Raw genomic sequence first — 129763 nt, forward strand, 5'->3', positions numbered from 1 at the left:
AAGCATTCAGATTACGGAGTGCAAATCTCAGCTCGAAACGACTGGAAAAATCCATTCAGTGCCACTGTCACTGACCCCCACGACCTCTTCAAGTAATGAACTGCAGCCATTTCTCCCCCTCCTGTGATCCTTCTCTCGCTGCCGCTGCTCCCGGAGCCACATCTGCAAAATGTCGTCCCAGAGCCCAGCTGTTTGTCCCATGGGGACGTGAAGGGAGCACTGCAAAGCAGTGCTGTGGCCCCTCCACCCCTGGGAGCTCCCGGAGTCTTTAGCATTCATTTCTTCTCTGTTCATGAGCTTGAAGATTCAGCAGAGGAGGTTAGCGCTCGTTGAAAGGGATGGCGTGTTTTAGGGCAGCCCCCGAGGCTCCATGAATTCCTGCTTGTGGTGGATTTAGCAAGCAAAATATTAAATGCAACTGCAGTGAGCTTACGTTTCACTCATATTTCACTTTTATGGATTATAGGGCAAGTCTTCATAATTAATACCGAGGAATAGGGCATCCAGCTGAACTAATGCTTTTGAAAGATTAACCTTGACAGGATTTCTTTCTTTCTTTTTTTTTTTTTTAATTTAATGTATTAATTTAGAACTTTGTTTTCCTTTCCTTAGTGTTCAGAGCAGATCTGGGATGCTGATTGCTTTGTGCCCTGCTCAACAAAGCCTCTCTCAGAAACCCTGTGGCCTCACCCAGCTGCTGAGTACCATGCTTGCCTCTCCTCTGACGAGCAGCCTGCCTTGGAGTGAGGCTGCTTCAAGGCATACAAGGCACATGGCTGCAGCTATTGGCTACGTGGTTCTTGAATGACTGCAGAATAGATTGAGATCTTTGTCTGAAAGCCTTCACTGTGGCATCGTGTACAATATCAGCACCAACAATGCATTCTGAAATCATAAATTTAGGTTGGGATTTATGCCTGTGTACGAACACATTCACTTTCATGTGCATTTGCTCACATGTCCTTCTAAGTCCAAACAGAACCTATAGAATAGCTTGGGTTGGAAGGGAGCTTAAAGATCACTGAGTACCAACCCCAGATACAGTCCATCTGAACACGTAAGTGAACAGTGTACCTTCTGTGTTGAACACAAGGGCCAGAATATACCAGAAAACACAACTCGTATTATACTCTGCATGCAAGTCTAACGCTGAGATTGGAGTTTGTTTTCTCTCACTGTCTTATTTTTAAGGCCTAAAGAAATACACACATTCAGGCAGTCAAAATAATCTGACTCCTGAGCTCACTGCAGTGGTTTTCATTTTCTGCAGGCAGCTGCCAAATGAGAATTGCAGCATTTGCAAGTGGCTGGTGAAATTTTAAAGAACTGTAGAGTGGCACCATTTAAAAAACACAGAACTGCTCTTCTTGTAAAATACTGGAGGCATTACTTACCATCTCTTACAAAGGCTATTTTGTTATTGCAAATGGTTATCTGAAACAAAGGATACAACATTATTATTTAAGAGAATTGGTCCTCAAATGGGAATACCACGGAAAAGGCCATGATTGTCTCTTGAAGCTGATTCATCTTAATTCACCTTAGAGAAGTTTTAAAGGATACGTACTGACTCGAGGTCACTGGTTCCACAGATGTGGAACACAGGCTGAGTGCACAAACTGAAATGACACCTTCATATAGCAATGAAATATAGCAATGAAGGTGTTTGTTAGAAAGAGAAAACAAATAGCAGGATGTAAAAAGTTCATTTTAAGTATCTTCAGGAGATCCAGAAGTGTTTCTGTAATTGTGAGTCTGAGTATCGTAGCAATACTTTCTCCAGGTAAAAAAACTAAGCTACCCTGAGAAAATGTGTGAAAATCCAGAGAAGGAGACAACTCTGACTCATCTTGAAGATGAAACAAGCCTGTGATATCGTGTTCATTCACCAGGGAGCCATACTTATCATTGCATTGTTACTGCCAGCAAGCATATGGGTATTTATATATTCTGTATGATCCAAATGCTTAAAATTGCTTTGGACTGTTGACATCAGCTGGGATGAATGAAAGCAATTCACAGGACCACTGTGATTGAGGATCATCCCGCCGTGTGTAATGACCCCAGGAATATCTTCCCTTTACAGAACTCTTGCTCATTCCAGGAGTTCCCGTGGCGTGACGCAAACTCTGCCCAGGACAGCTTACCGCAGCTCCCCTCACCGAGCTCCCCTGCTGCCAGTATGGGGAAAGAGCAAAGGACAGAACTAAATGGAATTGTTTCGATACAGATGGGAAAGATGAGTCCTCTCTGAAACTGTCCAGACATCCCCTGTCGCCTCAGCCCACGTCACACGATGTGTTTGGACAGCCAGGAGGATGGCTGGCTGTGTTATCCAAACACTGAGCAGCGCTCTGCACAGCCCTGCTGTTAGCACTGACTTGTCCCAGCTCTCCTCAGGCAGCGTTGTGTGCGGATGGAGGGATGAGCAGATCTGGAGAACTGCCCCTGCACATCTCCCATTGCTTTTTTGCTGCTGGTTGGGCTGTTTCTCAAGGATGCCAGCTCATGTGACTAAGTTTGACTAAATGAGTTATATCCTTTAAGTCTTCCAGACTGAAGATCAACGCTTTCATCATCATCCCTAATCATGTATAAACAGCTGCAAATGATGGAAAGCTTTTAGAAATACCTCTTTACAGGTGGCCTTGGGCACCATTTCAGCTTCCAAATAGGTTGAAACCCAGCAACTGGACAGAGCAGGTTATAGCAATCCAACTGGCAGAGAGGTGAGGTTCCCCCTCCAAGCTGGGATGGTGCAACCTCCCAGTCAAGCACAACTGAGGAAATAAATCACCTTTGGAAACCATAGCTATTGCTTTCCAGCCACCTGAGACAAGAAGCCTCGGAGGCTCTTGTGCCCAAGGCGTTCTGATGTGGACACAACTTTTAAGACAGTAACTCCAACACTGACTCCATTTTGCTGATAACTGAGCAGAGATTGATAGCATTCTGCTGCCTAAACCCCCACTCTGCAGCTCCACGCCACACAGGGACTGATGTATCCTGAGAATGTCGTGGCACCTCAGTGTATGTTGTCGTTAAGTGGTTGAGCAGCTGGGTGGAAACTCTTCTATCAGTAACACAGGCAGTAAAGTTGGGATTCCTCCATCACTGCCTGGGGTGAAACTGCTCACCAGTCCTGACCTTGGGCATGGTGCTGGAGCTGTGGGGCTTTCCTGGGGCACCTTCACTAGAGGGAGGGAGTGGAGGCAGCTTGCCAACAAAACCAAGAAAGAGGGGTCTTCTACTCATTATCTGGATATATATTGCCGTTGCTGGTTTTGCCCGGCTTTATGACTGTGCTCCCTTGGGCCTAATAAAGAGCTGGGAATGCATATGAGTGGTGGAAATCCATCTCTTTAAGAGCTCTCGGGGAGGGTATGTTTAGTTTTCTCAGGTTTCTAAGTGGAGATTGGAATTCAGTCCTTTATCAAGGAGAGCCATGGGTACATTAAATCCAGGCATTTTCTCTGCTGTTAGCCACCTGGCAGAACGGTTACACTAATTACATCAGATGCATTTTGTCACATTTTCCTGCTTCGTTTATGAGTTGTGAGGCTTATGTAGGAACTATTCTGACCACTAGGAAACACAACTTCTCCTGTCCATGTCTTAGTTCCCAAATTAACTAGGTGACAAAGAGACACACTCAGGGAGACAAGGCACAGTGACAGAAACAGGCAGCTTTAGGCTCGAGCAGGGCAGAAATGGTCCAGCTCCGTTGCTGTGGTGCTCAATCTCTGTATTTGTGGGGTAGTGAGTTGACAGGCACTGTGCTAGTAGACAGTGCTCAAGATTGCAGCATGGACCTTAGCTTTGTAGGAACAATGAAAGTCTTTGCTGTACAAATGGCTGGCTACCTTTCCCCTAATGCTTAGCAGACATGTTTTGGAGTGGTCATTGGGAAAATGATGGGAGCAGTGAACCACATGTTGGCTTGATCAGGAGACAGAGGAAAAAAATGAGAACGAGAAGTAGGAGAGATGCCATGTTCATCACAGTACAGGTGAGCCTTTGCATTTTCTAACCATCTGTGTTCCTCCAGGAAATACTGCAGTATTGCTAGCCAACATCCCAGACCTTGCATTATCACTCGTACGAGCTGGAGTGTCTGGTCTTTTACTACCTTTCCTTGTTTAGTGGTTTGGGCTATATTTTTTATTTTTCTAAGTGCCTCAAAACTTGAGGATGTTAAAACTGTGGCCAGCCTTTGGTGAAAATGGATGGTGCTAGGCTTCTCCTGAAAAGCAGCAGGGTTCATTTTTATCTCCACTCAGTAGAAAATTGCCCCAAGGTAGATGTCGTAAAAGCAGCTTTTGGCAGAGAAAAAAATGGCTGTCATGCTTAAAAGGGAGAAGCACAACAAAAAAAGATTTGATTTTATTCTTTCAAGATGAGGCCCAGGCATGAAACTGCATTGAGAGACAAAACTCTTAATGACAGATCTTCTGACACGCTCCCTCCAGATGCTTGTAAGAGACTGGAAATGAGTAACAGGGAAGAAATATGGTATTTTCTTACATGATGCAATAAGATGTTGCGCTTCCTGGCCACATATAAAATTAATTTATAACAGAAACATACCAGAAATGCCTGAGGGTAACACTAGCCTCTGGGGATTTGCCTTATTATTATCTTTTTTTCCTCAAGCATTGAATAATGGGGACGACTTCTTCCTGCAGAAGACATGCTTTACCCCTGACACAGGGAGCAGAAGAAACCATGACTGCAGAGTAGGTTGAGAGGCCAGGAAGATGTGATGATTAATTAAGGTCTCTTTGCCTTATTGCCAGCTCTTCCACAGTGATGCACATCTGCATTCCTAGCTGCAGTGCAATCCAAAGCCTCCACCTTGGTTAAATTTCATCATTCACACTCTAAGAATTACCATTTCCTCTAGACATGCTGACAAAACTCATTGTTTATTGCTCACAGCACATCAGAACTGCTGGTTTTGCTTTTTCTGCAAGATGTTTGGAGGGCCACATGCTTTTCCTGCAGCCAGTTCAGTCCCCACTGTGCCAGCCTCAGCTGCTGTGCTTGCTCTCACCCAGAATGCTGGATCCTATCCGCAGTGAGACAGAGAAGAGGAAAACAGCAGCTTGAGACTGACCAGGGGCATTCCTGGGGTCTCGCCTTGGCAACATGAATGCTCTGGAGGGATTATAACTGGGAGGAGGCCCGAATACAGCACTTGAGTGTTGGCTTTGCTCTTCCCCTGCAAACACTGAACAGGATGTTTGGAAAGAGAAAACTGGGAGAAATTGTGTGCAGCAGAATGAAAAACGTGAGGGTTGTGTATATCATGCAGTAATGGCATAGAGTCAGGCAGCACAAACTACTCAAAACGATAGCAGGCAACATATAGATAGGAAGGTCAAAGTTGCACATGTGAAAAATGAGGACAAAATGTATGCACACTCCTCATATAAAAGAAACCAACAAGCAAGCTTCAGCAGCTTGCAACCTCTCCAACAAGAAATGGGGTAATGCCTGGCTGGCCACTGAGCTGTTACCGTAGCACACTCATGAATGGCTGCTAATGTTGAAGCCAGAGAAACACGGATGATTATTTATTAGTTACTGAGTTTCATAAGACTGGACATACATTTCTCCATTTCTCAGAGAGAGAAAATTGTGTGTGAAGACCATGGGCAGGATTGTGCTACTGGGAGTGCTGCTCCTCATTCCCCAGCAGCAGCTCACTCTGCCTCACTTTACTGCCTTGGTCTGACAAGCCCCTGTAGATGAGAGCTGCCTCTTGTAGTTTGTTATCCCACATTTTATTTGCATCATGCTGGAACTGTCCAGGTGGTTAAACAAAAGGCATCTCTTCTATTACTGTTGTTGTTTTTACTGTGCAATTGCTATGCTTTTTATTAGCCTTTGGTTTTCCTGTGAAGAATCATCTCTGGAAACTTGGATACAATCCTTTGGCTCACATTAGAAAAAGATAATAAAATCCTGGGAATGTTTTCACCAAACATCTTTTCCCATCTTGAAAAATGTGCTTCTCTCTTCTGACTTGCTTTCTGATTTAGAGAAAATTTCTTTCTAACTTGCCAGTTTATTTTTCTGTCCAGCAGACCTGAGCACTCTGGGGGCTTCAGGGACCTTACTTCTGCTCCCTACCTTCCTTCTGACTCTCCACCCAGCTACAAGGAAGTCACTTACTTCCTCATCGCTCTGCACTGTCCATCTGTCATCTTCTGATACAACATTTACTTACCTTTTCAAAGCATTTTAAATCTCTGCAGGAATGCACTCTAAAAGTGCATTAGTATTATTCTCCATTGTGTAACTTTGAGAAATGACTACACAAGGCTGGATCCTCTGTCCCCTTTCTGACCCTCATCCATTGTTCGGGTTCTGCTGTCTCCTCCAGGGACAGCAGTAATCCACCCCCAGTTTCCCAGTAACACCCTCAGGCTCCTACCCAGATCCTGGGGAACAACCACCCAGTCCTCAGTATGTTGCTCCAGAAACAAGCAGCTTTGGATTTAAAAGTTGCTGCTTCTCTTTCTGCTCTGCTATTGAACATGTGTGCCTGTGAGTCCCAATATATGTTTTCAGAGGCTCCAAAATGACTTGCACGATCTTAAAGCTCCTTTTGTACGATGGGAAGACTGAAGACTGATGAGAATGACTAAGCTGAATGTTGATGTGCTGGTTAATCTGACATGTGCTCCCTGCCACATCATTTTTCTCCTTAGCACACAGCTATATATTTTGGTTCCTTTTGTTTTCTGTCATGCCCAAACACTTCTTTTCAGTGAGACAAAAGGCTGTCAAAACAGCAAGTATTTGAACTGACAGCACGTGCAGTTGTCATAGGATCTTCTACTAAGCAGGCTGATGACAGGAACGCAAAACGAGTGAGACTCCTCCACGCTCTTCTCCCTCTATCTCTTCTTCCTTTTCTGAAACATACTGGTCAACATCCTTACTGTTTGATGTTAAACAGCTGCCATGTTACAAGCCAGAGGTGACTGCATTTCAGAGACAAGCAAATGTACTTCTGTACTGCTGCCAGACAGTGATCTCATGTACATTAGCCTTGGTTTTTCAAAAGGCTCCGTTGGATGTCAGTGGTGCAGCTCCAGCCTGACCTCGACATGAAAGAGATCCGAGCCCGTTTCGCTAAGTTTTGGCATTCAAAAAATGTTAAGTATGTGTCTTATGATAACGTACCCATACATTCTGCCATCCTGTTAACTCCTGTGTCACACAAGCTTGCTCTCCCTCCTAACCAACTATTTTGACCAGAACCAGTGACTGATGGAAGGTATTTGTAGAAAGCATGCCGTTCCCAACTGTCCAGCAGTAAATTGCTCGTGACTGACATTAGAGTGACTGTTTTCCAGAGAGCAATAGTTGAAAGCCCACTGACCACATCAAACATCAGAACAAACCTCTATACTGACACCTGCCCTTCCTGTGGCACATCTGTAAGACCACATTTATTTATGCAAACATGAAAGGTCATTCAAGACACCTTGGTAATGTGACCTTCTAAATTGATGGACAAAATGTTAAAAATACAAATGCATTGCACGGAGCAGTTCTGCAGCATTCAGGAGATGGATCGTAAGCCTTAATAGATCATTTTCATCTCTGAAATTTCTGAGTCATGATGAATGGAATTTTTTAGTATTTTAAACAAGAGAGATGCATGTTTAAAAGGGCTGAGAGGGCTGCAGTGTAAAATCCTTGTACTGTAAAAAAGGCAGTCTTGTTTTTTACTGCCCTTGTGGGAAGTCTCCGGTGAACCAAACAGCCAATAAATCAAATAAATATTTCTGAATTAAATCCGTCTTCTCTCAGGGTTTGAGGAGTTAAAAAATAATAAATCACACACAAACACACACACACACAAAAAACACCCCACAAAACCAGTAATGTATTGAATTACCTTTCATGGTTATACCTGCAGATGCCTTTTGAATTTGAGAGCAAAAAGCATTTAAACCCACACTGTTTCACAAATCATCTGAATTCATTATATCACCTGTGCCAGTTGCTATATTTGTAGGGCAGTAAACAGTGGCCTTTGTTGCTTGCTGTTTGTGGGACTGTGCAAAAGAACAAGTTTAGTCTGTCTCCAGAGATATACACCTCCCTCACTGGCACCAGAAATACTGTACTAGCTTAAATCAGCGCAGTCTTTCCATGCTGTCACTGCCTCCTGTTTCGATGCTCACTGCTGTGCTGATACCCTTTGAGTCAGGGCCCCTTCTCAAAAAATTTAACAAGTGTAGCTTAGGCATGTTATGAGCAGCTAATGAATTTCCACGCTTAAGAGGGTGTGTGGGTATCTGGTTTCCCTTATAAGCAGATGGAGAAGTTAAAGTCCTTATGCTGGCTTATCAATTCCTTATCTCACATTCTTCAGAAACGCAGGAAAACAAAGGCAAGGAGGTGAATGAACCAGATATCCAGTAACTCGGCTCTGCTCACAAGCACTGAAGTTCACACAGAAGCTCTAGAGAGGAAACATCCAGGTGTAGTACTGCAGTTTTTGCAAATGAGCCACACGAGGTGTGTTAGGGCACATCACAGGGATTAACACTGAGCCATCCTAAATGGATAACAGAGTAAACAGAAGCCTTCACGCCTTTTATGAGCTCCGTGATGCCACTTGTAAACCCCTGGTGAGCTATGCCATCACAGGACAAATTGAAGGGGTACTCAGAAGCATCTACACTGCTCTCTGGGGTCGGAAGTCTTTGGGGAAAGCAACTCACAACCCCTCATCTGTTGCAATTATGATCTCTTCTCAACCTTCCCTTTCTATCACACTATTCCTTCTTCTTCCTCTTCCTCCCACTTCTTCAGTTTACCATTTTACAACTTGAGTCTAATTTTGCAGATGCTTACATGGCAAAGGATCATTTAGGAAAGCGTTTAATACGTTCTGATCTTATTTAGCAGGTGGAAATAACCATGTGAATTGCAGAGCAGGTTCTTGTCAGACACATAAAGTGCTTGTGGGTCACAATTTGAAGACATTTTGATGCATGCACAGCCCAGATCATATACAGCATGAGCTGATAGAGTGTTTTCTCAATCGAGTGACTGAGGCTTTTGCAAGGAATGGGGACAACATGAGGTTTTTTATCTGCTGTTTTTTGGCAGTTCTAAGGAGGTGTGACTGGATGCTTAAAGATATTTTCCATACTCCTTATCTTTTTTTTTTCTTTTTATTTCTCCAGTGCCACATGGTCTGTCATTTCCCTGGGCACTGATAAGGGCCCCAAGAGGGCCTTATCTGCAACTAAAAGACAGAACTAAGCAATAGTGATTAAAAAGCAAAATGCTATAAGTGTGTTACTGCTGTTAGAGAAGCCAACTTCAAGTTTCTCCTCCTCCTTGTCATCACTTTCTTAGTGGGTTTTTATGAGCTCCGTGATGCCACTTGTAAACCCCTGGTGAGCTATGCCATCACATGACAGATTGAAGGGGCACACAGCAAATCATGTCACTGAAAACCTTTTACAAAGCCTGCCCTGTCTATAGCCCAAAAATGTCCTTTTGCTGTGTTAGTACTGAGTTCTTAAATTCTTACCTCTTCATCCATACCTTTCCAAGCCCTACCTGTGGATGGATGATAGCTTGCCTCACCTCTTTTCACTTTCTACTTTTCAGGTGCTAGCCCAACTACAAAGTCAGAATCATTTTTAATTCCAACCCCACACAAAAAGATTTTCATTGACTGCCCTCAATCCTCCACAGTTTCTCTCTCTCTCTCTCTTTTTTTCTTTTTTTTTCAGATTGTTTTTCCACACAAATATCTGTCACGCAGCCACACTGGCTTTTAGTTTGGCTGTGAGTCATCCTCTGATAGCTGGAGTGACAAATTTCTGTCAGGTTTGATGGAAGAGTAGCGGTTTCAGAAACTGTTACCTTCCTAGATTTCTCAATACTGACAGTGTCCCAAAGGAGAAAGAAATAAATTCGTGCCCGCAGTGAGAAAACATCATTATTGTTCTTGGCAGCTGGTACACTTTGGCCAACCTGTACCTGTACCAAACACTTCTTACCTAGCAGGGTGTTGGTCGTGGTGTGGGGAGTAGATGAAATCAATGTAGTAAGGAAGGAGGTGAGCTGAGGGATGCAGGGAATAAGCATGTCAGAAATCAGGCCTCTCTGCTTCCAGCTCTCCACACAGAAATTGTTTGGGGCCTAAATTAAATCTAAGTTGTTTTATTTCAAACATGTCAAAAGCTTGAGCACAACTTCAAACAACATTATTTTTGTGGAGGTAAAACCAGTACCCAATAGTATTTTAACAAGGCCTTTTAAAATGTACATACATTTCCAGTCAGCCAGATTCTTTCTTTTTTTGCTGAATACTGAACATTCTTTTCTTCCCCTCAGTGTTGTCTTTGGCTGTAGAAAACGTACTTTCCACTTTCACAGAAACTGTAGGGGCATTATGACTGCATGTATAGATTCAAGTAGACTCTCTGCTTTCTAACAAAATGGCTAGGTAAACTCACCTCACAGAAGTTCAAGGGCTTATATACCATGCTTGTGTAGCTGTGGCTGAAAATGCAATGAAAGTGCATTTTCTAGAAGAATGGTTGAAAAGAGCAATGTTCTACTTCACGGGAGACTGCACTTGAATGACAAAATGATGCCCCTACAAACTGTACAGAATGGCTTTGGGGTCCTTGAGGAAAACAGGAACGCAATTAAGTGTTATAATCTGTCTTAACAAACTGTTTTCTCCACGGTTATAAGTAAAATGTCCTGACTAGAAGTTTGTATAGCTAAGTGTTGGCACCATAACAAAGGTGTATAACATTTCACTTTTCTTATCAAATTATGAATATTAGTATCTTCTGACAGCACTTCCAGAAGAAAGTGCTATTATTCCTTATTCAGGCAGAAAGTGCTATTATTATTATTCAGGCAGAGAGCACAGGTCACGTTGGCCCTAATGCAGCACATCCACGGGGTCGGACACGGGTTTGGTTCGGTGTAACACAGAGTTACACTTCACTTCAAAACTCCTGGAGTTTTCCTTCTGAGGCTGGGGGTTTCACCAGATCCGTTTACCTTGTAAAAACACGTATGTAGGAAGGGTATAAAATGATTAACTGAGCAGCAGTATAGTTCAGGGCAATAAAAACTGAAATATGGCCAGTTTCGGAGAGAGTTCAGGGTACCCAGCCCCAGTCCTGGTCTAGTAACATTGGAAATCATTCCGTGGCCCTTTGCTGCTGCTCTGGCTCTCGGCAGATTCATTGATGATAAAACCCATCGTTAAGAGCAGTATGGCCTTTTGCCCACCACACAGCGCTCAATGGCCGATTAGCCATCGTCCTTTTTAAACTGATGGCAAAACTAAGAGGAATGCTGGTCGTTTCTGTTTTGCTTATTGCCGTCTGCTCCTTGCAGCTCTACACCCACGGACCGGCTCGCTCTGCAGGGGCTCGAAGTCCTGGCCAAGCTGCCCTGCTCTTGGGGGAAAGGCCTGGCAGCAGCAGGACAGGTTTTGCAACGCGAACTGTTGCTCATGAGGACAGCACGTAAGCACTGCGCTGTGTCCCTACGTTGAATCCCCGCTATCTGAGCCACTGCGCGGCCAGCTGCGCTTGAAGGGGCGCGCTGCCCCTTTAAGGCCGGCCGAGCCCGGGAGCGGCGCCATAACAACGGCTCGGCGGCCGTGACCGGAAGTGATCGCGGGTCAGAGGTCGCGGGTGGCAGCGGCAATATGGCGGCGGTGGCCATGGCGGCGATGGGCGCCGTTGTGGCCGTGCTCGGCGGGGCGGCGGTTCCGTGAGCGAGGCGGGAGCGTCCTGTGGCGGCGCTGCCCCTTGCAGGTGAGGGCTGGCTCCGGGGCGCCTTGGGTCGGTTACTGTGCCCGCTGTCGCTGCTGCTGGGTGTGCCGCTAGCTCAGCTGCGCTCACCCTGTAGCAGGGTTGAACTCTGACCTGAATGGTCCCTGATGCAGGGATTGGAGGATGGGGGTCAGCGCAAAGCGCTGGCAGTCTGACGGTGTGGATCGCAGCTGCCTGCCTGAAGCTGAGTACAGGAAGCAAGAGCTGGGGTTAAGCTGTGTGTGCGAGCTCATTTTGCTGCTGATTTATATTGACTCTGATACAGTGCTTGGGTGTAGCTAGCCTATTTTTAAGCTGTGCTTATGCTGATTCGTGGAGCCTGCTCACGTAATGGGCAGCATGTTTTGCTTATTGATTGCTAAGTGTCTCCATAACTCATTTACTTTGTAGTAGGTGTTTCTCATTTCAGAAACACCTCCTACACTCTGCTTTTGGACCCTTGGACTTTTCAGTAGCGATGATCACAACGTTTTAACCTTTATCAAAGCACAAGTGAATTCTGCTGTAATGTAGATTGAGGTTTTTTTTCTTATTTCTGTACAAATGGGGAAGCTGGGATTAAAAAAGTGTTTTAATTGAACACAGCTGAAAGATGTTGGTTGACATTTTTATCAGATTTCATTGTATTTATTTAATGCTCTGAGCATAAGCTTCAGTGGTGGCTGTGCCATTTTAGCTCTTCAGCGAGTTAAGGTACAGTGAAGTGTGAATATGTTGGTTGATATGTGGGCTGCAAATAAAAAGCATGGCCTTGCTCCTTCACAGTCACAGGTTATAGGTTACTGCTGCTGTCTTTGTGGTGGATCTGATGGGTGGTTGCAGGGGCAGTTGATGTGGCAGTTCTTTGGGAATACACTTCTGTCACTGGGAAGTTATTCTATTGAGTGTTTGATCCCATATCAATGAAAACTTTTTCCTTCTGTGGGTTAAGTACAAGGTGCAATTGTACCTTGAGAAACCAAATCTCAGATTGCTCATTCAGAAGAAAAAGGGCTATGCTTAAAAAAGTTTATATTGAAAAATATAAGCAGCCCTTTGTGGGAAATATGTGCTAAGAAGAAAAGGATTAAAAATCTAATGAAAATTTAGCCTCATTCATTCTCTGTGTACCAGAATGCTCCTGTGTTCAGAAAAAGAGTGTTTTTTGAAGTGCTTTTTAGACTTCAAGGACAAGAGTCATCAGGAAAAAACAGTATTGCATCTTCCTGCAAAAGCCAAACTGAAGTTACACAGAGAAACCTGGATTCAGGTACATTCTGGCTCCTTAGCAGGTTTTAACTTTTGTGGAGGTCCCTATTCTTCTCACTGAAGTAACCTGAAAAGGAAGTTAGAAATGTTATGAAGTATCTTCATATCCATATGGAGTAGCATTAAGGTTACTTGATCCAGCAGATCTTTTCTCCAGCCCCATAAGTGGCAGGCTGATGTGTATTTCATCTGCTTCTGCAGATTCTCTGCTTCCTTAAGCTGCTACTTCTAACTAAATTCTTGATCACCTGAGCTGTCCTAAGCACAAATCCTGTTCTCCTTCTGGCTTCTGATCTGATTCTGTCCAAGTCTTTTCCCGGTGGAATTTTACTTCCTAATTTTTGCTATATCAGTCTCAGTTTATTATCTTTCTTCTCTGTTGCTCTGTCCTTTGGCTGGTTGTCATCCCCCTACCCCACGCATCACCCTGCTTTGCCTGAACACACAGCTCATTACTCTTGCTGGCTTCCACTGCAGCTCCTTGGGATGCACAGGGTACTTGTCTCAGCTTGTGCTGATCTTGTTCAGGTGATCTTTGTTTTCCTTTGTACTTATTTCTTCTCTTAATTCCTACTGTTCACTGACCGTCTTCTTCTTGGTTACCCATTGTTTGCTCGTTTCTTCAGGTTGTGGTGCTGAGAACAGGCAGATAAGATTCCCCACTGTCTGTATCTGATACTGAGTTGCAAAATTTGATATTCTGTGACTTAGGGACTGGCAACAGCTGGCTTGTTTGCACAATGTGTGTTGGTCAACACTTGGAGCTATGAGAGGGGAAAAAGGAACCTTTAGAGAATTGACTTTTGAAACAGATCCTTTCTGAGTGTGTGAAGAGGCCTGCAGTTTGTTTTTATGTGACTTTGTTGATGTTTAAGAAGTTGATCAGTCCAGAAGTCAGTTCTGCTTTATAATGGTCCTTGCTGCTGCAGCAGGTGTGGTGAGATGCTGGAGAGCATTAGCAGGCTTCTTTAAGCCTAGATATAATCTTTCCGTTTTCTACACTTTTTTTTTTCTCTCAAGTTGAGCTTGTTGCCTTGTGAACTTGTTCTGCTATGAAGTAATAAACTGAATTAAGAATTCTTGTTGTTCTTTTTATTGAAGTTTTATGCTTAGGAGTGCAAAATGGGGGTTGCTTTCTGATCATTACAGAAATGATTATTCAGCTTAGTTCATTCTCCATCCTTTAAAAAGTTTGGAGAAATAATTTACTTTTAATCTGACAGTGGGTTTATTCTTTTCTGGGATTTATGCAGTTTTATTTTTTTGTTTTAATCTTACTGCTTTAAAGGCTGCTACTTTGTGGCCCTAAGACTCCTCCACTGCTGAGGGTTGTTTTCCTCTTTTTTTTTATCACCCTTTGATGTGAACTTCCTATTGATGTCCTTTTGAGTATCAAGAGAGGAAGTAATGATTTAGTTCCAGTGATTGTCAAAGGAACAGTGTAATCTTGAGTGCTTCTAGTATTTGTGCTGATATTTATGATTAAAGGACATATGTATCTATTTGCTCTAGCACTGAATGAATAGCCTGCCTGATGAATCTGTATGAAGCAGTTAGGTGGCTTAGCAGGCGCTGCTTGTAGAAAGGGATTTTCTGGAAACTGTTCGAATTTCTTATAAAAATTACCCTTTGAATCGTGGCAGGGTCCTACAAACACTGCATCCCAAGATGTGCTCTCTGGTTGCTTTGTACTTCTTCACTGAGTCCATGTGACAGCTGAGGTGGTTGTAAGTAGAAGAGTCTAAAAGTCACAGAACACCCAGGCTTCTGCAGGAAAACAAGAAATAAAACCAAGCACTTCATTTCTCTTGCTAATACAAACAGAAACAGTAGTAAGCAGTGCGGGTTCTGACATGTACTCGTAGTCCTCAGGAGTTCTAGATAGGAGTGGAGTTACTTTCATCTCCTGGGATCTTGATTGAATCAGTCTGGCAGTGGTTATCACAGATCAAGGTTTAGATCACTGCTATGATTGTACATAAAATAAATGTACTGATCTGAGGTTAGTGTGTTTTTCATTTTTTTAATTGTTTTAACTTGTGTGGATGGCATGATAACAATTTCACCCAGATATAAATATTAATTGGGAGGTAAAAAAAAAAATATGCTGTATGATCTTTCTGATACGTTAGCAAGACCCTCCCTGGTATCCAGAGGTCCTGATATACATGGGGGCTTGCATGAAACACTTTGTATGGCCACTGATGCAGTTTTAAAAGTAGTGAAAACCTAAGAAGCCTTTGTTCAGTTTGTTGAGCTCTCAGAGAGACAGAAGCAGTAGATGAAGATTCAAGATGCTCCTTCCTCTCCCCTCCAAACAATATTCTTTATGCCTGAGTAATTAATTCCACATCATTTGTTAATTTTGCTCTTAGGTTTCATTATGGTTTCTCTTAATCTAGTGCTGTTATTGATTTTTAACATCGATTTACTCAATCTCCTCACGAACAACAGTCTCCAGTCTGCATTTGTTCAGATCAAGTATTAGCATTACATGTTTGAATTCAGAGGATAATTGTGTATCTTGCAATTGCACAATGGGTGTTTCATCTTGAAACATTTAAAAACCCATTTTAGTTTCTTGTTATGTTTTAGTTAGACAGCAATCTAAACTTAGGACAGCACTTTGGCAGTGATATGCTTATTTTTCTAAACTAAGCACAGTTTCTGTGGTTAAATTTTCCTTTCATTTAAATATAGGTTTTAATCAGTGTAGGCCAAACTTTCCCAACCCTGCTTAAAATGAGCTTGAGCTGTATTTTGTAAGATGTGTTCTCCTAACGTGATTCAACATATGCAAAGAGATGGACACAGAAATGAATGTTTTAAAGCTGATTAGCACTTCTGAAGTGTTTTTATAACTTATTTTAAAATAAATATATGTGTAGACTGCCTAAATATGACTCGATAATATTATTTTAGTAATTAATGCTGCTGAGGGCACTTCATGCTGTGCTTCTGAAGGTTGAAAGGTAGCTGTTCAGAAATATGTTGTAATTTCTACTGTACGTGCAGCCAAGTTATAACATCAGAACAAAGTGCAATGCAGATGTTGTTTTGGGGGTTGCTCATCTTGTACCCCCTGAGGGTGTCACTGCCCTGATCTGTTGGTATGCTGAAGTTGTAAATCAATGTACAGCAGATGTTAAGCTTTGTGTGGGAAGTACTCAGCATTGCTTCTGTTTCTGAGTATGTAGAGAAAGAATCTGATGCCACAATTGGCTCTCAGGTGGTTATTACAGCTCCATGAATTGCTGCTAGAAGTTTTGTAGATTCAATTTTAGGGAAGTATTTAAAACCAAAACCTGTTACCAACCTTCTACCCCTTGTTGTTGTTTTTTTTTTTCTTAAGTTTAGTTAAAAAATGTATGTGAAGATGTTGGTGTGTATGGAGATGAAAGGCGTTGATCTGCGAGCAGCCATCTTTTCAGGTGGGGCCTTGTTACTGCTTGCAGTTAGGGTGATGTGCTCACAGAGAATGGTGAAGACAGTTGTCACGAGAGGGGGATGTGGGTACTGTGAATGTCTGTTATAGAGAGTGCAGTGTGCTTGTCTGAGACGTGCTGGTTAACTTTGACCCGCTGTTTCTTCGATGGGAATGACTTAGAAGTGGAATACTGTCCAGGTTTGGATGTGGAAGTGTAAAACTTAGGTTTTCAGGTGCTTCACTTTATGGGCTTCAGTTTGCTTCTGGTTCCTACTAGTTAATTTTCAGTAAGTGTAGGCTTGTTCAGATGGTTAATTTCATTTGCTGTCACCCTTTCCTAATTGTGATTTGCACGCTCTACTAGAATCTAATGAATAATTATTAATAGCAATTATTGTCATTAATTATTACTGTTATATACTATAACAATATTAAGCAATAGAGACACATTTGTTTACGGCTGCAGCTTGTACTGCTACACTGAATCCTATTAAGCTTGGAGCAAAATCCACTAATATTTATTCCATGTATGATTTCTTTCTCGTAGCCTGGGCTGTTACCCAGAATTCATACTGAGTTGCATGGAATAAAGCAAGGTGAGTTGTTTCCTTTTAGTGCCCTGCCTTGACAGTGCCTTTCTTTCAGATTTCCCTCTTCAGTGTGAGAACATCAGTAGATCTGTCAACTTGAGTAGTGATTTGCTTTAAAGAGAAAACAGTTGTAGACATTTCTTGCGAAGTCTCTTGCCCAGGTCAGTAAGTTTGTCTTTGCAACAAGTGAATAAATCGCCACAGAACTTTTTATGTGTAATTCATCATTGGACAGTGGAAACAATTAATGTTCTGGGAATTGACATGCATCTCGTATTTGGAAAGAGGGTGTTTGATCTGGTTTAATCTCTCTTAAATAACTGTAGACTGTCTGGGAAGATGAAGTATAATGTTCTGGGAGTGTTTGATCTTTCTGCAGTTTGGGATAGACTGCTTTAGGGGAAAAAAAAGTAAAAAAAGATCAGACTTACTGCAGTTTGTGCTGTCTCCAGGAGATGGATAGGTTTTACACTGTAGCTCCCTTAGAAAAATTCTCATGTGTCACTGTGATTTACAAAAAGTGTTTTGCAGACTCATCCATCTATTTCTAACCATTGGAAGTGACAGTGTCTCCCAAAATTATGGCTCTTCTCAGAGAAATGTGTTCTTCTATTAGGAACATCAGGTTTAAATTTTCTCAGTCAAATTCCAAGTTTTAAATAAAACCTGTCAGTTTCCACTATTTCCAGTGCTTGCTTTATTCTGCTGTATGTTGCAAAATGAATACTTCCATATTTTGTCATATATGGCTGTATCTTTGAGATCACCATGATTAACTTAGGGTAGTCATTTGTTCACTGAAAAGTTTTTCTGCTTATGTTATATGGAAGATGGCTGTACTTTTTATATCTTGGTACTACTCCAAAGGAAGGATTGTGGTCTCTTATGTGTTGAGAAGCAGTTGGTTTTGCACCTTTCCATTGGACAGAGGAGGCTCAGGGGAGACCTTTTTGCTCTCTGTAACTACCTGAAGGGAGGTTCTAGTGAGATGGGGGTCGGCCTCTTCTTCCTCCTAACTAGTGATAGGATGAGAGGGAACGGCTTCAGGTTGCACAGGGGAGATTCAGACTGGATGTTAAGAAATACTTATCTGAAAGAAAAGTGGTCATGCACTAAAATGGGCTGTCCAGGAAGGTGGTGGACTCACTGACCCTAGAGGTATTCGAGGAACGTTTAGATGTGTTGAGGAACATGGGTTAGTGAGAACTGTTGTGATAGCTGGATGGTCGGACTGGATGGTCTTGTAGATCTTTTCCAACCTTGTGATTCTCTACGTGTTGAGCAGTATTGGCTCTAATAAGCAAGATTTAAGTCAGTGCTTTAAGTAAATAATATATCTCATTTAGATTTTGACAGTATTTATATTATCTCTTCCCTACGGGACAAATGAATAAAATTCTTTTCTCATTAAGGTAATTGCAGTAGGCTGGTCTACTGCAGAACAGCACCATGTGAAACACAGCCCCTTGTGCAGTGAATAATGTCTGAAAATACACTAACAGCAGTTACGTTGAGTCAATGAAAGAAATGTTCTGAAAAGTTAGGAGGATTTAGTAAGCTTTGATTGCATCAGTTGCATGTTAGCATGCTTTCCTTAGGGCCTGTCCTCTGTGCCTTCACAGCTTTGCCAACCATTGCCCTTTTGTAACAGCATTAGGATCTGAAGTGGCTGTGGCAAATAAGCTCAGAGTTATTCAATGATTCCTTTATTTCCCGTGGCCCCCAATGTGTTGGGATACTTGTCCTTCTTACGTGTAGGTGGTGACAGAGGGAAGTGGTAAGTTTGACTTTTTCTTGTTGTTTTAGCTTTGTGTAAGGCATCCATAACATCAATTAAACAAATGAGCTTGTCCATAGCTTTTATGAGTGCTAAGGCATGCAGAATTAATCTTGCTTTTGGAACTATAGGTATTACTTTTGTGAGGAGAATGCTAAAGTGAGTTTGCCTGTTAGGAAACATTTCCTGCATCCATCGTCTCTCACTGTAACTTGAAATATAGAATTAGTTGAAGAGGGCATACTGTAGACAGGCTTTTGCTGTAGTTCAGAAACATGTCAATCATTCATAAATATAACATAAGTGAACCTTAATTCCTAGGGAAACTTTCTGGTAACCACATTTCAGCATTCTACAAGTACATTTATTAACAGAGGTGATTGCACAAGGACACACTGGCTAGTAGATACCCCCAAATGGAGAACAGCTGCAAGAATACTGCTTGGTCAGTTTGTGTAGGCTGCAGAATATTTAAGAATGAGCATGTACAGGAAACTATCTGATGTGTCAGAGTAGTATTGTGATTTATAGCAATATGTGGCTTTATAGCATGATGGAGGAAAGAAGTCATCAAGACTTAATTCTTAATGAATTAAAGACTTCTGGAGAGCTACAGCAGTAGCTGGTTTTTATAACCTTCCAAATGCTGTAGGCACAGGCTTGAGACTAAATGCCTCTGTCTGCAGTATCCTATACAGAGCATTTCCATGGATCGTACGTGTGAGATCTTCATCCTTCTGCATGCAACTCTGGCAGGTGTCCCAGCTCCTAAGGACAATAGATCTGTTAATATGGTGGAGTGGCCCACCCAAGGGAGCTGCATCTTTTTTTGTCTGACTGTAGTGTCTGTCCCACTCTTGAGAAAGACTGTGGTGTGCTTGTCTTCTCATTTCAGTGGCTTGAATGATTTTTATGTTGAGAGTGGAGTTACTGAGAGTTTCCTTTTCTGTTTAGGAAACTATCTGATATAGAGCTATCAGTCTCTTGTTTCTGAACAAGGTGATTGTTTTATTCTTACCTCTTTCTGCTAAGATACTGTCAGGTTTCCACTAGGCATGTACTGAAGAGCTTGGACATAAAAATGAAGTTCATGCTGGAATGCGATCTAGAAAGAAGCGAAGTTGTGGGCAAGTATTTTTCTTCTTCCAAATGTTAAGCTGCAGCCACATTAATAATATTTCTACCAAAAAAAAAAGTTTTTGGGCTAATTTAAAGCAAAACTCTAGAACTGTTATATCCCATGTGGCATGAAACATTCCTGCTTTTTTTCTTCTTCTTTTTTTTTTCCTGCTGTATTAACGTCTTATACAGAAAGGAAATGAATTTTAGAAGGAATGTTATACATAAGCCATTTGAGACGTTCTCTGTTAAGGAAATACCAGCTGTCAGGAAAGATGTAGCCAACATTGAGTTATATTAAAAACATTGTAAAGGAACTATTTGTCAGGGAGAAGTGGATTAATTAAAACGTTTTAAACTATTTTTGCTCTGGAGTAGAGCTACTAAAGTTCCATATGTGCCTATTCTAAACTCAATCATTTTTTTTTTTAAAAGGCACATTTATTTTTTCAGAATGAAGTTCCCTTAGGTAGGTGAATTGTTCCCTAGTGTAGTATAAAGAAGTTTTCTAACTTAAGTAACATGGGTGGTGAAAAGGTTTAGAGTCGTTATGCTTTGTCTTTAGCATCTTCAAATTCTAAAAGTTGCTTTCATCAATTACTCCTTAATTTATATGAAAAAGAAAATAGGCTGCATTTCATAATTATCCTATTAAGTTTTTAAGTAAAAACTTGTTCTTATATGAGCAATTAATAGCACTAGAAGGCATTGCTTTGCTTCTCAGGAGGGACATACTGAAGCACGTGAAAGAAACCTGAATCAGGCATGTGAAACATTACATGTGATAGGATTTACTCTTTAATCCAGGGTAGCCTGCTGGCTTTAAGGAGTTGTACAGTGAATACGCAGGCTTACTGTAATGGTTTGAAATGTAAGTGGTCATTAAACCAAAAGCTTTGTTCTTGTTCTCATTGATCTGTTGATAACAGATTTACTCTTTCAAAAGTAATAAATGCAGAAAAAGTTATGCCTGTTACCTCTTCAGATCATGCTTCAGTCATTTATTTATACAAAGACTTTGCAGAGGATGCTGAGGCGTTGTGGTTATTTGACCTAATTAAATATTGAGTTTTAATTTTCAGGAAAGCATAAATATTGCATGTGGAAATAGTAGGTTTTTCTCTGTTGAAGGTGTCCATCTTTTTTGTTATATGCTGGAAATCTAGGAAGATCAAAATGCTTTCTTCTATCCCTTGAAAATAATGAAATTTCTCCAATTACAGTGCTCTTGGAGGTGAGTAGCTGGTTGCTTTGACAAATTCTCTTTCTATTAGGTATGTAAATTTGGTCTGCATTACAATATCAACAAAATGTAGGTGCTAAATGATATATTGTCTACGTTTTTGGTATCCCATACAAATTGACCATCCCAATTGCATTAACATGTTACCTTCTTTTCTGCTTAGTAAACTTACTGTTTAGGATAGCTTGTATTTTAGGAATGCTTTAAGCATCTAAAAGTGTATAATCTATAGGACCCATTTTGCTAGTTGTATGTGCTTGATTTTGTGTATTGAATTGAATAAGGGATTGATGATGATCACCTGAAAGTTTTCAGTTAAATGCAACTCTTAAGAATTGGAATTTGCTTTTTACTTGATAAACAAGATTCTTAGCTGTTGTTAATAGCAATGCTAATTGTGATCCTTGTATTGAATGTTAAGATTTCAAATTGCACACCTATAGAATGAGCCACAAAGCTTTTACAGCTGTAGCAAACAGTACCTTTAAATTTCTGCAGCATGACAAACACTCTGAAGAAGTAGGCTGAGAACATACCAGACCAGGCACACACAATTTATGTGCTCTGTGCTAGAGATCTCGAGTTACAAAAACTTAATCTGTTGTGGAAAAAAAATGTTGACGTGTAACACATTCAGAAAAATAGCTTTTTCTCTTTTTGTCCTAGCTTTTGAGTAGTTCAGGCTAATATTAACAGTATGCTATGAGGAGTGAAAATGAAGTTAAAAATAATTTATCCCTGTTAACTGTGGTCTCAAACAATGTGCTTTGGATGTGCCCATTAAGACAAGTTTATTTTAGGGAGACCAGGTAGCAGCTGATAGGTGGTGGAAGTCACTTGGCATTCCCAAAACAGACACTTGTGGCACTTGGACAGTATTGCTGGTAGGTGGGCGGTGGACTAGATGATCTTAGAGGTCTTTTCCAACCTTAATGATTCTATGCTTCAATATCCCAGATGTTCACTGAATATAATATAAAGGTAACGCTTCAATAATAGGATGCTGGTGGGTGCTGAATGCCTTGGGCCCTTTAAGCTGACTTTAGGAAGTTTCTGTTATGCTGCAGATCATCCCTTCTTAACGATGATGTGCTCTCTCGTACAAATTGTGGTGGTGCTGTATCTGACCTAGAACAATTTTCAGTCTGAAACAGTCTGTGACATCTAACCATACAACAGCTAAACTTCAACTGTGCTCTGAGACTGTGCTTTAATGCCAATTGGTTTTAGCACATGCAAAACAATAGATACGAGATCATTGGTGACTCTGGTGAGAAGTGACCAGACTTAAGGGTTCCTGAATGTAGAATCATGACCACTGTTTGTGCCAGGAATAAAAAACTGACAATATTCCAATTTGTTTCTATAAAGCAGTTAATAATGGTAAGTGATCCTGCACTTTGACTGAACTACACAGGTTCTTCTTCAAATATTGCTTTTGTCCAGAGTGAAATAGTTTTATATATGCATGATTGGGCATGTGGTTGGAGTCATTATGTTTCCAAGGAGGAGTAGTAGGAAAACAGCTTTTCTAATCTATCAATTACTAGTTTGAATTCTTCTTTGTAAGATTCCATACCAAAATTGTAGTGGCTATCTAGGAAAAAGCTATTTTTCAGTCTAAAAAATAACTTTTCAATCTGATGCCTCTGCAGTCAAGGTAAAGGGTGCTGGTTGAGATGCCTTTCCACTGGGAAATTAGTACTGAACCACTCTGCATTGATGGGCTTATACTGCTTAATTAGTGATCTGCCCAAACTTTGTTGGCTATCATGGTGAAGTTTCTACTGTGGAAAATATACTTTGATTTACCTGATCTACACATAACGTAGTCTTTTATGATACTTAGAATATAGCAAAGCTTATTTGATGAACTAGCTGATAACTACTGATGGGTAACTTGGAGGTATGGTATAAGAGATGTGTGAGATGCGATGTGGAGACGAGTGAGGAATGAAGTTGGGATTTTTAGTTTCATTGTAGTTTACCTTATTAGATAGCAAGTTGGATCTTCTGCTGTTGGCCAAGGACACAGTAATAATCTTTGCGCATATAAGTGATTACATTTTACAGTTTCTCTTAAAATTCCCTGCTAATGAAAAATAATACTCTTCTATGCACTTCTAAAGAGCTTCAGAAAAAAATATTATCATTGCAAAGTAAATTTGTTCTCTGTCCTGCTCTGTAAGAATTGGCTAAAATAAATGATCAAAATGTATAACACTTTACAACGTTGTGGATTGTAGATGTTCCTTTTTAATAGAGCATCTAGCAGCTGTGTTGAAGTTATGCAATTCAAGATTTAGTTCTTATACTTAACATATAGCAAAACCTACTTTCAGTTTAAAAGGGTTAGTTATGATATTTCTGGATGTAATTTTCCATATATGTGCTTGATATCTTTATCTGAGAATCTGCAGATGGAAAGTTGTAAAAAGGAATGATTCATCTACATTAAGCATCGTGGGACAATTGATAGATGATTCCCAGCCGTGTTGTTTTCAACTGCAGCCAGAAAATTTGAAGTATTTCAGATGTATACTGTTCCTAACAACTGTTAGAGAATATTTAGGACATTCTTTCTAAAAGGGATTGTATTTATTTTTGTTACAGTGGGTTAAAGAATTTTCAGTTAAATATCAGGAAATATTGCATATTTTCTCAGTGACTAATAGAGTCAAACATGACTTGAAGCTCAGAATGTGGTAGCAGTACAGAAGGCTCACAGTGATGGTGGTAGAGGTTTTAATCACTTCACATTTCTTCTTTCCCGTGTAATATCTAAGTTTCCACCTATTTAACTCATGAGCCATTTATCTGTACACTTCATGGTGTTCTGTTACTTTCTGTAAGAGCTATTTGATAGGCTGTATTATGTGCAAAGCTAGTTTTGCAAGTTTTTTCTTTGTTCAGTTCATTAAGGCTTGTTAAAGCTTTGCTATTCCCATATCCTGCAGGGTTGCTGGTTTACCAGCAAATTAGCTAGAGAATTTTTTTTTGAGATGCAGAAAGTGACTGATTTAAGCCTTTGTAGTGTGTAGGTTGAAATCTGTAGCAGCTGCTTAACTAAATTCTGAAACAATGACAGGATGTATATGCTGAGTTTACTAGAGTAAGTTTCTCTACTTGATTTCTTGCTTTCTCGACATTGATCACTTTTCTTCTTTGCCATGTTAATTATTGAAAATGGTGATGTATGAGGAAACAATGACATCAAATGCTCATTACTGCCCCATTTTGTTTGATATCTTAATCAGTGACCTAGATGAAGGAATATTCTCAGTAAGCTTGCTGATGATACGAAGCTGGGAGGAGTGGCTGACGCACCGGGGGGGCCCTGCTGCCGTTTGACAAGACCTGGACAGTCTGTGGAGTTGGGCAGAGAGAAATCTGATAAAGTTCAACAAGAGCCAAGTGTAGAGTCTTGCACGTGGGGAGGCATGCATCAGTACATGGTAGGGGATGACCTGATGGAGAAGAGCCCTGCAGAGAAGGACCTGGGGGTTCTGGTGTGCAACAGGTTGTCCTGGTGGCCAATGCCAGTGGTATCCTGTGGTGTATTAAAAAGAGCATAGGCTGCAGGTGCGGCCACATCTGGAATACTGTGTCCAGTTCTGGACTCTTCTGATCAAAAAAGGGATCTCCTAAGGGAATAGAGTGGAAGACCACAAAAATGATAAAGAGCCTGGAGTTTCTCTTTGCATGAGAAAAGGCTGAGAGATCTGAGAGTCTTCAGTCTGGAGGACAGCAGGCTGAGAGAGGATCTTGTCGCTGTTTATAAACATCTGAAGTGAGGGAGTCAGGTTGATGGGGTTGGCTCTTTTGGTGGCTAGAGACAACAGAACAAGGGGCAATGGGCAGAAACTGGGATATGAGAAGTTCCATACTAACACAAGGAAGAACTTCTTCACTGTCAGAGTGATGGAGCACTGGCTGCCCAGAGCAGTTGTGGAGTCTTGTTATGTGGAGATACTCAAGACCTATCTGTATGCCTAACTGTGTGACCTACTGTATGGAGCTACCTTAGCAGAGGGGTTGAACTCCATCTCTTAGACATCTTTTCCAACCCCTACAATCCTGCGAAACAACATCTCATTCTCTGCTCTGCTTATGCATGCTGTGGATAACTTTGTGCAGGACATACAAGCTTTATTGATTTGAGATTGCCCACAGGTGCTTCTTGAGGGAAGATTGTTCTCTTTAAAATAAAAGGTAACTTATTCTAGTTCCTTTAAAGCTTTCATCAGCTTTGGAGGAGTTTATAGATAGTCGGCTTAAAATAAGCTGCAAAGTAAGGGATGTTGTTTTTGGAAAAAGGTTCCTTTCCTCTTGTAAGCCTTAGGAAGGGTGTGAATTGGGAACTAAAGTGGTGTTTTAAACCTGTTGCTCTTAGAGCAGTTTCTGTGTGTTGTAACTGGGCTGGCAGAGGAAAACAATTTTCCTTCCTGGGGGAGGAAGGAAAGAGAAGCACTTGCTATGTGCTGTTGTTTGTGTAATGGTCTTGCACTGTAAGAAAGGACAGAAGCACTTTAAACACAGGAAAACGTGGTTATTAAACCACCACCAACAGAAAAAAGAGGTTTCAGGAGTCTGTGTGGTACTGGAAACAGTGTATTGTTCAAAATGATGAAAGCATGACTTTCTATTAGTAGAAGGAAATCTACCTGACATTTTTGTAATGAAAGATGCTCCCCGTTTTGAACTACTCACTTACTCTCACGATTTGTTGTGCCTCTAAATTCGGTGACTTCAAAATGCCTGTATATTTTATTTTATGTCTTGACACACTTTTGTGGTTAAGGGAAAGATTTTATTGGTGCAAAAGCACTTTCCCCGCATGTTTTTGTTTGTTAGCAGTGGGATCAGTAACGTTGCAGGCTTTGTAAAATGCATCAAGTTGTTGCCCAGCTGTTGTTTATATTGATTTTTGCAAGAACAGTGAAAATTCATCATGTTGGTTTAGTTCTGGCATAGAAGTGGTGAGTTTGAAGGCTGGCATCAGGAAGCATCCTGCAAGATGCGGATTTAGACTACTTGCACATCAACAAGTTTGGCTTCCTCAGACAAAATTTGGGTCGTTTTGGATAATGAACAGTGAACGTTGGCAATAAAGGTCATGCCTTAGATTAAAGTAACCTAGAATACATTGTACTGAATTATAGAACAAAAGAATGTAAATACAGAAGCTTCTATCTTCTCCTTTTCAAAGTGTCCTGACCTTTATTGAGTTCCAGTAGCTGACATTTTTAGAAGACTTTTAGTGCTAGTTTCTTTCATTATAAAGGGTTTATTTAGGTATTTTCTTGCATGTATTTCATTGTCATCTTCTTTGCCATTTGCTTTTCTTCAGCTACGATGGTGCCTCCATTTCATATCAGCAAGATTATTGTGGTAGTATTGTGGTAGTCTATTTTGTATAAAATTCTAGAAACAGATTTGTCAGTAGAATTCTTTCTTTGGTAAGCAAAAGAAAAATAAAGCAAGCATAAATGAAAAAGAGTGGAGCAGCAAAATTGGTAAGCATGTACAGAAACATTTGAGAGAGTTGCATCCAGACTAGGGGGAAAATGACGTCGTCGTCACATCACGTCCGTATGTTTCTGCTTCTGATTTTAAGTTATGATATGCGTTCCCTTTTTAAAGGGGATGTCATATTTAGTCAAACTTAATGCAGGTGAATCGTGGTGCTTATGTTGTTAGCAAATGTAATAGTAATTGATAGTTGCATTTCTTATTTCTGTGTTTTTGGTTGGAAGCTTCTTCCAACAGTTCAAGGGTGATTAAATCTTAATTGGCACCTTGGAGCTGCTGGCAAACTCAACAAGATCTTCCTGGCTTGGAGGGGCTGCTTCTCTAGAGCATTCCTTGCTCTGTTATAACTGTCCAATCCCAGAAGTGAGATCTAATTTTCTCCTTACTACTTTCCTCTTCTTTAATAATTTGTTCTCTGAAGCCTTTAAGTTGTTTTACATTATCCGAGGTGCTGTTGATAGCTTCTGCCTGCCTGCCTGCTTGTTACTGGTAGCTGAGTGAAACTGGGTGGGATTTGTACCTTTGTTACCAGAATGAGCAAGTTGTCTGCCTACTGTCAGTCATTTACGTTTATAGATTTGGATGCTCAGCAACAGTGAAAAAGGCTTCAAAGTATGCTGCTTAAACAGACATAATCCCTTTGTTCTTATGGAAAACAAGACCCATCTGTTAATGAGTGAGTAATGTTGGGAAGGATATAAGAACATGTATTTTATGGTTAAAGATTAATGTCAACAGACTAAGAATAAACTTGCCATAACTGCCTTCTGCAGGCTTTCTTCCTGCCCCTTCTTGTGCAATAGATAGTTCAGGCATATGGCTGGGTGGGTTGCTGTTATTACTGGTATTTGGGTTGGCAGTTTTTGTGTTTCTCCCACTGGTAATTTTTTTTTTTCATCACCATATAAGATAACATGGTATCTTAGGTCGAGACTCTGTAAATATTCATTCTTTATAAATGTTATTCTGTTAAACACAGATTAGATCAGGATTTACAGAATCTGTCCTTTCTTTAGCCTGGGCAATTTTCCAATTTACTGAGGGCAGGAAGCCCAGCAAACACTCCCTCAGTCAATTCCTCATCTTTATCCTTTTTCCAGAATAAAAATCCACAAATATCATCAGTAGGGGCCAAAATGACAAATGAAAAGAGGGTGTTGCCACTTCTTGTGAGGTTTTGTGTAAATGTTGCTCTCCTTCCCCATCCCAGAATGATGACAATGCTTCCCAAAGAATCCTTAAAGCAAAACAGACTTTTTTCTGATCTGATTTAATTCACAGTAGGTGCAATTACAAAAATGCTGCAGAGCAAGAACAATGAAGGAGAAATATACTTTATCTCGCTATTAAGGTTGCAGGAAATTTTAGGGCATGTGCTTGGTCTTTAATGCTCATCCATTACTCTTGCTACTAGAGCAGCAGTTAGCTGCTTGGTGCTTTTACTTGAGAGGAACCTTAATTGGAGCATGAATGAGTAGACCCTGCGATTTAGGACAGATTGGAATGAAATACTGCGATGAAGAACTGGAAAACCAAGGTACACAAGCCCCAGGAACCTCTGTCTAGAGATTCTGTGATCTGCACCTGCTTGTTCCTCCTCTGCCTTCAGTGATGTGATCAGAAGGAAGAAGCTGGAGTGACTGGATGTGGTGTAGAGTGAGATCTAGGGGGTGGTGATGAGTAGCAGACCGGAGCTAAGAGCAGAAGGCATGCAGGCCGGAAGAGTTGATACAACTGAAGTGCCAGGGGCCACTGCTGAGAGGTAGGATCAGAAACCAAGGCTGAACAATAGCCAGAGGGACAGGAAGCAGATTTTTAGAGCAATAAGCCGGTTGTTTTCTGCAACTACAGAATAGCTGTTTGGGTTTCTTCTAAACCAGATGGTGTGGCAACCATTAATGGCAGTCACAAGGTCAGTTGACTCTGGGAATGCTGGTGACTGGCTGCAGCTTCAGCATCTCAAGTTGAATGTGCTGCTGTTTTCTACGGGTCTTTTTTTTTTTTTAGCTTAAATTCTTGGAGTTACAATGAATTCACTATTATAAGAGTTTAGAGAGAAGAACTTTTACTTCTTTCTTTTTCCTCAAAGTTGTACACCAACAAGTCATTGCCTCCTGCCTTGTCTGGGCACTGCTGAAAAGAGCCTGGCTCTGTACCCTTTGCACCCTTCCTTAAGCTTTTTATAGACACTGAGATTCCCTTAACCTGTCTCCTTTCTAGGCTTCAGAGCTGCAACTTTCTCAGCCTTTCTGTGCAGGGGAGTTGCTCCAGTCTTGTCATCATTTTCCTGGCCCTTCAATAAACTCTCTCCATTGTGTCTGCATCTCTCTTGTGCTGGGAAGCCCAGAACTGGACACCATTCCAGGTGCGGCAGTACTGATGCTAAACAGAGGAGAAGGATCATCTCCCTTGACCTGCTGTCAGTAATTTTGCTTAGTATGAACTAGGATGCTGTTATGATTCTTTGTGCTGGAGCACTGCTGGCTCGTTTTCAGCTTGGTTTTCTTCAAACTCAGAGTTCCTTTTCTGCAAAGCTGCTTTCCAGCTCCACCAAGCTGGTTATTTTTATTGTACAGTCTTACTCGGTTGGTCAAGTGTGACTTCCTGTCAGTGAAACCATGCTGACTACTCCTGATGATTTTCTATTTTCTTGTCCATCAGCTTGTTCCTGGAAGTAGTGTCCAGGATTAGCTGCCCCTTCACCTCCCTACAGTTTGAGGAGACCTGTCTGTAGTTCCTTAGGTCCTCCTTACCCATTCTAGGACATAGAAGTGATATTTGCTTTTCTTTTCTTCAAGTTGCCATGATTGATCAAGGTTTATAGGTCACCTTGCTATTGCATTGGCCAACTCCCTCAGCACTTGTGGGTGCCATCCCATCAGAAACTACGATCGTCCAGTTTGCCTTAGCATTCCGTGATGTGATCTTTTTCCATCAAGGGTGCATCTTCCTTGGTGCAACCTTTCTGCTTACTCTCTCAGACCTGGGCATCTTGAAGGCCTTTCTTTCTGGTAAAGTCTGAGGCAAAGAAGGCATTCACAGTGCTTCATCTTTTTCCCTGTCCTGTGTAACCACATGTACCATTTAAGTCTGATCTGCACAGCTGAGCTGTATAATGCAGTGACTGTCTTTGAACTATGCCAAGACACTTTCAGAGATTCAGTAATTGATTCCTTGAAGCCATTTCTTTCAGTCTAAGTCATGGTGGGACTTGTGACCTCTTCGAGATACTGTTTTGAGAAGCTCACTGATTTTCAGACTGGAATTCCCAGACCAGTGGTAGCAGCCACCCAAACTGAGACAGTCTGGAATCTGAGGACCATTTTCTGTCAAAGAAGATCTTTTCAATTCCTGTGCTGCTGCTTCTATTTTGACTTCTTACACTGTTTCTGGTTTGTTTGTTTATTTATTTGGAGGGGAGAGCAAAATCTAAAAATCTGGTTCAAGTCCACGGAAGGTCTCAGAGGAAGACTCTTGGAAAACATGCTTGTTCTAGAGACAAACATGAGATCATTTTAGTAGCAGAATCCTTTTGTGAGCCTACTGGAAACAGATGTTTTGCATGAGAACTCAATTTTTCTTGTTCTGAGCACGTTCGGACAAATTACCCTGCAAACTTTGTGTTGAGCTTTATTGAGAAATTGAACCCTGTTCAGAATCCAGACCAAATCTAACTGGATGTTTAGGAGCTGCAGAGGCTGGAAGTGTGTAAGCAGGGAATTGTATCCAGCAGAGCACTGTGACTTGGTGTTCTGAGAAGCTGCAGAGTGCTGCACTCTCTGTGAAAAGCTACGTTGACCTGGAACAGTAAATCAGTTTGCTTTTCTCTTTCTCTAATTAAGTGATGACATAAGATATTGACAGCAGAAAGAGGCTAATCTGCTTGAATAAAACCTGTTGGTAGAAGGGATGCTTTGGACCTCTGTTCATGTATAGGGGTCTTTATTTTTTTTTAACCCCTTCTGCATCTTAACAATCCCAAGGTTTTGGTTTCTCTATGCTTAACCCCACAAATGGCTCAGCACTGCAGTCATTTGCTCACTTCTTCCCCCCCTCCCTCCACCCCCATTCCCAGTGGGATGGGGGAAAGAACTGGGGAAGGAAAAAAGGAAGTAGAACTCATGAGTTGAAATGGAAACTACCTGCTAAGAGAAAAAGAAGAGGATAGTAATTGTGACAAATTATGTATATATACATATGTATATATAACAAGTGATGCACAAGGAATTGCTCACTGCTCCCTGACTGATGCCCAGCAGCCCCAAGTCATGGAAGAGAGCCAGGTGAACTCCATCCCCTTCAAACTCCTTCTGCTTGATGTCATATAGTGTGGAATATCCTCATGGCCAGTCCAAGTCAGCTGTCCTAATTCTGTTCCCTTCCAGCTCCTTGGGTCCTGTGCTTTGATTGGTCTTGGCTCTGTACAACGCTGCTTAGCAGGCATCTCTGAACATTGGTGTGTTATCAACGTTGTTTTTCTCCTACAACCAAAATGTAGCATCATACCAGACACTCTGAAGACAGCAATTCTGTCCCAAACAAAACAAGACTCTATAGAGTAGGAACAAAGGTAGAGGGCTGACTCAAAGTTTCAGGGAGTGAACTAAACTCATCAAATCCAGATGACCATGTTGGGACTTTGACATGTTTGCTTTCCAGCTGATTGGAAACACAGCTGCAAGAAGAATGTGCTTGGTTATCTTCCACCTGCCCACTTATGTAGGATGAGAAAGAATACTTATGCAAACTGGATGTTCATTTCTTGACAGCAGGTCTGAAAACTGAAAGTAGAATGGTTATTTAACGTGTTTAGAATTTTGGCAATCCCAGTCATGGTTTCTGAATGCTTGTCACTGCCAGTTTATGAAGCTTTACAGGTTTTTGGTGGTTTTTTTTTGGTGTGTGTGTGTGTGGTTTTTATTTCTTTCAATTCCTTGAAATGAAAAGATGCAACCGACAAATCTTCAGGACATGAGAGCATAACGTAGTCTATTTTCTATTTCACTCTCTCATTTAACAGCAGGATAAATACAAGCTTTTCAAGGCCTATCCTCTGCCATCAGGCCTCCGGGAAGAAGGAGGAAAAAAAACAGGGTGTGGGGGGAGGACACTGAGCATGGAAAATTCTGTGAAATTGCTTGTGGGTTTCCTTTTCATGTGAAATTTCCCTGAAATTTTCCCCATGACTCATATCCTTCATGATTCCTTTTAAGTCCATAGTTTGGGCTGATGTTAGACAAGTAGGTAGCTTTTTTTTCCTGCCCAGTATTACGTGGATTTTGCAAAGGTGGATATTTGGTGTTATTCTGCATCGTCTGAGTGATGAGGCATTGTAGGATAGTCTCCATAGGGACAGATGTTCACTTTTTTTTTTCTAACCTTTCCTTTCATCCTGAGGACAAAGATCGGAAGTAAGGGATTTATTTCAGAAGAAAAGTTACTAATTAGAGGTGTATTGTGTGAGAGAATAGCTGTGGGGAAGTGGGAGGCTTTATTTTAGCAGGTGTTTTTTGATGGTTGCAAAAGTCTGGTATTGGCAGAAGGTTAGTGTGTGTATTTGTTAACGATTTTGGGACTTGCAACTCAAGTTTTCAGTTGTGCTGATTGACATTTCTGTCAGGATACAGACTTCTCTAGAATTAATTCCCTGAATTGCCACCTGATGCCTTTTCCAAAGGGGAGGATGGCTGTCTTCTGGCTTGACCATTGCATGACTGATTTCTTTTTATGGGAGCAAGAGAAACGAATACACTCCTGTATGATAGATGTGAAAGACTGACAGAAGGCAATTACCATGCAGACCTTAAACTTCCCCCATCTCCTCCAGAGTTCAGCTATGCTGTATTATTTACAAAACCCTTTAGTGTTTTGAAAAAGTATGTGGTCTTCCTAATGAAACAAATGAAACGATTTAATTGTAAACGATTCATTTGTTGGAAAATGAGGCTTAAATGCTAGGAGTAAAATTCCGTGTGCAAATTAATTCAGTTCAGATTTACTTATGGGCTGCTAGCATCTTTGACTTTTATGAACACGTGCCAGTTTTTCTGTATCTAGCTGTTTGCTTTCTCTAAAGTTGTAAGTGACTGAATGAAAGACCAAGAAGGAGGAATGATGTGTACTCTTTCATTAGAAACATGCTTGTTTTGCTCATAAGCAGTGCAGGCCTACTAATACTGAGAGTTTCATGGGTGCATTCTTTCAGCCTCTGTGAGAAGTGGGCTCATTTCGTAGAGAAGTTATGCTGGCTTCTTAGTTTACTTGGATCAACTACTTCATCTGAGCCATGTTTGGGATTCTTGGAAAACAAGTTGTCTTAAGACCAAACTGAATACTGAAACTTAAAAAAAAAAAAAAAAAAAAAAAAAAAAAAAGCTAGATTGAAACAACAGCAATGTAGAATATAACTGGAGCAATTGTCTCTATGTTAACGTACAGCTATTATGTTGTAGGTAACTTTCCAGTCTTGGAGGAAGTGACAGTTTACTCAGCTGTGACAGTGCTTACTTAGTTTCCCTTTCAGAAATGGAGTTTTCCATGCAGGATTAAATAGATGTGCAACTGACCTTCAGTGTAAGCATGTTTGTGCATCTCACATATGAAGTGTAAGTGCTCAGCTTGTTTTAAACTTCAGATATTCTAGATATAAGATATTTAGCAGTTTATTCAACCAAGAAGGAACCCTGAGCAAAAACTTGTTACCGTGTTTGATTTTTACAATCCTCTTTTTGAACTATTGTTTCTGAATATAGAAATAATGGTAAGTAGTTGCTGGATGGCCAAGTTCTTGTAAGTTAGATATGTGCTTGGAAAGTCCCCAGATAAACTAGAAAAGTTCCCAGTTTGATTGCTGTTTACTCTTTTGATTCTCCAGTAATATGCCTGGAGACTGATGATCCTGTTTGTGAATTGGGGGACAATAATTCAGTGAAATTTGAAAAAAGAAAATTATTGAACTCCAAGTCTTACTGGACAGTGTTATCACTCTGGTACAGAGTGGTCTGTTCTTAAGGACTGGTGTCCTACTGCTGGCATGTTAAATACATAACAGCTGAGATACCCATGGCATTAGAAATAAATTACATTCTTAGGAGTACCGGGAGATAACAGGTTAACTGTTGTGTGCAGGGACTCTTGCTGTCCAACGTATGTTTTATAATCTGCAGGATGCTTTTCTCAGTTCACAGGTGTTGTTTTGTGAAGAGAGCTAGCTAAGAGAAGTCCTGGTGGTCATGGTGATGCTTGCCTGGTGTGCATCTGGATACAGTCCAAGGGTATCTAAGGTAGATTTTGAATACATGGGGTTATAAAAAAAAGAAAAAAGTTTGGTTGATCAAATTCAGCAGTGTTTGCAGTGTGCATCACTTAGCTGTTTATGATGTAGTATTACGCTTGTCCACTTTGTCTAAATGGATGCTGAATTTAATGCTTACTGCATAGCTTTCTTTATGGAAACAAAATAATTAAATTGAAATAAGGGTCAGTAGTGTAGTGGTGGGAGATGTTAGATTTCTGCATGCAGGTATTTTCAAGCAGGACAACTTTTTGGAAGATTATTCAAAGCCAGCTATTGTTGTCTACATGGACAAACCTAACGGCCTCCTCATAAGCACTTGATCAGAGGATAAAATATAGCCTGGATCTAAAAGTACGGTTTTTCAAAATGTTTTCTGGTGAAATTGACAGAAAAATGTTCTTTTGATTGTATAAGTCAACAGGAACAGACAGAAAGAAAACTGCGGGGGGGGGGGATAGCTTGCAAAAGCACTTTGTTTTTAAACAGGGTCTCTTTTTCATTCCTGAGGTCTGTTATTCTTCATGTGTTTAGTTGCCTCTTGTATGTAAAACAAAACAGCAGTTTTCATTGTCACTATTCATAGACAAATGTCTGTGGTCTTGATACAATTTCAGCCATGGTCCAAAAGCAACTTGAGAGAGTTAAGTGTTATTTTTCCTGACTGTTTGAAATAACAAGCTGTGTGGGGCAGCAAGAGTTACGTATTTTGTGGGAAAACCTTTATTTGTTACTGGGAGCTCTTTCAGGGCATCCTGTGCACTTTTCCTTTCTTCCCTTTTCTCAGAGAAAACCTAGCATTGTCCATTTGGAAGGATGTTGTGTCTCATGAAGGCATAAGGAGAGTCTCTGAGGCCAAGTATCCCTCTTCTGTTGTGATTGCCTGTTTTGCTCAGAAGTTTTTAATGTTAAACCCTTGTAGATCAGATGTCCATGCAAATAAGCTGTGTATGGATTTGGTGCTTTGCAGGCCGGGAAAGCAGAGATTTTTCTCAGATTAGATTACAGGAAGCAGCTCAATGAATTGAGAGATGTGGGATGGAAGAATGAGGGGAAAATAATTCCAGTTGCCCAACATAAGGTGCTAATGTAAATGCCCAAAATGAAATGAAAGAAATCCTTTGAATTGTGAGTAGGTTTGGCGAATTCAACATTGTATTAAGGTAGTTTTCAACCTGGACTTTAAGAATTTGGTAATGGTTGAAATGTGAGACAAGTTGGGTTTTTTTGTTTTTTTGTTTGTTTTTTGCTATGTGGTTTTCTTTAAATTTAATTTCTCTCAGATTTTTGGAGAAAACAAAAAAAACCAAGCAACATAACTGCTAGTCCAGAACCATGGCGATGCAGTTGTAATATATGTACAAGGAGATGAAAGTTAATTTAGAGGATGGTTCTTACATTTACTGCTTTTGACTTCTTAAGCAAAAACATTTGAAAGAACATGCTCCTTTACATAAGAATGCCTTGAGCTGGGAGCTGCCTGTGCTTTAATGCTTCGTCACAGCAATGGCAGTTTGCATGTGCTGCCAAGAGTCCATAACTTCTTCCTCTCGCACTCAGACTGTTCCAGTGAAATATCTTGAAGGTGAGAAAATGCATATTTAACAAGCTGTGTAATAGTCTCCTTGATGAGAGTACTTTTTGTGTGAACTTCTTACTCTGTTTCACCAAGGAAAATTGCTGATACTTCTATGAAGCAAAGCAGTGGTTTTTGGTGTTGTTTTTGAATAAAAAGAATAAAAAGGAGCGAAATGTTCTGATGTTCTCATCAATGTGACAAAATTAGTAATGAGATTTAATTGCTCTGGAATTCTTGACATCATATAGTCCAGTGACTGATTCCTGTTACTAGCATTGGAGGCATGTAGCTGAGAGAAACCTGAGAGCGGAACTCATTGATGCTTATAAATATCTACAGGTAGTGTTAGGGGGATAGGGCAGGCTCTTTTCAGCAGTGCCCAGTGACAGGACAAGGGGCACAGCACCAACTGGAAGAACTGAACTGTGAGGATGGTGGAACCCTGTAACAGGTTGCCCAGAGAGATTGTGTGTTCCCCTTCTCTCAGATACTCAAGCCCCATCTGGATGCTTTCCTGTACCACTTGCTGTAGGGAACTGCTGCTGGGGGGTTGGACTTGGTCTCCAGAGGTCCCTTCCAGCCTCTACAGTTCTGTGATTCTGTGGTTACTTCAGTATTATATTGGTTTGATCCTAGAAGATGTTTTAAAAGTTATTGTGAAAGCATTTTTATTTTATTTTTTACTGCAGTGGTTCAATAAAGCTGGAAAGGAAACACGTTGTTATACCTTGTATTTTCTGTTGGGAAAAAAAAGCTTCAATCTAAGAAATATTAACTGTTGAAAACTCAGTGCTCGGCAGGAATCCATGTTCCTGAAGTTGTTTTCAAAAGTTATCCTTCATGCACCGCTTGAAAATTTCTTAGAGCCAGCTTTACCCCTCTGTCACTGATGGGCAATGAAAAACTGAGGCTTGTATATGCCTGAGTCAATTTTATCTGGCTCTTTTTTAACTGTAGTCTTTGTTAGAAGGCGTGTTGTTTTGCCTTGCTTAGCTGTAATATAGTGCTTTCAAGTAGTTGTGAGCTTTCACTGTAACAGAGCATGATATGTTGTTCCCACTGTTGTGCTCGTGTGGTGCCTTCTGTCCTCTCTCTGACATGAGCATGATTTGAGCGTGAGAAGAAAGCTTTGAATATTAAGCAGATTTACATAGACTGTAAGAAACATCACTTTTAGTTTAAATCAAAGTTATTTATTTCACCCCACGTAACATCCTTGTCCTAAAGATGGAGATGTGTGGATTTCATGGATGTACCACTCAGTGGGTGAGGAATTGGCTGAACGACTGCAAAGAGTTGTGCTCAGTGGCTTAATGTCCAGTGATGTGTAGTATCCCTCAGGGGTTGCAACTGGAACCAGAACCATCTTTGGTGGTGACACAGACCAAGGGCTTGGGTACGTGTTCAGCAACTTTGTGGACGACACCAAGCCATGTGGACAAGCTGGAGGGAAGAGATACCATCCAGGGGGTGTGGATGGGCTTGAGAGGTGGGCCTGAGGTTCACCTAGGCCAAGTTCAAGGTGCTGCTCCAGGATCTCAGAAATGAATATAGGCTGGGTGATGAGTGAGTTGAGAGCAGCCCTGTGGAGAAGGACTTGGTGGTGGCTGGCAGTGGATGAAAAACTGAAGTGAGCTGAATATGGGTAAACCAGGGAGGGACTCTTGATCAGGGAGTATAGGAATAGGACAAAGGGAAATGGTTTGGGACATTTAGGTTAGGTGTTTTCTGGAGGGGCTTTGAGGTCCCTTCCAACCCAGACCATTCTGTGATTCTGTTTGTGTTAATCTGAGCATATAATCGATACTATAACAGCCAGGAGGCTTTCCTCACAGTTCTTTTGGTGATACAATAGTATAAATCACATTGAGCTTGTATTTCAACTATGGAAAATATATTTTTAGTCTAATCCTCTGTGCATTTCTGTGTAGAACTCCTAAGGCCATAAGCATATAAAGAACTGCCCTCATAGGAAGACAGCTCTCAGATAAATTAAGATCAAAATGCATACAAGAAATATTTGGTGTTAAGTCTGGAAGCACTCACAGAAGTCTCCAGAATGGGTATGTTCACATGTGAAAGTCAGGATTAGGAGTTTTCAACTTAACAATCACAGCTTGACTTTTCTAGAGGCTTCAGTCTGGAACTTCTGAGGGAGAAGACAGAACTTGGAAAGGCAAGATCCTTGTTTTGCTTGTTGCTGAATTTGAACGGTGTAGAAACACAGTTTGGGAAAAGAAGAGAGAGGATCTTATTTTAGTGCCATTGTGCAGAATGAGGTGTGAGTGGAGATAAATGGGTGTGAGTGTTTCTCAGCTGTTTCTTCACTCAGAAATTCAGAGGCTGTTAATTCCTCCCATGGGACTGGACAGCAGCATCCTGCCCTTCTTTGGTTTTATGCCCTGGGGAAAGAAACCAGAAGAAAAAGACCATGTACTCCTCTTAGTGAAGTTGTTACGTTTTAGTAAAGTGCTGAAACAATTTTACCAGCCGTTAAGGAAGGTCTTGAAACTGGATTTTCTTGAAACCACTTCCACCCTTTTGTTAGTGTTTATTTTGCTGACATAAACAAGTAGTTTTAACAAACCCCAGGTAGTACTGTGTATTACCAAGTTTCTGATTCCTGCATTGCATTATCTGCCATGCCTACACTTTTTTTGGTTATCAAACTGACTACTGGAGGGGTCATCGTTGGCAACAAAAATAATCCCAGAGCTGTACATTTCAGCAGAGAATAATGTAGCTGTCTGCTCCATGTTCATCTGAAAAAATGTCACTTAGCTCTGGGACATAAGAATATTTCACAGTCAATTCAGTTATTCTTATTTCTCTTGCTTCTTTGTTCTACTTTGTGGTTGTGCTTGTGATGTTTTTGCTTTACTTAGCAGCCCTTGCAGTGTGGACTAATTTCTGTATTGTTTCTCTTCAGGCCATAATATTTAAAAGGAAAATGTCTCCGTATGTAAAGATATACCATGCTTTGGTTATTTTGGGAGTAGCAAGAGTTTCAGCACTGTGCTTACCTTCATAACACACAGGGAGAAGCCTCAAAGTGATGAGGAAGAGAGGGAAATGGAACATCATTACTGTCTGTGTTTGACAAGTCCATAAATCCTACTTTCCCAAATGAAGCTATCACCTTTGTAGTGCGTGTTAGTGGCATTTCAAGTTACTACAGAGATTTGGGACTGCATTTGGGAATTCTTCTGCAAGTACGAGTAGAAAAATGTACATGTTTTTCCATGTATATCCTCATTAATGAGCTTACTTTACAGCTTCAAGATAAGCTCTTCTGAGTTTTGTTTCAGAGGTATTACTGTGCTAATTGGAAAGAGCAGATCCTTTCCAGGAATTCTGTGCTTTTGTGTAAACTTTTTAATGAAAGGTCAGGGCACTCGGTAAAAATCGAAGCACGTGTCAGATTGCGTTCCCACTTGGAAACCACTAAGGATTTCAGATTTTCTTGGAAGGGGAACTCTTCTGAAGAAAACAATGAATTGCTCAATCGTTAAGTGTAGGTACTATGCTCCAGGTACAGCTGATATTAGCCATACTCCACAATGACAAACTGCTGGGAGAAGATCCCTGGTTTAATTTCTGGTAGCATGATCTGCACTGCTAAATCTGGGTGGTATCTTCCTCCTTTCAATAGGGTTTGTCTAATACAACGATGGACTCATAACCTTCTTTATACTATCTATACCTTGCTGTATATCTATCACCTAGGTTTCACGGTGTAGGTCTGGGTATTTCCCGGCCATGTTAAAGCTGTATTCTGTTTTAACCATCCCAAATAGTTTTTTGCTTCAGCATTTGCTGCCTTTTTTTTTTTTTAAAGTTGTCCTTTTATTTTGTTCCCAATCACTTTGAAGCTTTTAAGGCACTTTCATAGCAACTTCAACAGCACTGAGACAGAGACTGGAAGTGGCTGGTTGTTCTGCAGCAGTGCCCAATGTGTGCATTGGGAGGCCCTTCAGCTCTTGTGAGGTTTTCCTTCTTTCCTCTCCCTTTTTTTTCCCCTTCTCATTAGTTCTTGTTAATTTGGAGACTTCCTTGGGTATAAAATGTAGTAGTCCCCAAGTAGCTATGATGGGTTATTACCCTGACTAGGTCACACGCTGTTTGGTGATTATTTCAGGGATACTTTAGCCTTGGATTGCTTAGCACCTGTGTGTCAGCCACGGCACGTATATCTAATGAATTTGCAACTGCCAAGTGAATTTGCAGCTGGCTTGAAACTCACTGTAACATTGACCTGGTCTTTGTAATGGGAAATACAATACCTATGAAAACCCTTTTGATTTATTTTTTTTTATGAGCTCTTTTCAGTTCTGGCAAACGTTATTAGAAGTAGAGATTCTTTTTCATTCTAGTTATTATTTCACATTAGGCTAAAAATCTTCGTCTTATACGTTGCTTTTTTCCATTTATCTTCTAGATGCGTAGTAAAATCCTGCGTAAGCACTAGCATTTAACTTCCCCAGTTGCTTCAGCATTGAATTCTGTGTTCAGCATCCTGTCCTGGTAATTTGTTATAGGCTAGAATGACCTTGCTAAGTGTTCATGCAAAACATCCTGTCCTTTGCATCTACTTGCAAACTACTTTTTACAAATAAGGACCAAATGTTAGCTCTGATCTTCCTGTGCTTTTGAGGGACCAAAGCCATTCAGCTTTAACAGGAAACATCAGTTGCTTTATTATGTTATATTGGTAAAACATTTTTTGAAGAAAAATGGGTGTATTTTATAGAATCAAATTCGGTAGCCTTGGAACCAGAAGCAAAGTATCTACATGGGCTAGAAATCCCTGCTGAGACATGGAGCTTTGTTAGCTCAAGTAGAGATCATCTAACTCAGCTGTGCATCTTCCAGGGCAAAGCTAGCATCTGTGCTAGCTGTATGAGGTTGAACCAGATGACTTCCAGAGGTCCCTTCCAAGCCCTGTTTGATTCTGTGTTCTCCAAAGAGCTCTGCAAAGCACAGCAGGACCTCACCTCCTGCTGTCAGGTCCTGAATCAGAAATAACAACAGCTAATAGTGGGGCAGCTTTTTGGCAATGTGTGTTTTTTAGTTACGCGTTTTTTGGATATTCCATCTTCACCAAAACACACTAGATGGATTTCATGTCCAAAAGTGGATCAAATGTAAATAAGCAGCTTCTGCTGCTTCTGGTGGGGATGAAATGGTAATTTTTCTGCAAAACTACTGCATTTTTCCTCTTGCTTTCAAGCCTGCCAGGTAACCGATCTGTTTTTTTCTGCTATGCTTACTTTGAAAAGCAGCCAACTTATAAGCAAACTTAACAGAAAATTGCAATTTACGTGGCTTTTAAAGTTATTAGAAACGTGTAATATTTGCTGATGCTTAAGTATGCTTCCAAGTGCTGTGAATTTTTGATACAAAGGTGGCACTGCTAAATTTTAAGCTCTCTGTTGCATGGAATTTTCCAGTTACGTGGCTAGAACATTATTAACATTGATTATGAATGTGTATTTTTGTTGATATTTGTCTTGGAAATATATTAAAGAAAAAAAATGAAAACAAGCCTGAGGCAGTAGCACAGACTGAAAGATTTGGCAGAGTTCTGTGTGATTGATAACAGCAATTTGTTATTAAAAAAAAAAAAAGAGGAGAAGGCATAAATCTGTCTGTAGGCACAGTTCTCCATTTCTTACATAAGGACTTAATGTTCTTAAAGGACTTAAAAGGTGTTTATTATCAGGATGGAGACCGACACGGGGAGATAGTGATAGGACAAAGGGGGAATGGCTTTAAACTAAAAGAGGGGAGATTCAGGTTAGATAGATTCAGGTTAGTCAGGAAGAAATTCTTCACTCAGGGAATGGTGAGGCCCTGGCGCTGCTGCCCAGAGCTGTGGGTGCCCCAGGCCAGGTTGGCTGGGCCCTGGGCAGCCTGAGCTGGTGGGGGACAGCCCTGTCCATGGCAGGGGTTGGGGCTGGGGGTCCCTTCCAACCCAAACCATCCTGCAGTTCTGCAATCATACTGTTTAGTTAGAATTCCTTAAAGGGTAGGGACATGAAGGTAAGTCTATGGCAGAGATGATTTATGGCTGAGTCTAGGTGTAGCTTCAGTGCTTTGGTGTTTGCCATTGGGATCGCTGGGGCTGGCCCTGCTGGAGTTTTGTAGCCTGTAAGGTGCTGCCAGGAAATGAAGTAGTTTGGCAGTTGAAGTAGGTGATGGCTCTCATAGCATAAATTATGCCAGTATACACCAGAATCAGATTCACCTCTTGCACATGTATTTCTAGCATACATTATAACTGGAAAAGCAGGAATTTCTTGAATTAATACATTCTGTTCTAAAACTGAAAATTTTTTAGAGAGGATAACTACAAAACAAAACTCTCACTGGAGCCTTCTCCAAGCCGGGTACCTTGCTGAAGGTTTGCCTTTACATCCCCCATTTGTTTTTAGATCAGAACTCTTCAGAGCAATGTGAATTTGTGGGAGTGTTTTGTCTTGCTGCTGCTGACCTGGTAATGGCTGGTAGTTTACAGTTTGTGAAACAGCTCTGTGGATTTTGTTCACTTACGTCTCCTGTTCTTCTGTGTTCTTAACCCAATGGGAATGTTCTGTCTTGAGTTAAGGATGTGTCCGTAGGGAGAAGGAAACGGTGGGTTACTGTTCTGTAAGTACGGTTCAAATTGGTGAACACAGCAAAGGTTTTAGAGGAACTTGCATGTTCATGGTGTGTGTTCAGGCTCTGTTGCAGCACATACAAATAACCCTGAAGTGCTTTCACTGTTCTCAGGGGGTAACATTGGTTCAGTTTCCCCCTGGCAGAATTTCAGATCCTCCATGGAGTGCACTGCCAGTTTTGTCTTAGACTCTCCTTTCTATCCCCCCAGCTGGGGATTTTATTGCTACTTCTGAAGTTAGGAATGCCCCTCCCTAAGAATAGCTGTGAACTCAATTGTTGAGATGCAATTACAGAGGGAAAATCATTTGATTTAATACTTTCTTTTGTAACATCTCCAATTACAAAGTGGAACATTTCTTTCAATGTTTTCTTGTGGATTTGGTATCTATCAAAATTAGCCAGCTTGGTTATTCAAACTTTGCTGGCTTCATGGTTGTCTAGAGCAACAGTAGAAATAGTACAGGTAATTAGAGTGAAAAATCATCAGACTGATTTGATGTCTGTTCCCTGACTGAATTATCTGCTTACAGCATCTAAGGACTGCACTGCAGAGAATTTCAGCCAGGGTTTTTTTTTTTTTTTTTTTTTTTTTTTTTTTTTTTTTTTTTTTTTTTTTTTTTGCATTTGGAAAGGCATGATTACTTGGAAGAGCAAATTAAATACTCTGTTACATCTTTTATTGAAGTGTAATAGTCAGATTAAGTCTGGGCAAATAAAAGAGATAATAAATGGTAAGGTGAACACCAGCAGTCATATTTTGTCGATAATATTTATGGAAATTACTGATGAATTATTGTACTTTTTATTTGTGCATGTTATTGTTGGAGAGAGTCAGGGATGTGGTTTGTAATTGTAATTATCTTTTATTGTCCTCTTCTATATCATTTTATAATGCATGTATTAAATCTCCTGAATGTTTTTTAAGGACGGGAACTGAGTAAAAGGGAAATACCTTTAACAGTCAAGTGCCTGTTCCCTTCCATATGGTGTTGATCTGTGCCATATGTGTATGTGCCTTAAAATACCAAAGTACACAAGAGAGACATGAGAAATAAAATGTAGCTTGTAAATGGATGTGTGGAAACTGATGGGGCTTCTTGCCTGTATCTTATGTACTACTAATTATGAATGTATATCTATCCAAATAATAATTCAGCTCCTTCCTTTGTAACTCGTGTTGTTTCTGAAGCTCTTTTAACTGCAGGACAAGTGAAAAGTTATGTGGTCAGAGATGGGGCGAGTTGTGGATCTGAAAAGTAAGACTGAGTCAGTGTACAACAGCTAACCGTAAGCAATTTTCTTTTTAAAATAGTGCTATACAGGAACTAATCTCTTGCTCCAAGTGCAAGAACTGGTGAAATTTTCCACTGAACTGCTATGAAAAAAAAAAGCCTATAAAATGCTGAAATAGAAAAGGCAATCTGTTTGTTGAGTATGGAGGCGTTCTGCTTGGACATGTTGTTTCCATTCCAGTTTCTCTGCCTACCTGGTGGTCTGTCCCTTGGCCCACCTGGGCAGGGGCTCCCAATACCCCTGTGTTGTTTGCCTTGCAAGCTGAGAAGAAGGGTTTTCTGTCTGCTTGCTCTCCTTTCCAGGCAGTTCTGTTTGTGTTCACTAGTTTAAGGATATGAACAAATTATGTCATTAAGAAGATCAATTCACTTCACCTAGGTGAAAGGTTTTAAAAATCTGTCTTCTGACTTGGGAGTATTTTTCAGAATACAAAATTGATTCAGGAGCTAGAATTTCCTGCTCACCTTTCTTTTTATTGCATGGAAGAAATGTGGAGGTCAGTTAAGTCAGTTTGTAGTTAGCTGCTAGCTTTCTTTGTGAAACCATTGGAGAAAGGCTGTATGAGATTCTGCTCAATTTTAGTTGAAAGTCATGTTTACCTTTTCCCACTGGTAATTGACTGAAAAAAATTAAACTGAATGCCTAGTGTTCCTCATTCAGCTTGTAATGACTACTGAACAAGCAATTTTATTGCCCATGGCTATTGAATGGGAACACACCAAGCAGAAACCATGCAGCATTGTTTTAATTGCCACTTATTTTAGTGATGTAATAAACCCTGATTTGTTGACCGCATAATACTAAGCACTTGAAGATTGCTGTAGTTATCAGGCAGCTGGCACTGTCAGGTAGTACTATATAATATTGTGTAAGGAGATGGTAGTGAGGTGGGGGGTCAGCCTCTTCTCCCCCTAGCAGGGATAGGATGAGAGGGAACAGACTTATGTTGTGCTGGGGAGATTCAGGTTGAACATTAGGAAAAACACTGAAGGAGCATTGATCCAGTGGCACAGGCTGCCCAGGGAGCTGGAGGAGTCACTGCTCCTGGAGGTGTTCTGGAGCTGTGGAGATGTGGCACTGAGGGACAATGTAAGGTTGTGGTGGGGATGGGTTGGGGTTGTACTTAGTGATCTTAGTGGTCTTTTCCAGCCTTAATGACTCTATGATTCTAATTCAGTACTGTAGACTAAATCTTTTTTTTTTTTATTGAATTTGGAAGACAACTAAACTGTACAAGAACTTCAAATTATCTTGAAACTGTTCAGGAAATGTGAAGCGTGTGGTGAGTCTCCACTACTGTAAAACTTCAAGCTTTAATTTTAGAGGAATCTACTTGTTTCTAACCAGATATACCTGTGTGCATCTTTTGTACACTTCCAAGCCATAGGAAGAGTTGAGAAGAAAAACTGAATTTGCTGTAGAGATAAAGCTTTTCACAGATCCTGTTTAAGGCCTTTTGGAAACATCATAACAAGCCATGGTTTGTGTCTCTTTCCTACTGTATCTTGGATAAAATCATAAAGATGATAAATAAATCGAGCCAAAATACGACCACAGGAAGATGCCTCTGCTTTATGTTACTATGCAAAAACTGCATAGAATAGTGAAATAATTTCAAGAAAATATTGCAATGAAGATGGAGTTGACAGAAATGCAACTGCTTTGGAAAATAATTTATCCCATCCTAGCCAAGAATTTTTAAAATTAACTGAAATGTAAAACAAAAATTGTATTTTAAGAATTACTGTTTCCTGTTACCTGGAGACAGAGCGTGTTTTCCTTCTGCTATGGCAACAAGAACACGCAAAGAGTCGTATCTCGATAACTTGGAGTTCTGCCACAAAGCAGATGAAGAGCCACAAACTCAGTATGTGGATGCTGTCTTTCTGTTTGCAGCTCTGAGCCTGAGTCTTAAAATAGTTTTGACCGTCTCCCCACAGCTCTGACACACACAGCGAACAGAGAGCGGCTTTAAAATGCACAAAAGCCTTTATGTATCCCAAATCCAGCATTAATTACTGCTATAGGAGGAGAGAGTTGTCAACAGCAAAAAAGAAGTACTTTTGTACTTTGAAAATGCTTGGTTTCTGTTGCTCAGACTTTCCATCTAATCATTTGATTCAGTTCTTGGGTATCTCATCTCTGGAATGAATCAGCTCTGGGTTTTCTCTGTTTTGAAATTTTCACTTTTGTATTAGGCCATTTGTACAGGTTCTCATTAGGTCTCATTTCCAGTTTGGTTGCTTTTTCAATCATGTTTTGAAAGTCCTGGTGTATATTTTTTCACTTTTCATTACATATGCTATGCTAGCATATACATATGCTAGATTTAGGGTGGATGTACAAGAACACTCCGGTTCCAAGCTGGGTCTGAGATAGTAGTATGATGACCCTGAACCTCTGTTGGTGCAATCCCAACCACAAATGGATTAAGAGAAGCCCTCAGGACACAGATTTGGGGGTGCTGGCTGATGGAGTACTCAACTTGAGCTGGTGATGTGCACTTGCAGCCCAGGCCAACTGTGTTCTTGGTGACCGTGAGAAGAATGAGTGACCAGCGGGTCAAGGGAGGTGATTCTGCTCTTGTGAGACCCCACGTGGAGACCTGGAGCATTGTGTCTGTTTCTGGGGCCCACAGCAAAAGAAGGGCACGGAGCTGTTGGAGTGGGTCCAGTGAAGGGCCACAAAGATGATCGTTCGAGGGGAGGTGTCCCTTCCTATAGCAGGGGACTGAAACCATATCGTCTTAAAGGTCCCTTCCAACCCAAACCATTCTGTGATAATGCAGACACTTCCCTGCTGAAAATGTCAGAGCCAGTCAGGATCTTCATCCTCTTCACTCCCTGCTGTAAACATATGCAGAGGAACTTGCAATGAAAAGAAATGGAGATGTTTCTCAGCTGACAAGTGTAGTCAGGTGCATTTTTAATCCTGTAACCTGTTGTCCAGGCTGTAACTCCCATCATGCGTACCCACAAACAAAAGCAATGAGTTGAGAGTGTTAACACTGTCATCTGGTTACTAAAATGGTCTTGCAGACTGCATTCAGGAGGCCAGCTGGATGGTTATGCTTTGCTGTTCTTCACCTTAGCACAGGCTTCTTGCTTTGCAGTTCTGCTTGAATTCTTTAGGAGCTGTTTTTCTGTTTTTGTACATGTTTGCATGGCATGTGCTTTACTGTGGAGGAAGTTATTCAATGGCAAAATCTATCCATTATTCTAGATAAATGCATGCGTGCAAGTGGGAAGGTATTATGTTTTATTTACATACGTAATGAACAAAGTATGGTATGCATCACACTTTCAAAATATACCTGCTAGAGATAAATGACATAAAAACACACAGTATCTTCTCTTTTAGCTCTAGGTGTCCCTGTTCATTGCAGGGGAGTTGGGCTAGATGATACTTAAAGGTTCCTTCCAACTCAATGAATCTATGATTTCTATGATCTTCTGTGGCTGAACACTGCTGTGCTTATTCCTAGACCAGTGGGATGCAGTAGAACGTATGTTTATACACTGTTGTAATGAACAAAACGTTGCTGGAGTGCAGGTTAAAGAAGAGATAAACTTCAGAACTTCCCCAAGCCTTTACCATAGCTCACATACTTCAATCTTGAAAAAAAAAAAGAAAAAAAAAAGAAAGGTATGTTTACAAGACAGTCTTTTATATAAAATACAGAAAGGATTGTTCTTAAATATTTGGCTCTGTGCTATCATTTGAGGGAAGGACTAATGTAAACTGAAGAGCTCAGCCTTACAAGCAAGTGACCTAGATTGCTTTTGCAAAAAGTTTAGGAGAATGGCAGAGCAGTGTCTTCTCTTAGGAAAGCTGTGGGTGCCTGGGTGCCAGCAGTGTCCTGGGGCTGGGCTGCCAGGCACAGAGATGTGTGTGTGCCTGCTGTGCTGAGCAGAGGCTCTGAGCAGCCTCCAGGAGAACCACTGCAGCTGGCTGAAGCTGACCAAGTCCTGTGCTTGTTCTGCTTGTGGGTTGGAAAGCCATTTCCCGTTGTTTTGCTGTGCTTGCTCCTCAAAAAGTGCGTGCTCCTGATTAGCTCAGTGGCACTGAATTTTAATGCTATCTAGTCCCTTTTGCGGGTCTCAAATCTTGATGTGTTAGGAAGAGCATTTCTAGTCCTGCTGTAATTATTGCTTTCCTTTACCTTCTGCTATTTCTTTTATTCTCTGGGTTTCTTTTGCCCTCAGCTGCATTTATTTCAGTCATCCCCCACACAGGGTTGCTGTACCACGTCCAGGAACACGTGTGGAGCAATGGGTGCAGTGCTCGTTGATGTGTTAGAACAGATCCTACATAGTGTGTGCAGATGTGACCAGCTGGTTCTTCATGCCTCGCTTTATGCAAGAAAGAGAGGACTGTGCACTCCAGAATGTAAACAGTGTGTAGTTTTTTTTTTTTTAAACAAACTCAAATTCTACTCATTTAAAAATTCTTCTGATACAGCTTTGGGTAGTTAATGTTTAGTGTTACTCCTCTTGCCATGCTGCAGGAACCGGGCTTAGCACAACTCGGTTTCTTTCTTACGCTGACCGATTTGTGTGGCCTCTGCTCTCAACCTTCCTCCAAAATGCAGATGATGCTGTTTAAATAGAAGATTATCCCCAAATGCTGTTAGTATTTTTGTGAGTTATCAATGTCCAGTAGAAGCAGCAGCTTTCTGTTGGGTTGTGATTTTTGACTTTGGACTACTTTGCTGTGGAAACGATATTGCTATGGACGTGGCACAAAACACACTTGAGATAAATCATGTATGTGCAAGTACACAAGTCTTAATGGATTACTTTTCCATTGCTGACTTTCAATTAAGAACACCAGCTTCCTGTTTTTCTTCTTCTGAAGTCCTGTCCATCTGAGCTCTTTCCATTTCTAAAATAGTCTGTCAAAACAAGAATTCAGTGAAGTGACTGGAAAGTGACTTCTACTTAACCTTTCATTTTAAACAATTGGCTGAGCCAGAAATAGTTGAAAACAGTCTATATTTAGGCCCTAATTTAAAGAACTGATATTTCCACATTTGCTTTGTCATAATTGGTAGTAGTTGCTAAATTATGAAAGCTCCCAGCTATTACAACTGCTTGGAGGGTTGCTGCATGCTCTGCCATAATGCATTCAGAAGCTCTCTGCATTGTACATCTATTATAAGGCAGTCTAGCTGATAGCATAGGCACTGAACTATTTCAGGTCTCAATGGCTGTCTCAAGCAAAGGCTGTTGGCTTTTTGGAAAACAACTGAGAAGGACAATTGAAGTACAGCAGACTTCAAAAAGTCACAAATTCACTGAGAGTGAGCTGGGAGATTGCACATGCTGCTTGCCTGCTCTGTTGTGATGGAAAGTGTCGTTCAGAATGACTGATCAGACATACAGGGCTTGGGGAGTTTCTGAAGGAGGTCAGATGTTGACCCTGCTTAGGCAGTAAGGCAAACTTTTGTAATTGTGGGCTTAGCAAGAAGAAACAAAACAGAAGTAAAAAAGCAAAGTTCCTTATCTTCAGAAGATGCTAATAGATGTACTTTACTAATGTCAAATATCTCATTGTATAGTATAGATCCCAATACCAACCAGCATCTTTGCTGGTGATGGGACGGTGGGGCTGGGTGCACTCTCAGCAAGGTGGCTGACAGCACCAACCTTTGTGATGTAGTCAACGCAATGGAGAGGAGGGATGCCATCCAGAGAGGGATGTGGCTGAGCTGGAGAGGTGGGCTCCTATTAGCTTCATGGAGTTCAACTAGACCAAGTGCAAGGTGCTGCACCTAGGTCGGGGCAGTCTGGATGGAGAACAAATTGAGAACATCTCTGAGGAGATTGTGTTGGATAATGTTTGTTGTTTGAACATGAGCTGGCAGTGTGTACTTGCAGCTCAGAAAGCCAACTGTATCCTGGGCTGCGTCAAAAGAAACGTGGCAGGGAAGAAAGGCTGAGGCAGCTGGGCTTGTTCTACCTGGAGAAGTCTCTGGGGAGCTCTCATTGCGGCTTTGTAGTACTTGAGGGGAACTTTGGAGCAGGAGGAGGACTGACTTTTTATGTGCTCTGGTAGTGATAGGATAAGAGAGAATGGCTTTAAGCTAAAAAGAGAGATTTAGATGACGTTAGATGGAAATCATTAGAGGGTGGTGGTTGCCCAGAGAGCTGTGGGTGTCCCATCCCTGGAGGTGCCCACGATCAGGCTGGGGCCCTGGTGGGGGTGCTTGAGCTGATGGGGGCAGCCCTGCACAGGGCAGGAGTAGGGGCTCGGTGGACTTGAAGGGATTCTTCCAACCTAAACTGTTCTATGGTAAGAGATCTTCTATGCCTTTGCATGTTAAAAATAGCCTTCTTATGCGTGTTGTAGTAAGTGGTGGTAATTATGTTGTAGCTGGTACTTTTTTGACCCCTCTCTTAGGTGCATCTTACAGATTACTGTGTTTCTGTAGTTGTTCTCTTAAAGCTACTTGTGAGGCAGAACATCTTGTTTGCTTTTAATGTCATTTTGTGTTGTCAGCTATTAAAAGGAGGAGGAGTACTCGCTCAAACTGAACCTATGGGTCTGAAGAGTTATATTTTCTCTCTAACACCGTGTCGACTTTCTTTTTCAGAGCCATGGTGTCATGGAAAGGGATATATTTCGTAGTTGCACTGTTTTTGGGAAGCTTTTTTGGAAGCATTTTCATGCTCGGTCCTTTTCTACCTTTGATGTTTATCTCCCTGGCCTGGTATCGCTGGATCACCGACCGCGTTGTAGCCACGTGGCTCACACTTCCAGTGGTAAGTGCCAGTATCAATCAAGTTCTGGGCAACTGTTCATTTTGCTTACTAGCACTTTTTAAAAAATAATATGTATTTTTTAAAACAGACCATAACTTTCTTAACACTCTATGAAAGGTAAGACTTTAGCTTAGTGAATGCTGGCTGTGTTCCTGCCTACAGACCCTCTCTTCTACAGTACAGGTAAATTACCACTATATGTTGGTTGTACTTTTGAAAAGGCCTTTTCATGTTATCTCTATTCATCATCAAATGCTGATCTGAGAAGGCTGAGCGAAGCACTAATAAGCTAAAGGTTGTTTTAAATTGCAGAGATTCCTAAATGACTCTTACAAACTTCTGCTTCCAACTGTGCTCCCACTATCTAATTACAGAAATTATTTACTGTCTGGTACACTACTGCTGACCTTCACTGTTCTCTTACTTAATCCTTGAAGAATTTAGTTCATCTGGTTGTATTAGAGATGAACTGTCAGGTCAGAAAGAAGAAATTCCCCTAGAAATGAAGTTGTCCTCACATTGCATCAACTTTGTACCTAGAGGTCTCATCTTTCAACTGCTGTGGAAAGGTGATATGAGAAGGGTCTCTCTCTTCATCTGTTCTCTAAAAATCAAGGGACTTTGTTCCACTCTGCCTTTTAAGATCTGTGTTCCTCAAGTAAAATACTATACTGATGCTCAGAAATACATTTGTTGTGACGTAAAAGAATGATCACATTGCTCAGGCTGGAAAAGACCTTCAACATCATCAAGTCCAAACACATCCTAACCATACTACCCTAACTCTGACAACCCACTGCTGAATCACATCTCCAAGCACCACATGCACGTGGATTGAATGGTTTATCTTTATTATATATCAGATTTTGTGTTCTTTTTTTGTTCTGTGTGTTTTGAAGGGCTGTGAGCTGCTGCTTCTTTTGCCCTTTTTCTCCTTTACTAAATGCAATGAAATTAGGAGGGAAGCAACAGTCATCAGTGAAGAGAATATATGGACTGTTATTTCTCGCTGAGATTAAGCATAGCTGAGTACTGATAGTGTCACAAGCTTGATCCTTGCTGGAAAGCTGTTTTTTTTTAATTAGTAAACAAATTTGTTTACCAGTGATAGCACGTGTGAATAAATGAAGTGATGTAACTGAAATTAATTTACATTGATGATAGACTGTTGCTTTTCTCCTGGTAGTAATTAATAATAAAATAAGATGTGTTATTTGTAGGCTTTGCTGGAGATGGTGTTTGGTGCCAAGGTGGTTGTCACTGGTGATGGATTTATTCCTGGAGAAAGAAGTGTCATTATCATGAACCATCGCACGCGAATGGACTGGATGTTCCTGTGGAACTGCCTGCTGCGATACAGCTACCTCAGACTTGAAAAAATCTGTCTCAAATCCAGTCTCAAAAGCATTCCAGGATTTGGTAGGTCACTAAACCCTTTAATTGGAAGGGAAGATCAGTTCAGAAATTCTTCTGCACACCATTGTTTATGCCCAAGTTTAAATTCTATTTCAGTATTAAAAATAAATAAATCTTCTTTGAAATATGTATGGTATATTAAATCCTAAGTCTCCCTGGGGAGACCTGGACTGCATGCATAAGCATTTATTTGTAAAAATGTTGCTACTTAATGAAAGTAAATTTCAAACTTCCAGTTGTAAATTTCATAATTATGAAAAAGGTTTATAATTCTTTTCAAGGTCTTTTTCAACACTTTGGCTTTGGTGATATATCACCTCGTACTGCACATGCTCTCACTGGTCTTCTTTCTTCATTATTAGTTTATACTGTCGAGAAGATCAGAAAAAATAGAAAGAAAGGAAAAGCCCTATGTGCAACTGCAAAATTGATGCTACATGTCAATGGATGTAATTTTAAAATGAACTTGGTTTCCCAAAATATTCTGTGCAGGGCATTAAATAATCACTATTTATAGTAACATAGGATGAGAACAGATCTGAGTTGCACATACTCAGAGAAACTGTTTTAGATATGCCAAAAATTGCTGCCCGAATGATTTCTGAATAAATCGACAGACTTATCTGGAATAAAAGCATCTCTATGCATTTTATTCATCTCCTAGATTTATTTGCTGTTTTATACCAAACCAGCTCGGGCAGGGTATGCGTCAACTTTATGATGTTGAAAGAGTACTCTTATTTATGGTTCCCTTTTGTCAGGCCATTTATCTCAACAGATAATTCTGGCAGGATTTCAGGAGGAGGAAGTCTCATACTGTTGTGCAGATACTACATTCGCTTGCTGGGTATTTAGTCCTAAGTAAGAGCTGCTACTTAGTAATCTACATTATGGTCAGTTTTACTTGACAAAAGACATCTCTAGCATTACAGGAAATGAGAAAATATGTATTTAGATAAATGTTTTTATAACGCAGTGGAGATGTTTTGATGTCTTGGATTCGGCTGCATACGCAACTTTTAAAAGCAATGTTGGAAGGTGGAATCCAGGGTAATTGCAAGTCTGATAGATTAATCTCTTCAAAAGTATGTTTTTCTATTTTTATTTTTATTTTTTTTGTAACTAGGCATGTGTGTGCCTGCTTAGTATTAGAATGCCTTTAGTAAAATTGGAAGGTCAGCTCAAGATTCTGAGATGTTATGTATGCCTGGCAAAATTTGACTTCTGAGAGTGTGTTGAGTTGCTTAGAAGCTGATTTTTTTTTTTTCAATCCTCAGTGTTTAAACTTAGCATATCTGAGAGATGTGATGAATGAGCTCTGGCAAATACGGCTGTGGCAGATCAATGTTACCTGCTCACAGAAACATCTTGGTTCAAAGTCTGACTTGGGTGCTTAAGCCACCAGTGGTGTTCTGGGTTCATACTCCACACGGTTAATTGCGATGCTTAAAGTGGTACAAACAGATATTTACTGCTGTTGTTCTTGTTGCACAGTGGTGGTTTCTGGCATTAGAGTGGGTGCCTGGATCTGTAGTATTATGAACTGCTAATTACATGCCAAATCCCTAAATATCCTCCACAGTGTATTGGCTTTCAGTACTTTTGATTGCAGTATTGAGTATTTTAGCTTAATTTGTAGTAAACTATTAATCTCATTTGTCACAGGAAGAAATTCAGCTTAACTACATCCTTAACTCAACCCATAGCTTGATAGTCTATGTCATGAATGATAAGCATCTATTCAACTGCAGTATGTCTAAAAGGAATCCTTAGAAATTCAAGTCTCCCTGTTCAGTCAGCCTGTATTTTAGGTTGCAGATTCTTGCAAAACTGAAGTATTTGCAATAGAGGACAGCTGGAAGATGAGACTCTTGGATTAAATTAAGTTTGACAAAAGAAGATTTCATCGTGAAATAATGTTTGGGGTGAACATTGATGCAGAAAATGGTGACCATAAAGAACAGCCCTGATTCTAATCAGTTTCTCCCACTTACCTCTAATGGCAGTGCTGTGTTATGTCATAGACCTTTAGTAGGCATTAGTCAACTGTTGTTGCTTGTTGAAGTGTGTTCTGTGGTTTTTATATAAATCTTATAAAATGAGCAAAACGTTTAAGGCCAGAACATAGCTTGGAAATCAAGTGGACAGTTTAAGTTCTCTGTAGATAGGATTCATATGTTAGGTATTAATCATCAAGGTATGTATAAGATTATGCTGCTCCAAGTGGTGTGTACAGTAGGTAGAGCAAGGCTGTGAATGGAGATAGATCCAGAGTCCTTGTCACCTTCTTTGTAGGTGAAAAGTGTAAAGGAATCATATTTAATAAGTCTATATTGCAAGTAGGCAATTATTTCCAGTTAGTTATAATTAAAATCAGAAGAGAGTATTTCAAGGAGAAGCACTGAGTCACTTATCTAGTTGTTAAGTTATTAATTCTTTGCATTCCAATGTATTCAAAAACTTTAACTTGATTAAATGTAAGCCTTAAATAAAGAGACCCAACAGAAAAACAGATGGTCCTTTCTTCCTGGAACCATAGCTTTGGCTTGATAAATCGTGTGCAGTAAAGTTTTGGAAAAGTGGTATTAAATTTCAGAAACATTCTTGCAGCATTTCAGTACAACTTGCCCAGGCTGGAGTCTCAGGAGAGCGCTGCTCTGCTCTTAGCTATTACTGCAGTTTCTCATATGACATCATCAGCAATTACTGACATACTCTGCTGTGGCAGTTTTCAAGGAGAATTTCTAATGGCATTGTCAGTTTCCTGCACTGCTGAAGAGATAAGACTTTTCTATAATAATAGATACATACAATTTATATTTTCCATTAAAAAAAGGAATAGCAGAGGAAGTGATAGAGACTGTGGTGCTGTTGTGTTCAGCATATGCTATGGAGTACATAATGTCCAGGTAGGTACCAAGGAGCATACACAGGAATACCAGATGACCAGATAATGACTAAATGACAAGTTAGCTGCATCCTTTCATATTTTCTTAATAGTTTCATTTGTAGAAGTTCTGTTTTTATATGAATCAGTAATATTTCAAAGGAACTAGAGACATATTTCAGTGGCTGGCAATTTTAGATGTCCTCACTATTTTAACTAGGTTTTGGTGGGCTTGCAGTAATACATCGATTTCAGTGCCCAAATGTGCCTCAGTGTTTGTCCAACAAAACTCATTAGTTTTTTCATTTAATTTGATCACTCTCAGATAAATTGGTGGAGGGCAGCTAGAGGTAACATAATTATTCATGGCTGCTGTGAGATAATGCTCATCCTGGTTTTGCTTAACTCAGTGGAAAAGATAACATAGTACCTGAGTGTACAAATGTAAAGTATGAAGGTACTTTAAGACCTTGAAGTCTTACCATTATGAAACATGTTTGCTGAGACTGCTAAGCCAGCAAGCTAAACCTGGAGTTTGTAGGGGCAGAAAAGGACAAGGTGATAAAGGAAAAGAACAAAACAAGCAAACCTGGCAAACCTCGAGTAGTTAGGATCAGAGTTAACTGACTAACTGCCCAGATCTTCATCTCTGCACGTGAGTAGCTGTATGACTAACATTGCTCTTACACAGACTGTAGGATGGAGCTTTTTAGCTATTTATCACTTCTCTATTCACTCAAGTTTGTAACTCTCAAAAGGCTCAAGTTAGATTTGGCCCTTGTTGTGTTAAGTACCACGGAAGAAGAGGATTTGTGATCTATTTCAGCACTAGGCTTAGCCCCACCAGTATTATACTTCACGTCAGCAGATCCATTATAGCTGTCCATGTGTGTGAGCTTAGCCTGAAGCAATACAAAGTAATTTGAGCCATCTTAGTTTTCAATGAAGCAGGACAAAACAGCTCCAATTATCCTGCCTTTGCCGTGGGCGAAGAGCATACATACAGTCAGTAGTGATGGATCAGCTACCTTGAAGTAAAATATTGGCATAGCTGAGCTTAGAAAATGCTGTCACTTAACTCAACCGAAGTACAGTTACAGCAGAACACTGCAGGGAATCCATATGCATTTATATTGGCACTGAAGTGCTTGTGCTACTTACAGCTGCTTTCTGTAGGTGAGACTGTAAATACTTCAACGTAAAGCGTCTTTGTTCAGGTTACAGCAGATTGGCATTCAAACTCTTATCAATGGAGCGTATTGGTTTTAAAAATTGAAGCTATAGCCTATTGAACTTTGTAGTATAGCTCATGTTTCAGATATCTTTGTTATGATAATATAGGCTGAAATTAGAGTTTTGAGGAGATGTGACATTTTGTCCTGTGGCGATTCAGTTATGAGCTGCCACACTTAATTACTTTCTAGTTTTTATCCTAGGTGATTTTGAAAGTGGAACTTAGAGAATATGTTCTCTAATGGCAAGCACAGTTATTATTCAAGGATGTGTGTAACAATGGGAGATCCCCTTGCATTCTTCTAGGGATACCTGCGTGCTCTACTCTCTTCTGTGAAGCGATTGGATACCAATACATGCAGCAGTGGGAATAAAGAGGAAGAATTAGAGATCGGTGTGCAGTTGGAGGATCATGATCTCATTGCAGACATGGAGATGTGGTGGGACAGTTTGTGTAGCTGGAACTTTGTCCTGGGTGGCTGTGCTGTTTTTAGGAAAGATGAGCCAGCAAGGCACAGTAGTGGAGTTACTCTCCATAATGTTCTGCTGGAGATGAGCTTTGTGGAGAAGGACATGTGAGTCCTGGTGGGCAACAGGTTGGCTATGCACTACCAGTGTGCCCTTGTGGCCAAGAAGGCCCATGGGATCCTGGGGCACATTAAAATGAGCATGGCCAGCAGGTTGAGGGAGGTGGTCCTTTCCATCTGCACTGCCCTGGTGAGACCACATCTGGAGTATTGTGTCCACTTCTGGGCTTGGAGAAGTAGAGTCCCCTTCTGTGCGGGTATTCAAAACCTGCTTGGATGCTTTCCTGTGCAACCTGCTGTAGCAGAGGTTGGACTTGATAAACTGTAGACGTCTCTGCCATCTCCTTCAACTCTGTGATTTGTTAACAAGAAAGACAGATGTGCAAGACGTTCTTGAAGAAGCAGTGTTGAGAGCGAGGGAGTGATTATACCTGAAAGCAAAAATGTAACTTAATTTGCTTGCAACTCTACATGCCTTTGTTTTTTGTAGGAGGAAAAAAGTCTTAGGTGCCCTATCCCCAGTTTGATCTAGTTTTTATTGCATTACTCAGGTAACAAATCATAGGAATACTTCAAGATGTGTGCAACAGAAGTTCTAACTCTTTCAGGAAAAATTTATACTACTCTATTTCCATTAAAACTTTCCTTATCCTTTATCTATGATAGAAATTCCAGTCTCTCTCTGCCACCTTTGCCTCCCCTAGACAAACATCAAAAGAGTGAGATCAGATTTTCTCGTTCTCACCCTTTTACAAATGGCAGTTGGTGGAGAGAGTGTTTACTTTGTCTGAGCTCTCCTAATAAATACAGCAGAATTTGCACGGCATGTTTTCCTGATTTACATTCCTTTGCTGTTATCACTAGGTTGTGCTGCTGCATCTGTATGGATCAAATCTTAAGGCCAAGTTACCTGGGGGTAATGTCTTTCTCTGCCCATTGTTTCTCAGCTTGGCTGGCTCTACCTGGCAGCATGAGACACCAGCCTGACTGAGAATGTGGGTTGAGAAAACTCACCTGTGTGGGACAACAGTGCAGAGATGCATCTTGATAAGTTCATTATGCCCTCTTCTGCTGTCTTGTTAGGCAGCCAGTGCTTTCTGTAGTCTTTACTTTTGCAGTCTTCCCATAAGGAAGTGGAGCATCTGAAGAAAATGCAAAGCAGAGGAAAAGGTACTGAACTGTGAAGAGAAAGATGTCTCGCTCTCTCTCATCCTTTTGGAAACTTGAGTTCTCATGTGCTATTTCACTGTATTGCTGTATTTTTTTTAAAGCATTAGGAAAAGCAGCCCTTCTGCTATTCTAGACTCTAAGCCTGTGCTGCAGTTGCAAAGAATGTTATGTTATAATGATTTCATGCAGAACATCAAATCAAATTTAAAATGTTATTTTATGATAGATGTTGTTACTGAATAGGCTTAATGTTCCTTAACAGTAGTTAAAGCACTTTAGTGATCATTTGGAAGCAGCGTTAATATAGTAGCAGATTTAATAGATCATCTGAATGTTCATATTAAGCAAAGATAATATAATTTAGCAAATACAGAATGAATATTTGAGTGTTCAGAGTCTAAATAAGATGTTTCTGAACCATGATTAACGGATTGAGTATTGAAAGAAGTCTTTCCATGAGTATACCGTGCATCTGTTTGGATCCTGTTTTGTAATTGTCTTACAGTTCTGTATTTCTAACGTGGCCATTTGTTTGCTCAATTGTTTAAGAAAGAAAAAAAAGTTTGTTGCATGTGCATTGTAAAAGATCATTATTTGTCTAAGTAAAACGTAGGCTATGGAGTATATGCACATGTAAAATCAAAATGTAGAATGTAAAGTGAATGTGACTACAAAAATAACCAAAAAAGCAGATATGGACTAAAGTAATATGCAGAATCTGAGAGGGCAAGGTAATAGCCAAAGCATACCAGTGTTAAATAGACACTAACACAGCTGAATCAGCTTTTTTGCTATAGAACTGGAAATGCTTTTGTGAATGGATATCCATGAATTTTATCTTCTAGCTAGTTTTATAGTTCTAATTTGCTCGAAGAATGCACCATATCAGATGGTAGTTCAATTCACACCCCTATTAACTACGTTATTGTTAATGAGCTTTGTTAAAAACAATTGCAAGGAGTGGAAATTGTGCATTGCAAGGTTATTTCAAGAAGCATTTCTTTAATTACTTTACTAGTCTATGCACTTAAACCATTATATTAAAAATTAAAAGATTTTTTTCATTTGCTTTCAGCTATTAGGCATAAAGCAGAGAAATGCAGTAAAATGAATGATTCTGATTGAACTTTCAGAAATCTGTCAGCACTCTATGAAGATCAGAATTGAACATTGTCTGCATAATAACACCAACCCTGTCTTCCACTGTAATTTGCTATGTGCTGACATCTTTTCAGTACCTACAGATCTGCTAAGTAAGGAATACTTGGAGTTGCACAGTAGTTGCCTTGTATTTTATGCAGTGAAACACTTGGAGTAACAAACTCTGATTGGACCCAGTGATTTCTCTTCCTAAACCTAGACATCTAGTTTGCTGTGGTGTCTTGCTCAGGGCTTCTGACTACGTCTCTGTTGAATACACACACTGAATAATGCTTTCATTTGAACAAGTGAATTTTTGATACGGAAAAATAGTGAAAAATACAGTGGAAGAAAAGAAGGAAGATAAATATGTATAGTTCTTTTAAAGCATTTTAGGTTTTGGGAAATAGATGTTGTAGGGTCTTGGAATTAAAATAATTTCATAGTTGCTTCTGACATTTTTAATACAATGCTGCAAACACTCAGCCTGTGAAAGCTATAATTTGCTTTATCTCCCAGGTAGTAAAGAAATTCTTATGTACATCTTACTTCTCTTGTTCAGAGATTTAAAGCTATGTCTTTTATTTTTTTTTCAGCTCAGACAAATCATTTAAATGTCACTGTGGCTGGGTACTGTAAGCTACCTAGTAGAATTTTGGTACTGCTAACCATTTTGCAAATTTCATTAAGAGCTCTACTTTTGTATGCTTTTCCAAGCCATGTTGCTTAACATAAATGTTGGATGTTACAAGGTTATTTTACATAAAATTGCATTGTTAATGGTTTAGTTATCTTATTGTTTCTGTGCTGTGTTTTCCTAATCCGACCTTTCTCAAAAATCTGCAAACAGAAAGCATGTTTTTTTTCCCCAGTCAAGCAAATACTGCCTTTGCTAGGAAAATTCCTGTTGCCCAGCATCTTCTAGATGACCAAAACCACTGTGCAAACATGCACAACGTGATTACTTTTGTCAGACAATATCTTGTCCTAAACTTAATCAGCTGAACGGCATCTCTCCCTGCAGGCAGCACAAGAAGGTACTTCCTTCTGCTTATTTTTAAATCTCACTTTCTAAAAGCTTTCCTTTTGCTTGATGCTATTCTAAATTCCTCCACCTTCCTTATGTCCTTCTGTTTGGACCTCACATCCAATCTCAGACTGGATATGCATTGTTTTCCCAGCACCTGATGCAGACAGTCTGTGGCATGGAAATCAAAGCAGGAGCCTGTTTCCTTTCTATTTAAAGGCACATGTCTGCCAGCTTGTGCCACATTTCCTCTCTCTCTAGTAGAATGGTGAGCCATGCAAACAGCAGACATCACTGTCACTGTTGTATGAACCAGGACTTTGATTGAAGGCAGGAATTCACATTCGTGTCACAGTCCACTGGAGATTTTAGTGCTGAATGAACGTGGAAGATTGTTCAGCTTTCATAGAAGTCAAAATTGTTTGGCTCAGTGTGCTGTGCTGGAGAAAGTAGAAAGGGAAACCATGATTCTTTGCTATCTATCATCTGACTCTTAGGTATTCTGTTCTTATTGGAGCAGTCAGGGCTGTTTTATCTGTTTAGTTGCACACTTAATTATATTTAAAAATAATAATAATCTAGAACTCTGGATGTTATATTTAGATTATAAAATCAAACCTGTGTTTATTTGTACAACTAGATGCCTCCAACTTTATTTCTCTGTCTTTTGCCCTCCTCCCTGACACTGTCATTATATTACTGCCTATTTAATTTTTCATGGCCTGTGTATAACACCGCCACTTAGGATAGGAATGGGAAACCACTGGGTATCTTCTGCTTTAAGGGATTTTAAGTAGACTACAAGTCACTCAAGCAGCTTTCATATTAGCTAAAAGTGTTTTGTAATTTGATGCTCTTGGTGATGTCAGGAGGATCACTGGAAAGTTTATTATGCAAGCTTCCATATAATTTAAAGGTTTGTGTTGACTGTAGAGATCCAAGGGAGAGGATGGAATCTGACTTCTTATTTTTTTTCTATGCTCCCTCTCTATTGTGGACCAAAATCTCACTTCCTGAGGAGTTGCTGACCTGTGATAGTATCAGCTTGCTTCCCAACTGATCATTTATTTTGCTTCTTGCTTCCCTTCCTTCAACCTTCAGGTTCTTCTGCAATGCAGACTTGAGGACTGGATTATTCAGGCCTGATATGTGATACAAAACAATAAAATGGTTTAATGGAGTAATGCAAAAACATTTGCATAAAGTAATTCAAGGGAAGTGACTAGGGTTGTAGTTGTATTTCAATTGCTTTAAAATTGACCTTTATTTTTTTCCTGCAAAAATTGAACAAAAATGATTTGTTCAAATACTGATGACTCCTACTGAAAAAGCTGTGTGGGCAGGTACTTATAGACATGGGCATACTATACGTACAGAGTTGCACGTTAGGTTTGGCGGTAAACATATTGGTTTGTGTACAAAGGGTTTTTAACAAAAGGACAGTGTAGAAATTTGCAAAGATTTGCTGAGAGTGCATCCAAGGCATTTCCTTTCCTAATTCGAAAAACCCTTTCCAGGATTCAGTTATCTGGATGTCGTTCATGATCTGAGTATCTGAGACTCATTAGGTCCAGTCTGCAGAAGGGATGTTAGTTGTGTGGGCTCCATCTGCTTAGCTGATTTCAGATAATATGTTGTGCCTAACACAATCTATACAGTGTTTTGGAATAACAGACACCGTGGAAGTATTAGAGTGAAGTATTGCTAATGGTGTATTTTTAAACCACAGGCTGGGCAATGCAGGTTGCTGCCTTTATTTTCATTCAGAGAAAATGGGAAGACGACAAGAGTCACTTTGAAAAAATGCTGCATTATTTCTGTGACATTCATGAGCCACTGCAACTCCTCATCTTTCCGGAAGGAACTGATCTCACAGGTAGGATATATTTGCTGTCTTCTTGTGCAGTGATTGATATGGAAATTCTCTTGCTTATGGAAGCAATTGAAAAGTCCAAGGTTGGAGCAGTCCTGCGTTCTCTCAGACAGTAGAAATTGTAATTAGCAATCATAATGTGCTGGTACACCCAAGAAACACAAGCGTAGTTTCACTAGGAGGTTTAATTACTCTTCTGGAAATAACTGTTCAGTTTCAGAAGCATCTTGTAATTAGAAGAGCTTAATGTTGATCAGTTCCACCTGTACTGGCAAAAAGAGTTTACAAGACCTGGAATAAATTACTTATTTTCCCATTTTCTATGTCACTGAGATCAGCAGTGTGAAATTGTGACAGGTGATTGAAGATGAGAGCTAACAATTCTATTGCATTTTTTGCTTAATTTTTTAGAAGGAGAAAAATGGACATGCTTCTTCATTTGGCCATGAAAGCTGTCTGTATCTGCATCTAAAGAATGTTTCCCTAAAACAAATGTCAATGTTATCCTAATAGTAAATTTAACGAGTTACTTCTACAGGGCTTGCTTTATTGTTAGTAAAATATTTGTGTTGATGCAGGCGTATTGTACAGCATTGGTAGGAAGCTGCTAACTGCTGTTGAAAAAAACTCAAATACCAACAATATAAAAGCATTTTATGAAGGTTCTGTGATTTTTCATGCCTGCAGCACTATTTGATAAGCATCATTTTTAAAATAGAAAACCAATTACAACTAGACTTTTACCTTTTAGCTTAATTTAAAGTTTATTACTATACTTTCCTTGCAGGTATTCTCAAATCATACCTTATCACAATGTCAGATCGGTAAATACTAGACACAGTGTGAAAATAAATAATGTAAACTGCTGTTTTCTTCTTTGTGTTCCCAGTGTCCTTAAACACGGATATGTAATGTTCAGATAGTATCACACTGTAGGGAGTTGCTGTCACTTGATCCTCCTTCCTAAAGGGGGATAGATCATTAAACATTCTTGGACTGCATCACGTGATATCTCTTGCTGAATTAGTAATTGTATGTCTAAAATTAGGAAGGAGGATGGATATTATCTCATTTTTTTCTTTCTTTCTTTGAATTCATGACCACTTGTCAGAAAGTGTCTTGTTGGGTCATACAGGTGTTTCCATTCCAAGATGGTTTAAGAGAATTGGGTTGTTCATAATTTACCTCACAAATTATGTATGCCTTCCAGTCTCTCCCAGTGTTCCCCAGAAACAACAGATTTTAAAGAACTGAAGAAGTTCCTTACTACAGTTTTAAAAAAGGACTATCTGTGGAATAAGGCAGTAGCAGGATGTTAGCTATGGAGTCCCAAAGGCATGGTGGGAATGTTCCTACCCATACATGGAGTTCTATAAGGAAGCAGAGGTTTGTCTCTTTTCCATTGTAATTGATTATGAACAACTCTTGACTAAGTTTAAGTATACGCTTTTGATACCATCAACTCAGAAAGTCATGCAGGTGAGATTCTTCATGTCAAAACACTCTGTAGTGGGATTTCTGAACACAAATTTCTGAGAGATTTTAAAAGCTGTTTATGTTGCTCTGGTTCTTTTTCCTCGTGCGTGTGTAATGCATGTTCTGCCACCTCACAGCATCAAACAGATGTCACCTTGGTACAATATTTGTGCATAATAAGATGGATAGGGACAAGCATATGTATACCCTAGGGTCTTTTCTATCTAAATAAGTAGAAATCTCTAATTATTTTCACAGGAAACATCCTATATTTTAAGATATTATAGGAGACAGTACTAAATTCCTTTGAAAGCTGATCTTGATCGAACAATAAGTTTGTGCTGTACATTAATGAAAGAACATCATAATGTAATTTGTGTAACACTTTGAAAATTACTTTCAGATAACTGCTGTGTTACTGACGTATTAGGACCTGTTGGAACCACACATTGGATCTTTAAAAACTAGGAATAAAGTTTATTGCTGAAAGGTCACTCGGTATCCTAGGGAATGTTTTTCAAAAATGTATATAATGTCTCTTGTTTTTTACCAATTACTTCTGATAGCTGCATTCTTCTAGTGCTCGAAATTGAAAATATCCTACACATATATCACTGAAAAGGAGAATTACTGTGCAGCTCGTTACTACTCTCATTTTTTATCCTCTCAGGCCACGTGACGGTGATAGATTTATTCTTTATGGTGGCATCTGTAATATTTTCAAGTATTTGAGAATGAAAGATTTAAAAGAAATGCAAAGTATAACTCTTATGCGTGGCCTGAGCTCATGTTGTTGTATTACTTTGCATTGGAAGATGCTACTTAAGTAACTTTAAAGTAGTAATGTCATTGAACCCTGAGCAATGTATTTGCAGACTGTGTATGAAGTTGATTATTTCCGGTAGGTTGGTCATCTTTTAACTCTAGGATACTTGAAGCTTAAGGCTAAGTGCACCAAAGGCATTTTATTGTAATTAAAAGGTCAGACTTGCTGAAGACTTGAAGAAAATAAGCAACTATCATGTAACCCACCATTTTGCTCATTGCTTTGTTTTTGTTGGTGTTCTGTACAAGAGTTTTGTAGTAATATTCTACGAAGTAGTAGGAGAACAAAAACATAAACTTGCTGCATTGCTCTGGGCCTATTCCATAGGACCCATTGCCTATGCATTTGTCTGCATCTCTAAACATGTTATTTTCTTTACTCCAGTTTTTCCTTTTTCTTGGGTTTCCTTCCCTGTGACACTACCACAAATCTTTCTTGCTGCTGTCTCTGCAAGAGGCGTTGTGTGCTGTAGCTTTTCCTCACCATTAGTTGTCTTAACTGCTGCACGCTGTGCTGAAAGCCCCAGCGGGCCCGCTGCCTGCAGAGTTTGTGCCAGCTTTTCTCATTATTAAGTTATCTACTGTTGAAAGTTCCCCTTTGTTCTGCCGTTCATTGTTCTAAAAGCTCCTATGGGCTTAACTGTCCATGAATCTCTTATCTCTGCCAAACTCTGTTTGCAGGTGGCAATAAATGAAAGTTAAAGAGAAAAGGTGGACAAGGTGCCATTTCACAGACTTTTTTTCTTCCGTAAGAAACAGCTTAAAAACAAGCAGAAGTTAATAAACTTCAGCGTTACCAAAATTTAGGCAGTTGTGATGTGAAACAATATTTTCTCTAGAAGGTAACACAGAACTACAGGTGGATTTTCTCCTTTGTAGTAAATGTCATATGCTGTAGTAATGCACAAACTATTATTCGGAAGTGCTGGTAAAGTTTAACAGGTAATAGTTTCAAAACAACTTCAGCAAGATCAATTGCTTGACTTTTTGTTAAAATAATAACTGTGAGCCAATATAGCTACTATGCTCTCTGTGCACATTTCTGATAAATGGATGAGTGAGAAAAGAGATTTTTGGACTACCCTTTTCTTCCACTGTCTGCTGTTGGTGTCATTTAAGAGTACTTGAAGTCATAGTAGGTGTATGTGTGTTCTTTTATCACAACTCATATTAAAGGGAAAGGAAGCACCTAATATTGAAATTTCAGTACTAGTGAAGAAGGAAGAATTACGAGTTGGTCAGAAGCAGTTGTATTACAGTTGTCTGACTTAGCATTCCAGTAGGATGGGGAGGGCAATGCATCAATCCTTTGGGTGATGTCTGGCAAAACACAGCCTGGAGAATGTTGGAAGTAAAAGCATGTGAGCTTGTTCTTTTGAGCTGAATTCATGCTGCTTTTACATGATTTCTGGGAGGCACATACCTGCCTCCTCGTTTGGCACAGATGATGGAGCTGTAGTTCCTAATGTTCTTTACATTAGCAAGCGCAGTTTGTTACTGACTTACAACTTCCTTCAGAGTCAAATCCTAGAGGTTTTTGTTTTAATTCAAAACTAGATGATATAATTTGATTTTAAAAGATTAGGAGTTTGTTTGCTTTTCTTCCTCTGGATTTCATGAGTAAAAAGCAATTTTAACTTCCTAAAGATTTATAACTTGAAGACAAAGGAAATAAATTAGCATAATGTCTTCCTCCAGTTCACTTCAAATGAGATTCTGAGATATGGTGCTTCTGCGAAACTGCTGACATCTCAGCATTTCCAACAGTAATGCAGTTAATGGGATTTCCCCACATAAATTTTGAGACAGATGAAGAAAACTTCTAATCAAATGATATTTCAAAGGCAGAACAGAAGTAAAAAAACAGAACAAACAAACAAAAACCATTAAGAAGTTATAACCTTTTGCATTCTTGTCTTTTTTTTTTTTTTTTTGCATAATTTGGCAAGGGCACTGTGTCCATGTCTGAAGGTCTGAGATAATTGCATTGTGTTCTGAAATCCACATATGAAGTTTTTCCATAAAAATAGATCATTTTAAAATAAAAAGCAAAATACACCTAATAGTAATGAGTGAGAACTTAGGAGGTAGATTTACTTTGGCTTAATTCTTAATTGCAGTGGAAAAAAATGAAATATTTGTTTCTAGAAATCAATACTCACTCTTCTTTGTGTGTGTGAATGTGTGAATGAGCATGAGGGAGCATTACTGATGATACGAGTGGCCTTTTGAGACTGGGAAGACCTAAGCCAAATTCTGTTCCAGTCCCCCTGCTCTGGGAGCTCCTTTATGCAGTTTACCTTACACTTCATTGGAGACAGAGGAAATGTTCTGTGCTTTTTTTAAGGAAGTGTTATCATTAACAGGCTCGCAAAGGCATCCTACTGTTTTGTTTTTTTTTTCCTTGCTTCCACCTACAAATATTTCAAGTTTGGCTGCAGAATAATGAATCATCTACACAAGTTCTGTAGCACTGACAGTGTCTGCTGACTAAGATTTTTTTAAGAGGTAACTGTTGTGTAAATTCACTTAGGCTGGAAAGGATATAAAAAATTGTACTCTTAATTTCCTGCATCCATTTTTTTAACCTCTGGGTTTCATATAATATGGAACATCTGATTTTCTGGCTTTTGTGGAACCTTGTACTGAGCAGGAGTCTTGCTCTGCATTTCTCCCAGAAGGTTTAAGCCTGGGTGTCTCATGCAGGGATCACACGCAGCAGCAGGCACCAAGGTGCTTTCATCAGATAAGGTAGCAGTCAGTGCATTTGTATGGAAATATATTGTGCAGAATCAAAGTAACATACTGTTTTTTCACAAATACCAAGAGAGGCAGGATGGGGATGAAGAGTGCAATGCTTACTTTTTGATAATTTTATCCTATGCCTTCAGGATAGCATTGAAAACCCTCTGACCTCCTTAACTTGCTGTATACCAATATTGTAATAATAAATATGATGCAAAAAGCCCCGTGACTTGATGTATGTTACAGATTGAAGAGGGTAATAGTTCTTCCAGATGACAACAATCATTGCATTAGCTGTGAGTGTCACTTTGCTTCTAAAATCACATTACATGGGTTCATGAAAAGGAGGATGAAACAATCTATTACATAAAACTTACAGTCCAGAGACAAGAGGGGCACAAACAAATGGAATATCAGGAAATAGCTGACGAGTGTTGGCTGGAACACCAATGTCCAGCTGTTCACATTTTTAGTAAAAGGAAATTAGGAAGATGCTTTGCAGATGTTTACATTGAAATCTTTCCAAGTACAATGAGGTGACTATGAGGTTTACTTCAGTGCAGTGGGCAACAGAAGTTCTCACTATTTTACAGTGTAAATTAGGTCTTGCTCTGAAAAATAAGGTGCCCATTTACTCACTGTTTTGTATGTGGTGCAAGTGTTCAGCAGACAGAACTTGTTTTCATGCTGCCCTTTGTAACAGAAGTGCTAGTGAGCAGGCATATAGAGGATTTGGTTCTGGGTGTATGTGAACTGTGTGCACTTCGAGATGCTCAAGGCTTGGATTGTTTTAAACTGTTAAGCTTAATGTGGACTTGCATAGCACTTTTCTCTCAGAGCTTTGACTGACCTGATTTGCAGACTTGAAATCTTAATTTGCATATGCAGAAAATGAAGTAGAAACTTCCAGTGTCTTTTGGAAGAAACAGCACGGTAGCTTAAAAACCTTGCAATACGTTATATTTAAGCACCATGTTGAATTGCCACAGAATCTGGAAAAGAGTTTTAGAGCTTTTGATTGGAGCATTTCTTAGAGAAAAACAAGAGCTTTTGACTTGTGTACTTTTTAGAGGAAAACTGGTTATTGCTGTCCTTTCATAAAGAGTTTAGATTTCTGAGCTAATAGTACAGTATGGTTATGGCTGTAAGATAAAATCCAACTTTACAGATGAGCATTTAATACTTAGGGAATTACTCTCCTTCTCTGCCATTCCAGGCCTTGTTTATGACTCATTTTTCAAGTTTTGCCACAACAGAGGCAAGGATCCTACAGGCAAGTTCCCTTCACTGATTCACAATAGTCTCTTTTCAACACTGAAATAGCAGTCTAGCAGACAAAAATAGGTACTCCAGTCATGAGAGACATAATACATATGCTCAAGGAAAGATGAGTTTAGGTTATGTAGCCAACTGTAATTTTAGAATTTCACACATTCTATAATTCTAGCAACACTTTAATAAGATGTAATATTTTCAAGTATCTGTAGATTTTGACAAGTTGGCAGGAATTAAATCTTCAGCTGTTCTTTGTTGAACCACTTGGCTACTGTGCAGTAGCTTTTTCCTTTCTGCCAGTTCACGAGGTCAGGATATCTGTGCAGTGAATCTTGAGTACAGTTCTGTAAGGCATACAGGTAATGTGTTACCTTATACAGGCAACAATAGGATACAGTGGAAAAATACCTTGTTATCCTAATATGATATAGCACTTACTTATAGGTAGCTGTTCCATTAAAAGGGAAAGCCACGTTTGCTGATAAATGATGAGCTCATGCAGTTTAGGAATTAAAAAGATGTGTTCCTGCAAAAAAGGCATCTAGTGCTACTGTTGCTGATTTGTCAACATGTTCTATTGCTCCTTAATAAGATGAAATTATGAGTGCAAGGGAAAAAACTATAGGTAGCAGTTGTGATAAATTCTTAAGCAATGCTATGATTTTCCAATAGTTTATCTCTTACCTCTGGTAAGGTTAACTGTGGGCACTTAGAAAAAAGAGCTGTTTCTGCCTAAGAAAGATTACGAATTGCTCGGGCAATGATTTTCTTACACAGATGTGTGCTAGGATTCCTTCCTCTAAAACACCATGTGGGACTCTATAAATACTAGTTATTTAATACGTTAGTTATATAAAATGATTTCTTGTTGCCATGGGAACATTGTATGAGTCCTTTGTCTTTTGGCCCAAGATGAGGTGCAGAAGTACCCACAGCAAAGGGTAAGTACAGCCCCCAAGGCTGTTGGGCTACTGACTTGTGATTTCAAGTTTCCTACACATAGGAGAGAACAAATTGCTGCTTCTCCACTCATCTTGAGAAGTTTCCACTGTGCCTACATCTCCTTCCCTTAGTGAGCTGTGTTGGCGATTAGATATTAAAAACTTTGGTTTGGTTTGTTCTGGATAGAATTCTTTCTGTAAGAGTTTTGAACTGGTGATAAAGCTCGTGTTGAGATGTGGCATTGAGGGACATGGTCAGTGGACATGGTGGGGGTGGGTTGGTGGTTGGAACTTACCATCTTAATGGTATTTTCCAACCTTAAAGATTCTATGATTCTGTGAAATCCGTGTGTCATGGGATTTGGCCAGGTGGCTTTCCAGGTCCTTGCCAGTTCTCTGTCTGGCAGCAAGCATGTGCTGTGATATTGGGCACTCGGTCAAAACATTAAAATGGGGGGAAGTATGCACAGAGGAAGGCGATGAATACATGTACCATGTTCAAAATGAAGAACGAGAATGCTGCATTTGATTAACTATTTTCCTCTGCTGAACTCATTAATACATTTTTCTTTAAAAAATGGGCATTGAAGTGTCTGTAGAACAATTAAATTCCAATTTCTAGATTTCAAACTGCATTTGATAAATATGAAGGATTTGCTGAGTATTTTCTTAGATGAAATGAGCAAGTAAAAAGGTTGTTCATGAAATGTACATTGCTCTTTATAAGTCCCCTTAATATGTGTGTGCGTGTGTATATGTGTGCATATATATAAAACCAAAAGCACCTTGCAATTGACCTCCATCTGTAAAGCTGATGTGCATTAGTCTTGTTTGATTTTTTTTGTTTTCCTGACATATCATGATGATATGTAATTCTTGGTCTACACGCACGCTAATAGAAAATTGTGCTTTTTATTGTCTCCTCCAGCCAATACCAAAGCTCGCAGTAATGACTTTGCTGAAAAGAACGGACTTCGAAAGTATGAGTATGTCTTACATCCACGGACTACAGGATTCACTTTTGTGGTGGAATGTCTAAGGAAAGGTAATCCTGCTCTCCATTTCTACACGTTTTTCTCTTGAATATGACTATTCTCACTAAAATAGTGGAAGTCAGTCATCACAAAGCTGCTTGAAGTGATTCCGGAGATGCTTTACATATGCTGATCACCAAAAAGGCCTTGTTTGATGTTGTGCTTAAAATGATTGTAACGTGGATAGATTTGATAGAGTTGATATGGGATACTGAGATCATCTGATGAGGCGTAATGAACGAGAAAAACATTTTTGCATTTTTTTCAAGTAGTGTAGCTTGCTCAGCAGTCTACTTGAGGGAAATAGTGGAAAAGGTCCCAGGGAATTTCAGCCGTTTTGTCTGTAGCAGTCCTTAATCCTTGAGGGGTTGACACTTAACACTCAGACCTGTGTATTACTGCCCTCTCTCGAAAGCTTTTGTGCTCAGTTGTGGAAAAATTGCTGTGTTCAGTGTACAAGGGGAATACTGAGTAACATGCAGATGCAGCAAATTGGTTGCCCAGTCTTGTCAGCTTTTCCAGGCAGTGCTGATTTGGAGAAACTGTGTAAAACATGAGTTATGTTGCTTGGCATGTCAATGGGTGAGAGAACATGTGGTGCTTGCTTTTTAACTAGAAATGGTCTTCCATTCCGGTATTAATCTGGTGTTAAGAGACTGATTCTATATTGTCAGGGGAACAGAGTATAGAGATGCGATTGCTTGTTAGAAGGAAACATCTGGGGGATTCTGGAGGAAATGGGCATTTTGATGAGATTTCTGCCAGGCTCTAGGCCATAATGGTGTAATTGTTGTAATAATACTGATATGGCTGTGATTCAAATGCAAATGAGTGAATGTTCTCAGGATGCGTGAATGTATGGTTGAAGAAAATAAACGTGTACAGTAAATGTAAAGCGGCTTATTTATAGGCTAGTTCTTCTGGGATAAGCAATTCCAGATCTTTAACACATGTTGGTTATTCTGTCTGCCAAAGGGAGAAGTTTGAGATTATTAAAAAGAATGAAGTCCTGATGGTAGGTTTTTTCCTTGCTGGAATCCTCACTTGGATTTTAGAAGCAGAGCTGACTTGCATTTTGCCTGATTCCTACTTGAGCAGAAACACTAAAACCACTGTTAACACTTTGATATTTCATCCAACTGGATATCTTTGTGAAGGACCTTGCATCTATATGACCATGTATTTATCCAACATTCCATGGTGGACATCTTAAATTTTCACATACCTCAAAAGTTTATTATTCATTTTGCTGTAGTGAAAAATCATGCATGAAATTTTAGAACATGTTTTACTGAAAACTTTTCAGCACTACATTAGCCTAGTGCATAATAATTCTCAGCTGGAATAAGTTTTCAGTTAAAGAAATGTTCTCAATCTGGAATGTTATCAACTTAAAAAAAATAGATTCTATAATTACATCTGAAATGAGCTTCATGTTTGTACAGTCTCTCTTATGAAAGACCTGTGCAAATTGTGCTGTTGGGTTATAAGGAGGGATGTACTAAAGGCAGTTAGCTAACTTTATGCAGCTCCAAGCTGGGGGAAGAAAACAAAAACATTCTGAGATTTTTTTTTAAAGCTTTCAAATGCATTAAGTCCTACTTTTGTTTAAGGTAGGCAAGAATTATGTGAAGTATTAATGTCCCTCTAGAATTCACTAGTTATTTGGTACATTGCTAGGCATTGTAAGCTACATACATGATGGCTGTAGGGTATCACGTAGTATTGTATGTGTGAGAAGGTAGTTCAACTAGGATTTTCAAATGCTAAATTATTACTTGCTCATTTAAGACTTTTCCATCCTTGCACGTGTGCCAAACATGGAGCATTTGTGTAGAAATATTTTATTTCTACAGACAACCAATTTGTAGCTGCTTTACGCTAGAGCACTTCAGAGTATTATGTATTCGTGTACAGTCATCATTTTGTAGGTGAAATATTGGTGTCCAGGTTGATTTTCAGATACCAGTGGCACATTTGGTAACTAGCATTGTTATGCAGCTCTGGTTTGACTCATTTATACTATTTTCTTACAATTCTGATTTCTGATTCCAGCAGTAGTGAAGAAAACCAGGAGTGGTAAGGCAAGGGTGTTAACGCTGTGTCCATGTCTTGGGAATGTCACTGTGCTACAGTAGTACCAATAACCATAAAAATAGTGTCATTTCCTTTTTACTGGTTGTAATGGCCAGCAGAAGACAGTGTCTGTGACTTTAACATGGAGGAGGGAGTGGTGGAGACTTTAACATCATATTTACATGTTTGAAACTATCTTTGTGCGTAGATGACAACCTTATTGCCCTACAGCTCTGCTGTGAATATATTCTGGCTCGTGGCTGTTTTCCATTCCCTAAGCTCAAGTGTCTACTTCAGGCCTTTAGTCCCAAAATAGGCTGATGAAGTGAGGGGAAAAATGTCATTAGAAGTTTAACTGCATTTTGAATGTTGAAAAAAACTATAATTATGCAAGAACACTGATTAATATGCATGACAAGCTATAGCATTAAAGAATTACCTGTTATTACATAAAATATGTGACCCATTTGAATAGGAAATGAAAAAATAACCTTCAGCAGAATTTTGCTTGTATCTCTTATGTTCTTCCCTGGAGGAGGCACTATCTACACGCTGGCAATGTGATCCTAGCAGTTATCAGTCCTTGGCTTTCCATAGGTAGCACAACTTCCTGAAGCACCCAAATAGATTTCTGCCAGCGATGGCCAGCACACAAATTTCTCTGACCACCTTCTTGCTCTTATGGTCATTAATTCAACTACTTGATCTCCTTTTGACCACAGATGCTGCTAGGGTGGTTCACAAGTCATTTCTAATTAAAGGAGCTTAGAAAAACAGAAATGTATTTAGCCTCCACCAAACAGGCTGACAATAAAAATAGCTTAGGCGGTACATTTCCTCCTTGGCTTTTGACTCCTCCTTTTTTATTTATTTGCTTTTCTCCCCCATATCCTAGCTCTCTGTGAGTGGTAATGCTTAACCCCTGCACTCTTTTAAACAGAAACCCAGGTAAAAGCTGACTGTGCTTTCCTCGGATTGTGCTCAGGTGCCACGACAGTGAAAATACGTGCAGCTAATGATCACATTACAGTTTTTCACTGATACAAACCAAAGAACCATTCAAGAGTGAGCACAGGTGATGAACATGCTTTAGATGGATAATTAGTAATGTACTGAGTAGAACAAGGACTGCAGTTGTTGCTGTGTTTTAAGCAAGAGAAAGATATATACTTTTTTTTTTTTTGAGAAGTATGCTCATTTGGCTCAAAAATAAATTTAAGTAGGATGATTTAGTATGATGATGTGTGTGGTAAGAGAAGATGCAATATGGTTGTGTGAACACGAAGAGTAGAACCACGTGGTTGTTGCACAAGGGCAGCTTGCTACCTGCTAATGCAGTATAGTGTGTCACCTGAAGATGTAGGAGGTGAATAAGAGGGAAAGAAATTTCAGTAAGTACTAATAAAGATGGAGAGGCATTAAATTCAGCTAGGCTAAATGTAGATTAACAAAATATATGCATCTTTCACTCCCGCAAGATGATCCTTCATAGGAACAGTTTCTGAATTTCTATTTGCAGGTTTGTGAGCTCCTTCATTAATCTTTACTGAAGCATGTTGCTTAGAATAGCACCAGCCTCTTTTTCCTTCTGTGCTTCTGCAAACGATCCATCCTTTGTCTATCAAAATACTAAAAGTATATGAACTCTCTTAATTCTATGCTCTGTCAGTGCTGAAGCCCATTAGTTTGCTTGTCATGGCAGCCAGGGGAATTATCCTGTGGCAGACCAAAGCTTGGTTGACCAAAGTGACTTTTGCAACCCCATGTACTTGATTCACATCAGCTTAGTTGGCTATTGATAGAAAGCAAAGAGAAATGAAATAGTTGATTTGCTGCTTTCCAATTCTTTTCACATGATTAAGGATCTCACTTGTCTTGCCTCAGCTGTTTCGAATCCTAGTTTCAATCAGCACCTGGTGAAAAATTATTAGTGCTCTCCACTATATTTCCTTGGATCACGAAGAGGAGTATTTTTGGAAAGATAGTCGCAGCATGTTTTGATATGAATAAGCAGTGGAAAAGGAACTCTAGATACCAAAATGAAGATTGGTCATAATTTTTATGTAATACAATAAATAATTGTTATATACTGCTCTTTAACCGCGATCTCAATTCATATCAAATCCTTTCAAGCTTGAGCCTTGGAATAGATACCATGTGTGGAGTCATTTTTGGCAGAACTTTCCTTAGTGGAAATCATCCCCTTTTACAACCTGTGCAATTTAGAAAGTGACAGAAATAAGCAGGAATTTAAATAAGACGTTTGTAAAGCATTCTTTTAACAGAGTTAATTAAAAACATTCCTGGTTTGTATAATGCTCTTGACAGTCTAGTTCGTCAGAGATCAGAGATCGTTCTCTGGAAGGTCAGGAAGTTACTGAGAAATAGAGTATAGGTTTTCAGGCCTGGTTGCATTTTTACAAAGTTTTTCTCAAGTGCCAAATGACACTCAAAAGTTCACGTGGTTTGAATGATCAGTTTCAAAAGGGTGGAAAATAATCCCAGTTGATTTGATTCAATATGGTGTGAATTCAGTGAATCACACACATTATCTTGACATAATATCTGTAGTTGAAGTCAAATAGTCTGTCAGGAGAAAATAGTTGTTGATAAATGTTGTCTTAAAATTGCTTCTTGGCTTTTAAGTATTTTCTCAGGACTGTATAAACAGTACGTGTGAAGACAGAAGTAAGGTTTTAAAGCATCATTAGAAGATCGTTCGTGCTCTTGGAGGCAGTAATTTCTGTCAACACTAAGTCTGAACTGACCTCTTTTTGACACTTTCTATATATCCATCAACAGTCTTTAATACCTGGATTCCTCGGGTTGTGCGTTCCTATAATAGGGTTTGCATTTCACTGGTTTTACAGTATGACAGAGTCAGAAGTATTTGGATTATTATAGTGCTTCATTCAGTTTCAAATTTATTTTGGGGTCATAAATTAGCCGACAGAAAAGAATATTGCAGGAAACAGCTGCCAACTTCAGCATCCTAAAATAGAAAAATGTAGCATGCTTGCCCTCATCGTGTATTCACAGTGACAGAAATAAGCAGCAATTCTCATCTTTTTTTTCCATTATTTGTTCAAAATTGATAGTTTGGCCCCAAACTAAATGTTTATACACACAGTCATAAATCGGTCTATCTTCTGTTGTTTAAATCTGAGTTTTACAGTGCTACAGCATTTCAGTAATTGCAGCTATCCCAGTATATTTCATTGCTAGGGAAGGCAAATTGTGTTTAGGTATTCAATACAGCCAAGCAATTACACAGCAGGCATGCAGATGTCCTTGCTATGTGCAGAGCATACAGTAAGCTACCACAGAAATCCCTAAACATCTTAGGACCATTGTGGTGATTCTGTAGTCATTACATGAAGCTTAAATTTGATTTATTTGTGTAAATGCTGTTTAAAGTCCAGATTCCCAGTTTAGTGATTCATTGATGTGACCTTCCGACATGAAGGAGATGATGTATATTATCTCCCAGGGTTTTTTTTTCTTACTCTTTGTTTTGTGCAAGTGGGAGAAGCTGCTCTGTGTGGATGAAATGTTGATGGGGGATGGCACCATGATAAAGCTAAAGCTGAGTTCCCTTCAGAGCTTTCACGTGTGCAAACTGAATGGTGCTGAAGCAGCAATCAGCCATTTCCAGGTTTGTCCCACTTGGTATTCTGAGTTTCAGGGATGCAGTGCATGGAAGGGCCCCACATCACATTGCTGTCAGGGCTAGGGTCTGTTGTTCTAGGCAAGACTAGCCTCCCTTTTTGTAGCTGCACACACATATAACTCCCAGAGTGACGTGCTGGACCTCTACCAAAACCTGTGTGGGTTTTTATGAAGCTAGAGCTTGCACACTGAGCAGCACTGATGCGCTCCTCTGAGCAGCTCTGACGTGTTTGTCATAGTTGTTCCTTGCAGGTGTGAACCAAACCTCTCTGTTCTGAGAACAGGAAACTGTGAGTGGCCACAGCAAGTCCTCAGTCACCTAATTTCACCTGTGTGTCTGATGGATTTCGGATTAAACAGTCATTCCTTGGTGCGTGGAAATAGTTTCTCCCTGACTTGTTTTGCTCTGTGTATGTCTGCCTCCCAGAGTCATCTTATGAATAAGACCGTACTCAGAAGTTGCAGATCTGTTGTGAAAGAACGTGTAGCATTTTTATAGGTGAAAATAAGCTTTAATGTTTGCCATTATAATTTAAAATGTGCTTTCATAAGAATTGGAAGCTCTGCAGTAAATAGCATAGCCTGTGATATAAAAAAAAAATATATATATATAATATATTTATATATCTCTTAAATTTATATATATATTATATATATATAATATAAATTGAAGATTGCATGCCTTTGCTAGAAATTTCATAATAAATTAGTTCATGAAGGCAACCAGGACCTTGTTCACAAGTGTACTTTTTATCACTAGGCACGTCTGTGAAATTCAGGAATGTAGAAGATACAGGGCAGGCTGTTGTCCTTTATGGACCTGACAGTTGTCTTTGTCATCTGCAGCATGGGGGAGAGGGCAGCTTGACTTCTTCCAGAGTTGTGCTGACTGTTGATGATTATTGTATCTTGCAAACTTCTGCACATGCACATGTTGATGTGCTTCTCAGAGCGAGCCCCAGCTTTCTGTCAGATCATTTCTGCCCTTGGATACACACGGAAATCTTTGTTCCTCTTCTTACATATGTTGCTGGAGCAGTGTTCTCCTCACCTGTGTGGCACAGCCCATTCTCTCAGTCATCCTCAGAAAGAGTTGTTTTTTCCAGGCCACACTCTTCTCTCAGACACCATCCTTTCCATCCTCTGCTGCTTTTGGGATTGAAGTGCAGCATTTCCCTGCAGTATTTACAGTAGGTACAGAGTCACTATCAGTGGCGTTTGGAGCTCAACAAATTTTTGTTACCTGCCCATCCCAATAGTTAATTGGAAATATTTCAGGTTTTATGACCCTGAGCCTATCAAGACCCATCAACTGGAGTAATCTTGCACTCTCTTACATGTGAGTCATGGCTTGTGACAAGCAGATATAGCATGTGGCAGATCGTTTTCCATTTATGTCCTCACAGGTTATTAATAGTTGCTGTGGAAACCATATTAAAAAGTTACTATTTGCCAGCAGTTAACCCGCAGTGGTATTAGAGGTTTCCAGTGTTTCCCCTTACCTTGGAATACACAGTATCTGTGGTAACTATGTGGTAATGTTTAATGAATGTGAACTTTTTAATTTCTCCAGCCGCAGGCCTGGAATAATGTTAGCCCATCACATCACATAGGTAGAAGTGTTCTTTGTCTAATGTTTGTCTGCTCTTCAGGGTACTCTAAGAAAGGTTACTCTGGTTGTTAATGCTTTTGAGCTTGATGGAGGACTGGAAGTGTGAAGCAAGGTATATCTGCTGGTCTGGACCTGGTCAGCATCTCTCTGGGTGTAGGTTTCAAAAGGTCAGTCGTATGCTCGGTGCATTTAATTGGTTTGCTTTTTTCCTATGGCGTCCTTCACAGCAGTACAGTAAGGTCAGTGCAGTGGCTTAACATACTTCTGATGCTCCACTGATCCCTCACAAAACAAAAGCAGTCCCTCTTGTGGGCTTGTGCATGGTATCCTTTAGACTGGCTTGATGCTGAGAAAGCATACTGAATGCTATAAGAGTTATCAAGTGGTTTTGGTTTTTGTGTCAGAATTCTGTACATTTTGGTTGTGTTTAAAGACTCATGGCAGCAGGACAGACAATAGTGAGCCTCAGATAAAGCTCAGGTTTAGTAGTTCCTGCTTGTTTCTGTCAGTTCACGGCCCATCATTTTGCAGGTAATGTTGACTGGATTAGTAGCATACTTTTAATTATTACTGAAGTTGAAATTAGTTCCTCTAAAATAGAATAGAATTGTTACCTTTTTATTTCACACGGCATTACCAGATGCTGTACATACCATATCCATTTCTCAGCTCTGTTTATTAGTAAGGCAAATATTATCTTCAAGCAGTCTCCAGTGCATACTTTTCATTTCCAGGACAAAATACCGCTTTAGTTTCAGTTAGATGATGTTTCCTGATGTGTTATATTAGAAGAACAGCAGCATCTACAGGCTGAACAGACTAATCCCAAATCAGTGTTCCGTTGTAGAGGAGATTCTCAATCATATTTAATGGATTCCCCACTCTTCCACTTTTTGCAGATGCTGGCTTTTTTCACTTCCAGCTGCATTAAGTTGCTGCAAATGTATTTTGTGTATTTCTGATATCACATTTCTATATGAGTAATTGCTGGCAGGGGAGAAGGTTTGGGGAGTCACTTCAGTTAGTGAAAATGTTGGAATCCTTAAGCTGTTGATACGTTCCCCAAATCTGTAAGACAGTAATAAAACGTTATATCTCCTCTAGTTATGGAATTTGCTTCTTACATATTGTTAAACTAGAAGTAGATCCTGTGCAGTCATTCCTCTCTGCTCTTGCAGCTTCAGTCCTTCCCTTTCCTCTCCTCCCAGTTCCCTGTCACTGTTTTCAGGGTATACAAAAATTAGCCCAGCATCTTACTTCTCCTGGCTGACTTGTATCGCTGAGTTTGGCAGTCAGAGACTGAGTGCAGTGCCACATTCATGAGCCCTGGGTGTTGCTATGGTACTGATATTGAAAACTGAAAAACATAAGAGGGCAGAGGAGCTTGGGAAAAGATTGTAGTAGAGTATAAATGCATTTTAAAATAGATCTTTATCAAAACACAAACTTCAGCATAAACTCAACTCTCCATTCATCACCTTGTGTGTAATCTGAAATATTGCTGTCTTTGAGACCTGCTTTGTCAACCTTTTCCTGAACTGCAGGATTCTGGAGGGTGTTGCTGTCAATGTTCTCACCAAACATTGGTAGATACTGGAAGGGCTTCCCTGTAATGTGTATGTTCTGTGCCAGTTATTTGAAGAACTATACAATGTGAATTAGCTGAAGTTTATACAGTCGTAATATAGCCAGATTCGAGTCAGAGTGGATTTTTTCCTCATTTCATTTTCGTGTGGAATGGCTGCCTGCTGAGAACTGCAGATCTGTGTTTGATATACAGTCTGTATAGCAGTCTTTCTCCCCAGTCCCTTTTCTTCTTGATAAAAGCTAGTTCTCATATCTTAGAAGAGTCGTCTCTGAAATGTGTATCATCTACATTTAGACAAATGCAAATCGTGGGTTTTGTTTGCATTGCTAGATGTTGTTGACCTTGCAGTATAGCAATAGAATAGTGCTCTTAGTTGGTATAAAGCAGTTGCAGAAGCAGGGACCTGAGCATCCTTCTGGTTGGCTTGTTCTGATAACCAGTCCTTCATTGCTCTGAAAGGAGCTGGCCCTAACCTGGTGTTTTAGGGCATTACACGGACAATAAGCACATCTATTAGGAGAAAAGCATAACATGCACAATAAATAAAAAGAGAGATGTTTTCAGAAATGCTTCAGACGCTTTGGAATTTGTGAGCAATGGCACGTTTGTGTTGCCTGGAAGTTGCTATGGGTACTGATGTTGAAAGGCCAAACACGCAGAGAGCAGACCTTAGGGACATAAGTCCCATTTAAAATCCTATAAGAATTACTGTTCTTTAAATCTGCTTGGATGCTTTTAAAAAAGCTTCCCTCAAAAGGATTGTTTGCCTAAGTGCTCTCTAGGTTCATCCCGTCAGCAGCACTGCTGTGATTTAACCAGTCCTTCTTTATCTTTCTGTCTTTACTTACCCAAAAAAAGTATTCCTTCCAAAAGACCTGAAAGCTCCTTGTCTGTCTCGGTGAACTCTTTGCTTTGCTCTTCTTGCAGCATGAATCAGAGAATTAAATGCATGCTCGGCAGCTATGTGGCTCCTTCTTTTCTTCCTGTTCTTCACATATCTATTTTGGACTGTGTTTTGTTGAGGCAGAGATTTTGTTCTGTCAGCAACAACCATCACGCTGGTACATTAGAATCGTTGCTGTCACAAATAGTGCATTTTTGTGTCCATAGTACTGCAATTACTTAACAAACCTGTTAATTGCACGTTCCAAACAATGCTGGGGAGCCATGGAGGTTTATTAGGATTTCTGCTACCTGTGGTGCCAATGAATTCAGTTGACATTACACACTAAGATGTGCGCATAGGCATGCGGTCAATTTAAAATATATACACAATTCCTGATTTATAGTAGCACTGCTGTACATCAGGAGAGAACATTTTGAAGGCTTATTCGCTTCCTTGCAGGGATGAATTGCCTTGACTTACAGTCTCGTGCCTTTCAGTGTTATCTGACACATTTTGTAATCAACCAGCAGCATATTCTTTTTCACGTTGTCTTGTTTGGATAACAGTGAACAGCACAGAGCTAATTGAAATTGAACAGACAAATGCTGATAGGATATATGAGTCTATGGCTTGCATGGCATAGATTTTTGTGTAAGGTTGACAATATTGCGTACGTATACAGCTGTATGTGAAGAGATGTGTGTACATTATATATAGGGTTTTTGGTGGCTATTTACTGGCAAACCGCCTGGGATGAAGACTGCATTTTAAAATCTTGTTAGTACAGCAAATATTTCATACCCCTAGTGATTTTATGTGGTACGAATATATCTGAGCTGACTGAAAGCTCCATCACAAGATCAGAGCGGCTTCATACTCAAACCAAAAGGACTGTGGTAGTGAAGCCAGTGTAGGTTTCAGCGAGCCCAGAATACGAGCAAAGTCAAGTCACTCCATCTGCAGAATGTCTTGGGATATCCACAAGCCAGGGTGTCAGAGCAGATTTTTCAGAAGGAGTTTGACTGACTTTTCTTGCTCCGTTGCTTCCTCTTAGCTGGCAGAGGAACTCAGTAGGTATACATGGATTGAAAAAATTCCTGGATTGAGTATCTGGATGATCTGCCTTGACCTACAAGTCAGATGGCTTCGCATTGCGAAGTAAAACAGAAGTGTTGAATGTTCAGATTGCATAACCAAGTACCCAGAAACAGGAATTTCAAAAAGTGAGATTGAATGCAGCCCTCTTGTGGTTTGTGCTGTTGAGTGAGAGAGCAAGCACGCTCTTGCCAGCCTGGTAATTGCATTACTTTAGTAGAGAACTTATGGAAATTACAAAAGGATGGAAGACCTGCAGGTAGCTGAAGAAGCAAGAGGGGTTTGAGGATGTATATACTGGACAGGAATTGTGATAGGAGATTCTCAAATCCATATCTTACAAATGTAATAATATTTTTCATATCTGTATGTAACCCAGTGTAAAACTTAGAGAAGCAGTGCTATATTAGGTGGGATATTTGGATAAGTTTCATAATAAGCATCGTCCATCTCTCAAATTTAATCTTCTAAAAAATATATATATATAGTTCCAATTTTTAAGTGGCATGTTTTTTCACTGACTTTTCTAAATGGTACTCCCGCTTTATAAAACAGAAACATCGTGTTGTCATTTCCTCCATGGAATTTGCAATATTTATCTGGTATGGACAAATAAAAGAGCAGTTATGGAAAGGAATGTCAGCATAGTTGTAACCCCAGAAGTACAACACTTCACAGAAATTTTTCTCTTAGAAAAATAAGCACAATAACAAATGAGTAAAGCAAGTAAGAGCAGGAGCAATATGCTGGTCAGGCTTCTGTCACAAGGCAAACAAAAGCTATTGAAAACTGCATGTAACATATATTTTGTCAGATATTCAGCACACACTGTAGCTAAAATGGAAAGTTCTGTAGAGCTGAATGATAGCACTAAGTGAATTGGCATTTGCACTTAGTTTTCCAGTGGTTTGGTGGTATTAATAATGCAGCAGAAGGACAGGATATCCTTCAACTAAGTCAGTATGAAAAAGGGGTTGCATTAACATTCCAGTGAACTCTGAGAACTGGGTATGCTTACTCATTAGAAAAAAAAAAAACAACACAAAAAAAAAAAAAAAAACAAAAAACTTAGGGGAAGCAAATATCATGTTTGAAAATGTTCTTTGAATTCCAGAAAATATCTGAATGTGACTTATCAGAAATAGTTTTTATGTATAGTGTAGGCATAAAATGGCTTTCCTTAGGATGTCGAAATTCATCAGATGCTCTGTTCAGTAGGGTTTATTATACAACAGCATGTTCAGAACCAAATAAATACAGCAGAGTCTGGTTAAATAGGAATAAGCCAGAAGAGTTAATTAAAGTTACAAGAGAAATACAAAGCCGACGCAGATTCAGATAAATTGTTCTTTCTGTTGTTGTTTTTCCACGATAGTTTACGTGCATTAAAAACAAAAACCAGTTAATGAGCGTGTTTATATACTTGTGGTCTTATTTGGATGAAGATCACAAATATTCTGATTTGTCAACCAAGATAAAATGAGATCAGTGTGGAGGACGTGATGCTTATCAGTGGGACCTTGGAGTTGAGAGAGGTTAATTGGAAGCTGAGGTGCAAGTTAATGAGTGGATAGATGAGAAAGCAGTATACCTTGTTATAATTTTTGTCACCGCAGACATCAGAGCACTTGTGTTATCAGAGCAGTCAAATTAGTCCAGCCTTCAAAACAGAGCGCGCAGTTCTGCTGAAATGGAGATGACCATCTGGCAGCCTACAGCAATTTTAGAACACACTGCCTTTACTGGTGTACCCCATCCAGAGTTCTGTGCTTAGATTCTAGCTTGATGTCCAGCTACATCTTTATCAGCCTCCAATTTCTTCTAGGTGAATTACTGCTTGCACTGCTAGACAATAGCTCGGGATCATCCAAATCCACTTATGTGACTTTTGTGAAGGATTTCCTTATACATGTCCACTCTGCAAGCATGCAGAATGCAATTTCATTTCATTCTTCACTGAATTATTGCAGTTTTGTCCTTTGTGTGTCATGCTAGAAAGGGTCCTAGAAGAGTGTCATAAGTTGCCTCACCAATTCTCCAGAAGACAAAGTCAGTTCTTTAGGTTCCTTCTCCGCCATGCCCCTCTGTCCTTGTTTTTGTCTACATCTGAGAATGGAAGGAGGGGACTTTCAATTCATACACTGAAGAGAAGAAAGAAGACTCCAGGCCTTTGTGAACTTGTCTTCTGGGTGTTTCTCTTCTGTATGCACTTTCTGCCTTTGAAATTGTCTTAGTGAGCACTTCTGCCAGCTCCTGCAGTACCCTTGGGTTGATCCTGTCTGACCCCATGGATTTGTGTGTATTCAAATGATGTATTATGTCACCAACTATTTCACCTTGGATTATTCCGTGTCTCTGTCTTCCAGCTCAGTGGGCTGAGTACCCTGAGAACAATTAGTGTTACTAATAAAGACTGAGGCAAAGGCATTAAGTACCTCAGCCTTTTTGTCATCTCTCAGCATTATGTTTCCATCCTGCCTTCCATAAGGATGGAGATTCTCCTTAGTCCTCCTTGTGTCATTTGCATATTTATAAAAGCATTTTTAATTGTCTTCTACTGCAGTAAGCAAGTTAAGTTCTAGCTGGGCTTTGGCCCATCTAATTTCCTTCCTGCAAAACCTCAGAACATCGTTGTGGTTGTTCTGAGTTGTTTGCCCTTTCTCCCAGAGGTCATTTACTGGTCTCTTTTCCCCACGGTCCAGAAGAAGCTGTACGTTCAGCCAGGTTTGTCTTCTTTGATTGCTCGTCTTTCAGCACACAGGGATGACCTGCTCCCTTGCCTTTAAGATTTTGTCCTTGAAGAATGTTTAGCCTTACTAGACTCCTTTTCCCTTTAGGCTTTCCTCCCAAGAGACTTTGTCAACCACATGTCTAAATAGGCCAAAATCTGCCCTGTGAAAATGCACAGTAGCTGTTCTGCTGATGGCCCTCCTTCCTTCACCAGGGATTGAGAGCTCTTACCATCTCATGGTCACTCTGCCTTTATCTCAGCAGTGTTTCTAGCTCAGCATTACTGAGGGCTCTCTTACGTGGCTGCTTTGCCCACCAGATAAGTCTGCATCCTTCTTTTGTCTTTCATTGTCCAGAAGAAGTTATCTAACCCTGTATGTCGAGCCTGTGTGGCATTTTGAGTGAAATTCAGTTACCAAAAATGCAAGTGGGGCTGGTTGAGTTCAGTAGTTTCCTGTTGTTTACCAACAAAGGATGGTCAAGATTACACAGTAGAGGCAGTTTGGAATTGCTGTTTTCCATTTCATAAACAGTCATGAATAATCAGGCCCCGACTGCCAAACTTGCAGCCTGGATGACATCGGGCCAGCTGGTGGCTCTTAAAGGAGTTTGTTTCTAGCGGGTTATGGGCTCAGATGATCACGTCTATCAGATCAGTGCTAAGGAAAGTTGCCAGAGAAATTATGAAGGACGGAAAAATCTGTACCAGAACTCTGAATGGCATGCTGAGTGGAGTGCAGAGAGCTGGGGTAATGTGCCCTAGCTGTGCATGCTGCTGTAGCTTTAGCCTAATTTTTTTTTGTCTGGGCTTGTAGGTAAATGGCTGTAACACCAAGTCTAGGATGGAAGTATGAATTTAAGTTAAAAAAAAAAAAAAAAAGTAGATAGTCTTCTTGCTAACCAAAGAGGAGTTTTATCCAAAGCGTGTAGCCTGAGAGCAACAGAAATGAGCAGAACTTAACCCCAAAGCTGTAAACTTGAAGTATCTCAGTGGGCAGAAATAGTAAAGTTGTTGCTACGAAACCTGTGTCCTGGCTGCTGTTGTATCTCAGTTCTGCTTTACCTTAGTGTGTGAAGAATAGATATAGAGAGAGAGGGATTTTTGTTTGTTTGTTTTGAAAATACAACAGTTCTGTCTTGTTTCATCTTTTAGATAAGGATTCCTCTGCAGAAATTTCTGTGGCCTTTGGTTCAAGGATACACTGAGATAATCCTGAGTGTCTGTTTTGTTGTTCAGCTCTGGCTACGTCTACCACTTGTTTTAATACATTTCGTTTACATGTTAAAATTGTACTTAAAACTTCAAACAGGGTAGTGGTGTATGTTAATGTGCAAGACAAAATGTGTATAACATCTTTACACAAAAATGTTTGAAATCCTGGTGTTTCAAACAGGTGCTTTGATTCCTAATCTCAGTGAGACTTCCTAAGTGCAGCTGTCTTATATGTCAGTATGTTGTAAATAGGTAGCATGATTTGGATTAAAAGGTATCATAAACGGAGTGAAAGAAGGTCAGCAATTCATCACTTGTGTTGAATTGCTGGTTTAACTTGAATAGACTGGATGCCTATGAGGTATATCTTCAGTATATGGAATGTGCATAGCTTTCAAGTGTAAAACATCAGAGAAAAGTATCAAAACACAGAAGAGGTGAAGATGGGTGGGAAATTTCTGCTCATCTGTTGAATGGAAATTTGATGTTAAAGAAACTCGTCTTATGTTTCACTGTTTGAAAAATGCTAAGAGTTGCATGAATAATTATCTAGCAATTAATAGTGACATGGAAATATATTAAATATATATAGATAGGTAACCATGAATGCTTGATGCTTGCAAAGAAAGAACCTAATTTTTATGTAAATGAAGCAATTTTAAAAGTGGCAATATAATAAGCAGCAGCACTGTTCTGCGTTTGAATAGAACAAACTAGCAAACTTGTGGTTGAAAAAGACCCTTTCTTCTTTTCATTAGCAGGTAGTTTATATATATATATATATATATATATTAGATCTTCGATGCATATTAAAACTGTAGATTTCAAAAATATTGTCTTGTACAGAAACAGACGAGAAAACCTTTCAGAATCTTAATTTAATTCTGTGTTGGGTGTCATGTCACCATCTATCCCTTTCAGTGATTAATGAAACTGAGCTGAAGCAGTGTGATAAGCAGTTAATGCAGTCACTGTTCACAGCCAAACACAGATTCACAAGGGAAAGTCCTGTTGAACCAACTTAGTCTCCTTTTATGACAAGATTACTCACCTAGTTGGCCAGGGCAAGTCAGTTGGTGTGATCTTCTCTGATATCAGCATTCTGATGCTGTTTCTCACAATATTCTGGGCAAAATGCCCCGCATACAGTCAGACAGAGGTATAATGTGATGTATGAGCAGCTGGCTGATGGGTCGGGCCCAAGGAGCTATAGCAAATGGGGTTACAGTAGGGTGGCAGCCAGTCGCTAGTGGGTTCACGCAGGGCTATATTTTAGGAGCAGTTTTATTGAATGTTTTCATCGCTGTTTTGGGTGCAGGTCTTGAAAATGAACAAGAGCAAGGGGGATTAGGGGAAGGTTCTGTCCCTGGGAGTGATGGGTATGGCCCTGAGCTGCTAGAATTCAAGGGGTATTTGGACAGTGCTCTAAGACACAGGGTTTTGGGTTTTGGGTGGTGTTTTGTGGAGCCAGGAGCTGGACTGAGTGATCCCTGGGAGTCCCTTCTGTCTCAGCATTTTCTATGATGAGTGCCAAGATTTTATAACAACTAACTTATTTCAAAAACCTTGCAGAAGTCATAAGGGGGTGCTCCCCATGTGGGATTGGCTGGTAGAAATAGGTGGGGATGGTGTAAATCCAAGGTTGGCTGAATCACGTAGCTTCCCTAGGGGAACAGCTCCAGCCAAAATTCAGCCAAGAGATGTCATCTTATTTGGAATATCGGAAGCTCACCAATAGAGACTGAGTTCAGAATAAAAACTGAGGTATGAGGAGATGGATGAAGTTCCAAAAGAAGGTCTATTTATCTTTAATCTCCTGCAGTTGAGTAGTCTAGACATGCCAGTTCTTATTCAGACTCCATATGCTCATATTACTTATGCTACTTTCTTCTTTTGAATTGTTTTTGAATACGTAAAAAGTTATAGAACCAGATTATATACAGAGCTTTTAAAACCTAATGCTCTAAGTTTTTGAGGATGAGGATAATAAAACAATTACTAAATGTATATTAATATATGCGCTGGTAAATAAACTTAAGAGACTGTAAAAAAAAGCAGATAACTGTCAGATTTCATTAATAAGCATATGGCTATTCAATTTTAAAATATATATTCCAAAGCGTTTAGATCTGCACCTATGAATTGTGACAATGTTCAACGTGGTGCTGAAAATTCATTTTAGTTCCTTCTTTCTAATCTCCTCTCGAGTTTTATTGATCTAGCCACCATTCAGCTTTCTGTAAGACAGTGATTCCTTAATATGTTAAATATACTGGCACAGTCATGCAGAGCACAATCATCTGTCTGTATGGTTATGCAATGCTATGAAGCTTTGAGAGTTTCTTCACAGGTCAGGTTTGACTTAAGAGTTTGAAAGCTAATGAATGCCTTTGTATTTGAAGGCTTAATGTATTCTTTCAGGGTGAGACCAAATTTCGTTTCTTTATCACCTTTCAACAGCCAATATAGAATCATTGAATCATTAAGGTTGAAAAAGACCTCTGATCGTCTAGTCCAACTGTCCATCTACCACCAGTGTTGCCCACCATTTCTCTTAGTAACACATCTAAATGTTTCTTGAACACCTCCAGGTATGATGATTCCACCAACTCTCTGGGCAGCCCATTCCAGTGCCTCACCACTCTTTCAGATAAGTTGTTTTTCCAACCTGAACCTCCCTGGTGCATCCTGAGGCCATTTCCTCTTGTGCTATTGCTGTTACTTAGGAGAAGAGGCTGGCCCCCAGCTTGGCACAACCTCCTTTCAGACATTTGTAGTGCACAATATGGTCTCCCCTGATCCTCCTTCAGACTGAGCAATCCCAGTTCCCTCAGACTGGGATTACTCTTCCCTGTAAGACTTGTGCAAAGCATCACAGCTTTGTTGCCCTTCTCTGGCCACATTCCAGGGCCTCAATGTCTTTCCTATAGTGAGGGATCCAACACTGAACCTGCACTGAAGATGCAGCCTCACCAGAGCTGAGTACAGGGGGATGATCACCTCCCTGCCCCTGCTGGCTGCGCTATTTCTGATACAGGCCAGGATGCCGTTGGCCCTCTTGGTGGCTCATTAAATCGTAAATACGACAACAAAAGCAAAATTGAAAAAAAAAGAGGAAAGAAAAACCAGAATGCTTGGAAAAATTTGCCACTCAGAGGTCCACTAACATCATAAAGTTGTTTGTGGAATCTTAATTTGGTTTCCTTACATGTGTGTACGTGGTGGTCTGGGCTTTAACTAAATGATCGCGTGTCGTTCTCTCCCCGCACACACCCTTTGCCTCACTGAGCACTCACTGAAGGAGCAACTTTTAAATATTTTGTTTTCTTCTCATGTTCAGTGTGTGGCCCCAGTGCTTATATACTGCAAGATTCAAGCTCTTCTCTGAAAACAGAATTTCCTTATAAGCATCTCTGCTGCTTGGTGCCCTAGTACAAAAGTACTTCATGTTCTTAAAGGAATTTATTTTCACTATGTCTGTGTTTTTCTCATACATGTGGGAAACTGAAGTCAACAAGACTAAGATCAAATCTTCTGCCTTGTTTTAGACACCTATGGGCTTATTTTTCAGCCATAGTGCTTCCCCTGTCTGCATCTAGGGGTGGTCAGCAGTACCGTAAAACTGCCCTAGAATCTTGCAGTCAGCCAAATCAGATGAGAATAAAGTCTGCTTATGAAATAGGAAGAAATAATATGCACTTCTTCAGTATCAGGGTATCATTTAGTGCTAAGATTGGGTTGAGACTCCTGAAGCTGAGCTTGTTCCCTTTTCCCCTCCTCTCTGTGTTGTTCACTGCAGACTTTCTGGTCATGCTTCAAACAAAGCAAAGCTCCTGCAATCTGTTGTTACATAACCCTGACTCACTGCAAGTTCAGGTCTCGGGGCAAAGTAGTATATCATCACGGAACAAAAGATAATGTCCGTTGTATAGTCAGAGACGACCTTAGATCTGGCATTTTCCTACGTCGCAGTATTGAACTTTACAACCTAATGTTCCTTACTGCTGATATGTTTTATGTTATTCTAAAATATTTTTTAATGCTAAATCAACAGCTGGACACACAACAGATGCTGCCGCCATCCTTCCTCAGTCTGTGTTTCTGCAAGAGCTATTAAATAGTTGTCCCCTTTGTATTTGAATCAGGCCGTCTCCTTCCCCACACTATGCGGGTGGTCACACTCAGGAGGATGTGGGGATGCAGTGTGTTCTTTTACATGCGGGAACTGGTGCGTGAACTGAAGGCTAGAAGTTAGGAATACTCGGTAAGGACAGATCCCTCTTAAATTTCAGCTGTAGACTCTATAAAATCTTTGCTGAGTGTGCAAAAGTAAGAGTCTTCAAAGGCTCCTAGTTGTTGGCCAAATTTGGGATGTTTTCTTGGAAGCTGGCAAAAAGTATATTGCTAACAAAAATACCGTCTGCTGCCAAAATTTAAGTCCCAGTTCTAGGATTTGAGGGATGCTTGTCCTCTTCAAAGACCACCTGAATTATTTTTTTAAATGACTTTTTAAGTTACAAAGCCATCTTTTCCATAGTCTTAGTCTTTAATATAGCTGAATTGCTTAGCTGTGATTGTGGTACCCTTTCTTCCCATCAGCTAAATTAATCTGAGGCTAAAAGAGTCTGGAAATTTAAGCCACTTCAGTCCAAGTGGTTTAAACATGTAATGTTCTACATAACAATTACAGTAGGGTATTGTAATGAGAGACCTAGTAAATTGTAATGTGGAGGTACTAACTCTGCTTTGCAGGAAAAGAAACTGGCTATTGCTGTCTGAGTTGTTTCATAATAACATAAAATTGGTGTTCAAGAACTTTATTTTTAGACCAAATAACTCAATTTGGACTGGACAACTTGTCCTACTTTGATTTTTGCTTGATCAGGAGAATGTATGATATGTTGGCATTACACTGTGCAGACTCAACCCAACCATCTAAGGCTAGTTTGTTAGGATATCATCTTGCAATATGAAATGTCTTTTTGTGAAAAGAATGTGAAGAATTTTATTACTAATAACATCTCACCCTTTATGGGTGAGGATATTTTGCTCCTTTCCAAGATGAATGCCACTGTCACCAACTCCAGGGAAGATCTGCTTTTCTGTTTGCCTGCTCTTTCAAGACTGGGTCCTGTGTAAAAGTACATAAAGCTTTGCTGATTTGCATCCACTCAAGTATTTTCACGTATCTGAGAATGCTTTTATTTTAACCAGAATGTTTGGGTTTGCACTGTGGAAATTCAGGATTTTATTTTCCAGCTGAAGCTCAGTAAAACAAAGCAGGAGGCAGTTCTCAGGTTAGTTTGCTTCTTAACCAGTTGCACAACTCGGGGGGAGATGATGGAAGGGAATTTTATTCCATGCAGTCTCTATAACCAGCATTGCAGATTTATGTACGTTTAAACCAGCATTGCCACCAGGGAAAAATACAGGAAAAGAATTCATTTTCAAGTGATGTATTCTTTTTGTTAATATGATTCACTATTTGGCCTGTGAATACTTGTGTCATAGCAGCAGTAGTGGGGGAAGAAGGAGCCGTGGCATGCTGGAATCAGGGAGCTGTTTTATTTTAATGGCAAGGTCAGCTTAATTGCTACAGCTTAACCTAAGCAGCATGGCAATTGGATCAGCTGACAGAAGAAAAATAATTAATCCTTGCAGATATAAGTGGATACCCAACTCAGTTTGATACACCTGAAGAGACTGAGGGCTAGTTAACTTCTTGACTTTGGTGGATACGAGGCATCTGACCAGTCCAGGTTTCCTCAACATCTCCTCCTTGGACTCATCCTCTAGACTGCAAAATAAGGTGATAAATCAACCCCCTTTCCCATTTTCTGGGATATTGGCCTGTCTTTCTCTGGTTGACTGCAAACTCCTGAAGTTTGGTGTTCTCTGGCATTTCTTGTATGTTGGCAAGAGGTTGCTGAGAATGTAACTGTTCGGATTCATGGAAGAAAAAACATTAATTCACTAGAAGTCAGTCTGGGTATTAGTTGTCAAACATTATTACTTCTAAATTCTTTGTATCCTATTGATAGAATTCAAGGAGAAAATCAGGAGCAGTTAAGCATTTTCCATTTGTTAAGGTATCCTTTGGATTTTATTTTAACCTTAACAAAAGTGGTGGTCTTGGTATAACATAAATAGGGTAGAATACTGATAATTTGCATTTCCAGGCTATTACTCTTTGAAAATGATTGTACTAGTAATACTAAAATGTACTTACCAACATTACAAAGAATTGTCACTTGTTGTCATTTCATGTATGCTGTTCCATTTACAAATATTACAGCTATTATATGATTTAATTCCTCTTGTTTATTAAACAGTAGGAGTAAGAACAAAGGATACAGAATGTTCCACTCTTTGTGGATGTTATCCTTTAAGTTACAGCACTTGAAATTAGGTAAGGCAGTAGTAGTCCATGTGTTATAATCACCACAATAAAGAATTGAGTAAGATAAAATCAGGAAATAGTTTACCAACTTTCTCAAAAGAAATACAGAATGCCGTAATCTTAAAATGATCCTGTCCTCCTCACACCAGAAAAACCAAAGTCCTCAGAGAAACTGCATAACCTCTTGTACTTTAATGAGACTGTTTGGTAGCTTTACCAGCAGTTGAAGTTTTTGAGATACAACAAAAGATCATCCTCGAAAAACAGTGGCAGCCCTTGTTTTCCTCTGAATTTGCAAAACAGAAATGCTATTTTTTATTTATTTTTGCTGAAGAAACTTGAAATGCAAAGCCTCAGCCATGGAAGGGCTTCCTCAGAACCATGTCTTTTAAAGTCCATTAATCCATCAGAGGTTTTGATACCGCTTCTTACATCAAAATTTTGCTTGGGAAAATCACTTTTTGCCAGTTTCAATTCTGTTTATCATTCTTTCCTTCTTTTTCTCTCTTATTCTCTAGGAAAGGGAACATGTAAGTGGTTAAGTGAAAGCATATATTTAGTGGTTTCTTGATCTAGATTTTGCTTCCCCCTCTCTGCTACTCCAAGTGTTTTCTTCAACCTAATTTTTACATTCTAAAAGTATCGGAATCTGCAGATTGTCCTTCCTCCACTGACTTTTTTCCAGGTCTGATTTCAAACTGCAGTGAAATGTCTGTGAAGCCCTTTGCAAACTGGTTGGTCTTCCCATTCCACATCATAGTAACTCATGAAAAACATGGCACATCTGGGGGCCGTTACACTGTTCTTTATAGGGTGGTGGGTTTTTCTCCATTCTGCTGCAATATGATATGCAGAACAAAATAGTTCACAGTCAAAATAAAAAGATGAAGCATCAAACAGAATAGTACAAGGGGATGGAGTAACAGCGAGACTCCTGTGCTCCATGAAGAAGCTGTGCTCCTTCTCAGAAGACTTCAGGAAATGCAACACTGTCTGCTGAAACTGTGCTCACATTTATACTGAAATCTGAGCAAAGAATCAGATGTGAGAAGGCATTGGAGAGTACTGCTGAGGCCCTTTTTTATAGGGAAATAACTTGGTAGGCAAAACCTGACAATCAGTGTATCCGAACATCCAGTGTGGCCTTCAGCAGCTGCTTCAGGGAAAGATTCAAGGAACAAAGAAATTATGTAATATCCAGCCCAACTGTGAATCACAGAAAGATGTAAATCGTCATAAGTCATTACTCTTGCATTTGAGAGAGATTTGTACATGCTACAAATGCATGTTTAGCACAGGTTGCTTCTGTATGCTGTGGCAGTGACTTGATGGGTAGATAGACTGCAAAGACACAATCTGATCTCTCCTCTTGTAGGATTTTGTATGGAATATGTGGAGAAGTAGCTCAGCTTAAACTAGCTGCAAAAAGTCTGTCATAGCTTGGCAAAAGTACTCACAAGTCCTGATTTTATTTTTTTTAACTGTGTGAAATATTGGTCTCCCACCATAAGTTACAGCCCTGTAAGAAAAATTACATCTCTGCTTTTTTTTTCTTTTTTTTTTTGTGTGTGTGTTTGGTGTGTTTTCTCTATTCTTTTGTTACCTTAAATGGGACTTAGGACTTCAGTATTCTTGTATTGTCTGTTTTTATACAGTCTTAATTCCTTGGAGTTTTTTTTTTTTATTATTATTTCCATTATAGATGCATTAAAGAAGATCATGGACAGAGGTTACCAAAAAAGGGTGTGACTTGGGAGGGAAGTAAATTTAGAATATCCACATTTTTTTAAAATTCATGACTCATTAAATGCTCAATATTTCACAGAATAGCCAACTGACCCTCATTTTGCTTGTGGTGATGGATGTCCTGAAGTTGTGCCAAATAGTTTTGGAATTATATCCTCCAGAAAATAATATTGTCTATTAAAAGCTTGAATGTGACCTTTTCTCCTTTTTCTTCTCTCTGACCTCTATCTCTGGACACATCCCATATTGAAATACTTCTCTGTCCACTTGGCAAGAGGATTGCACCTCCTGCACACCCACAGTTGTATTTGGCAGACATAAAAATGGATGTTTTTTGCATGCTGCAGCATCTGCAACATGACCTCTGTCTCTCAGCATCTTTGCTTCTGATTGTTTTGTATATGAGTATCGAGGAGTTGATGCTTCTCAAACAAAACTTGTTGAATTGTTAGGGTTGTTTTTTATTGTTTTTGTTTTGTTTTTAATAATATTTTAAAACAATCCTTTATTTTATTTTATTTTATTTTATTTTATTTTATTTTATTTTATTTTATTTTATTTTATTTTATTTTATTTTATTTTATTTTATTTTATTTTATTTTATTTTATTTTATTTTATTTTATTTTATTTTATTTTATTTTATTTTATTTTATTTTATTTTATTTTATTTTATTTTATTTTATTTTATTTTATTTTATTTTATTTTATTTTATTTTATTTTATTTTATTTTATTTTATTTTATTTTATTTTATTTTATTTTATTTTATTTTATTTTATTTTATTTTATTTTATTTTATTTTATTTTATTTTATTTTATTTTATTTTATTTTATTTTATTTTATTTTATTTTATTTTATTTTATTTTATTTTATTTTATTTTATTTTATTTTATTTTATTTTATTTTATTTTATTTTATTTTATTTTATTTTATTTTATTTTATTTTATTTTATTTTATTTTATTTTATTTTATTTTATTTTATTTTATTTTATTTTATTTTTCATGCAGCTGTTGGTACTGTAAGCTGGAAGTCTGCAGGGGTATATGTGTCTGCAGCATCTGATGGTGTCAGCTCTTCAATAGTTTTTCATGTTTATTGTCTGGAGAACACTTCAGGTAGAGGGAGAGTAATGTCAGCATACCCTGCTGGGAATTTTGGTCACACTAAAATCCATTAACAAAATTCAGGATCTGTGTATCAGCATCAAAAAGCATGGAAATGTGATATGATCAATTTCTAGCGAGAGCTTAAAGGCTGTAAGATACAATTGAAAAAACCTGCTGGCTGCACTATTTCGGATACAAGCCAGGATGCCATTGGCCTTCTTGGCCACCTGGGTACACTGGTGACTCTTGTTCTGTCAAGCACCGACCAATTCCTCCAGGACTTTTCCTCTGCAGAGTCTTCCAGCCACTCTGGTCCCAGCCTCTGTCATTGCCTGGGGTTGTTGTGGGGGTCCAGCTTGATGCAGGTAGGTATAAGATACATAGGTTTCAAAATGGGCTCAGATTTCTTCACTCGCAATGTGTACAGATACAGAAGTAGCATGTGCAAACGAAAAGTGACATTGGATTTGTGTTCCTCGTTCCATATGAGTATGCCTGAGAAAATCAAGTAATATTTGTGAGAAGAGAATAACAACATGTTATATAATATTCGGTTGTATAATGTGGTGCTTCTGTTATTCACTTGCTGTCTCAGCAATTGTGTTTGGCCACTTTATGGCTTCCTTTGCTTGCACAGAATGTGATTTGTGGATTGCAGGAAATAAGGAGAAATGAAAGGTATGGGCGGCTCAGTGAAGATGAATAAGCATACACAGAGGGGCTGTAAATTGTTCAAGGCACTGGTGCCCGTACATACGAGCACACGGGCATCAGAGGTTAAAGAAGGTCCTTTAAATTTTAGATCCTAATCTAGCAATTTCATTTGTGGTCAAGGGACTGCGCAAACACACAGGGCAAGCCATGCAAATCTGATTTCAGCACTGTTAGTGCATTAGGTTTCTGAAAATAAAAATAAGTAATTTAGATGAAATCCAAAACAGCATTCTTTATGTAATACATCTTCTACGGGCATCTTCTTTTTGTCAAACATGTCGAAGCACAATATATTTTCATTACTTACCCTGTACACTAAAACAAACATGCTTGATTTTTGTTTAATTGTATTTTTCTGCCAAATGGATTTTGCAGATTTAGCAGAATGCTGTCAGCAGCCACTTTTTGTCCAGTTTGAATCATTTTTTTACTTGAAAACAACATGAAAACCTGCTTTTTAAAAAACGTGTGTGGAATAAAGGTACAGCAGTACGTATGTGTGTTACATATATGTATGCAATATACATGTATACAGTATCGTATCAGGAGTTGATATCCTTAATGGTAAACTTCAAATACTTGACTTAATTCTTTTTTAGGCTCTAATTTAGTAGTGCTTGCTATATGGAAAAAATATTTTCAGAATGTCCAAGGAAGTTTAATGTGTCAGAGCTTTTCTCTCTAAACCAAAATCAGACACCTTGTTCTGTAGTGCCTAGCTGGCTGTCTCCTTCATACCTAGGGCATACAATGCTGTCGTGTGAGTGTGGAATGAAGACTTGGAGCCAACCGAATACAGTACCTCTATATTCTTGTCAACCTCATTTCAGAATGTCTGCATTTTACTTTACTTTTTTTCCAAATACTCCCTTTCCTTTCTGTTTTGGAGTAAAATACAGATCTTGGATGATTTCACCTATAACTGCATGAGGTTAACATTTAATTGCAATTCTGTGCATGAAACAAGATGTGAACCTATCATTTCGTGACAGTGTTTCCACTTAAGAAATGGAAAAATACAAGCTAAGGATTTGTTTGAATATGACATCTTTCAACTGTTGATTACCTTAGTTAAGCAACAGAAATAAGTGAATCTACTACTCCAAGAAGCTAATTTTCAGAAGCAATCAGTGAAACACCACAGGAGATATTTAAACGTCTGAAAGAAGCTTTTTCAGCAGCCAGCATGGGTATTTTTTAGGGTGAATCATGTCCTCTGCCCTAGGAAGAGGAATCCTTAGAATCCTTTTGGACCGTCTCCAGATTCATCCATAAAACTGAAAGTCGTTATAAAGAACGGCTCTATAATAACCTCATACAGGTCTCAACCAGGGCTAACACGTTTGATTCATATCTGCCAAGCACAGTGAATGCACAACAACCACACAAAAATATGTAAATCCTTCCTATATGGTGATATTTTATATATCGTATTTTTCTATACTGTGTTCAGGTATTCCCAAAATGCACCATGCAACATCTTTCAGCTTTACCACTTTGGAGAGTTGGGTGGTGGGTGGGAGAGGAGGGACTGAGGTCATCAGCATACGCTGTTGCCAGTAATGTGCCTGCCATATAGTTGACTTTAGTAAGCAGTTCTCGGCAGATTACATTTACATGGGTGAGTCACATCGTTTATAATAAAGAATCTTATGTGTAATTTAGGATGGAAATTCTAGATGCGTTTCATAAAGGTACAAAAAATAATGAGGCAGGTTTAAGCACGCATGGGTTTTGTACTTACTATGTATGGAGAGCATGCACCTATCTCCTAAAATATCCTGTAAATTCCAGATGTTAAATGAACTAACTGCAACTTTGTTTGGGGAAAATATGTTAGCTACCATTTATAAATGCTTTTCCTGTAGCGAGAGTCGAAGAAGAAGGTGCCCCTGTCTCGTTGAAGGCTGTTATTTTTATGCCATTTTGATGGCAAGTCTTTCTTTAACTGAACCAGGTTCTTTGCAGGGACATTTACTGAGAGCTTTATTACAGAACAGGTACCTGACATGGTTTCTTGTCAGCATCTCATGATGGGATTCAGTATTATTTTTGTCTGTGCAATTAATTCTCTGGTCAAGCACTTTGCCATTTGTAAGGCAGTATAAAGTCAGGGAAGCAAGACAGAAGGATGATGTCTTGTCTCAGGTACAGTGTTTGATGTACTGTGGGCTCTATTTAATTTTCTCAAAAATGTGTTTACTCTGTTTCAGCAGCATTTTCCCAAACAGAAGTAATTATGTAGCATCAAATTTTAGCACTGTTTGATCTGTCAGTTTACAAATGTGTGTATTAAGCATTGAGTAGAAATTCTTATTTTGGATCTGAAAAGCACTGGAAGCTTGAAATGCAGAATTTACTAAAGACAATACTGCCTAATAGTGTGTCATCAAAGTGGCTTTATGGATCTTAGATGGAAATAAGAAGGATAGGTGTTTGCGAGCTCCTCGTCACTTAAAGTCACCCTGAAAGAGTTGGGTGACTGGTGGCAGGGCAGGAAACGTCTTGAAGGAATTGCTGTACCGAAACACAGAAACTCATCTTTAAGAAAGAAAACAAAGCCATTTCAGGCTGTTTTTTGGTAGTTCAGGGAAGTGAGAAACCTGAGGAGCGCCTCTACCTATGGTTCTGTTTTCAAGATGAGCTCTGCAAAATACAAATGCACGTATCCAGAAGTTTGTCTGTGCACATCTGGAGGAGGTTGTGTAGGCCTGGCTTTGTTCTGTTCTTCTGCTGAGATGCTGCATCACTTCTTAAATGTGTGAGGTAGTCAAGTCTGAGAACTGCCTGACTGTGGACGGTGATGCAGTGTGGCTGTCTGGGAGTTTGTAGTTTCAGGAACCTGTTGAAGTTGTTGCTGCTCTAGATAAATGAATGCATCAGGGTGCTGAGGGAGAGACTAAGAAGTGCTGAAAACCACGGTCTCACTTCTTTCTGTGTACAACATGATTTGTTTTCAGCTACCTTGGAGTTGTTTGTGCTAAAGCATGCAAGGTACGTACCTCTTCCATAATCAAAACTGTTTTGTGCTTTGTTGGTGATGAAGAAATTTGGGTCTGAATGGCAGCGGTGTGTCTAGCTGTTGGGCAGAGAGCACTTATCTGGTAAAGCTCATTAGTGCCTGTTCCTCCAAACAGGGCTGGGAAGGTATGCTGCTTGCTTCTGCTGGAGCTTGCAGCTTGGAGGTTCTCCTGGGTCCTTCACCATTTCAAAAAAGGAGCAGCTGTGGTTCCATGCCTTTGTTTTTTCCATCTGTTGCTAGCCAGGAATTTGTGAACATCCTTCTCGGATGTAGATCTTGCTGAGGTTATTCACATCTTCGTCACCTCCTAGGATGAAGTACTGCAGTCCATGCTTGGAGCAAGTGTTCACAAGCCTCCAGAGCATTTAGCTGGTGTGTAGGAAGCAGGGACATACTTGCTGAGTGGGTTTAATCATCATGGGCTTTTGTTGTTGTTGTTGTTGTTTGTTTTTCATAAAGCTTAGAGCCCTGTAACTCTGCAGTGAATCTGCTGAAAGCTGCAGGTGTGTTGTATCTCTAAAAATCAGGTCTTGGGAACACACTGAGCTCATGTCTGTTACTCTCTTCTGGCTACCTAACTTTTTCCAGATGCTGTTCGAGGCAATAGCAGCTAACAGAGGAAAATGCTGCACTAGGCAACGGTAGAATAATGAAGAAAAAATGTTCCAACCCTTGGCCCAGAATTCACACAAATTACAGGAGGACGCTGTGTTCTGAGTAATCTTGTTTTTGTATCTTACCAACACAACAGCTGTGAGCTGCAGGTTGGGTCTCCTGCCCCAAGAAGACAAGCCTACACCCACCTCTTGGATGGAGGGGAAACAGAGTGCCACTCCTATTTAGCGGATGAAGGAAGAGGTTTCTGATATGCTTGATGCATCTACTGTAGCCTGATGAGCTTTCCCAATTGAGCCAGCAGCAGAATCACTGATGTCCCATACCCTTCAGCAGTCAGGGCTCAGATCCCCCAGCAGCACCAGTATCAGCACGGCTCTGCCAGGACTAGCTTCTGGCTCCACGTGCTGCAAGGGCTCACCAGGGAGAGTTGGGAGCACCCACTGGGAGACGATGAACAAGCAAGATCATTTCTTTTGAGATGGTTTACTACTGGTTTGGTTTAGCCATGTCATTAGCATCCTAAGAATGAAAGTGGTTTACAGACACCTTTTGGATAGAAAGATATTTGCTACCATGCTTATCAACGTGTAGGTTGGTACCCAGCCCTTTGTCCAGGTCAGTCAGCTCAATAATAGGAATAATGCAAGCAGCAAATCTGGAGGCTCTGTGTCCAAGGCTGTCCCAAAGCAATTCCGATCAGATGTGTTTACTTGCCCACAAGAATGTGGGTCCTTCTGCCAGTGACACAACAGCATCACAGATCTGTGTCTGCCAGCTGTTCCTCCTGCTCCAGAGTTCCCATGGCAGGGCATGGTGCGTGGTTCTTGATATCATTCCAAGCAAGGGAAATAAAACACGACCTCTCCTGGCTGTTCTTTAGCTCTAAGTTAAAGATTTAGGAGAAGAGCTGAGTTTGGAAGATCAGTTCTGTGTTTTCTGCATTTGTCCTGCCCTGCTTTATTCTCTAGTACTGACCAATTATACCATAAGCAGCAGGTTTTATGTAAAGGCATCTTATGAAATGAGAATTTGGACTGTTGAAGTCTAATTTACGGATGTATGAACACAAGAATGAAGTGAGAATTAGATTTAAACAAACGGTGCAGTTTTAGTAATGAGTCCAATTTGGGGATTGTTTTTTCTTTATTTTTATTTGTTTTTCAGTGTTGTAACAATGGTAGGAAGTGGAAAAGATACTAAACTCCCTCGCAGGATTTCACAGAAATTCTGCGAGAGTGCCCCCACCGTTATGGTTATCTCATTCTCTAAGTAGTAATATTATATTTAAAGCAAAACCAATGTTGATTCATGACTCTAATAGGAAGTAATGGATGATATTTATGCACGTCTATTCACTGGTTACAGTGAAGGCAGAAAATGAAACGCACTCTTTCAGTGGCACTTAGGTACATGGGATTGATGATGTGCACTAATTCCTTTTCGAGAGTGTTTCACAATATATGGTGGTCTTGCATTTCCATCAATTGACCTTAATGTCTGAATGCCTCTGGTGCCAAAAAAAGTCACAGTTATCCACAGTCTACACTGGATTTATGATTTCCTGTTTCTCCAGTGGAATCCAGAATGATTTCGTCTTCTTGATAGATAAACAAGCACAACTTGCAGTAAAAATTTTGTGCAGCAATCCATGGAGCAACCAGTACAAAAGCAGTGGCGTGCTATAGAATTAGTGGTAAAACTTTGGCTTTGCATTTATTTCGAACTGTGAAAGTAATAATGAAATCTCTTTTCTTAACATAAAATATTTTAAATGAAGCGTTTGTTATGCCCAGATTTGATAAGGCTACTTACCAGCCTAGACTTGTTTGTACACAGCAGTATCTTCTCATTTAAATTCAATCACAGTCCCAAAACAAGCCTGGCTTAGACTAGCTGAAGATATAAACTTCATTTTCATCTCATTAGGCCACCTGGAAGCAGCAATCAGTGAGTAGTCCTGACGTCAATGGTCTCTCTACTTCATTAAAATGTTAATTTCATGGCTTTAATTCCTTTTGTAAAGCGTGCTGCTGCAAGACACTATATGCAGATTTATTCTGAACCAAACAAATCTGCACGCCATATTCCCTTTTCAGTTCCTTAGGTTTCTTTGGATTTTTTTTTTATTTTATTTTTAGCCATTCCTATTTTTATAAACTGCTGTGAAAAGATCACCATAACAACCAAGAAGTAAATATTTTCTTAAAACAGCCCTTTGAGAATGTATACTTAAGAATCAAGAATTCAGTGTGCATTTTAGTGGCATTTGTTATGCCATTCCCTTTTTTGGTATTCAGGAAGGAGGCAGGTATTGTTACTGGCTTACCGTCTCAGACAAGAGATCCCAAAGAGGAAGTGTGGTAAAGTAAATCAGAACTTCTCACATAGATCAGCTGTAGTGTCAGCAGAGGAGTGTAGATACAGCTGTATCAAACGATTGTGGTGTCTGTCTTTGAAGGCATATGGCTTAGGGAGGGATATAAGGATGTGCCCTGTAATTCTAACTGAGAAGCTACCAAAATAACTTTAAAGAAAAGACTTGTGCACAGCGAAATGAGCTTTCTGGACTTTCGTCAGTTTCATTTGGGATTAGGTGAAATGATTTACCAATGAGTCTTAAAAACATCTTGGTATCTAGCTTATCACTCATATCAAGAAAGAAGTTTTAGAAAGTCAGCGAAGACCGATGGACAAAAGCCAGTTCATTTCCATCTGGAGCAATTGTCGACAAAGTGATTTCATCACAGACAGCAGCATAACTCACTGTACCAGTCAATTTATACTGCCAGTGTGAGCCAGAGTTTTACTCTATTGATGGAATTCTTCATTTGTGTCTGCAGTTGGTGAGAATGAAGTGATATCAGAGGACTTCTCAGATTCCATACTGACCTAGAAAAATACTCCCATTTATAGTCTTTCTGTGATAGTGGCTACTACTACAGACACGTGTTCGCTCTTCTAACACTATTTGTTATTTTGTTGTACGATATATCTTATAAACTAATCTAAGAATGCTTCAATTTTGGTAGGCAAACTTAACACTTAAATGTGTTACTGTGGGTGTTTGAACAGAACTCGCCAGCTTGCAGAATCAATTTTGCTGTCAGCTTTGATATTAGAAATGCCATTTCCACCATAAGCCACCACAGTTGAAGTTTCTTTTGTCACTTAATGAAACTATGACTGTAGGTTGACATTGCTTTGGGAGAAGAAAAATATTAGGTCTCACTTTGTTTTTCATTTCATTTGTCTTGGTCACTAACTGTGTTCTTGCAGAGGTATTCATGCTGTGGTTGCTTATTGTTTCATTTGTTTGCTTTCAGAAGGTAGCGTATTTGGAAGAATTGTTGGGAGTTTGTTTTTGTCACTGTTGCTTAGGCGGAAAACATACTGAGGTGGCTTTGGGTTTCAGCATTCATTTGTCATGTTTTCCATATACAGCAAAGCAGCTGAAGTTCTCCTTTTGTCTTGCTGGGCAAGCTCAGTTTCTACCAAGTGCCTCTTACAGTGTTAAGCTCTCTATGAACTCAGTCAGGTTACAATGGATTTTTCATCACCCCGTCATTTATTTGCAAAAGACCAACTGGTGCTTTATCGTTTTGCAACTCTTGAAAAGCCTAACGTAAGCTGTTCCTCAGCTGGTAGATGCTCTTCAGATAAAATCAGACTTTTCTCCCACCTTTGTTGATGTGTCATGGGAACCTGTGGCAACTTCTTTGTTCCCATTCGTAATCATGGTCTTTTTCCTTCCCTTTGGGCTGGAAAAATGGAGACGTCCAGTTGTACCTGGCTGTTAAATAAAATCTGTGCTGTGCAAAGCCTTCCTGCAGGCAGCTCAGAGCTCTAAGCAGTGATACCACCAGCCCTGAGCCAGTTCACTCCCCTGACCTTCCTTCTTCCAGGGTGGGGAGGCATCAGGGCATTTATCCATAGCCAGTAGGACATCTGGCCTTTCCACCGAGGCTGAAGGTCTGCACAGCTGGTTGTGTCCATAGTGCAAACATGAGTGCAGATAGCTATTTTCACATCAAGTCATGGCACTGGAGACACACTAGCAAGGCCCCAGCAGCCTGAAGCTGGTTGTAGTGGATTGTGTTGTGTGTGGAAGCACTAGTAGCTAAAAAACAAGTTGCAACCAAGGAAAGTGGAGCTCTCTGAGATGTGTTACTGATGCATGTTTCACCTCTCCATTCGCTTCTCCTGTGTGATTCAGGATCTTACAGTCAAAGAAGTTGTGGATTAAGGACCATGCAATGCCTTTTGTGCTTGAAGTAAGCTCGAGGAGCTGTGCTGAGGAATTGTTCAGGAAACCTTGAGGGAGAGTGTTTCTGAGCTCAAATGTGTTAGATCTATTTGTTTCCTATAGCAAAGTGTCTTTAGGGAAAACATAGCTCAAAGGAATTTCCTGCGATGGCAAATATTCTTCCCTTAATTAAGCATTGTCCTCTCAATGCGCTGCGTGAAGCTTGAGGGCCTTCATTTTTCTCTAAATTAAAATGATTAAGAAAAACAATTGCCTGTTGACAACAGTGGACTTTCTTTCTGCAAATCCTGTGCAATAGACCAAACTGCCTCGGTTCATTCCTTGTGAATTAGTTATGTACCAGACTCACATTTGTGTCAAAAATCAACGTTCAAAACGTTAGTAACAGCTGCTTTCACTTACCAGCATGGGATTACAAGACCATGCACTCTGTGCTTTTCCCACACTTACCGCTTCCAGAGAACATCTCTGTTGTGTAGGTTGTCTTATGGGCTCATCTTTTTTACTTCTAGAGACAAATCTTTTGGCTGCTACACATTTTAAATGGCTGCAGTCCCTCAAGGCCATGGTGCTGTGTTTTCACAGAACCTAGGGTCTCTATCATCTCTTCTGTATGGCACTGTTGTGACAGCTTCTGTTGGTGCAGCCATTCTCGCATCGCCAGGTAAACATCAGAGCCAGAGCTAAGGGATCTGTGGTTCCACCAACCACCACTGGAGAAAGCTCAGCTGCTCCTTAGTTTCCCCAGACCTGTTTTTCTGCAGGGCATTGCAGGGAGGAGGAGCAGCAGGAGCAGCTCCTTTCCATTCTTTGTTTTTCCTGATGCTTTACCAGCACATGGAAGAAAATATTGCAGGTCAGCACAGTGGTGTTTTCATCGACACTGTAGAAGTAATTTAAAACTGCCCCAAGTGCCATCAGGATGCAGTCAGGAAGGATGCTTGGTTTTACAAGGAGAATGACTAGAGCTCTAGTTTATGTTTTATAAAGGGGGGATGGGGGGGGAAGTACATGCAGTTATGTGCCATGTGTACCTGTAGGGCCATGACCTCTTCAAGAAACGTGCCCTGATCAAGTGCAGTTTCATTCTCTCGGAGCACAGATAGGAAAGGCTAGAGGGCTCTGTGCTGTTTGCTCTGCCCTTGCTGCTCTCCTTCAGCAGCAGTGGGGAGGCTCTGTATGTTACCTGAGGTTACTCTGACTGCGGGGAATCCAAAGACCCTTTAACTTGATGGCTCTTTTCCACCAGTGGAGCTCCACCAAGTAGCTTCAGCAGGGCTTGGGTCTGATCCCTCGTTGTTACGGAGGAAAGGAACTGTGTAATGATAATTACCCTTTTAAAACATTTTTAACCACAGCCCGTGAAGGGATGGCAGTGCTTTATCTGACAAGCATGTCACTATCTTTCATCAGCTGATTATGATCATTACTGAGGTTCCAGTTTGTCTGTTTTTCTCTTTTCTTTTTTACCATTGTGTTTTGTTTAACTTTCCCTAATGAGCCCAGTGAAAAGCAATTGTTCTAAATAAATCATGTGTGCTACAAAGCAGCATATCACAATTAGGTTTCCATTATACTTTAATTAGGCATTCCATTATTAATTTGATGTCTTTGGCTTCTTCCAGGTCCTCAGCCTAATCCTGAAACAAATTCTTCTTTGTGGATAAATATTAGTCAGTCGTAATTAAAGAGTATTCATTGGAGTTGTGGCTTTTCATCAAATCCCTTACTGATTAAGATGGCTCCCCCAAGTACTGGGCTGATTAAATTTAATAAGATTTGTCCACTTGTGTGTTGTGGTCTGGTGGAAACTGTTTTAGCACCACGGGATTGGGAACAATGCATCCATATCTCTCAGTGCTCGCAGTCCTGGGCCTGCATGCTTGTTATTTGCAGTGCTGTACGCTTTTGTGTTAGGGGGTCTATGTTTTGTTTTGTTGGTCAGCAGGGGAAAAAAACAAACATGGAAATGTAAGTGGTGGTATTAGAGTTGCATCTCAAAGGGTTACATTCTATGAAATAACTGAATGTATAAAGTGGGGGGCTGTGTTTTGTCAGTGAATTCAAGAGGCTATACTGGTTAGTTGAAGCCCAAGTACCTCACTGCCCTAGACTGATTCCACCTACTGAGGTGTATAGATGAGCTTGTTTCTGTGTGCATATACCTCAGCTGCACATTTAGATCACAAGACACATATTCTTGGCAGAAGAATCTGTAAAGGTAATGTGTGCAATGTTTTCAGAGCAAAATGCTTGCCCTAGATTTTAAACAAGGTGGAGCAAATGGATAATGTGGCTTTATCGTGTATGTATCCGTAAGAAAGAAGTCATAAGCCTAACAATTTTCTCTGTGCTGAAATTGTACCTTCTCGTCAGACCACTGGTGCTGTTCTGCATTCCTTTTGCTTTGTGCACTGAAAGGAAAACAAGCCACTGTGACCAAGAATGGCAATAACACAACCCGGTGAGGCATGAAATGGGAGAGATTGGCTCAGGATGTGTGTAGAAACACTCCGTTCAAATATTTGAGGTGGCTGCTAGCAGGTGTTTTTTCAACATCTAGTTTATGTTCTATTTTTGTTGCAGGGTACATTTGCATCAATTATTTCAGATTGGCATGGGCCATATTTGTACCACCAAACCTCCCAAAAGTTCAAACGTGGTTTGAGTTTCTCCTCCTGTGTCCCAAATACAGTGGCTCTGGGTGTATCATCTAGCCTACCTGTAGCCTTGCTTCGGATTGAAGTTTATTTCTAATGCCAGATTGCTCCAACTGGGGCTCCTGGAGGCTCTGTGGCCATGAGTGATGCTATGGACAGTGTGAAGAGGGCAAGTTCATCTAAAAGTAGGTCACTAAACAGCTAAAGAGTACTCTCTAGTGGCTGATTCTGGGTAGTGGTAAGAACAGGCAGCAGCATGCACTGAATCAACAGACTGTGGCAATTAAGAAGGGAGAAGAAGCAAGGTGAAGCAATTAAGCTGAACCTTTATCTTGATCATTGAAGAGGACGAATGTCATTCAGTAGAAACCCTTGTTTATTTACTTATTGCTGCCACTACAATACAGTTGGATAATAATTCATTGGCATGAGCTAAGGGTCTGACTGAAAGTGACATCTCCATGGTATTACTAAAAAGATTGCACACACTTTGATCAGTTGATTACTGTGCCACAGCTGCTTACTTCTGAATATCTGTGGTGAAATATTTTGCTCTAATCCTCACTCTGTCTCCTGCTGGTTTTGCAGTGACTTCACAAAAGACAGGACTCAAAATGCTGGGTCGATCTGCAGATCAGCTGGAGTCTAATGTTCCTGCATCTAAAACGATTTGAAAAAGATTAAAAACTGTGAGAAAACTGTGAGGAATTCCTGCTCTACATCCTGGTTAATCCCGGAATCATTAAAAAAATGTTTGAAAAGGAAATAAGCAAAGGCTTTAGAAGATGTAGGGGAAATAAGTAACACAAACAGGGAGATAGTGAAGGGCAACCCATTTAACACTTGTATTTCAGATGGGATGCTGAAAGATACGTGACAGTTCATACAGACTGCTCCTCCTGGCAGCTTTAGGAGCACGTCACTTCTATTCCCCAAAGCTCCCAGACTTTAAGCCAGCTGCACTGTTTACCTAGCAGCAATGTCCTGCAATTTGGAGCATCATTGGTATGGCGGATGTGTATGTGAATGGTTCCAGAGTGTTTTGTTTGACTGTTAACTCAGTGGGGCCAGTCAGCGTGGCAGTGGAAATTTCAGATGCGACAGCTGAATTGTAGCAGGACTGGGTTGCCTCCAGTGAGGATGTGGTTTTGGTTTTAGAGATGGTTGCTGAGTTCCATCGGTATTGCAGAGAGATTGTTCATGTAGGCAAAGAGCAAAGAAATATGCACGGGTGGACTGCCTCTTTCTCAGACTCTCAGGGATTTCAAATGCCTACCAAATAACAGAGGAATTAGGTGGATAGTCTGTTATTTTACAAAGATAAGAATCAGCTTGAGTTGTTTGCTCATGCACTGTAAATAGACGGGATGTGTTTTAAGGATATACGATACCTTACTTTTGCTTAATTGTTATGATGCTTAGCTTTACTGAAATACTTGTACAACTAATTGAACTTCTTAAAGAAAAGAAAACAAAACAAAACAAAAAGCAGCTGTTGAGCTGTTCCCTGATGTGTGCAAATTTGTCATTCTGCAAAGAGACCTTACGACATGGCAGGCTGCATGTGATGCTTCTAGAAGGATTTCACCGCAGTACAGTAAGTTATCTTTATTTAAAGCTTAATTGTGATTTTCATCTGAATTTCTTGTCTGTTTGCCAGGAAATTCATGTTAAAGCTCAGTGGAGCTGATGAGTTGCATACCAATACGTCAGAGTCTGTCTCTTAGATGAAACATCATTTACTCTACAAATAAGTAACAGTGTACAACAAGCCTAGAAACAGTATGTTTTCTCCTTTCTAGCATGTAACATACCTCTGAAAACTGAGTTTCATGCATGTATGTGGAGCAGACGTGAAGTGTGGGAAGCTGGGCAGGCAAGGCAATAAATATGGTATATTTTTTATCTGGATTTGATAAATATAGTTCAGGAATGGTAGAGTAAAGGGTGGTTAGTCAGTTATGCCTGGTCATCCCTTGTGACTGAAAATAACTTATTATTCCAACCCTTTTATCCCTTTGCTCCCTACTCTCCACATATTTTGTATTTTATTAATAGCTCAAGCAGCTTTTGCTTTGCAATTCCTAAATAACCCTTTGGATCCTGGGAGAGAAGAGCTAAGGGCAGTTGCCATCTGGCAGCCTTACAGATGGAGCCTCCTGGTCCACGCATTCCCTGTCACGATAGCTGGGTCCTTCACTTCCCCAGCACGCGGCTCCCTCACGTGCTCACACTGAACACACAGCAGATTAGGCTCCTGAAATCACTGGAGTTGTGGTGACAGCATTACCCAGTAGTGACACACAGCGTTTCAGACCTGACTTTCATAGCAGTTGGATCCCAAGGCCAACATCCAGAGAGATGGTGAGGTAGAGATGGAGCTGTAAAATGTTAGTGGTGCTTGTGAAGTGTTGTGATACAGGTGGAATTCAGCACCGCCGCCTGCACTCTGTGTTTAGGTGATTCAGGAGCAGTTTACAAGGTTGGTAGATCAGACTAGCACTACGCGACCTGTTTTATTTAACAGGACTGTATGGTCGAGAGGTAAAACCAGATAGATTCAGTATAGCAATAATGTACTTCTCCCCCACCTCCCTGGTGTAATTAATTGAAGGAATTGCCTATTTCAGGTTGAAAGCTTAAAGGCAACATGGGATGTCTGTCTTAGACTAACCCTGTGCAAAAATGAAAGCATTCTGCATAAGCTCCTGTGGCTCAAGAGATCAGTTTAGATGGTGATAACATTCCCTTCTGGCTTAAAAATAATTAAATGAGGTATTTACAGAGATTTCAAAGTCAAAGTGGATTTCCTCAATCCTGTTCCCTCCCTAGACAACATCAACTAGTGATGTTTTCTTACATGCTTGTGAGACATGGCATTGGACTGCAAAACTGTGGTTCGAGTGTATTGCATAAAACAATTAAGCTTGTGTAATGTATGCTGATATTTTTGAGGATGCCCTTATACCTCTTGATCTCTGTACTATCAGGTGAAAGGTACCTTGGGATGGTTCCCAGCAGACCTCTGCTCCCAGAGCACTGCTTCTTCCTGCTGCTGACTAGAAAACCCAGCATAGTCCCTTCCCTTGGTTTCCAGCCTCAAGGGCGAGAGGTGCTGGTGCCTTAACTCCATCTTCTCCAGGGGAAGGTCTTTGTGTCTCCTTTTATCACAGGGCCAATAGAGAAAGGGATAACTAGAGTAAGAATTGATAGGCAGGATCACTGTTCTCTGTTAATCAAGGTCATCAGTATCCTTCTGTCTTTTTTGTTCGCTTATTTGATTGCTGCACTTAGCCAAAAAAGATTTCCAATAGCTACTGAGTTAATTTAGATGAACCGTGGTTGACACTGTTGCTTTAGAGAAGGCTGCCTGAAGTTTTAAGTCTCAGCAAGGGTGATGCTTCCCAGGAGAAGCTGTCCATTCTTGAATCTGCTCCGTTTTGATACTCTGGACTGTATTTTTCTCAATGAAAAATGACTGAAATCTCAGGAGCCCACACAGTAGTATTTCACAGTAAGCTGTTTCAGATAGCTGTTGTTTTAATGTCCAAAAATGTATCCTTGTCTCAAAGCTAGTGTAAAACAATCAGATATTGAACAACGTAGGCAATCTGTTCTACTCATTTCTAGCTCAGCTTTGATTGTTTACAGATGCTGAGCTCCTCCTGCCTACTTTCCTAAGGAAATATATGTGACTATATTGAGGGTAAAGTTTTTACTCTAAGGGTGGTGACAGAGAAGTGGTGGATGCCCAGTCCCTGGAGACATCCAAGGTCAGGCTGGATGGGGCTGTGAGCACCTGATGGAGCCGTGCATGTCCCTGCTCATTGTAGGAGAGTTGGACTGGATGGTCTTTAAGGATCCCTTCCAAATCAAATGATTCTGTGCTATTGAAGGGAGGATGAAAGTGCTATGGGTGATGCTTATGGAAGTCTGAAGATATGTGAAACATTCAGAGTCGTGTGATTATGGGATAGGTATGCTGCTTTGCAGGAGAAAGGTGTAGTTCCATTGTGGTGAGAGATGGAAAGGACAAGGGCCAGGATCCCTGTATATTGACTCTACAAAGAACAGCTTATCTGAAGCTTATCATGACTATTTTGTTATGAAAGCACCTTAGCATACCTCTCCCCATTCTGACTCTAAGACTCATCGACTCACTGCTGTGTGATACACTGCAGTTAATAATAGCATCTTCTCTACTGAATTAATGCAAAGGAAGAGACCATATGATTTTCACATGATGTAAGATAGTGTCAGTGATAAGTAAAGTGGGACAAAGTCCAGCTGCTTTGATCCTCGCTAGGAATGGAGATGGATAGTAGCCACCACTGCTAATGTTGAGGAGACTCAGCTACCTGTTCACCTTCCAGACTTCTGAAAGCCTGAGTAGTGCACTACATGGACTTACCTCATTTTTGGCACTCTGATGGTCATTTTGGCTTTTAAGAGCTGCTGCTCTGAATCATCATTTTGGCCCTCAAGTCACCTTATATAGATCTCACAGTGAGCTTGCTCAGCATTGCTCTGTCCCAGGTAAGAGCAAGAAAGTGTCCCTGTCACTGGTGTGAATCACTGCTGAGGAATGAGCAGTGCTGAAGCTGCAGAGTGATCCTTACAGTGCAGGGGATGAGGGTGTGCAATCAGCCTTCTTATTTGGGACTTCATTCTTGGGCTGAGCATTAGTTCTGACAGTTTTCACCAGCCACAGCTGCAAATGTACTTGAAAGAAGCTTAAAATAGTTTAATCCTGGCTTTATATTCAGGCTACTTTTCCCCCTAGAACTGGAATATTGTGCTGACATTGGGTTATTTAACACACACCATTAAAAGTCATTTTAAATTTATCCATGATACCTTTACTTTGAACCTAATAAGATGCTCTTGGTTGTAAGGTTTTATAATACTGGGTTGTGAGATAAAAGGCTGATCTGTGCACACACAAAGGAGCCCAGCGACATAATGGCAGGCAAGGAAATCCCAAAACACAGAGAAACAGCCCTGTCCCAGCTCCTCCTAGGGTTGTCATGGTGGACATCCATCACAGTGTGTCAATGGGGGAAGCTCGTGCCCATCACCTTGTAGACCAAGGGATATTACTCTTTTCAGGACTTTAGGAGTCATTGTGGGATGCAGAGAAGACTGTTTGGGAATTGTACAAGATTTATGGAATACTCAGGAGCCAGCTGTTGAAGCTGCTGTAGGTATGAGTTGGATGCTGGGAAGATCAGATGGTGACAGGTTGGCTACTAGCAGGATCACAAGGTCCAACCCAGCACCGTAGGGTGTGGGGTCAGCTGAGACCAGTTTGTATGTCTGTCTGCTTAAAACAGGTGGAAGAGAGGGCAGCCTCGCATCTGTTGGGCTACTACGGCTGGCATTGTAGTGTAGAATAAAGATTCTGGTGGAACAGCTGGTGTGGTGAGAGAAAATGTCCTAACTTTTCCTTGGAGGGTTTTTTTTTTTTTGTTCATTTGTTTTTAAGAAGTTATCATTCTCTGAGGTTGGTTTTTCTTTTGGCTATGATTCTGGTAAATTCTTCCTATGCCACCTGTAAGCGCAGTGCCCAAAGCAACCAGCTGTGTGCATTGTGGTTGCTTGAACTAATGTTGTGTATCAGCAGATCCTGAAATATAAATCAACTTGACTGGAGGACAGAATGTTTAAAAAGAAAAATCACAGTGCTTTTGTGCCATTCTGTCATCCTGAAATAGAGATTGCAACATGCATTAATCATTTACCTCGTGTTTGTAGCTGCTTAACAATAATTACAAAGAAATTTTATAGTCATTCTTGAGCACAGTAGTCAGCTTTCTTTTTCTGAAGTGCTTCTGTAAAGTGAAGGACAGAATACTCTTCATAGGTCTGGCTTTGCAGAATGAAAGTAAGGAGGATGTAAAGCTACGGAAGCTGTGTGTTTGTCCTGAGGGCTGGGCTAACTGCCTGACATTTTTGCCCTAATGGGGGTTTCTTAGTTAAATTAGATTTCAGATGCAAAATTGTGAACATTATTTGATTTTCTCTGTCCTTGTTACCAGGACTGGCAAGTTCTTCAGGGATCCCTGGCAGTGACTGGACACAGGGCTGTGGATATAATTAGAGATTTATTGTTACATAAGAAAGAAATGAATAACCAGCGTAGCTCATCATCTACAATTTCTAGCACTTAGCTTACAGTTGCACTGACTTTGTAGATGTCTGAGTTAGGCTCGCTTCTCAGGTCACCTGGGCAGACCCACTGCAGATCAGGTCAAATTCTACCTACCAGCACACAATACTTGGAGTGCAAGTCTTAATGAGGAGTGGGAATTGGTAAGTGCAGAATAAAGGAGATCCCGTGGATGTCACAGTGTAAAGAGTGGCTTGTCCACTGGCAGCTTCCCTGAACTATGAACAAAAATATATTTAATTCACTTTGTTTTTTGACCCAGTAGACAAGTAGTATGGTGTGATTTCCCTTAGGGCAATTTCTTCTTAAAATGCACAGAAATAGAGGTTTTAAGCAGATCTTTAAATTCATTGACCTCAGTACATCTCCATTCAGGATTGGTCTTTCACTGGCTGGCCTTCATCTTGCTGTTCATCTCAAGCATTGGCTGTAAGGTATCTCCAGACTGCAGAGGGAACCAGCTTAACTTCAGAGAGCAACAGAGATGGTAAATGGGCTCTAGCCAAGGATGCACATTCCAAATTGCTGGATTAAGCCTAGCCTAAAGGAGTTTTGTCCCTGCTCCTGCATGGCCTACTTTCATCTGCTGCAGTAACTTTTCTAGCAGGTTCACTTGCAGCACATTAGGAAGTGATGTATAGACCCTGTCCATGTTCTAAAATACTGTTGACAAATCAACAGAGAATATGCAGAACTCTTTTGTTCAAGTGTATGGTGTGGATCCAGCAGCTTTAGTGCACGTAACAAATGGCAGGACGTGCTTCTTTCAACAGCTGTAGAAAACTGATTGAAGTCGGTCCTTTCCACCTGCTTGCCTTGCCAGGGAATTAAAGTTTCGGTTTGCCTTTTGTGTTTTTAAATATGTATGACTCAAACAAGGGACCTGTTGAGAAAGGCTGTAATCCTCTTGCATATGAAACCCGGTATTCTGATCTTTTCCTTCTGATGTTTCAGTGCTTTCAGATGTGATAAGCCTACCTTTGAAATAAGCACAATTTCTTCTTGTGTAAAACAGAGTTTAATAGGTAGACTTTGCAGCTGGCTTTCAGGAGATACTGGTTCAAGTTGGGCACACTGAACAGTTCATCATCATTTGCTTCAATTTCTCTGCTTATAATGCAGAAAAAAATAATGCTGACCTTCTTGTATACAGAGCCCTGTTCTGGATAGCTAATTTAGAAGCTTCAGTGTAGTGTAGATGTTTTCTAATAATAAAGCTGCATGAGCATGGGGACATCTGCCCGTTTTGAGTGTGCAAAGTTTATTGCATTACACAGTGTGTCACTAGACACGTGCCCACAGACCAGAGTTACTGTACCAACTCTCTATTTGCAACTTTGGCCCTTGTTCTGTATGCCAGCAATCCTAGCACGTGCCCTGGGGATTTCTGAACCAGGGACATCTGTAAATCCTAGTCATAGCCCAAGCAAGTTTTCAAGCTACAAAAGACAGTGCGATCAACCACATGTACACATATAGCAAGTAGTATGTTACAAACAATACTTTGGCAAAGAGTGCATCTTACTAACAAGACGTAAGTGCTTCTTTTAACAGAATAATCTAAGCTGTTCAAGGCTTCACACAATTCTTATGATGATGTGGAAGTTTGTGTAAAGCCTTGAAATTCCGAGAACATTTGCACATCCCTTGGACTAAGGGCAAGCTGCCTGTTCAGCTTCAAAGACACAAATGGCTGCAAGATGAGTGAGAAACTCAAGTAGCCCGCAGCACTTGCCTCAGAGGGCTTTTTTTCATACGAGGATCTCAGGAAGACTGAACGTTTTCCAGGTTGCTCTTTAGAAACCCAAGACACAAAACTCTCTTGAAAGAGACCATTATAATATACTACCATTGTAAAATACTCTGAAAGACTGCATAGGGTTTTTTTCCTCCCCTCTTGTGATAGTTGGAGTCGAACTTTAGATAAATCGTTTTGAACACGGCCATTTAAAGCCTCCGTTCTGTTCTTATCAGTTTTGGACCTAGGTTTGTTAGGTTGGAAAGGACCTACAAGATCATCTAGTCCAACCATCCTCCTATCACCATCCCTACCCACTGAACTACTAAATCAAATCCCTAAAGGATTAAAGGACCTGTAAGGAATGCTGGAGTAGGAGAGCAAAAAGAAAGGGAGAGCAGGGCTGAGAAGAAGATTGCGGTTGTTTTTGCAAGAATTTACATCATCTATGAGAAAAAAAGTCTTCAGACACTGCAACTACAGACAGCATTTAGTCTCCAATTCTATTTTGCCCTGAGACAGACGGCAAAATAGAAACAGCAACACAGGATAAATCACTGCTGGCAGAACTTAACAGTTATGCAATGTCCAGCGCACCATGCACCTATTTTTAGATGCGTTTTATACTAGCAGAATTTAGATTATGAAATCTGAAAAGAATGTCTAGTCAAAGGCTGAGGGTGAAGAAGATACTTAGAAGAGCATCCGTGTAAAAATGGTTAGTACAAAGATGAGCTTGTAAAACCAACTTTGACGATAGTGCTGTCGTTTTGAGAGCGTTGGCTCGACCTGGTGTTGTAATGAAGATCAGTTTTTTTGTCAGTATTCCCTTGAATTTTTAATCTACAATTGCTTTTTGAATGGTTAACTCTGTCCGGATAACAGGTTTACATAAAGCTCAGCTTCTCCACCATTTTAGTATGCTTTGTGTTTACCAGCTCTGGAATGAAGTAAGCTGCAGCTCACCCCAGTAGAGTACCAACTGGTCAAACATAAAGAAACCATGTTAGCTGGTGTACTCTGCAGAGCTGGCTGAGCTACAGAGAGGCTCCTCAGCCTTTGTCAGGCACCCTAGATTTAATGGAGCTAGTGATATTTACCTGTTGTGTGCTTCATGTATGCTTTTGCAGATGGTAAATTAGGACTACGTGTGCTGTTTGCTCCAGATCCAAGTTCAAACTAAATATTTTGCTCTGTTCACAGGAACATGCGGCCGGTTATGTTTGATGAGTTAAAGATACATTTGCAACACACGTATGGTAGTTTTGGAAACACGTTAGTGGATTAGCTGTGTGTACTCTGTTCTTCTTCCAAGATGAGATTTGCATATTCTCTCCTACCGATTTGACTTGATCCTCTTACTCCCTGTGTTGTAATTCTACATTAGTTTGTGCAAGTGGTTTTGTTTCCAAATGTTTTTGCTCAGATTCAGAAGAGGTAATGAATGGGAAATCTCTGACCTCTCAGCCTTTGGATTCCAGAATATGAAACAATCTCTATGCAGCTAGCGTATCTTTGGGAATCCTTCTACTATTCTGGCAGTTTTCGGTCGTGCCTTGAAGCAAAGTAGCATTGTGCTTGTTGTATCATCTGTACTGATCTTTGTTCCCAAATCTTTCTTCCAGGTAACAACCTTGATGCTATCCATGACATAACTGTGGCGTACCCCCAAAACATTCCTCAGACAGAGAAGCACCTTTTGAACGGGAACTTCCCAAAGGAGATTCACTTTCATGTCCAGAGATACCCCATAGAGACAGTGCCCACTTCTAAAGAGGAGCTGCAGCTTTGGTGCCAGAAACGTTGGGAAGAGAAGGAGGAAAGACTTCGACGCTTCTACGAAGGTGGAAAGTGCTTTGATGAGACAGGGCAAAGCATTATTCCCCCGTGTAAATCTGAGCTCAGGGTCCTTGCAGTCAAGTGCATCTCACTCCTGTATTGGACAGTGTTCCCACTGGGTATGTTTGCACTGCTGTACCTGTACAGCTTTGCACGATGGTATTTTGCAGCCGTGATAGCCGTTTTTGTTGTGCAGCAGAAGATATTTGGTGGGCTGGAACTGATTGAACTTGCTTGTCATCGATATTTTAAAAAGCAACAGAAATACGACGACACAAAAATTAAAAAAACATAGAAGGGCATAATAATGTGTGGCTTTGTGGGGTGCTGCAAATTTTATGAACAGGAAAGAATTTTTGCATGAGTATTGTCTTTTACTAGTGTCATTGTTTGCTAGACATTTGCACTTAAGTCTGTGAAAAGAAAGAAAATCGTTAGTTACCACTGCGTGTGAAAATGATAGTTTTTATCTCTGAATGTAATTTCAACATTGCTCTTGCAAGCAGCTAGCACCTGCATTCTGCTGTAATTAAGAAACATGCTGCTGGATTATTGAACAATCAAAGGGGTGTTCATAAATACGACGTGCACTGAAAGTCCATGTACAAATCCAAACTGTCCAGCTAAGAAAGACAGATGTATTACTTCTGTAAAATCATATTGTCATAAAGCACCGGATTTGAAAAGCTGCTAAGTTTAAAAGTGGTTTGATGGTAGGTGGAAGCTGGAGGAGGATGTTGCATTTCTTTTTTGCTATTTCAAGTAGTCCAACTTAACTTTAAAATACTTTGCCTTCAGCTTCTTCAAACACTACTGAGCGTACCACACTATTCAACCTGTTCTGTCTCAGTCAATCAGAACTCAAAAGGATTTTTAAGCCTGCCAGTGTTGTGCTGTGGTCCAAGAAACAGTGCTGGCATTGCCTCCAGTTAAGTCTTAACTGATTATTTAGTAGATCTGTGCAGCTTAGTTTTGATTTCTCACTGTTCATGCTGGTTTGGTGTCCCTCTTAGCTGTGGGAGACTCGTTCCTACTGTGGTACATAGAGCTGCAGGACAGGGGAGCTGGGTTTTGTTGTTTTTTTTCTTTTACTGGTATGTTTTTTTTCTGGTAGGGGCAGTAATATGTGCCAGTCTCTCAAGAAGCTGGCAAATGGTTTTTCAGAAGTCTCATTATAGACATTATTTTGCTGATTTTTTTATTTTATTTTATTTTGGAGCAAGCAAAGTATCTTTTCTTTGAAGGATTTTTGTTTTGTTCTCACATTACTTCCTTAGACATTTCAGCTGCCAAGATGCATAAAGAAGAAGATGGCCTTTTCTGTGCAAGCCAGCCAGACCTGTTGGAATGTATCCAATGCAATGCTTGTTTTCATATGAGTATTAGAAGAGATGGCTTTCAGACTATCACAGTGCAGGGAAATTGAGTTTCAGCTTCTCTTCGCAGTATAATCTTTCGTTGCCTGACTGCATCACTTCTTTTCCATACTGCTTTGCAATTTTATATTGTTTTGTGGAGCTCCTGCTGCAACACTTTTCCTTCTTTTCATGATATTAAAGGTTTCTGACTATCTTGGAATCCAAATTAAAATCTGACAATGCACTTTGCAAGCGTAATAAATGTAATATCTACAGTAAAAGGTGCAAGCATTGCCAGCACGTAGGAGACAGCTCAGGTTAGACTTGTTCAGCCTCAGAAGTGCTAGGTCACATGGATAAACAAAGTATTGATGCAAAACTTTCTGGACATTTATTGTTTATTGCATGGAGGCTTAATTGAGCTAAACCAAAATATCCTGACTGGATGTTGAGTTGTACTGCTGTGAAATTCAAACTGCCTATCCCAAGCACTGGGTCGGCACTGCGCGTACATTTGTTTCTTCTACAACACTAGAAATGCTGTCTCGTGTTTTTGTATCAAAGGCCATTTTTTGAATGAATCACCAGCCTCTATTCAACTGTCCCTCACAAGGTGACAAGTATTTTTTAATCCGTGCTTATAATAACTGTTTATTATGCAGAAAGTACTTGAAGCCATCTGTTTTATTCTAGTTTTTTAATCCTTTTTTTCTTAAAAGATAAATAAAAGTAGGTTTATACTTAGGATTATGTTTCTTAATGATTTTTCATATTTGTATCGGAGTCCTTAAAGGTGGATAACTGTTGTTTTGTTGCAGTTCTTCTGTGCTGTGCTGACATTCCTTCATGTAATGTTGTGATATTAGAAGGCATTTAGACAGTAGCCAAAATCTGCACAGCTTGGGGTGTTTTCACTTCATACTCTGCTTTGGTGTCCACATAACAGTCACCATAAGGGAGAAACTAAAAGTGGCACTTACAGGTAAGAGAGGAGACCCAAAAGGCTTTGAGTCTGTCCTGAGCTGCAGCTGTATTTTCACACCAGGAGTAGCCATGGCCAGGCCAGGCCAACAGCCATATGATTCTTCAGGAATGACTTCAGAGGACAGCTTACGTAGCGGTGATGGAAATAACCAGCCACACTTTTTCAGTCATTCAGAGAACTTTGTGATGTCATAAAGTGTACCAGAGACATCCCTGTGAGTCCTGGTCGTGGAGCAGGGTAAGATTTCTAGCGTATTTTGTATGTGTTTGATGAGAGTTGAATTCTGAAAATGAAATACAGTGCAACTCAGAATTGACCCTTAAAAGTTTTCTGTCTGGCTGGAGCCAAACTAACGTAAATCTGCAGTTCATCCTCCTCTCCTGTGGATTCAGACTGAGCAGAAATAATCATCACCTTGTTAGCTCTAAATGCTGCATTGGCACTGCCTGGTGACATAAAGTAGGGGAGCCTGTGGTAAGTGAGGAATCCTCCTCTCCTGGGGAAGGCTGTTGGCTTTCAGACAGGCAGGAGTTTTCAGATTCCGTGCCTCCATTTTCAATTAGAAGTGCAAGACAAAAAAACCCACACCGTTTGCGATTAAAAAGTCATTAAAGTGATGAGGGAGATCTTTCTGTGAGTGCTCTTTTCCTATTTGATCAAAAAGTGGATTTTACTCAAAAGGTTTTAATATGCAGATTTTGGGGAGAATGCTCTGTTTTTATTCACCCTGTTTCCGTATTCAAACTCTACTTACTAAGACATGCTGGGTAAATCACTTGAAGTGTTTTCAATGCTGTTAGATTACGGTGCTAGCACTCCAGGAGTCCAACATGCCTACCTTTTGTGGACCTCATGTTGGCACCAAGACTTACCTTACTCATTAGCCCAGTTTCTCATGGCTTTTGTCCTCTCAAGTGCTGGTAAATAGAGCACATCATTCAGCCTCAAGTACAGGACCTCCACCTCTGCTAAGTCTTCCTTATATTATCTGAGGAAAATGACTTGCTTCTCTTGCCTTCAGTGATACTCTTCATTTGATCCATCGAATGTTTCCTCATCTGTGCTGTGGTTTTCTCTCTCTTTGCTCCGAACTGAAAGGTGAAATCCTCTCATCAGTGTTCGTCCTGAAACTCGTCTGGCTAACAGGACATCAAACCAAGACATTTCTCTTGTGTTCAAAGCTGCAGGGCTCCGAGCAGGTCTATGGGGTGTTGTCTTGTTCATATGAGATGTAGTTTCTAGCTCTGTGCATTGCATACATCTCTGTTGTTTAAAAAAGATGAGTGTTTTTATAACTTGATTTTATATATACATTGTATGAAAGAAAACACCAAGACACTACAAACTACAGAAAGCCTTAGTTTTCAAAGTCCATTGATTATATTAGGATATTTTAACCATGTATCAATTACTCTACAGCAACAATAAAGTCTTGAAGCATTGCATGTTTTTAACTTCACTGCATTCATTCTACTGTGTGATATATTCTATATGCATCCTGTTACCGCCGGTGTAATTTCTGACTCAGAAAGTGGTCTGTGGCAGGGTTTGCTTACTTGCAGGACCTGTTTCTATATGACTTTGCAGGCTCAGTGTGATTTGTCTCTCCACTGTCTAGAAATTAATGTGTGGAAGGGTAAGAGCTGTGTTTCTTAGGAGTAGCTGTGGCCCTTTTTACCAAGCAGAGTAACGAGGGTAATGCCCTTGCTGCGACTGTAACATTGTGGTCAGAAAAATAAGAAACAGAGACTCTGGTGGCTGTTTTCAAAGCTGGAGATGATATTTGGGATTGCTGCGTATGCTCAGAGCATTCAAATGAGTCCCCAGAAGTAGAAGTTGCCTCACTCTGTATTGAGTGGCTTGTCTCTCTGAAGAAGCTGTTGTCACTTGCTTTTTGTTTCCTTGGGGCTCAGATAATGCAAGGCTGCCTTCACCAGCCTCCTCTGCACAGATATTGACCTTTCAGGAAGGTTTTGCTGTTATATCTTTCCGTGGGGAAAGAGGAGGATCTTTGCCAGGAGCCCCAAAAGGTGCGCGTAAGGAATTGTGTAGGCCTGATCACAGCAAGGGCTTGGGTCTCCCTCTGCGTGAGGTGTGAAGGTTAAAGGCAGGTTTTCTGCTTTCTACCTCAGCTAATGACGGAAAGTGCTACATGAGAGAGTGCCTAATTAGGGATTAATGGGAAAGGAGCCTGTGGTTTTGTTATCTGCTGGATATGAGCTCTGTGGATGAGCAGGAGAGGTTGCATTAGCTGCTTCCTGCTGAGTCTTCACAGAAGGAGAATCCTTAGCAGGCTCAGGGATGGAGGAGGGAGCAGCACTCGGCATCCACCACTGCAGGCTCTGGCAGGCCCCACAGCCTTGGTCCTGTGGGTTGCTGTCAGCAGGGGGGAGCGTTGCACTGAAACCTCTTTGGGGGTCAGAGGGGCTCCAGCTCCACGACAGCAGCGTGCCCCTTGTGTTTTGTCACTCTCGTCCCATTTTCTCAGCCTGATGGTCAGGAGGGGGCTGGCCCAGGGACGAAAGCAGAGTTCTTTGCTTCATTCTGGGGCCATTCCTCCTCCTGTTTCCAGCAAGGAATGCAGGTGTCTGGAAGAGATCAGGTCATTGAGTGTTAGGTAGAGACAAAGATAACGCCAGGGAGGTAAAATACTTAATCTTTAATTGGCTTCATTGTTCTAAGCTGTTGCATAAAAGCTATTCAAGTTATAACAGGACATAATGTATGCTTGCACAGTAAGAACAACAAATATAGGCAGAACAGTCCTTGACATAAATATCCCTCAGGCCTCCTCAGCAGACCTCTCTGCCATCGTTATGCAGCTCGTGGCCAGCCTGGCTGAGCAGTGCCAAACAAACAGCCAGCACTGACTGCGTTTAATGGCAGCAGCTCCTCCCCTTTCTAAACAATATGTGCAAACATGTCTTTCCGTCCCCTGGAGCTTGCATTGTTTTATGATTAGCAGGTCCCTGAGCGTTCCTTGGGGAGAGGCATCAAGACAAACCCACTGACATGAAGCAGGCCTTCCCCAATCCATGGGGCTCTTGCTGCACATGCCACAAGGAGACGGAGGCCGAGGGCTAAATCACTGTGCAAAAACATTGCTCATGTAAGTGTTTCTCACGTCTATTAATTACGTTCTTTCTTTTGTATTTTGAATGCTTTAGTGATTATTCTGCATTTTGCCATTCAGTTGTTGCAGTAACGTCTAGGCCCTAAAGATGTCAGGTGTTATTTTTGTGACATCACAGCCCAACTCCATTAACCTTGTTATTTGATAAAAAGATCACGAACTTTTCAAGCTTTCTGTATTGACACAGCACGCTGTTAGGTGCTCTCTTTGCAAAAGGTTCCTTTCCTGTCACTATACCATCACACACCCAGGTATGAAGTCCTTTGCTTACTCCTGTGACCAAGGGAAGGCAGTCTGTGTGACCTTTTAGGATTTCAGCAATGCTTTTGGTACTGTTTCTCTTAATAATTCTCTTAATCTGGACAGTTCTGAGGACTCTGGAGGGCAGTGCTGAGCTCTGCTCTCTGGGGACAGCATGGAGCTGTGTCAGGGGAGGGTTGAGGGTGAAGGAAAGGCTCTGTCTCAGAGGGCAGTGGGCACGGCCCCAGTGCTGGAGCTCAGAGAGTGTTTGGACAGTGCTGTCTACCACTGATCTGGAAAGGTGGAATTTCTTCTGCATCCCTGGCTCCCACAGGATCTGCTCCATCACCAGCTTTCCTCCTCTTGGCAGCAGAGCAGAGAGGTCTCACCAAACCTCGAATGTCTAGGGCCACCAAATCTCCCTGAGTTATTTAGTAAGCCCGTGTGCAATAAAGCCACGGAGAGCATAAAGACCACCAAAATAAAACAAATAGCAAGGCAGTCATTCAATCCCTTGGCAGGTGTCTTAGTTCTTGTTGCTCTACATGCACACATGTGCTGATAGAATCACAGAATCATTAAAGTTGGAAAAGGCCTTTAGGGTCATCTAGTCCAACCATCCACACATCACCAATATCGCCCACTGAACCGTGTCCCTTAGTACTGCATTTACACACTACTTGAACACCTCTCCCCAACACTGGGACTCCACCACCCCCCTGGGCTGCCCATTCCAGTGCCTGACCTGAAAGAGTTTCAGATAAGTTGTTAATATCCAATCTAAACCTCCCCCAGAGCAACATAAGGCCATTCCCTCTTATCCTATCACTAGTTACGTGGGAGAAGAGGCCAACCCAACCTCGCCACAACCTCCTTTCAAGCAGTTGTAGAGGGCAATAAGGTCTCTCCTGCATCTTATTCAGACAGAGTGCTCCAGACAAGATGCTGCCTATTACAGGCATTTATATAATTGAAGTGGTCTATATTTATCAGAAGTGCATGGAGTGCCCACCTCAAGGGTTGGATGCCCAGCAACTTGGAAAACATTAGCTTTCCTAATGAATCATCAGGGAGAAGAACCTAAAAATAAGACTGTGTTCTAAGAGGAGATGTCCTGGAGCTCAGGAAGCCAAGGTCAGGCAGCACCAAGTGCCATCCTGGCACTGGCTGTAATTGGGATGCAATGCTCAAGAAACTCACTGCCTCCGAGAGAGCAGGACCTGTGCTGGATCCTCATTTCAGACTTCTGCTGTGGTGTTTGATGTTGAGCCAGTGTTGAGCCAAGGAAGAAGACCCCTGGAGCCAAGACTCCTTGAGCCAAGGAAGAAAACCCCATCCAGGGGTCTGCTGAAGGTGTTCTGAGGTCCACTATGGCTGCTTCACCTTGCAACCAAAAGCCAACAGATTCAGCTTTGCCTTTGTCTGGGAAATCCTACTGTATGTGCCTGGAGACAGCAAGGTGGTCATCCTCCTTGAGGGGTGTTTCTGTTGTGCTTGAGCCGAGGTGGTTAAGGAGAGGTATCTTAGGCAAATAGAACAGCTGGAGGAGAATAATGGATGGTCTCTTGTTTGTTTGTTGCTGTTTTAAGTGGTTATGTTTCCCCACCATACCCGAGAGCACAGCTTAATATGGGCAAAGAGTGGTCCTCTCCCCACGGGCCTTATGCTGATTTTTTGCAGTGTCCAGTGTGTGACATTGGTCTTTTTAAGCTCTTAGTCTGTATGTCCTGGATCATACCCGCCTGCTGGAGGCAGAAACTGGCCACGCAGCTGCATGGCTTTTTCTATGTCTTGATGGTCCACTTGGGGGTGACCATCTTGATGGCTCTGCATCCCTGTAGTGCTCCTTGCAATGCCTTTGGTCTCCAGCATCACCTAGTTCAGCATCCTGCTCCATACAACGTGTGTGTTTGCTAAAGGTGACGCAAAAGGGGCACCTGCAATTCACTCACACAGCGAATCCACTTGAATTGCAACACAGTGATAGAGAAGTTAAACTGCACGGAGCCAGTGAATCAGTGACCTGTCACAACCAAGGTCAGTGTGCCTCTCAACAGCATCCACAGAGCAGTCATTCAAGTAAAATAATCCCAAGGGCTCACTCTGACCCATCTGGAGCCTCCACTTTTTGTTACGGTTTGGAAAAGCTTCATCAGGAAGTGTTATCTCATTGCTATTGTTAAATGCTTCCGAAGAGCAGCACTGTCCTGTGAATGTCAGGGTTGAGGTTACCTAAATGAGCTGTAGAGCTTCCCGACTGCTGCAGCCAGTGTTAACTTAGCCTTGAAAGAGAGATACTGCTGAGCCGTGGGCTATGAGAAGAAGCAGAGTCTTGGGGACGGTGGAAGCGATGCGCAGTGAGAAGACAGGAGGTGCAGCAGCTCAGGATGGAGGGACGTGGGCACAGGCTGCCGTCACAGTGCTCTGCACAGATGTCTCTGTGCACTCTTGGTGTGAACTGCACCCGAGTGCTCGCCTGTGGGGTTTCTGTGGTCACTGCTCAGCCCACCTAGCAACCCAGACACCCATCAGGGGCACTGGACTGGTCCTCCTGAACTATTGCTCCAAGCAGCTGGGGGCAGCTCGCTGCCACTCCTGGCTGTTACTTGTCTGCCCGACCCAGTACCACCAGCGTGGATGCACTAGTCAGCCTTGATCACTCACTTGCAGCTCCAGCAGCTTCACACATCCTCATTTAGCCACCACTGGTAACCAGTTGGGCCCTACAGGTGCACGGGGCAGAGGGTGTGCCCACAACTGCTCCTCCCCCAGGTGAGAGCTGCTGAGCTCACCTAAACCCTGCCAGATTTCCTGCTGGTGACGAAAAAGAGTCCTTCAGGAGTTAATGGGATGGAAAACTGGATTATGGGCTTTGTGGTATTGTTTTCCTGGTTTGGAACACAATCTAAATAACCTCTCTTTTTTTTTTTTTTTTAATCCTTCAGGCCCCCCCCTGAGGGGGAATACAGGAGACCCCCAGCTTTCAGTTGCAAGGAGATATATGTGATAAATGGATCTGAGAGGAAGTGTGACCCCCCCAAAGTAGGGATGATGCTCAGGAGGATGTGGGCCCACAGGACATCATGCAAGGGAGGATATTAGTGCAGGCTCAGTCAAGAGAGAAAGCCAGACGTCCACACTCAGGCTTGGCTTTAAGTACCCAGGCATTCAGAAGTGTTGGACTCTGAGTTCTGGGCTTGAGTTTTGGTGGCACCTGCTCCCAGCTGGCTTATCGAGCTGCCAGATTCACTGCAGATTCACTAATGCCAAGGCACTTTGGCAAGCTTTCTCTTACTCCTTGGGCTCAAAGGTGAGGTTGAGCCTAAAGGGTTCATGAGTGCTGCACTGCATTTTTTGAGGTGAGCACGCAGAGCCGAGCACACACAAAGAGGGATTTGCCACGGTACAACATGGCAAGATATGGGAAGTACATGGTAAAGATGTGGGAAGAGATGGGAGCCTGCTTGTGGGGTGGAATCGTGCTGTGCTGCGGTGATGGGAGAAACAATGCTCCAGCCTGTACTCGTGCTGGGCCCGGGAATGTGCTTTCAGTGCTACAACCAGGTCTGCTGCAAAATGTCAGCTTGACGAATGCCCGGGATGCTAAGTGTGCCCTACTGAGAGATCCTTCACCCTGAGACAGCCACCAGCTGATGCATGAATTAGCATTTCCCCCCCAGCTTTCAGAAGAGGCTTACAGCAGGTTCTCTAATTGCACGAGTGTTTTGCACGTCTTGACTAAATTTCTCCAGGCACTGCTAATGAATCTGCTGGGATGAGGAATGTCTTCCTCTTCTCACCCACAGCTTCTGCAACTGCTTCTCGTGCTGCAATGCTGCCTGTGCAAGGTCTGGTGCTGTGCATGGACCTGCCCTGCCTGCTTGGTGCGGGATGTCAGTGGTCACTTCCTATTTCAGCAAATGGCTCTGGAGGAAAAGGACTGATCTGTAAGTCCCACGTTGTCCTCCTGCCCGTGCCCGGTGGGGAAACTGAATAAAACACATTGGATGCTGCAAGAAGATGCAAAATTTAAATAATTTCCCCTTCCTTCTCAGTAATAACGGTGTTTCTCCCCTAAGAGCCCCTTGATTAATTGATCTTGCGACTGATGCATCGAGGAAGGGGATTCAAAATGCAACTGAAATGGAGGAAGACAGCATTATGCACCATCTGATGCAGTCAGCAATGTCACAGAATGGAATGACTGCAGAAAAATAGGGCCTTGTGCTGGAGGAGCTGCCACTAAGAAGTGGTGAGGGTATTATTAAGTAGAAGAGCATTGATTTTGTTTGAAGGATTTGACCGTCCATGTTAAATATCATCTCGGTAATGTGATCTCAGAAGTTGCTTGAAATGTCAGGCTCCCTTGGCTGGGAGTTGCTGCTGCTGTGTCTCTGGGAGAGGTGCTCAGCACTGCCACCAGTTCAACCTGCCAAGAGAGGGACAGCAGAGAGGTCCCTAGCAAGAAAAAAAGAAAAGAAAAAAAAAAAGAAAACAATTGGAGAAGAAAGTGGAAAAGAGAGAGTTTTGTGGTTGCTGGGGGAGTCCGGAGGCCACAGGGCACAAAGGGGAAATTATACACAGACAGCAAGAAAACCAAACCATAAAACTTTTGTGAGATGCCAGCAATTTTTGTTTCCTCTTCTGAGAAAGGAGCTGTGTGAATGCGAGGTGTGAGATTTTGCTCTTTCAAATGGCTGAGTCAAACAGCAGCTCAATTACAGAGAGCAGTGCAGGGACACGAAGGACAGGAATGGCCATATGTTGTCATTCCTCCTGCGGCCTCGATGGGTGCAGCGAGCAGGAAGAAAGAAAAAAGGTTGTGCTAGAATTCAGATAGGGTTTTGATAGCAGTTTTCAAATGAAATTTAAAGGTTGCTTTTAGACCCAAGTGCAGGGTGCTGCTCCGAGCGTGAGCAGACTGGCAAACAATCTGCATTTTTCCACTTAAACACTTCCCTAGAAGTAATATTACCACATAGGCAGGCCCAGCAACCTTAGGGGGGAAAGAAAAGAGTTACAAATGTTATACTGGGTGCGTGGTGAAAATACATATCAGCAGAGCAACAGCTGGAATTTATAGATTTTCTTAATCTACAGGTTTTCTTTGTAACTTTTCCATAGCTGGAGGCTGATCACCGTCCTAGTGCCAATATGGGGTTGGTTTGGGGCTTTGCTGCCCTCGCATTCACTCTCCCTTGCAAGCTGCTGCAGATGCTGCCCTTCCTTCTGAGCCCAGGAGGGGGAAGGATGCTGCTGCCCTACACGAGATGAGTGCCCTAACTCTCCCATGTGAGGCCACGTCTGGCTGTCCTGGCATGTGTGCCCTGACTCCACCGCCACCCTCCATTGAGCTGTGCAGGGAATGATGATGAAGTGACATCGTCATGGCAACACGTGTTGACTTCCCGGTTGCATGGCAACCTGATGCAGGCTGATGTAAGAAGTGTGCTTGTTTCCTCTGCTGGCAGCGCTCCTTTGATGTGCCCACGAGATTCGGGCTTGTTTTAGTCTGTTTTCTTTCATTTTCTGGACATGTTGTGACATCAGCATGATGCTGTGTGTGTGCACAGAGGAAAAGAGATAAAGCTTATCTCCTTCAAACGCCCTCCTAGGCAGTAGCCTGCCTTGGGGCATGAAGGTACACGGCTCGTTTTTAGAGGCTCGATAGTATTCGATCTTGTCATTATTCTGTGTAACATAGATTCGCGGAGACAAGAAGACACCTTTAAGTGATTTTGTCTCAATCTGTCCCTTTTTATTTTGCAACCTTTTCCAGCTGCCCAATATCTCTGTGTGTGGGGCAGGTCTGCTTTCCATGGCATCACAGTTCAGTGCCATAGGGAAGCTGCAGGTCTGAATTTTGTACGGAGTCAGTTGGGTTTGCTGTTTCGTGGGGCATCTGCAGTAGAGGAAGACTGCTGTGTCTTTGTTTACAGCCATCACACTGAATTTTTGCACCCGTCAGGAAATGATCAAAATCTGCAGGGTCCTCCTTGCTGAAGGATGTGTTTCTTTATGTTGAAGCAGAAGCAAGTTTGTCCATGTAGGTCAATGGAAGATGGAGAAACACTTCTGGTAATGGTATGTGTGGCCCAGGGAGAGAATGAGAATATCCTGAGTTGGAAGGGACCCGGAGGGGTCACCAAATCCAGCTCCTGAAGCAGCAGGTTATGAGACAGCTTGGAAAGGGTAAGGACAACAAACCCAGGCTTTGCTTTAGGGTATCACAGATGTAGGGCCACCATGGGGATGCTGGGACCTTCTCCGTCATGCACTTCAGCTGGAGGTGAGGGCCTCCTGCATGCAGACCTGTGGCAATATCTTTTTGTACTAAGTGAGGAGGTAAGACTGGGCACGTGGGGAGCTCCACACCCACCTGTGCAGGTGCACCATTCATGAGCAGGCATTGTCCTAACTGGTTTGGGAGAGGAAGAGGGACTGCTTAGCATGGCGTTTGTTTGTTAAAGGAAAAAGTCCTCACCCCAGCCAGAAAATCCACATACGTCCCAATAACTCCAAAATCTAAATTCTGATCACAGTAAATACGCAAATGACTAACAAAAAAATGCTGTCAGGTTTCATCAGTATGGCATCACCAGTGCTGTAATGTAGTGGTTTCAGAGTCAAAACACACCTGTAACCAAGGTTTCTTATCATCAGGTCCAGGAGATGCAGATGCAGAGATCTGAAAGGAGATACTGATCTTTTATCATGCCAAAGACAGACTGAATCTCTGTATGCATCAGTCCTCAAACGTGCGGGGTGTTATTTAGCGATGGCAGCCTCCAAACAGCTCTTCCACATGACTGATGGCAACAGAAAGTCATCTGTCATTTCTTGGCTTCAGGCTTTTCCAGCAAAACCATGTGTTTGCTCAAAGATGAAAGATACTTTGACAAAATCTGTGGGAGGCTGTGAGTGCTTAAAACCAAAAAAGTTATTGTTGGCCCTTGACATGTGCTTGGGAGAGGCTGTGGCAGCCTTTGAAAGACCTCTTCAGTGTCACAGAGATGGCTAACTGGCTCGCACAGCTCTTCCTTTTCTCACTCCATGCCCTTCACTCTGTAATGAGCAGAGAGTCTCTTACTGATTCTTCTCTTCTTTCAAATTACTTCTACGTCTGTACTGGCATTAACAAATCACTTTTATGATTTCTTTCCTGCCCCATTCCTTTGGCCATGCCATTTCTTAGAGGAACTACACCTGCAGCAGTGCCTTGGCTCAGCTTGCAGAACTGATGCAGGCCCACGGCTTTGTGAACTAACTAGGGCCATTTGGACTGCTCAGCATTTCCTGTATCTTTGACTGAAAACTGAGTCAATGGTAACAGCTGTTACCATTATGAAGCTGCTCCAATGTGTACGGGACCTTTGGTGGCACAGCTGAAGTTCCCAAAAGCCACCACTCCATCCTAGCTTGGGTGGCATCAGCCAAACCCAGGCTCTGAGAGCAAGGACGGGCAGCAGACCTTGTAATGAAACTCGTGGAATTTTGATGAACATTGAACAATCTTTGCAAATGCAAATACTTGTTTTAAATCTCCCATTGTTCTCACGCTTATTCCTGGGAACTAAACCTTGGTTCTGGACAGAGTGGTACGTGGGTGTGTGGCACGCTGTCTTCCTCACAGCCTTGGCACTGCTGTCAGATGAGCTGAACCATCAAAGCCATGCAGAGGTGGGAGTGCTGACCTTGCTTACAACAGCTCTTCTGCTGGCTGTTGTGCTTGGAAGAATGGCTTACTCTTCTTGATTGATCTATTTGCTTCAGTTTTGTCTCTTTTGATTGATTTTCTGGAAGTCAGACATGAGTGGTTTGGTGGAGAAGAATGCTCTCCCGTGTGCTTGGCACCATGCTTGTCCTGGAAACAAAGGAAAATGATTTTTTTCTGAGCAACTCCGTGTCCTTGCAGCATTTTTACTGCAGGCAAAAATGTTCTGTGATTTCCATACTGGGGTTTTCATTGCACTTCTCAGTGCAGAAACGAGGCAACAAGAAAAGCATCCAGGCTGCTGTAAGACTGAGCAGTCAGTCTGCCAGGAGAGATGACTGCCTGTGCTATGCGTGTTTGTGGACAGGTATTGTCTGACTGATAGACTGATCTGACTCCTAGACAGATGTGCTGTAGAGAGCTCCAGGCAGTGCAGTACAGCCTTTGCTTACTGCTGGGCGTTTCTTCAGACAGTTGGCTGTATTTTAATCCCAGCTCAACCTGTCTTTCCCCACAGGTCATATTTGGAAGAGCCATAGTCATTCTCCTCGCCCTATAAAGGTCAGAACTTTCTGGTAGGACCCCGCCTAGGGTCTTCCCTCATCTCTTGGTCCAGGAAAGCCCACGGCTGTGTGCTGGGCTCCCACCTCTGCACTGAGCTCCACCACAACCAGGTGTTCCCAAGGGCACCTCACCTCATGCAGGCATCAGGATGGGCACCACGCCGGGCTCCAGCTCTTTGCAGTGCAGTGGTGCCCTGGTGGCCACCTATCACAGCCCTGGGGCCAGGGACAGTGTCAGAACAGATGCTGTGTGGGCAGTTATGGCTCAAAGATACAACAGCTGTCAGAGATGTGTCACACCACAAGAGGAAATAGGGAAATAAAAGCTCAGACAAAGACAAGCAGTAGCGATTTGCCTCCAAAATCAGTCATTCCAGCCATGCTTGAAAACTGCCTCTGCACAACACGTAGCACTATATTTGTCTGCAAGGCAGGAACAGAGCGAGAGAAAATATTTTTCTGTTGAGGTCATTCTTGCTCACATTTTCCCTCTAAGAAAACCAGTGTGCTCCCTCACCCTTTCTGTTGCCCACTGTGCTGCAGGCTCACAGCCATGGGTTCCCCTTGATAATAGCAGGCAGAGTCTTCAGGGTTTCAGTTTTCACATCTCTTTGCAATTTCTGTCCCAGCAGTCATCTTCTACCCCTTCATCAATCCCACTCATGCCTCCAACTTCAC

General features: G+C 40.7%; 1 protein-coding gene across 2 annotated transcripts; it reads left to right on the forward strand.

The window, feature by feature from the left end:
* The first annotated feature begins 11704 nt into the window (after positions 1-11704).
* On the forward strand, positions 11705-115387 carry LCLAT1 (lysocardiolipin acyltransferase 1). Of its 2 annotated transcripts, none has more exons than XM_065739629.1 (6): positions 11705-11831; positions 50207-50375; positions 51596-51794; positions 61505-61651; positions 69839-69955; positions 114879-115387. In XM_065739629.1, exons 2-6 carry the CDS (start codon positions 50211-50213, stop codon positions 115385-115387), a joined length of 1137 nt encoding a protein of 378 aa, XP_065595701.1. In that variant the 5' UTR covers positions 11705-11831; positions 50207-50210. The 2 variants fall into 2 exon arrangements, with proteins under 2 accessions (XP_065595701.1, XP_065595702.1); XM_065739630.1 differs by lacking the exon at positions 11705-11831 and adding an exon at positions 47912-48000.
* The last annotated feature ends 14376 nt before the right edge of the window (positions 115388-129763 follow it).

This window comes from Cyrtonyx montezumae, unplaced genomic scaffold, assembly GCF_038088225.1.
Source record: "Cyrtonyx montezumae isolate F1298 unplaced genomic scaffold, pur_monq_1.0 scaffold_24, whole genome shotgun sequence".
Lineage (NCBI taxonomy): Eukaryota > Metazoa > Chordata > Aves > Galliformes > Odontophoridae > Cyrtonyx > Cyrtonyx montezumae.

Excerpts from the sequence above, each read along its gene's own strand:
- LCLAT1 (XM_065739629.1), top strand. The coding sequence starts at position 50,211 with ATGGTGTCATGGAAAGGGATATATTTCGTAGTTGCACTGTTTTTGGGA. Across the intron at positions 50,376-51,595 it reads CGTGGCTCACACTTCCAGTG|GCTTTGCTGGAGATGGTGTT; the intron begins GTAAGTGCCAGT and ends TGTTATTTGTAG. Across the intron at positions 51,795-61,504 it reads CAAAAGCATTCCAGGATTTG|GCTGGGCAATGCAGGTTGCT; the intron begins GTAGGTCACTAA and ends TTTAAACCACAG.